This window comes from Populus alba, chromosome 16 (assembly GCF_005239225.2).
Source record: "Populus alba chromosome 16, ASM523922v2, whole genome shotgun sequence".
Classification (NCBI taxonomy): Eukaryota; Viridiplantae; Streptophyta; class Magnoliopsida; order Malpighiales; family Salicaceae; genus Populus; species Populus alba.
In genome coordinates, this window is record NC_133299.1 from 6586068 (window position 1) to 6729922 (window position 143855).

The 143855-nt window shown below is 32.4% G+C and overlaps 13 protein-coding genes across 18 annotated transcripts; 7 read left to right on the forward strand and 6 right to left on the reverse strand.

Annotated features, from left to right (window-relative positions):
* The first annotated feature begins 6768 nt into the window (after positions 1 to 6768).
* On the forward strand, positions 6769 to 9688 carry LOC118051148 (aluminum-activated malate transporter 8-like). Its single transcript, XM_035061714.2, has 5 exons — positions 6769 to 7204; positions 7339 to 7479; positions 8757 to 9026; positions 9148 to 9272; positions 9405 to 9688. Exons 1-5 carry the CDS (start codon positions 6916 to 6918, stop codon positions 9549 to 9551), a joined length of 972 nt encoding a protein of 323 aa, XP_034917605.1. The 5' UTR covers positions 6769 to 6915; the 3' UTR covers positions 9552 to 9688.
* A 2103-nt stretch (positions 9689 to 11791) lies between these two features.
* Positions 11792 to 18427, reverse strand: LOC118050733 (digalactosyldiacylglycerol synthase 1, chloroplastic). Of its 2 annotated transcripts, none has more exons than XM_073405273.1 (7): positions 17698 to 18427; positions 16675 to 16707; positions 15646 to 15733; positions 13855 to 14261; positions 13499 to 13765; positions 12991 to 13340; positions 11792 to 12638 (listed from the first exon to the last, which is right to left on the reverse strand). In XM_073405273.1, the coding sequence occupies exons 1-7, from the start codon at positions 18325 to 18327 to the stop codon at positions 12107 to 12109; spliced, it is 2307 nt and encodes a 768-aa protein (XP_073261374.1). In that variant the 5' UTR covers positions 18328 to 18427; the 3' UTR covers positions 11792 to 12106. The 2 variants fall into 2 exon arrangements, with proteins under 2 accessions (XP_073261374.1, XP_034917072.1); XM_035061181.2 differs by having other exon boundaries at positions 13855 to 14336.
* Positions 18428 to 28376: 9949 nt separating this feature from the next.
* On the reverse strand, positions 28377 to 31190 carry LOC118050725 (uncharacterized). The gene is made up of 9 exons (XM_035061168.2): positions 31034 to 31190; positions 30829 to 30948; positions 30659 to 30726; positions 29951 to 30059; positions 29793 to 29861; positions 29587 to 29644; positions 28917 to 29152; positions 28753 to 28804; positions 28377 to 28648 (listed from the first exon to the last, which is right to left on the reverse strand). Exons 1-9 carry the CDS (start codon positions 31034 to 31036, stop codon positions 28581 to 28583), a joined length of 783 nt encoding a protein of 260 aa, XP_034917059.1. The 5' UTR covers positions 31037 to 31190; the 3' UTR covers positions 28377 to 28580.
* Positions 31191 to 38039: 6849 nt separating this feature from the next.
* Positions 38040 to 42169, forward strand: LOC118050715 (receptor-like kinase TMK3). Of its 3 annotated transcripts, none has more exons than XM_035061147.2 (3): positions 38040 to 38180; positions 38432 to 40899; positions 41353 to 42169. In XM_035061147.2, exons 2-3 carry the CDS (start codon positions 38550 to 38552, stop codon positions 41859 to 41861), a joined length of 2859 nt encoding a protein of 952 aa, XP_034917038.1. In that variant the 5' UTR covers positions 38040 to 38180; positions 38432 to 38549; the 3' UTR covers positions 41862 to 42169. The 3 variants fall into 3 exon arrangements, with proteins under 3 accessions (XP_034917038.1, XP_034917046.1, XP_073261242.1); XM_035061155.2 differs by having other exon boundaries at positions 38065 to 38180; positions 38353 to 40899; XM_073405141.1 differs by lacking the exon at positions 38040 to 38180 and having other exon boundaries at positions 38201 to 40899.
* An 8028-nt stretch (positions 42170 to 50197) lies between these two features.
* Positions 50198 to 53315, reverse strand: LOC118050706 (mediator of RNA polymerase II transcription subunit 27). The gene is made up of 7 exons (XM_035061135.2): positions 52784 to 53315; positions 52431 to 52596; positions 51828 to 52293; positions 50994 to 51053; positions 50848 to 50916; positions 50695 to 50738; positions 50198 to 50613 (listed from the first exon to the last, which is right to left on the reverse strand). Exons 1-7 carry the CDS (start codon positions 53097 to 53099, stop codon positions 50430 to 50432), a joined length of 1305 nt encoding a protein of 434 aa, XP_034917026.1. The 5' UTR covers positions 53100 to 53315; the 3' UTR covers positions 50198 to 50429.
* A 1192-nt stretch (positions 53316 to 54507) lies between these two features.
* Positions 54508 to 57178, forward strand: LOC118051135 (protein CHROMOSOME TRANSMISSION FIDELITY 7; the record flags this gene model as incomplete). Its single annotated transcript, XM_035061691.2, has 6 exons — positions 54508 to 54806; positions 55121 to 55394; positions 55490 to 55585; positions 55740 to 55808; positions 56148 to 56497; positions 56863 to 57178. Coding segments are annotated over 6 exons (1230 nt in total), but the record flags the coding sequence as incomplete, so codon positions are not given.
* A 145-nt stretch (positions 57179 to 57323) lies between these two features.
* LOC118050690 (nudix hydrolase 27, chloroplastic) lies at positions 57324 to 59620 on the reverse strand. Of its 2 annotated transcripts, XM_035061116.2 has the most exons (6): positions 59307 to 59614; positions 59161 to 59211; positions 58627 to 58719; positions 58380 to 58474; positions 57722 to 57836; positions 57324 to 57644 (listed from the first exon to the last, which is right to left on the reverse strand). In XM_035061116.2, exons 1-6 carry the CDS (start codon positions 59544 to 59546, stop codon positions 57504 to 57506), a joined length of 735 nt encoding a protein of 244 aa, XP_034917007.1. In that variant the 5' UTR covers positions 59547 to 59614; the 3' UTR covers positions 57324 to 57503. The 2 variants fall into 2 exon arrangements, with proteins under 2 accessions (XP_034917007.1, XP_034917014.1); XM_035061123.2 differs by lacking the exon at positions 59161 to 59211 and having other exon boundaries at positions 59307 to 59620.
* A 3665-nt stretch (positions 59621 to 63285) lies between these two features.
* On the forward strand, positions 63286 to 68799 carry LOC118050683 (exocyst complex component EXO70A1). Of its 2 annotated transcripts, XM_073405244.1 has the most exons (12): positions 63286 to 63851; positions 63963 to 64058; positions 64162 to 64367; positions 64684 to 64935; positions 65536 to 65674; positions 65760 to 65972; positions 66671 to 66876; positions 67048 to 67245; positions 67333 to 67432; positions 68008 to 68258; positions 68389 to 68529; positions 68560 to 68799. In XM_073405244.1, the coding sequence occupies exons 1-11, from the start codon at positions 63693 to 63695 to the stop codon at positions 68504 to 68506; spliced, it is 1938 nt and encodes a 645-aa protein (XP_073261345.1). In that variant the 5' UTR covers positions 63286 to 63692; the 3' UTR covers positions 68507 to 68529; positions 68560 to 68799. The 2 variants fall into 2 exon arrangements, with proteins under 2 accessions (XP_073261345.1, XP_073261344.1); XM_073405243.1 differs by having other exon boundaries at positions 63287 to 63851; positions 68389 to 68799.
* A 2724-nt stretch (positions 68800 to 71523) lies between these two features.
* On the forward strand, positions 71524 to 72162 carry LOC118051124 (uncharacterized). Its single transcript, XM_035061680.1, has one exon. The coding sequence runs from the start codon at positions 71524 to 71526 to the stop codon at positions 72160 to 72162; it is 639 nt and encodes a 212-aa protein (XP_034917571.1).
* Positions 72163 to 83798: 11636 nt separating this feature from the next.
* On the forward strand, positions 83799 to 84797 carry LOC118050669 (NDR1/HIN1-like protein 1). The gene has a single exon (XM_035061088.2). It carries the CDS (start codon positions 84022 to 84024, stop codon positions 84649 to 84651), a length of 630 nt encoding a protein of 209 aa, XP_034916979.1. The 5' UTR covers positions 83799 to 84021; the 3' UTR covers positions 84652 to 84797.
* A 6875-nt stretch (positions 84798 to 91672) lies between these two features.
* Positions 91673 to 92700, forward strand: LOC118051082 (NDR1/HIN1-like protein 10). Its single transcript, XM_035061621.2, has one exon. The coding sequence runs from the start codon at positions 91814 to 91816 to the stop codon at positions 92474 to 92476; it is 663 nt and encodes a 220-aa protein (XP_034917512.1). The 5' UTR covers positions 91673 to 91813; the 3' UTR covers positions 92477 to 92700.
* A 6189-nt stretch (positions 92701 to 98889) lies between these two features.
* Positions 98890 to 99770, reverse strand: LOC118051000 (uncharacterized). Its single transcript, XM_035061502.2, has one exon. The coding sequence runs from the start codon at positions 99713 to 99715 to the stop codon at positions 99008 to 99010; it is 708 nt and encodes a 235-aa protein (XP_034917393.1). The 5' UTR covers positions 99716 to 99770; the 3' UTR covers positions 98890 to 99007.
* Positions 99771 to 134480: 34710 nt separating this feature from the next.
* On the reverse strand, positions 134481 to 138359 carry LOC118050992 (protein SMAX1-LIKE 3). The gene is made up of 3 exons (XM_035061491.2): positions 136759 to 138359; positions 135936 to 136170; positions 134481 to 135804 (listed from the first exon to the last, which is right to left on the reverse strand). The coding sequence occupies exons 1-3, from the start codon at positions 137946 to 137948 to the stop codon at positions 134647 to 134649; spliced, it is 2583 nt and encodes an 860-aa protein (XP_034917382.1). The 5' UTR covers positions 137949 to 138359; the 3' UTR covers positions 134481 to 134646.
* Between the last annotated feature and the right edge of the window lie 5496 nt (positions 138360 to 143855).

Sequence of the window (143855 nt, forward strand, 5' to 3'; positions counted from 1 at the left end):
CTAGCAATAAAAGGCACAGTTACCTGTAAAAGGAAAAATCACATAAACTGGTTGATTCAATTTGTTTCTTTCTCTTAGTATATAATTGATTTTTTTTTCCTTTCTTGGTTGCTTCAACAATCAATCAGTGAAGAAGAGGCATGGTAGAAGTTGTGGAGTAGTGGAAGAGGATGGTTGGGTTAACAATAGCGTTGGGTTTGTGACTTGTTGGTTTAGGGTTTGGGTGATTTGGTTTGGTTTTTTTTTTTTTTTTTTAAGGAGAATATTGAGGGTCATGTGGTTACTAGAAGGAGGTTAAAAATGGAAGGGGGCAGCGTCGGTTGGAATTGATTGGAGGAGGAGAGATTAACGCTTTATGACTTGGAGTGGTTGTCATGATTGAAAGGAGGGTGATGGTCATTGCATTGTACTGTTTGGAGCAGTTGTAACTTGTAAGTGTTGCAATGGTCATCGCTTGGTTAGAAGGGTTGATTTCGATCAAGAAGTGAGATAAAAAGGATTTTTATTTTTATTTTATTTTTTATAGAGGCTGGAGCTATCATGGCTGGTATAAGGATATTTAAAGGTTATTGGTTAAATGTGAGTTTGGTATAGGGATATGATGGAGCTACTCCTAATAGGTGCTACTTATGGTTGGGTTTGTATGGAGGAACTTTGGAAGGCTGTTGTGTATTCAATATTGGTGTTGTTGTCACAAGTTAAAACTATTAGAAAATAATAAAAAAAAAAAAAAAAGCATTAGTTTAATGTTTTTTTCAATTCATAAGCACTTTTTAAAAGTATATGAAAATTGAAGCAAAAACCATGTCAAATACTCTCTTAGTAAACAAGTAAAATAGCTTCATTACCAATATTGTAAAAATTAATATATGGATCAAAATCCATTTCTTGTAAGATATCTTATAGAACTTGTATCACTAGCTTAAGCATGGTCACATGTTATTTAAACATGAATCATACTCGATCAAATTAGAGTGTATCTGAATTATAGTGTTCAATCCTTTGAAGAGTATGAAAGAGTCTTTGACTTTCCTAATTCTTCAATGCAAAATTTCTTGAAAAAACTCTATGAAACAATTATACTTATATTTTATTGAAACATAATATTTTATTCCTCTGTCACTTAAAAAGGATCTACTTATATTCCACCATTATTTCTTTTATGCATATATACTAAATTATCAAGAAATTTTAATTTATGAAAAAAAATGTATTAATGAAATGTAACATTAATTTGTTTTATGTCCTTCACATATACACACACAAAAAGTTTATTTGTGAAATTTAAAATGAGTTTGCTACTAAGGAGCTCGTGTGCTTTTATATATATATATATATATATATATATGATAGTCAAGATTTTATTAAAAATTTTGTTAAAAAAAAAAATAGCCTAAGAAACAATAAAAAAAGGCAATAACATAAAAGAGAAAGGAAAGAAGATGTAGAAGCACGGTATCTACAACAAGAAGAAGAAAACAGGGACTTGATAATGGATAAAAACTAGAAAGTTAGCTTTTGTTATCCCTGAAAAAAATCCCATTAGAGCTGATCCCTAAATCCAAATCGGTGTAAGTTAAAGTTGTGCTATCAAGCTTCAACCATAAGGAGAACTTATGGAAGATCAAATAAAAACAACCTTGAAGATCTCAAGTAGCATCATTGAATATTACATCATTCTGATAAAGGCATAAACTCCACACAATACAAAAAAAAAAAAAAAAAGATGATATGAAAGATTCTAGAATTTTCCTTGTACTATAAAAGATTATTGGTAGCACATGTCATCAACATAATTTGGGAAACAACCACTAATACCCCACTAAGATAGAAATTACATCCATCACTTCAAAGGCAAAAATATATTGAATGAAGAGATGGCTTGAAGTTTCGAGACTTCTTTTACAAAACACACATCTAACTTGCTAGGGAAAGGAAATCATGCTAAAACAAGATATTGTAGGTGGAAACTTTATCTTGGACAAGCGGCCAAAGAAACAATTGAACATTTAGGGGGCGTCCTTTTTAACCATATTGAAGACCGAAAATGTTGAACACCACCATAAAGCAATTGATCCAAGAGATGGGAACTAGATTTTACTGTATAAAAACCATTTGTATTGAGAGTCCAGATCTTCCTGTTCAACCTAAAACAATACATGATATTTGTTTCCAATAAGGATAATATAAAAGATAGCTGATCAAGCTCATATTGACATCATAGAGTGATGTCATTGTAAATACCACATCTAATTACAGTTAATCTAGTTTCTCATATCAGTAACCACAAAAAATTGGGAAGAAGACAAAAGAAATAACTTGGGGAAGGCTATTTTAAAAGAATATCTCCAATCCAATTATCCAACAAAAGGATGTTAACCTGTCATTGCCCACAGGAAACTTATAGCTAGTGTTGTGTGAAAGCATGATGGTCACCTGTCTGAAGAGTGAACATAATTAATATCCCTCTAAATTTTAGAGAGATGTTGGCTGAAAGTTGAGATCCATTCTCAAAAGCTGGTTTGTACAAGTTAATAATAATATATTTCCATAGACCAGAGCCCGGAGAAGAAAGTCTCCATATCCATTTAAATAACAAGGCTATATTTTTTGACATAAGGGGGCCTATACCAAGACCTTTGATGGCGAAATAAAAAAGGAATGGGGATATAGGGTCCTCTTGACGAATACCCCGCTGAACTGAGAATTCCTTTGATGGAGAACTGTTAGTAAGAATTGAAAGTTTTGAAATAAACATTCATAAATCATATCTCTCCATTTCCTTCCAGACCCCATATAGCCCATGATCTCGTCCAGATAACCCCATGAGACTGTGTTGAACGCCTTATAGAAATCAACCTTGAAAATCAGACCTGTACCTCTCCGTCTCTTTGAATCACAAACCAATTCATTGGCAACAATGAATCCATCTACAATCTGCGGTCTGTTATGAAAGCGGATTGATTGATGCTAATGTCAATCTGGAAGAAAGAATTTTAGCAATGGTTTTAGCAGCTCAGCAAGCTGAACCAAGTTAAATCCACCTCAACTCATTTACGAAGTGAGTTATAAAAAAGACTTTCAACTCAACCACTTACAAAGTGAGTTATAAAAAAGACTTCAACTAGGTCATTAACCTTGAGGAATGAGTTTGATTCAATACTCGGCAACTCACGAGCAGTTCGGTTTATTACAACCGTACATCAAGATCTTGTTATAAAATATTGAACTCAAAGAAGAAAAGGAATAAAAGTAAGAGATAAAAAATTAATTTACAAAAACATTTATTCAAAGTCAAGGATAGGATTTAACTATCTGCATGAGATAATTATTATGTTAATGAAAGTTGAGAGGATCCAGCTGACAACAACAGTGAAGTCGAGAAGTGTGTGTGTGAGTCACACGCACCCTAGAGAATTCTTCCATCAAAGAGTCGTCTCCACAGTATTAAAGAACTCTAAAAGGCGTGGGGAAAGCACTGTAGCTTCCCCACGCCTTTTAATTAAACATAATATAATAATAATAATAATTATTATTATTATTATATATAATGATTATTATTATAATTATAATTATATTATTATGTTATAATATTTTTTTTTTCTTTTCTGTAGCATTTTTTTTTCCGTTTTTTTTTTCTTTTCTTTTTTCTGCTTTTTTTTTTTTTTTTGTAGCCTTTTTTTTTCCGTTTTTTTTTCTTTTGTTTTTTTTTTTCTGGAGCTTTTGTTTTTTCCCGCTTTTGTTTCTTCTTCATTTTTTTTACATATTTTTTTTTCTTTTTTTTTACCCAAACTTGACTTCTTTTTTTTTCTTTCTTTCTTTTAATTTTTTTAAAAAGTTATCTTTACTAATTTTTTTAAATACTAAGCTGGTTGAAAATTTAAATATGTAGTTTTTTTCTTTAAAACATTGTGGATTGCTATAATATTCTCATACATTGTTTTTTTTTTTCTTTTTATGATTTATTTATTCTTTTCTTTTTCAAAATGATCTTTGTAGATTTTATTTTTTTTATATTAAGTTGGTTGAGAATTTAGCTTTGTAGTTTTTTTTTTTAAAAAAATAAACAATATGGATTGCTACAATATTTCCCATGCATGGTTTTTGTTTTGCTGTAGTGTTTCCCCACATAATTTTTTTAAAAAATTATCTTTATCGAATTTATTTTTTCAATATTGAGTTGGCTAATAATATAGCTTTAGCTTGCTCCACATGTTTTTTCTTTCTTTTTTTTGTTTTTCTAAAATTGTCATTTTTTACATATTTTCTTTTTTTGTTGTTTTTTTTAGAATTATTTTTGTTGATTTTATTTTTTTTGCTATTGAGCTGGTTGAAATTTTCGTTTTTTTTTGTTTTTTTCTTTAAAACACTGTAGCTTTCCCCGCGTGTTTTTTTTCTCGCTTTTGTTTCTTTTTTTTTACAAGTTTTTTTTTTCATTTTTTTTACCCAAAATTGAATTTTTTTAAAAAATATAGTCTTTATCAGCTTTTTTTTATATTGAGCTAGTTGAAAACTTAGCTTTGTAGCTTTTTTAAAAAAAAAAAAAACACTATGGATTGCTACAGTGTTTCCCTTATATGGTTTTTGTTTGTCTGCAGTGTTTCCCTCACATGTTTTTTTTTAATTATTGTTGTCGAATTTATTTTTTTAATATTGAGTTGGTTGAGAATTTAGCTTTAGCTTTAGCTTGCTCCATGTTTTTTTTTTTTGTTTTTTTAAATTTTTCCCAAAATTGTCTTTCTTCTTTATATTTTTTTTCATAATTATTTTTGTTGATTTTATTTTTTACTATTGAGCTGATTGATAATTTAGTTTTTTTAATTTTTTTCTTTAAAACACTAGATTACTGCAGTGTTTCTCTACATAGTTTTTTATTAAATATTTTTTTTTTCAGAATTATCTTTGTAGATTTTTTTTTTATATTAAGCTGATTGAGAATTTAACTTTGTAGTTATTTAAAATACTGTAGATTACTACAGTGTTTTCCCACATAATTTTTTCCTTGCTACAGTGTTTCCCCATATGTTTTTTTTTTGTTGATGTTTTTTTTTTTTTCAAATATGCTTTTGTCAAATTTTTATTTTTTTCATACTGAACCGGCTAATAATTTAGCTTTTTTTCCTTAAAACATCGTTGATTGCTACAGTGTTTTCCCATATGCTTTTTTTTGTTATGTTTTTTTTTTAAATGGTCTTTGTCGCTTTTATTGTTTTTGATATTGAGCTGATTAAAAATTAAAAATGTAGATTTTATCATCAAAAACTTTAGATTGCTATAGTGTTTCATGGATGTTTTTTTTTATATTTGTCAAAATTATTTTTATTGATTTTTTTTTAATATTGAGCTGGTTGAGAATTATAGTTGTATATTTCCTCACAAAACACTATAGATTGCTACAGTGTTTTTATAAAAATGATTTTAATATTTAGCTGGTTGAAAATTTAGCTTTAACTTTCCTCACATGTTTTTTTTTATTATTATTTTTTTTTTTTTTGCTTTTTTTTCTTCCAAAATTGTCATCTTCTTTTTTTCATTTTTTTGTGTTTTTTTTATAATTTTTTTTATCGATTTTTTTTTTAATACTGAGCTGGTTGAGAATATAGTTTTGTAGTTTTTTTCCTTTAAAATATTGTGGATAGTAACATTTTTTTTATATGATTTTTTTCACAAATCCACAATAATGCACAAGCATGCCACAAGCCTGCGGCATCGCGCGGGCATGTCACGCCTTTTACTAATATATGTACTTATTAATATATTATATTATTATAATTATAAATATTATTATATTGTATTGTATTATATTATATTATATAACTATTTTTTTCCTTTTTTTTCCTTTTCAATTTTTGTTAATGAATTTTTTTTGTTTCATTTAGTTTGTTAATGTTATTTTTTTTATTTAGTTATCAGATTTTCATGATACGGATCTCAGGTTTGATGGGTTAGCCTGATTTGACAAATTTTTTTTCATTTAGTTTAGTTTGTTAAAGTTAATTTTCTTTCTATTTAATTATCAGACTTTCATACTTTCATGACACGTGTCCTGAGCTTGACGGGTTAACTTGGTTTGATGGGTTAACCCAGTTAATTCTGGGTAAACCCGTCATTTGTTTTTCTATTTAGTTATCAAACTTTCATGATGTGAATCCCAGGTTTTACGAGATAACCTGGTTTAAAGGGTTAACCCAATTAATTCATTTTTTTTTCTTTTTCTTCATTAGTTTTTTCCTTTCTATTGATTTTTTTTCTTTGTTTTTTTTAATCAATCTATTTAATTATTACACTTTATGACACGACCTTATATCTAGACTCACATCCAATATTCTTGGGTCTAGTGTTGCAGCCAGACTCACTTAAACTTGGGTCATGCAAGTTTATTTTTATTATAAATATTACTCTTAAGTCAGGCGTTGCAGCCAAACCCAAGTTTTTTGGGTATAATTTTGCAGAAAAACCCAAAATTTTTAAATTTTTATTTGTTTTAATATTTTTTATGCAAAAACAATGACCCGCGGCATCGCGCGGGTCAAGTGTCTAGTTTAATATAAAGGGTGTAATAAAAGAGATTGTGTTGAACAAGTGGAGCAACATGCAATGAACTGATCATGTATAGGACTAAAGTCATTGGTCTAGCTCCGAAAAACTGAAGCAGTCGCAATCCATAATCTCAAAAGAAAATTTTCCAACAGAGCCCACTAGCTACTTCTTGTTCTTATAAATGTAGGATGGCCGGCGAGGCATATGCTCTCCAAAAGCTGTTCTTTCTCAAGCAGTTCTCTCCAAAATAATTTAAGAAAAGAAAACCATTTCAAAAGGTTTTGTTTTAATCCTTGAGTTGAGCTCTCTTAGCTAGTTAATTATCACTCCTATCCTTAGTTCAGGTAAAGTCGCCACCGTCCACAATCTTTATCCATGGAGATTGATCAGCCAACAATTCAACAGAAAGCCGGGCATTTTACATGTGCATGGAGCTGTTTCAAGGCCTTGCCTGGTGAGGCCAAGGCCAAGGCTATAAAAGTTGCAAAAAGTTCAAAAAAACTTGGAGAAGATGACCCAAGAAGAGTCATTCACTCCCTAAAAGTGGGATTAGCTCTCACATTCGTGTCCTTCTTCTATTATTCGAGACCTCTCTATGATGGTTTTGGGCAGTCAGGGATGTGGGCTGTGTTAACTGTGGTTGTAATCTTTGAGTTTACAGTAGGTACGCGATTAGTTATACTTGAAGGAATTGGCTAGCTGTTTTCCTATTTAATTAACTTCAGTAAAATCTACATGTCAACCAGATTGAAATAGTGACGCAGTATTTGATAATGCATGTATTTGTTTGTTATGCAGGTGGAACTTTGAGCAAGGGTTTGTACAGAGGCTTGGCAACATTACTTGCCTGTGCTCTAGGGTTCGGAGCTTCGAACTTGGCCAGTCTATTTGGAAGGAAAGGACAGCCCATTGTCATTGGGATCCTTGTCTTCCTATTAGGTATGCTTGTATAGAACTTAAAGCAATATAATAGTGATTTGCTTATTGTTATTTTCAGAGATTTTAAATCCAACCCGGTATTCAAGGTTCAAATCATGAGTTTTATTTGGATTATTAGGTTTTAACTGAATTACTCGGGTTAATCTTAAAATTTTTTTATAAATCAACATGATATTGTTTTGATTAAAAAAATAGTTAACAAGTTATAATCGAGTTTTTTATCAAGTTTTGTCGGGTCAGTAGGTCAACTGGCCAGGTCACTCTAGTTTTTTATTTTCCTTATTTTTTTTTAACCTAACTTGATTCTATTCTTAGATAAGTTAGATCTCGGGTTGACCTGTTAGATCGAGATAAATTTTAAAACTATAATTATTTCTTACACTAGAAGTAATTTGAATCCATACATGAATCTAGGGTCAATAGAATATATAATAGAGTTTTAAAAACTCGATTAATGAAAAAATTGAAAAAAAAAATAACTAAATAAATTGAAAAAAAAAACTGAATAAACTAATTTGAAAATAAGAAAAACCATGTGGTCTGGTTTAGTTTTAATTTTAAAAAATTGAAATCAAATGAACCGGTTGAATCAAAATTTAATCACCTAAAAAAATTATAAATAAAAAATTTTCATCTGTACCTTGAATGGGACTGTTTTTTTCCTTCCTTGTTATCTTATAATCCATGAAGATGATGTAATGATAGGGATAATCTAAATAATCCTAATTATGCTTAAAATGCAGCTTAGAGCTAGATGAGGATGGATGGCTATTATTTGTTGACAGTTGGGACATATCAGAGTTATGGGTATCATTGCGTTCATGACTTTAGAGGACTTTTTTCTTGTGACTTTTTCAAAGAGAATTAGATTTGTTTGGGAATAGAATCTCAACTTTGCTTTCTTGTGTTGTATAAAAGAGGAATTGTATCCTTGTAGCAGGTGTTTGCAATTAGTGGGAGGAGATTCAACCAAATTATTCAAATAATTTTTTAACCCACACATATACATTCTAGTTTTTCAGTTGTTAAAGTAAAGAAAACCTACTCAGACAGAACCGGATCGAATTAAACTGAATTAAATCAATTTAATTTGAACTGATTTTTAATTTAATTTAAGTTAAATTTTTTTAAAAAAATTAAAATATCCAGTTTGATTAAAATTTTTAGACCGAATCAAATTGGGTTTTGAACACTCCTACTATAGGCTAACATATGCTAAAATGTTTATTGACACTCTTTATAGCATGATAACGCAAGTTTAAGTTGTGTTTATGCAGTGGCAGCGTCTACATTCACACGGTTCTTCCCACGAATCAAGGCAAGATATGACTATGGAGTCGTGATATTTATACTAACATTCAGTTTAGTATCTGTTTCGGGGTATCGAGTTGAAAAACTCTTAGTCCTGGCACATCAAAGGCTGTCAACAATACTCATAGGTGGAGCGATTTGCATGCTTTTATCGTTCATTTTTCCAGTTTGGGCCGGTGAGGATCTTCATAAGTTGGTCGCTTCCAATGTAGAAAAGCTTGCAAAATACCTAGAAGGTATTACCCAACTTATTAACTTTGTTATAGTTTCCATAAATAAATAAATAAAAACCTTTTTAGTTAGTTTTACCTGCATATTATTTAACATGAAGGGCAACTGAACAGTAGAGTATTACAGGTTTTGGAGGTGAATTTTTCCAGCCTTTAGAGGATGAAAGGAATGTTAAGGTCTCCAACGCTGATAAATCATTTCTTCGAAGATATAAAAATGTCCTAAACTCAAAATCCACTGAAGAATCCATGGTACAGACTCTTTCCACTTAAATTCCACTAACATGCATTTTTGTCTTAGCGTGAGTGCCACCATCTTTGATTCATTTTATCATCCATTGGCTATGCTAATAGATTTAGTGGATGATCTTACACTTAATGCAGGCAAATCTAGCAAGATGGGAACCTAGACATGGCCGTTTTGGTTTCCGGCATCCATGGAAACAATACCTGAAGATTGGATCCCTCTCACGTCGATGTGCTTACCAGATTGAAGCTCTTGATGCCTACAGGCTACATCGACTCTCATAACCAAGTAATATACATGCTAATGTTGCCCGCGTGTAGGAAATAGAAGTACAATTCTCACCTGAAACAATCCATACTTTCTGCCAATTCTTTTCGAAGCTTTTTCCTACCACACTTAGATGGAGCCAGTTTTGTAACTGGAAGAACAATTTTAAATTAGATATCAACATCTCATGATTCCATCACGCTAAGTCCACCAAATATACTTTCCTCTTTTCAATATTAATATTCCAATTGTATTAATAGCTGAATTTATGAGTATGCACACCATCCCAAGGGTTTTGATTAAATCACCCGACAAAGCTGCTTTCAAGACATTTTTTCTATCTGACAAATTGTTGATGTCAAAAGCTGAAACATATTCTGCTACTCTTTTCAGGCACCACTGAAATTCCGATGCAAAATCCAAGGACCGTGTACAAGGATGAGTATAGAATGCAGCATGGCGCTGGAATCATTGGCCTTAGCTATCAAAACAATGACTCTTCCGTCTTCAGCAAATGTCCATGTGGAGAACTCGAAAACTGCCATCAAGGATCTCAAAATTGCTATTAAAACTGTCTCATTGGACCACGATCAAGACCTTTTAGCAATTGTACCAGCTGCAACAGTTGCTACAATAATAATTGAGATTGTTAAATGCGTGGAGATTTTATCTGAATCAGTGCACGAGCTCTCTGATCTAGCACACTTCAAGAGTGTGGAACCGACGGTGTCCCTAGAGAAACCGCCGTTTCTTCACCGGGGAAGCATAAAACCTGTTTTAGAAGGTGATGCTGACCGTGTTATTATTGCAATAGACGTGAAGTCTGCGGATTCACCAGAAAGTGAGAATACTCAAGGTCCAATGCCTGGTCAGCGTCTGGAGGTGTAAATATTGCATCCAAATCCATCGATCCAGTCAAAACAAATTATCTCTTACATACCACCTCCTTTAAGTTTCGAAATAAATCATGAAAGAAGTCGACTACAAATTAATGGTTAAATAAATCATATGCTAATGCTGCCCATATACTATACAAAATCTCATGAATTATCCATCATTTTGATTGACAACTCTTATAGTTTTTGTTTTCTTAAATGTATGAGCTATGGTGTGTTTGAATGATAATGTCCTTGTGTTAAAATACTTAAGTACTCAATTCAACCAATTGAACAACTTTTTAATATAAAAAACTTATTTTTAAACTCAAATGAGAATTAAAATTAAATTTTTGATTTTTGATTTTTCAATTTAAAATTTTCAAATCTTAAAACATTCTAATTTGTTGATGATTCAGTTTCTAATTCGCCAGAATGAACTTACATCAACCTAACTAATACCAGCCAGAACTAATGAAAAGAAATTAAATCAAAACATCTCATAATTTATGTATTAAAATAAAATAAAAAAGAAAACAGTACTAGAAAATTGCTAAATACCAACTAAATATTTTATCGGTGTTTATACTTGACACCCATATGCATCGTAATTCACATCAATAAATGAAATTCACATCAATAAATGAAAAACATTGACGAGAGTTAACCCAAATCGCATATGCTAATCATATCAGGTCAAATAAAGCTTATCTAATCAAAAGATTCTTCATGAAATCACTTTGATTCATAAGATCCACTCGCTCCATGCATGAGGTTTTTCAGGGGAAAAAAACTATCTAGCAAAATTAGCTTTAGGCAGTTGACATGGTATGTTTGCGACTAGATTTGAGCCCACCAGTGTTGAAGATCCACTGCATTTGAAAACTAAGAATTTTGGATCTTTCTAGTTTTTTGAAACGAAAATCACCGATTGAAAGTTTAATTCGTGACTATGAAGGTAACTTCTGTTTTCTTTTTCAGCAAAAATATCCTGGCAAGTTCAATTAATCATTAGCTAACTCTCCCTTCAGCTTACAATGAATAAACTGAATTTTCATCAGCATATTTTCTCAACCATTCAACCCTTTTCAGAAAACAACATCATCAATGTCAGATCTCATGGAAAGTTTAAGATCGCCCTAGCCACCCATGACGCAACCTTACTTCTGAGATGAGCAATAAAAATCAACAAACCTCGCAACAGCTCAAAAGTTTCTGCCGCAACATTCAAACCAAACAAACAGTGCCCTAGATAATGGTTACAAAATAGTTTTGCTAGCTGATCTTTAAAAAAATATCCAATGGGAAAAGTAGCTCATTCCTATAATAGGGACATGAATTAAAAAGAGGATTATAAAAATAAGCAAAACCAAAAGAGAACGTTAGAAATCAAACAGCAGAATAGCCCACGAATTTACTTCCAACTTGAAGGAGATTTGTCATTGATACCTTCTTACAAAAAAGCGCAGTTTACTTGCAGTGTGAATTACACAATAGTTTTTAGCATCTACTTGTATCTATTGACAAGTAAAAACAAAATTTGGAGGTGGCTGTGGCTGTGGCTGTGGACTTATGCTTCGGATATAAATACATCAATAATGAAAGAAAAATTCCTTTCTACTAGCAAGTTTAACGGCTCCTACATACATTGTGTGATTATTATACAGGAGATTTGTGATACCAGCAGTATTATCTACTTACCATCCATAGATGGGATTCTCTACTTGCGGAGGCAAGAGATGGAGATCTTTACAGTGCTGCTTGTCATAGTCCCGTGTCCCAGGTATCGCTCCAGTACACAGCCTAAGAAACTCATTCCCCGTGAGGCAGTAGTGGGCATACGCCAACCCTCCATCAATCATCTCAGACAGATTAGGCATTGAAACTGCTTTTGTGATGCTCTTTCCATTAGTTTTGCTCAATTTTACATCTTTTTCAGAATCCAGGACTCTATCAAGCTCCGAATACTGCATAAATCTCTGGGTGGCAGCCTCCCATGAGAGGTTGTATCTTTGCTCGGGTGTAAGAGGCTGAGGTTCATTTGCTAATGCTTCCTTAACTCTTGCAACAAAGTCCTCAGATGTCTTGTAAGTCAGACAATTGGGAAATGACCTGAAGTACTCATTAGATGGGTGGTCGGCACATACGACAAATTTTCCCATTGCAAGTGCCTCAGCAGTGGCTGTGCAGAGCACATCACTGATACTGGGATTTATGAAAACTTTGTACCTTCAAACAGAGAAAGAAATGTTAAAAGGATTTATGAAAACTTAAGTCTCTTCAAGAAAAGAGGAATGTTCCACAAAAAACACAAATAGTTTAAGTAGGGACAAAGACATGCTTCATTCTCTGATGGAGTCATTACTGATCGCACAGCAGGAAAGTTTTCAGCAGGCTAGCTCAAAAAAGAAGCTCTACCTGATCATCACACAAGGTTTATTTTATTTTATTTTATTTGGCAGTTATATTTCTTGAGTTATTCATTTAAATTGAAGAGATCATCTAGATGCTCTCCTTTGTTCCAATTCACGGTTTGCATTATATGATAAAAAACAGAAGACAGCTTCTATCAAATCCTTACCCATGAAGAGAATCATCAGCATGGTCTCTTCCTTTAAGAAAGTTGAGATTCAAATCCAATCTTTTCGCTGTACTCTGAACTTCATTTGCATCCTCTCCATTTCCGAATACATCTAATTTGAAGCCATCCAGCTCATTCTTGTGTTTTGCCAGCAAATCTATCAACTCCTTGTATCCCTTGGCCCATACCATCTTGCCTAAGAAATATGCTCCTTTTGAGAAGGCTTGCTGCCCAAGTTCCCTTTCAGCTGCAACTTTTTCCCCAATTTTCAAAAATCTTGGATTCACACCATGAACATTGCAAATGACAGACTTCGGTAAATCCTGGGTGGCAGCAGAAAGGCGAAGAACCTGAAAAGGTGAACATGAAACAATTTAATCCAAGTAATAGGATAAACATTCCAAAAATCTGCTCATTGTATGGTTAACACTACAATAGCAACAAAAAAAATTGTGAAGCCACCTTCAATATCCAATGATCAGAAAATCCAAGAAATTAGTCAATTTACCTTATGGCAGTATGCTCGTGTGACCAAGTTGTTTATGTGTTTGACAAGGAAAGCTTGGAGAGCCCCGTTCTTCTCTCTCTTGATGTATTCTAGATAATTTGTGTGGACAACTCCAACAACATGATTGAACTTATCAGTCCAGCGCTTTCCATGGTGATACCAATTCAGGTGTTCTGGTTCTTCCAGGATGGCAATGTCAGCATCCCTTGATGGAACAAATTTGGAAGTATCCCCGGCAGGTATTATGCTTCTCCTTTCTTTTGAGAACTACAGAACAACGAGAACAAAAATGTCACTTGTTTTATACTTTGATACTATGAACAAGATGGTGCGTATTTTGATTATCAATCAGCTACCTTTCCTGGATAAAAGGAGATCTTAAAATCTGCTTTAAAGCCAACCCTTTCCTCAAGCCAGTTACGTATATAATTCTCCTGCTCTTCTGGTGAAGTAAAAGTGAGATTATTGGGATAAACTAGTTCTTGATCTGACTTACAAAGCCATGGAACCAGCAGAGTAACATTTTGCTTTTCAGACTTTGCTAAATATGCTGCTCGAAAAAGTGGATTAACAGCTGTTCCAGTCATCCATGGAAGGCTAGCAGTTGTGACAATGGCAACATGTCTCTTCCCGTCAGATGGGTGATGCTTTGATGAGTCAGTCCAAAAGCCTCCATCATAACAATGCCCTGTGCTTTGAAGAACACTCGCTATTCTTAAATCCAGTTCATCATTTGCATTCTCATCAAGGAGGGTCGATTGTCCTGAAGACAATGAGGGCAACAAAAATTGGTTCTTGCGTTTTCTGCACAAGCCCTCCACTATCTTGTCACAAACATCTGAATCACAATGAGAACACTACAAAACTCAAACTGTATACAGGTCAACTAATATACAATAAGCATGTTTTCTAGAAAGATGAAAGGTATCGGTATTAGGGGTGAGCAAAAAAACCAAAAAACTGATTAAACCGAGAAAATCAGAAAAAAAAAATAACCAAGAAAACCGAACCGTGAAAAAAAACCAATTATAATTTTTAAAAAAACGACCAGTTCAATTTGGTTTCGGTTTTATAAACCTGAAACCGAAAAAACCAAACCAAACCCAAACCGAAAAAAACCAAGCCAAACTGAAAAAAAACTGTGTCAAACCAGAAAAAACTGAACCAAACCTGAACCGGTTGGTTTGAACCGGTTTTTGTTCTAAAATAACCGAAACTGGTCGGTTTGAACCGGTTTCGGTTTGGTTTGGTTATTTTTTCTATAAAAACCGAACCGAACCAAAAATGATCACTCCTAATCAGTATCACATAAACAAATATTTGAAAGATATGATACTATATCAGTTTCCCAAAGGAAGAGAATATCAACAATTATAATAGTTGTTTTCAGCAGTCACCATTTACAAATGGATTTAGAAGCATTTTTTCTTCGAGAGATGCAAATGGATGATGTGATCTTCCATATCTGGTGCTCCCAGTAGTGAATACCAACATCATAGAGAAAATTATGAGAGAGGGCATGAGGCAGGGGTTCAATTTTCCCATAGTTGTGAAAACTCGAACATAAGTATGAATATCACAACCTGGCCTGGTGTATTTTTAAGAAAAACTTCAGAGGGAATACAATCCACCTCATATACTCCTCCCAGAAATTCTACCCTCCCACAAAAAGATAGACCCAGAACCTATTACTCCATTTTTTTTCTCGCAAGACAACATTCTTAACTTTTTTAAGCATTAAGAATTATAATTTAGCATCCACAATGCAATCGAATCAGTAACATTGGTATGAAAAATCTTAATCAAATGAGGATTAATTGATCTGATGACAATTATCCAATTAATAGCATCCTTTTGATTTCATTGCCATTAGAAAAATGGAACTGCTTCATAAATTTTCCACACATGAGAGCATGAACATAAGAGCATGAAATGAATTAAGGTCATTCCTACTACCAGAATATAAAGATCTCTTCAGGTACACAACAGATCGACATTCAAGAATAGTCCAGCTAATGAAGCAGTATTGGCAAAAATATTACATTCACAAGAGAGTAAGCATGCATGCAATAATGCCTTTGCACCCAGAGTGGAAGTTCAGACTAAAATAAAAAATAAATAAATAAATAAACCCTCAAGTTGCTTACCTTTTCTAACACCAAACTGATCCAAGAATGGCTCAGATTGCCTGACCAAATATGCCAAAAGCTCAGGTACATCCAGTGGTGGTACTTCCTGCATCAGGCATACACAAGCAAACATTTTCAAGAAAACATCTCAAAAGATAGTAATAATAACAGTAAGTAATTATATTTAATTTTTCCCGCATGAACATTCAGAGGCCAAACAGCTTGTGTACACTGTAAATAATGGAGTCTGCTTTGTATGATGGTTCAAGATTAGGGTGTTTCTTGACTTGAAAACATCTTATCAGTCCTAAGTTAAGAAGTAGCCAAGTTTAGCAAGGTTCTAGCTTTCCAAACAGGCTCAAAGTGGAGCCTGGGGAGTCTATGGTCTACGAAACAAAATGGATGAGCCTGATCAAGAGACTTAGTATGCTCTTACAATTTCAAATCAAGAGATCACCATGAGCAGCAATCCTTTGGTGCCTTTGTATCTATTTGCTTTTATTTATCAGAAAAGAGAAAAGGAAGACTAGGTGCAGTACCCTCCAGCTAATAGCACAGAAACTTCAAAATCATTTACTAAGGCAAGAGCATATCAACCTGCAATATTTTTTATATTTACAAATATTAAATGACAGATTAAACAAAACGAATTTCAAAAGGTGTAAGCATATTATAGATAATTTTCCACAAGAATGTCTTAGCTGCATAGATACTAAGTTCATTCCTCCTGGTTGGAGTGACATTAGAGCTACCACTAAAACTGTCTTTTACTCTGTTTATTTTCTTAAATGGATAATTTGATTTCAAGCTGTCCGAGTCATTTTACGATGGGTTTAAGTGGTCTCAGCATCCAGTGTCATCAATTGCTTCAAAGCCCAAGGACACAAACTTCAGGTAGGAAACTGATTTTAAGATGCAATTGGACTTGCCCGATTCATCACAACTTGAGCTTTAGTCTAATGAATGCAAAACTTGAACGTCACACTTTCTGGAAAACATGTCAGCAATTAGATTTAATGTGATAGACTATACAGGTAGGCATCTAACCTTTGACTCCTGAGGCTCCTTGCGGATTGCTTTCTGAAAAAACAGAGATGGATAGCTGGTTAAGAGAATGAATACAGCTTATGATCATCAAATGAATATCAAAGAAAGCAAATTAAGCAATGATGATTCCAAACCATGATATTGTACAGTAACTGCAAGATTTTACCAAGCTTAAGTATCAAACATCAAGCCAAGGAAGAATGTTTTGATGTTTATTTGCACTCAAATGTCAATCTAATTGCATTCAGTGGAAGGAATGTTTCCATGAGGATTAACACATTTCCTTGAGATTTGAAAGCAAGCCCTGCATCTATGTCACCCAGACCTTGACTACCTTATTCATGTCAGACATGTTTACATGAATTCCTCCTAACTGGGAACTGCACACTCCACACTATGAGAAAATCTCCTGAAGATGAACTCTTAACTTGACCAGGTACAACAAACTAGATAGCAGCACGCATGTTAGCATAGCATTTCATAGAACTGACAGCAGCACTGAACATGAACTTAAAAGTTTACATGATGAAATTATGATCCTATGGTTAATGGTTAACCTTCCTCATGAACAAAGATATTAAGAACGCAACATCATCAGGTCTTTTAACATTAATTAAAGATCAGTTATTCCAAGAAAGTTTCTGCGTTTACACAAGGCCTTTACAGCCCCCCTCGCCTGCTTCAAATGTTGTAGCAAAAATTTCTACTTGAGCTAATGTTTCATTAAAAGACCTTCAAATTTGTTGTTTAACCATAGAGTGATCAAAATAAACATCCAATAAACTTTTGAGTGGTATCATATATAGTCGTCTAGATTTATCGATCTAACAAAAACCAATAAAGGGACCAATAAAACCCTTCATCCAAAATAAAAACTCTATCAGACACCCCAAACTAAATCCCTAATTTCCAAAGTCTCATGAAAGTTTTAAAACTCAAAATTCCTGAATTTCTCATCCAAACAGTTGAATAAACCAAACCACAATTAAAAAAAAAAAATAGCAGTAATAACAGAAAACATACCAAGCTAGACTTCAGTTTCTCCACAAACTCACTATTCTTAAACCCGCCAAATATCTCACCAAACTCACTTTTCTTCTCCAATTCCCTAAACCTCCTTTTCAAAACACGTATTGGTTCCCATTCCCCGAATTGCCCTCCCCCTTCCTCCTTCCCCTCCCCCCAGAACTCCCTAAACCCCAATCTCCTCCTCCTGTCAAATCCCACAATCCCACCCCTATCCTCATCCTCCCCCTCCGCCACAATTACATTCTTTATCGCCGACAAATCAATCCCTAACTTCGCTGTAGGTCCCCACTTCTCTAAAACTTTCTTACTTATCTCAGGCGCGGAATAAACTCTCCGGATTTCGGAAATTTTTGGCTGCAACTTCTTCACAAAATCGATTTCTGTGGGCGAAGTAGAGGGTTTGAGCGGTGAAGGTACAGAGAAAGATGCAATTGAAGCTGAATTGAAGAAGTTTTCGATTTCGCGATCGAATGAGTTGGCTAAGTTCTTGAATGAGTTGGCTCGCGCTCTCATAAGTTGGAGATCCGCGTCAGCCGAGTCACGTACCTCTTTCCATCCTCGTGAGATTAAAGAGAGAGCCGTGTTGTTGCTATTGTTTCTTGTTGATGTTGAAGCTGCTTCCATTGTTCAGTTTGTACAATTAGGGTTTCCTAATTTCTTAAATTTTGGATTTTTTTTTTTTTTTTTTTTTTTTTTTTTTTTTTTTGCAGAGAGTTTTTCGTGGAAGGGAAACACTGAAGAGACGTAAATCTGAAAGAAACGAGGAAGAAGAGGGTTTCTTCCTGTTTTTTAAAGGTTCTCAACGGCTAAGAGTTCGGGATGTTTTTAATTTGGTAAGAATACATTTCAGTCTCACAATTAAAATATATTATTTCAATTGAACTCTTAAGGCTTGCTTGTTAGGAATTAATATTACAGGTTGTTTGGAACCAATTCTTTATTGTAATTGTTGAATTTAATTAATAAATAAGTTAAATTCATATATTTAGAAGAGATAAATTTATTTTATTTTATTTTATATTCTCATTACCTCATTTTATTTTTTTTAAAGGTCTTCCAAAAAAAAAGATATGTAGATAAATATTTTAGGAGAGTAAATTTTAACATTAAAATTTTTCTTTTAAGATTTGTAAATAAGAGTGATTAGTCTTTAATTTACTTTTGTATAATTTTTAAAGATTGAATTTCATTTGAAATTCGATTAATAACACTTAATATAGTTCTAATCTTTGATGTATTATTATTTTTCCCTAATGAAAAGGGTAAAAATTGTTCGATTTCGAAGACGGATACTCAAACGAAAACATTATACACATGGGATACTGATTTGTAATTGTTCTTTTTTATTTTCTACAAGGTTCTGGAAGTGAAACACGTGGTTGGACATGTAGGATCTTAGAGGGAGGGGAGATTTCGGCGGGTGATGACTGGGCTCGTCACATGGGATGGTGAGGTGGCAGGATGAGATTGGGCAGGGTAGATTCTTCCGCGAATTATCTGTTGCCTCAGACGAATATTCTGGCTTAAAGGATATGCTGCCAAGGAGTGTGCATGGGTGAGGGTGCATGGAAGGTTGATGGATTTCCACCGTTCAAATTAGCTTCATTACCATTATATAAAGTTTGCATTATGTACGGTTGCTTTAATAGTTAAACCTGAGTGGGAGCTCGACTCAAAACGTGTTTGGCAGTGTGATAGTGGTTGCTTTTTAAATAGTTTTTCGTGTCAAAATACATGTCAATGATATTTTTTTTATTTTTTTAAAATCATTTTTTATATCAGCACATCAAAATGATCCAAAAAGTACAAACCGTACTCAATTTTAGCAAAAAAATCAAAATCAAAATTTGATGAAACGCAGGTACAAACATAATGTCAAACGGTGTCTCAGTTCCATGCTGGGATTAAGGGGTATTTGAAATTTTTTAAAATATTTTTTATTTAAATATATATTAAAATAATATTATTTATTTTTGATATTAGTATGTATATAATATTAATTTGAAGTAAAAAAAAATTATTTACTTTTAAAAATACTTTTAAAATATAAAAATAAACAGAATTGTGAGCCAGCCAAATACATTTCCAAGGAGGTTTTTTTAGGGTTCCAATCACATCTTGAAAGGGTAGAGGCTACGATAAAGACAAATTTGAAGACTGGCGAGCCCTTAAGAAACAAGTTATTCAAGATGAAGACATGAGTGGCTTGCTATATCCCATTTGTGTTTGTGGGCTGAATTAAAACTTGATCCCATCATTCTTTTGTTCCTTCTGTTCTTCGCCGTCCATGTCAAGAATCAAGATCCGTGATGTCTGTTAGATCAACATCACTGCAGACATTTTGATTTTGTTCAAAGAGAGGTCACCTCCTAGCCGAGTAGCGATCGATCCAATGGAATTCTACCCAAAAAGTTTTGTTTATTGGCCCTTCATCCATCTACAGTTATTTCTCTATTGTTTTTAGTGCTGCTAGTACTAGTATTTTTTTTCTTAGCGATTTTAGAAATTAAGAGGAATGATGAGTTTGTATGAAAGAAAAGAAATCAATGAATTTTAAAGTTTAAATTATTAGATAATATTTTTAAAAATAATTTTATATTATTTTTTAACATGGTGTCTCGGGTAAAAAAAATTTAAATTTAAAACTTCACAAGCCTGCTATTATTTTAGTATTTAATTTTATTGATTTAATTAATTAGAATAAAAATAATAAGATTTAAATTTATAATTGTTTTATTATTAATATTTTAATATTATATTAAATAATGTATTTATTAGTCAAGCCAATCATGAATATTGTGTTAGGATATTTTGCAATCCTAAAGATCATGAAAATCATGTTAGGATATCCCACTAAAAATCATAAAGATAATGTTGAATTCAAACTCCATGAAATTGTTATATACATACTATGGAGTTTGAATTTCACGAGAATTATGGGATAAGTATGTATGTATCAATACAATATTGTTGAGTTTTACTCGAACTAACTCGTCCATTTCTTAGTTTTTACTTAGTATTAGAACTACACGATATACACAATGATAATCCATGTCCAATTTGTTTCCTTTAAATAATGTTTTTGCATTTAATTACTCCATCAAATATCACCTCTTTAGTTTTTTTTTATTATTATTAACATAAATGTCTTGGCCAGCTTACACGCACCTCGACCGATTCGATTGGTTTTTTAAAAATTCTAATCAATTAAATCAAATTTTTTTCATGATTCGATTTTTTTTATTTTTTTTCTGATTTTCTTAATTTAATTAGTTTTTTAATTTTTTTTACTTATCTATATTCTTACTTGGATCTCACTCACAGCACTCACTACTTCTTTAGCTTCTCAATCTACCACCTCATACCTTTCTTTTATCCTTTAACAAGAATCTTCTACCAATATGTTAGACATACATGCATCCACCTTCTAAGGACTATAAGTACTTGAATTATGTTTCTAAGCTCTATAAATTTTGATATGGCCTTCAACAAACACCATGTGCTTGTTTATACACTATTACAAGCTCTTCTACAACTTGAACGTTATTGGTTCAGATATTATTAAGTGTCATCGTTGGATTAATCCATGAACTTGGTAAGGGTTTTGCAGTGAAATATCTAGGCAGTCTCTTCTATTTCTTGAGTATTTAGGCTTCACACAATGTTCACGATCTTCCTCTCCATAAGAGAATGTATATTAGTGACCTCCTTCGTTGCACTTATGCACTCATTATTTATTAAATTGATTAATATTTATATATTTTAAAGAAATTGCAATATTTAATCTATCCTTATAAATTTAATTGCTTGCAATGTATAGGGTTATTGTTGAATCTGTTAGGATACTCCACGAAATCAAACACACATCAATTTATGTGGTTCAGCAACTTACCTACTCCACAGAGCTACTGGTTTGTATTAATCAAGCTTAGAAATAATACAAACAACAAAACAAGGAGGAGGAGAAAGTTCTTCTCTACTCAACTCAACTCTCACTAGCTCTCTCTCTGTGTTTCTCTTAATTTCGTGTCTCACATAGCTCTCATTAGCACCCTCTACTTATAGCTGATGTAGGAGACAATCCTCTCCACTTTAGTCAATTATAACAGCCACTTCTCCCACCATATTTAATGTTTTGGCAACCATTCTTGACCTTCACCATGCAGCCATATTTGACATGGCAGCCAACAGCCAGTTTGTGTTCATACATAACAATCTCCCACTTGGACATAAATGGTGTTATATCCATCTTTTAGTCTTGGAGGCCAACTGAAGCTTTACACAGCTTCAGTTTATCAAGAGTAACTCCTTTGGTTAACATGTCATCTGGATTCTTGCTTCCACAGACCTTTTCTAGCATTAGTTGCTCATCGTCAAGCAATTGTCGGATGAAGTGATATTTGATTTGAATATGCTTAGTCTTAGAGTGAAATGTTGGATTCTTGGCAAGGAAGATTGCACTCTAACTGTCGCTATACAGAGTACCCTTTTCATTCATCTTGCCTAATTCTTGTAAGAAACTCTGTAGCCATACTATCTCTTTTGCAGATTCTAAAACTACAACATATTCAGCTTTTGTTGTTGAAAGAGCGACGATCTTTTGCAAGGTAGAACTCCAGGAAACAGCAGTACCTCCTAAAGTATATACATATCATGTAGTGCTCTTTCTGCTATCAACATCTCCTGTTAAATCAGCGTTTACAAAACCTTCAAGTTTCAAACCACCAGCTGTGAAAGTAAGACAAGTCTCCGAGGAAACTTTTAAGTATCTCATGATCCATTTTACCGCCTCCCAATGCTGTTTTCTAGGATTGCTCATATATCGGCTTATAACTCCCATTGTATAGGCAATGTCTGATCTGGTACAAACCATAGAATACATCAAGGAGCCGATAGCTGAGGTGTATGGAATCTTATCCATGTATCCACATTCTAGCTCAGTTTTTGGTGACTGGTCTTTGCTGAGCTTGAAATGATTCCTCAGAGGTGTACTTACTGGTTTAGCATTATCCATACTAAACCTGCTGAGAACCTTCTTGACATACTATGTTTGTGAAAGCTTTGGTATGCCTTTGTCTTTATCTCTGATGATTCTCATGTCAAGTATTTGTTTAGCAGCTCCCAAATCCTTCATTTCAAACTGTTTTGACAACTGTTGTTTTAACTTGTCAATCTCTTCAATGTTGAATCCTACAATCAACATATCATCCACATATAATAGTAGAATGATGTAGGAGTTGTCAAAATGTTTGACATAGCAACAATGATCAGCCCAGCATCTTGTGTACCCCGAACTACACATGAAGTTGTCAAACTTCTTGTACCACTATCTTGGAGCTTGCTTCAAACCGTATAAGCTTTTCTTTAGCTTGCAGACTTTATTCTCCTTTCCTTGTATTGCAAACCCCTCTGGTTGTTGCATATAAATGTCTTCCTCTAAGTCACCATGAAGAAATGTTGTTTTTACATCTAATTGTTTAAGATGTAAATTTTTTGTAGCTACTATCCCCAGAACAACTCTGATTGTTGTGAGCTTCACAACTGGAGAAAATATCTTAGAGTAGTCAATCCCTTTCTTTTGTTGAAACCCTTTTACAACAAGTCTTGCCTTGAACCGTTTGCTTCCATCATACTCAGTCTTTACTCTGTAAACCCATTTATTTTGCAAGGCCTTCTTTCCTTCAGGTAGTGTGGTTAGCTCCCAAGTCTTATTCTTTAATAACAAATCCATCTCATCCTTCATGGCTAACTCCCACTTGCTTGAGTTTCCATCTTGTAAGGATTCTTCATAAGTTAGCGGTTCACCACCATCTGTCAGCAAAATATAATTCAATAGAAGTGTGAATCGTTGTGGGGGCTTTACAGTCCTTGAAGACCTGTGAACATAAACAGTTGGTTCACTTGGCTCCATATCTTATTATATAGTAGTGGGTACAAATGTGCTTGAGTCTTCTTGTAAAGACTTTTGATTATTGTTTTGCTTAGTAACATCGGGAAGCCCTTCTAATCTTATGAATTCAGATCTTTGTGGATTTGTATCTGAATCAGCCATATCTGTTTCTATACTTGATCTGTCTTTGTACAGAACTTTCTCATTAAAGATCACGTTCCTGCTTCTGATAATCTTTCTATTCTGATCATCCCATAATCGAAATCCAAATTCTTCATCTCCATAGCCAATGAAGAAACATTTCTTGGATTTGGCATCTAACTTGTTGCAAGCATCAGAATATATATGAATATAGGAAACACACCCAAAGACCTTTAGATGAGAGAGTTGTACCTCTTTTCCTCTTCATACTTCCTCGGGCAATCTGAATTCCATAAGAACTGATGGACCACGATTGATTAAGTAAACTACAATATGAACTACATCAGCCCAGAATGTTTGAGGTAACCTTGAATGCAACCTCATGCTTCTAGCTCGTTCATTAATGGTCATATTCATCCGTTCAGTAATGCCATTCTATTATGGTGTGCCTGGAACAATCTTTTCCATTCTGATACCATTAACAGCGCAATACTCTTGGAAACCTTCATCAATGTATTCTCCTCCATTATCAAATCTTAAGCATTTTAACTTTAGACCTGATTCAGTCTCAACCATAGCCTTCCATTTCTTGAATGTTTCAAACACATCAGATTTATTTTTCAGAAAGTAGATCCATACCTTCCTACTGAAATCATCAATGAAAGTCACATAATACTGAGAACCTCCAAGAGATGCTACTGAAGACGGTCCCCATAAATCTGTGTGTACCAGTTCTAGCTTTCTTGGCCGTAAGGTCCTGCCAACCTTTAAGAAACTGAGCTTCTTATGTTTTCCAAGAGCACAACTTTCACAAATGTCTAGATCGATATTTTTTAACTCTGGCAACCTTCCCTTTGACTGAAGTATCTTCATCCCCTTTTGACTCATATGGCCAAGTCTACAATGCCATAGCTGTGCTTGAATTTCTGCTTCAGTAGAGGTAATGATGTTTGCAAATCTTATAGTCATATACAAGGTGCCGGTTTTCTTTTCACGAGCTAAAACCATTGCTCCCTTTGATACTTTCCACATACCTCCAGCAAAAAGTATTGAATGACTACTATCATCAAGTTGTCCGACAGAGATCAACTTATTCTTTAATCCAGGAACATGCCTTACATTTTGCAAGTTCCATATAGATCCATTCATTGTCTTGATTTGCACATCTCATATACCCACAATATCTATTGGTTGTCCATCACCCAGATAGACTACACTGTGATCTCCAGCAACATAATTTTGCATCATTTCATGGTGTGGCGTATAGTGGAATGAAGCACCAGAATCAAGAATCCAATCATCAATTGGACTTTGTACAACAAGAATTAAAGTATCTTATACCTCATCTGTGGTAGCGTTTGTAGAGTCAGCTTCAGGTTTTTTCGGTTTTGTGCAATTCCTTATGAAATGACCAGGTTAGCCACAATTCCAACATTCAACCTGCTTTCTGGGTCCAAACTTGCTTTTACTTCTGTATCTTGATTTTGATCTGCCTCTCGATAAGCCTCTATCATGTCTCCTCCCTCGAGTGTTGATGTTGAGAGCTGAATCTGAACTTGAGTTTTCACCTGAGTCTTTCCTTCGCACTTCTTCAGCCAAAATCAAGTCTTGAATGTCATCATATTTTAGTTTGGATTTTCCAGCTGAATTGCTCACGGCTGTCCTCATACCTTCCCAACTGCTTGAAAGTGAAGCTAGCAAGATGAGTGCACGAATCTAATCATCAAACTCAATCTCAACAAATGACAATTGATTTGTGATGGTATTAAAGTTGTTGAGGTGTTGTGTAACAGAGGTGCCTTCAGTCATCTTCAAGTTGAACAACTTTTTCATCAGGTGCACTTTATTGACAAAGCTTCCATTAATCTTGCAGTGGATTTTTTTTTTGTAACATTGTGAGCAACTCTTCTTGATAAGAATAGCCGGATAATACTCAAAACTTGTTTATCAAGAAGTAGCCATTCTTCTTCTTGCATATTCTTTGGTTTGCTCTCCAATAAAGGAAAATGAAGTTTCTTCCCATGTAGATAATCTTCAATTTGCATTTTTCAATATCCAAAAGCTATCCCATCAAATTTTTTAATTCCAGCAGCCTTTATTTCATCTGTCATTTTTAATACTTCTCCGATTTGAATTTATCAAATCTGACCTTACGGATGTGTCCAGAACGGCCAACAATGTTGGAAACAACACTGAGATCACCCAAATCGGACTTCGGATGGCTCAGATTTTAGCAATCCAAGTTTTGGATCCATAAACAATGCAGATGAAGCCGCGTGTCAACCGAAATAAAGCCTGCATCGCACCGGATCAAAACTCAGTAATGATGACATGGCAAGATGACGTGTCAGTCACGTAAGCAAACCGAGACCCACCCTGATGACGTGGCACCAGTGCATGGATTTATTAATGATGTGGTATGTGTTGACATGACTTGCTGACTAGACGGATGACGCGGTTGTTGACTGTACAGACTTGTTGATGTTTTGCTGACTGGATGATGTCGTGGCGGGTCAACCCGGCCCGGTTGCAGGAAGTCGGGCGAAGAAGGAGCGTGGGTACGCGTGGGTGCGCATGGGCAATTCTAACGTCGGCATGTGTTGGCGTGTTCAGGCATGCAAGACGTCGATTCTTCGCCAGGTTTTCACCAATGGATTCGTCTGGTCTTCCTCTACACTATGGTATGTTTAAAAACACATTGTGAGAACTTTGATTTTTGAGTTTGGATCAAACACCCTCTTTTTCAAGAATAAGCTATGATATCAGTTGTTAGGATACTCCACAAAATCAAACACACATCAATTTACGTGGTTCGGCAACTTGCCTACTCCACAAAGCTACTGGTTTGTATTAATCAAGCTTATAAACAATACAAACGACAAAACAAGGAGGAGGAGAAAGTTCTTCTCTACTCAACTCAACTCTCACTAGCTCTCTCTCTGTGTTTCTCTTAATTTCGTGTCTCACACAGCTCTCATTAGCACCCTCTACTTATAGCTGATGTAGGAGACAATCCTCTCCACTTTAGTCAATTATAGCAGACACTCCTCCCACCATATTTAATGTTTCGGCAACCACTCTTGACCTTCACCAAGCAGTCATATTTGACATGGCAGCCAACAGCTAGTTTGTGTCCATACATAACAGAATCTTCTTTAAAGTCATATATTCTAATCCAAACTAAAGAAAACATTCTCAAACGAGATACTCAAACCTAATTTAATTTATTAGAAAATAACCATGAAGAAAAAATAATTTTTGCAAAATATAATAATTTTTTTTGTTTTCAATTTATTTTTAAATAGATCTTGTGTCGATTGAGTTTTTCAAAGGAAAATATTTTCGTTAATTTGTATAAAAATATATAATGCATCATAGTTATATACTCAAATGACACTGTGGTCCGTCGAGCAAAATATCTTTTTTTTTATTAATATAGATGTCTGGATCTGCTTGAGCGTATATTAATTAATTTCATAGACTCTAAAATTAATAATTATAAATTTTCAATAATCTTAAAATTTGTGAGACTCGGTGAATAAAATCAAATTTCTTTTTGAAAATGGATTTGTTGACGTAATGTATTCGAGAACAACAGTGAAGACTTCGCCATTTATTGCAAAAATGGGATTCTTGTTGTGGATCAAGGAACGATGGGACAGACCAAGCCGTCTCCGTCGAAGGTGGGGCTCTTGAAGTCATTGCGTCTTGTGACCACCAATATTTATGGGATGGCAGCTGCAGCAGCAGCCGTTGGGGTTTATTGTGCTAGCAGGAATGCTGCTGATATTGGCTCAAGGTGCCAGTAGAAGATTTCACAAGGAGGCTTGCAGGTTGCAACAGCCCTGCTCCAGGTGAATGAACCCCGAATTACAGCAACACCAATCCAGGCGACTCAATTGCTTGCCTCCCAGCAAGCGTTTAAATTTTATTTCTTGATCTGGTCACTAAATGGTTTTGGGCTAGGAATCCCTCTACATGATGTACACTTCATAATTGTCCATTTTTTCTATTTTATACTGATTTGGAAGCGTCTCTATAAGCATTTAAAATTTGTAACAAGCTAAGCTGGTGATGAACAAAAATATCGACACATCGATTAAAGGATGAGAAACCTTAAAATGAAGGGCAATGGATGTGATTTTCTATTGACCACAACCCAAGGGGTCAAGGGGAAGATTGCTTCCAACAGGACAGGTCCTAGATGCAGAAAACAATAGAAATTATACGCTCACTCGAAATTCTTTGTAGGTACGGGCTCCCTCTCAAACTGTCCGAGTGATGTGATAGCACTATAAAATGTTCATTGATGAGCAACGGGGGTTTAAACAGTTTGATAGATCTGTGGCCATGTTTTACGAGCCCTGCTTCTATATGTTTGTTTTAAAGGTTGAGTGTAGAATCCACTAAAAAAGCTATAAAAAACAAGAAAAAATAACTTTTGTAGTTAAGTTTTATGCATAATTGGATTATACTCAACCACAACCTCATCCACAAAAGCTAAAACAAACATACCAATTGCTTATCACTGCTCCCTTTCTGCAGAGTTGACTAATCTGTTTCACGTTCAAAAAACAATGGCCTTGCTTACTAGCAAACCCAACCAGAAAAGCAATCAAAAATATAATAAACCACCAAGAAAAAGGGTAATACCCGGTAATCTGATGCAAAATTGGAATACCACGGGGGGTATGAATTCCATGTTACAAAGAACGCTTAAATCAACACGAAAGGGCAAAATGGGGGATCAACTACACCAAATATGAAAGAATGCGTTTGGGTGTCAGGAAAACATAAGTTAGAAGTTTCCTTCAAAGACGGTTCTTTCTATTTTATTATTGATCTCCTAAACAAGTAGAACTGCATTTATACATCCGTCATTCTCCGGGTTATTTGTTACTTGAGCATATTTACCTGCATCAACCCCATAGAAAGCCAAATTAGCAAAGCAATTGAAAGATGCGATTATAGTTGAAACAATATCGGCAGTGAAACCAAGTTTAGCCAGCCAGACTTACCCCAAACAACTTTACCAGCTGGTGTGACAAGACCTAACTCACTGACATTCACCTGAAATTTGAAATGATGAGAAATAAGTGATCAGGCAACGCCAAACAAGATATATAAACAGGCTCACGGAGATAAATTGGTATTTGAGAGAGAGAGAGGGGGGGGTATTTACCTCAATGATAGTTCCCTTGGTAATCACACCAAGAGATGTGTACGTAGGACCATTAGGGTTTTTCTTTACTCCAATGATCTCAAGGTTGAAGGTGCACTTGAGCTCAGGGTGTGTCACATGAGCCTTAGTGAATCGCAACCCTGTGGGACGAATAAAACGCTCATACTTGGGAGGTTTTCTTGTAAAACCTGGTCCTACAAATGTGGCCTTAGTAACCATTCTCTTCCACTGCTTGGCTGCAAAAGAAAGCCAAAAACATTACGGTCATTTCTAGGTTAACATCTCTCGGATGTTTTAACATAATACAAAACCTCAAATGCACATGAAAATATTTATTTTTGTACATGCACAAAAACACAAGCCTCATGGATGGGTAAAAAAAGGATTACAATGTGGGGTACAAAGTAAGGATTTCTGTACTTGTTCTTTTTAATCTGTGAACTAATAGTTTATCACCCCAGTTTCCGAACTGACCACACCCTGAATTGTATGCTACCTTAATTCAGGTATCAAATTATTTTTATCAACAAGCCAACGGTGTTCAACCCACATTCCTAACTGACCATAACCTGAATTGAATGTGATCCAAATTCAGGAGTATATGCGATTTGTCTAATAAGAATTTAAGAGGTGCTTCATGAAGACGGAGAAAAATTGGCAAAGTGCTTACTCTTCCGTTTTCCAGATCTAATAACTTTAAACATCTCATCCTCTGCAACAGGCCTCACCTAAAGAAAGAAAAGGACTTCCAAGTGAGACACTAATAATCATTCAAAGTGTTGAGCAATCAGCATATTCAAGCAATAATTCATAATGGAGAATAAGTCAGAGAGGCACATGATGGAGATGCTAAGGAAAAATTGAACTCCATCTTACCTTAGGTAGAGGGACCTCCCATTTTCCAGCCTTCTCTTTCCTCTTTTGCTTTATACTGTTGCTAAGAATCTACATATAGCACCATGTCACATATTTTATTTCATAACATGTAAGAATAAGAGAGATGATTTATAGTCATATCAGCCAAAAAGCATTACCTTTGCTCGTGTAGTGTTTTCACGATCCAACAGATAGGCAGGAACAGCTCCATCGCGAACATCATCATCCACCTTGCGCCTAGATGTTGACTCCTCATGCATAGCCAATCTGTTGACATGATACAGAATTATCCACATGCATAACTGGCAATAACTGCTAGATTCATGAAGAGAATATGTAAAAGTAACTAGACAATGTTGACATCCCAATGCTGCATAACCACAAGCTAATATATGCAAAACCCAATTTTACAAGAAAATATAATTGTGAGGATGCATCTCTTTTGCATGTATTCCGACCAGAACTTACACAAATGTTTTAACAGCAAGAGAAAGGCAAACGAGAGAGAAGTACTCTGAAACGTAAAGCCAACAACTTTAAAACCGATTCCTAGCTTATAAATCAAATTCCCTAGCTAAAGCCAATAGATAACCACCGCATTTACTTCTCACCTTTGGCACCACCAAGTAATCATACACAGACATAATCTCTGTACATCCTAACCAGCTACGCAAAACTGCTAAACAACCATACGATGAGAAATGAAACACGACTTAAGACATTAAAATTGATGTCTCCAATTCGCGGTAAAAAATAAATTTCAATACTAAAGAAGAGCACATCATCACCAATAGAAATATACTAGTTTCGTATAATCAAAACTTAATTACCAACAACTTGATCAGTATGATTAAGAAAAGACTAACGTTTTCTTCATGAGAGCCTTCTCAGCATAATTTTTCTTGGCGATCATCTTTCCCTTAATACCCAAAGCCTGTTCCCATCCAACCACAAAAACAACAAAAACAGTCACATTAAAATTAAACATGAAACAGCAAATTCAAGAAAGAAAAAAGGTGTAAAAGACAAAGAGGACCTTCTGGGCTCTCTCAGAGTGTTTGTGGACTTCACGCGCCTCCTTCTTGCGCTTACGCTCGAAATGATCGAGGCGGTATCCATGCCTCTTCCTGTGCAGCTCTATGTAATCTCCTTGCGGCTACACAAATCAAATCAAGTCAAATCAAATCAAACTAAACTATTCTTGATCAGTCACAGAAGAGATGAGCTTATCAGAGGCAAACCATGGTGCCTTCACTTCGAGTTTACAAAGACTGTTTTTCCTTTTCCCCTTCTTTTTTTTTTTTTTGTGCGTGTGAGCGTGAGGAAGGAGGGGAGAGAAACCCTAATTTGGGGTTTTCAAAGTGTGGATCCGTGCAAGGTAGCTAGCTGACAATGTATTGGGTCGGTGCAATATTTGGGCTAAACCGAATGGAGTCTGGTTGGGTTGCGTTGGGCTTTTATATATAATGGTAGTTTTGGACTTAGTGGGTTACAAATTGGGTCAAAAAATATCGTTCCTACCAGGCCTTTTGAGGGTAGCATGCCTTCTCTTCTTTCTACCGGAGCTTTTTAGCAACCCAGGAATTTTTTGGACCTGGAAACATAATGTAAATTATATTTTTTTAAATTAAAAACATTATTATTAAAAATTATTTTTTTATATTTTTATATCTTTTTGATGTGTTGATATAAAAAATAATTTTTAAAAAATAAAAAAATATTATTTATTTCAATTATTATTAAAATTCTAAAGAATAATTTTATATTATCACTAATTATTATTTATTTCAATTAAATTTAAGTAAATTTATAGAAAATAAATAAATAAAATTAATAGAATAATTAATAAGAAATAGTGACAAAACGATGAAATGGATTACCATGTGGCATTAATTAGTTTACAAGTTTTGCCAAATTAATTAGAAAATAATATTTTTTTTATTAACATAAGTGTCTAGACCAGCTTACGGGTACCTCAATTATCCTCATAAATTCTAAAGTTAACAATCATGTAAATTTCCTGTGATCTAAGATTTGTAATACTCAAACTAGTAATTTTTTAAAAAAATAAATTTAAAATTTGATCAGTTGAGTTACAGTTCTTAAAATTAAAAATAATTTTATTTGTGTGGTGTAACAATACTAGCTAGGATTTGTGTCCATCCAAATCGTTATAATGATTGCATCATCAATGAATATGTTGATTTTAAACCTAATGATCAATTTGTTAGCTATGCCATGAATTTGATAAAATCATAATTAAATTATCATCAATTAATTCTACATGTATAAGATGTAGCAAATTGGAACCAAATTATAAATGAATGAAATCATAGAAAAGAGATTCAATATAAGCGACTTATATAACCAAACCAAGCTATCTGAACATATTTTTTATATGATATGTAAAACTCTTAAGATATAATAGGCATATCTTAATTAAATATGCCAACACTATATAGAAAGAAACTTTTTATCAACTCATATTAAATCTACAAAAAAAAACCAAATTTAAACCTTAAAGTACCCTAAAATTAACATGCGCAAAATTTTATTGAATTATGTAACCAAATCTATTACATGAACATAATTTTGATAAATTTTGTAATGAACTTATAATGGGCTAACATAATCATTTTAATTCAATGAATTTGACTTAATAAAAATTTTTTTAAAAAAAAATCAAATAATCCCTAAAAAAAATACTTTTAAAATTTAAATTCAAAGTGAAAAATAACTAATGTTACGAGAAAATGCAAGAAATCTAAATAAACTTAGAATTCAAATCAAATTAACTGAGATTTTGTTGAATAGAATGGTTTTAATAGTTGTTAGGACTTTTACATGTTTCATTCAAAATCCAGCTTTGTAATTAACGTGGAGTAAACTTGTCAACCAAGATCTTGGGTGACTAGATAAAAATTTGTAAAAACTCTTTTTTTACAATATATTTTTTTTCTATTTAAAAACTTTTTAAAAAATATTTTTCAAAATTCACTATATAAATTATCTCAAGTAGCTGCTAGAAATAATTGTCTTGGTGTCTTTCTCTCTTCCCACCATCTTCTCTCTCTTCCTATATTATTGGAGTCTTGGACTGAAATGAAGCAAAAAAGAAATATGAGGATTGAAGTATTAAAAATATTTAGAACGTTTAAAACATGGTTACAATGAGATTGTCGGTTCATCAAGAAACTAACTTGTAATTTTTGTTTAACTTTAATGGCTACGATCGAAGGAGCCTCATCGTTAGCTTCGAGAATGATATAAAGTCATTGCTTTGGGGTTGGATCCGAAGGCACTCAAGGCGGCGACGGCATAAAATTTATGGAATAAATCAAGATTACACATAATTTATGAACTTTGTAATTCTAGTCAAATTCTTTTAGTAGTTTTTGAATGTCTCTATTTGTTTATTATTTGTAAAAAAAAAAAAGATTATTTGCAAGCTTCTTTTTTTTTTCCTTTACAAACATCTTTAAAATTCACACCATCTTTTCCTTTTTATAAATTTACTTTCTAAAGTCTTTTAAAAGACTTTAAACAGTAAATATTATAAAAAAAAAACGTTCCTTAAGTAATATAGCAATGTTTAAATTATTTAAAATTATAGAGTATGCACTAGTTTTCCAAAGGAAAATGACATGGAAGTTAGAATATATATGTTATGTGGACAAATTAACCAAAATGTGAGCTAAGCGAATTAATCATAGCAACAACTTAATTAATGTTAATGCTATACGTGCAATGTATTATGGTTGAATAGATTGATTTCCATAGTTGTTGTAGGAATTTTGCATGTTTTCTGAAAAATAAAGAATTCAAATTAATTTATGGTATATAAGTATTATTAGAACATGGTAATATTTGTGAAAAAGGATATGATTTTGAGAAAAATATATTTCAAAGAAAAGGGATTTGTCCCATTAAGTGGATTAGTGGCAGGATTTTCACCGTCAAATTAACCAAAATGTGAGCTAAGTAAGTAAATTAATCATAGCGATAGCTTAATTAATGTTAATGTTGTAACCACTTAAATCTTTTTAAAATCTTTATGCTAATAGCATCTTTTTTCTTGATGAAGTAACCACTTAAACCACAAATTTCACTGAATTTTTTATTATTATTATTATTAACATGAGTATCTGGATTATTTTGCACGCACATCAACTAATCTCACGGGTCTTAAAATTAAAGACTATGTAAACTTCTAATGGTCATCATATTAGCAACCACGGGACTTGAACTTAAGACCACAGGAGGAGCAAATTTCCACCGAATCTATTTTGCTTTGACGAAATACGTCTAGATGGATTACATATCGAGATACAATGATAGTTTATACTCCATGCAATACTTTATGTCCATCTTGTTGACTAGTTAAAAAAATTATCATAAAGCAAAATCATATGAGTAGGTGTTGTGTATTGTGATTATATAAATATTATTGAATTACTATGAATTCTCATTGTTCCATATATTTGTTTAATCAAAATAAATTTATGAATGTAATTACTATTATTTAATATAAGTCATGGACCTATCTGTTTCTCAAATTTATAACTCCTTAACAAGCTTTCATGGTTATCAAAATAAACTTAGCCTATAATGTCATAATATCATACATCTTTAATATAAGATTGATGCTATCGTGAACATTGAATATTTGACCACGAAGTTTTCCATTAAAAAGGGGTGACTATTATCAAGTAAAACTAAATGACAATGAGGAAATGCACCTTTACTTGTTTAAAAAGATAAAAGATTTGTATAATATCCTAACAAGGAATAGAAATAAAAATATTTTATCTATGTATTATTCAAATTATCCATTTTGCCTCGGAATAAAGGCATTCTCCTTTTAGGTTTTGGAAAACCATTTTTTCTAAGTATAACAACTATATACTCTCAGGAAAGGGGTCACTTTTCTCAAGTATAAAGACATTCTCCTCTTATGCAGGCATTCTCCTTATATATAGAAGCTTAATTCCCCTTAAATACAAAGAGTCACCTTACCTATATATAAATGTATTTTAATTTTAATGTTAGAACTCACCTTGTTCAGGTATAAAGGTTCGTTTCTAGGTATAAAGAGTCACCTTGTTTGAGTATAAAGGGTTAACACTTTTAAGGTACTGGGGGCTACCTTGTCCAAGTATAATGGCCTACACAAACTAACCTTTATGACTTGAAAGCGTTTTTATATGATAAGGTCATTAAAAAAAAAACCCCAAGTATACGTACTGGGATTTCACTAGATACATTCACCATATCTTGTGGAGCCTTTGCTATATCTAAGAATGGGATGTTTGGGACTCCCACACTACCCAAGGTATAAGGTGTGCTAAACATATAAATTTTAAGTTTTAAGACATTGAGTTTTCGTTTTTATAGCTGCACCTGTTTTTCAAACTATTTCTTGCTTGAAAAAACATTAAGTTAATGCTTTTTAAGTGTTTTTTATGTCTTTGATGTTCTAATATCAATAAATAAATAAATAATGGGAAAATATTATTTTTATGCATATTTTTTTTATTGAAAAGCACTCTGCACTGCATTACTTAACATACACTGAATTTAATCCCATATCCAAACCTAAAAATGTTCAACCTAAAGATCCTCCACATGTTGGGATGTGATGTTGGACCCATATTTGGGTAACATAAATAGGGTGTTTGACCTTAAAAAAAAAAAAAAAAAAAAACTAACAGTAATAACTTATAGAAAAATATAAATTCATAAAAACTCATACTCGGAAAATGTTCATTACAAAAGGGTAAAACCACACAAGACTAAGGCTATAAAAAAATTTAAAGAAATGAAAGCATAAATAAGTTAGCCATTTTAAGAGATTTATATAATTAGGTTATCTTTCACAGTCTTCATTGTAGAGTCATTAGCCTTCAGCATCTCTATAACTATAACAAGCTCCTTCTCCTCTAATAATTGATCTCCTTGCACCTCCATACCAGACTCTATCTCTGCGTTTTTAGGGCTTTTTTTTTAATCTTTATTGGCTCTTTATCCATGTTTTTCCATTAAGTAATAACGACACCACATCTGAGGAAAATCACCCTTAAATCAAGCATAAAAACAAGGTGGAAGGCTTCAAAAAAGTTCAACACCCCACCCTTAGACATTTTATAAAAGTAAAGATTACTCATTACTATAACCTATTTATCTCTTATGACATCTTTTAAAGTGCAAGTTCAACATATTTAGAAACTATTTCGAGACATTCCCTATAACATGAAGATATAAGGATTTTGTTTGGGCCTTTTTAGTTTTACTCCAAGCCATTTTTATAGTCAACTCTAACTCCTCAATCCTTTTGTGGTATGCCCATAGTTCTTAGTTGGCATTATAGACTAATTTCTTGGCTATTTAAAGCTTTATAGCTAACATAATTTTTTTTTATAAAAGGATTTGGGGTTTTATCTAAATTATAAAGACTAATGAGCATGATTCTTCTTCTTTTTAGCCAATGATAACCTAGGAGGAGGCATAAATCCTAATGTATTCTCCTCTAATAGGGGTTTTCTCATTTGGTGTGCTAACACTACCCTCAAAGATGATTGTTGAGGGGATGGGGGGAGTCGTCAGACTTGAACTATTAGGAGGGGTGGTAGTTGCCAAAGATACTAGTAGTGGTGTTAGATCATATATTGCATCAGAGGAAACACCACACCCCGACTATTGAGGGGAAAGGGATAGAGATAGGGTCCCATCACTGGATATAGACACCCTTTTCTTCTTCTTGTACCTTATTGACATCTTAGTTATAGCTTCTCCAAAGTTCATTCATTCGATCACAATATGAAGGTTTTCGTTTTGTTCATCTTTTTATTCTCATAAATGTTGATGAAGTTTCCATTCTATGTATATAAAAGTGAGCCTTTAACAAACATTTATATACCATTTATAACCAAATAAATACAACATTTTGAATTGAAATTATATTTAAACAAAGAAATCTTTTGAAGTTTGGAACTAAATTGATTGCAATTTTTATTATAATATTGTTAGAAAAGTTAAAGTTTAAGTTTGAGTTATTCATTTATCTAGCTGGCCTTTAGTAATTCTAATCAATGTATCATTAATGATAGTTGAACAATAAAAGATTACGGTTATTCTTATTTTTTGTTTTTTGAGAAATGATTAAGCCATTGTCAAGTGATGAAAGTATTGTTGAAATTAGGTGATATTTACCAAATGCATAATTATTCTATTTATACGTGCATTTCTAAAAAAAATCTAGTCTTTTAATTGAAATTGTATTTAAATAAAAAAAAAAAGCTTAAATATACTATTATTTTTATTATAGGATTGTTAAAGATGTGAAAATTCAAGTTTGAGACGCTCATTTATTTTTCTAATTCTTCACTAATTTTAGAATGTGTTTGGGAGTGTAATAAATATTACTTTTCAAAGTATTTTGGCTTGAAAATGCATTAAAATAATATATATTTTTTATTTTTAAAATTTATTTTTAATATCAGCACATCAAAACAATTTTAAAAACACTAGAGAAAATTAAATTAAAAAAATTAAAATTTAATAAAAAAAAACTAATCATGCTATAACCTTGAACATTCTCAATGGTATAATTAAACTCCAATCATTAAAGATTACTTGAATGATTAAGGCATTGTCAAGTAATAAAATTTTTTTATTGAAATTTGGTGAATGCAGAACTTAGATGTTGTTTTTTTTTTTTTTTTTATCAACTTTGTGCATCATTTCATAAAACTTTTTACTCCTACCTAATATTTTTTTTTGGAACATATTAATCCTGCCTAGCTTGTGGTATTGAAAAAAAAATTTGTCCCTATATGATGCTATGATCATCCATTCTCCTATCATAATTATTGCTACAAGATTCCATATAATGCAGCCATTCTCTAGACCACTCAACTCAGCACTCACAGAATCCGCGTTATGATCACTATTAAATCACAGATTATAAAATAAAGTAATAATATTTTTTTGGTAATATTTAAAGTATCAATTATTTTTTAAAATATTTTTTTATATAAAAATATTTTTTTTATTTTAAAATTTATTTTTAAAATAGCACATTAAAATAAAAAAAATAAAAAAAACTTTAAAAATTTTCAAAAACATTTTCCTTAACTCAAAAACAGCCTCAATCTTCGTATCTCTACCATTTTAATTCAAGAAATTAATAATCTCCATCTTCATGTCACCATCCTTTTGCAAATAACTGTCCGTCCAAATACAAAATTGCCCTTCGTAGTTTTTAATTATTATGAGAAAAGAGGAGGGGCACGTTAGCAGAGAGAATTAGAGAAGCATGAACTCCAACAATGATACTTTTCCTGGAATAATGCTAGATAAATGAAATCACTCCATAGATTCTAAAACAAGGTACTCTTCTCTTTCTCGTTCTTTTTACTTGTGAAATTCAGTTTAAAATTCCCACATTTTTAATTGTGAAATTGCCCTTCTCTTCATTCTTCATAGATCCACCTTTACTGGTACTTTGTTGGCCTTGAAGTTTGATTTGTTTCTTTACCTTTCTTGGCATTTTTCCCTTCAGGTCCATTGTAGACTTCATGTCATGCAGTCCATTCCAAATACTGAAATTCTGTTTTTTGTCACTTTTTTTTTCATGCAAGATTTGATATGGGCTATTCAAGTGCCAGTCTTTGATACTGAAATGAAGCTTCTTCTGTATATCTTGCTGGTTGCAATGGTTATTTATGAATCAAAAGATGACAACTTGACAGATCTACCATGAGAAACCACCACATAAAGCTTGTTTTAGCACTCTGTTCTCTTGTTACAGTGGTTTTCAGTGTCACTGACTCCAATGACTTTGCCATTCTCAAAGCATTTAGAGAAGGGTTAGAGAACCCTGGACTTTTGGAGTGGCCTGCTGATGGTGACGACCCTTGTGGTCAATCTTGGAAACATGTTTTGTGTTCTGGTTCAAGGGTCACTCAAATTCAGGTTCAGAATATGAGCTTGAAAGGTACCTTGCCTCAAAACCTCAACAAGCTTACAAAACTCCAAAGGTTAGGCCTTCAAAGGAACCAATTTACCGGAGCTTTGCCATCCCTCGGTGGGTTATCGGAGCTACAGTATGTTTATTTGGATTTCAATCAGTTCGATTCGATTCCTTCTAATTGTTTTGATGGTTTGGTGAGCTTGCAATTCTTGGCATTGGATAGCAATAATTTCAATGCCAGTACAGGGTGGTCATTCCCTGAGGGTTTGCAAGATTCTGCACAATTGACCAATCTTTCTTGTATGTTTTGTAATTTGGCCGGTCCCTTGCCTGTTTTTCTAGGGAGCTTGCCATCTCTACAGAGCTTGAAACTTTCAGGCAATAATTTATCTGGTGAGATTCCTGTAAGCTTCAAAGGAGGCATGTCTTTACAGAATCTATGGTTAAATGATCAGAATGGAGGTGGGTTGAGTGGCACTATTGATGTGGTTACTACAATGGATTCGGTCAATGTTCTATGGCTTCATGGGAACCAGTTCACAGGTACAATTCCAGAGAGCATTGGTAATTTGACTGTTTTGCAGGATCTCAATCTTAATGGTAATCAACTTGTTGGATTCGTACCGGATAGCCTAGCAAAAATGCCATTGCAGCATTTAGATTTGAACAATAATCAGTTAATGGGTCCGATTCCAAAGTTTAAAGCAACTGAAGTGTCTTGTACTTCAAATGCATTTTGTCAATCCACTCCAGGTGTCCCTTGTGCACCAGAAGTTATGGCACTTCTAGAGTTTCTCGGTTCGCTGAATTACCCTTCAAGACTAGTTTCTTCATGGACCGGTAATAACCCATGTCTATGGCTGGGGTTGGCATGTGATCCCAATAGTAAGGTTAATTCCATTGTTCTGCCTAATCATAATCTTAGTGGTACCTTGAGTCCTTCAGTTGCAAAGCTAGATTCTCTTTTTCAAGTTAAACTCGCGAGTAACAATCTAGGCGGTCACATTCCAGATGACTGGACTAGCTTGACATCTTTGAAAACACTGGATCTTAGTGCCAACAACATTTCTCCTCCTTTACCAAAATTCAGTGGCACAGTGAATGTTGTCATTTCAGGCAATCCTTTATTTAATGGTGGTAGTCCGGCCAATCCAGTTCCCTCTCCCGGCAACAATCCATCATCCGGAAGTTCAGATTCTCCACCCAGCAACCCCTCATCACCAAACAAAGGCATAGGCTCTAGTCCCATGAATTCTTCAGTATCAACAAAACCCAAAATGTCTACTTTTGTTGCAATTATAGCCCTTGTTGCAAGTATTGCATTTATTGCTATTCTGGTCATTCCTCTATCCATCTATTGTTGCAAGAAGAGGAAAGATACCTTCCAGGCTCCAAGTTCCCTCGTCATTCATCCAAGAGATCCATCAGATTCAGACAACACAGTTAAGGTTGTGGTTTCCCATGACACCAATGGATGCGCTTCTACAATAACAGGGAATGGTTCTGCAAGCAGAAACAGTAGTGGCATTGGGGAGTCTCATGTCATTGAAGCAGGAAATCTGGTTATATCAGTTCAAGTTCTTCGAAATGTGACTAAGAATTTTGCCTCGGAGAATGAGCTTGGTCGAGGTGGTTTTGGGGTGGTTTATAAAGGAGAACTTGATGATGGAACAAAAATAGCTGTAAAAAGAATGGAGGCTGGCGTGATTAGCAGCAAAGGCTTGGATGAATTCCAGGCTGAGATTGCTGTTCTTTCAAAGGTACGACACCGGCATTTGGTATCACTTTTGGGTTACTCGATTGAAGGCTGTGAAAGAATCCTTGTTTATGAATACATGCCTCAAGGAGCTCTAAGCAGGCATCTTTTTCATTGGAAGAGCTTGAAGTTGGAGCCTCTTTCTTGGAAGCGGAGGCTGAATATTGCATTGGATGTTGCTAGAGGAATGGAGTATCTTCATAGCCTAGCTCACCAGAGCTTCATACACAGAGATCTTAAATCTTCAAACATCTTACTCGGAGATGATTTCAGAGCTAAAGTTTCAGATTTTGGATTGGTGAAACTTGCTCCTGATGGAGAGAAATCTGTAGTGACCAGGCTTGCTGGGACCTTTGGATACCTGGCACCTGAATATGCTGGTAAGCATTCTATTTTCTGTTATGGATTTAGTAAAAAGCATCTACTTTATGATACTTGAAGCGATGCGTTATTGATAGATAAGATTTTATTTTCTGAAATGATTATTGTCTTGACGACTTATAGCTAACTCCTTATTGCATTACAGGGTTCTGTTGAATGATGTATGTGGTATTTTGTTGAACCTGGAAATGCCTTTTTGATTCAAAGACATAAAATCTTGGTCCTTTTTTTTTCTTTGTTTTTTTTTAATAACATGTGAGACTTATGGCTGGCTGGAAATTTTTTGAAGAAAAAGAGAAGACACTGTAGGGTTAATTTTAATTGTGGGTGAGATTTCACATCCAAGCTGGGACATGCTACACTGCTTTACCTTGCATTTTTAATTTCTTGTACTCTCTGTGATATATGCAACGATACTAGTGACTCTGCCTTTCACATGCTGATTGTTTCAGTGACGGGGAAAATCACAACCAAGGCTGATGTCTTTAGTTTTGGGGTTGTGTTAATGGAGCTATTGACTGGGTTGATGGCGCTCGACGATGACAGGCCCGAGGAAAGCCAGTACCTGGCTGCATGGTTCTGGCAGATCAAATCAGAGAAGCAGAAACTCAGGGCTGCTATTGACCCTGCCCTTGATGTGAAGGATGAAAAGTTTGAGAGTATCTCCATCGTTGCTGAACTGGCTGGACATTGCACGGCAAGGGAGCCCAACCAAAGACCAGATATGGGACATGCTGTGAATGTACTGGTTCCACTTGTTGAGAAATGGAATCCTTTCAATGACGATACTGAAGAATATTGTGGCATTGATTACAGCCTCCCTCTTAACCAGATGGTGAAGGGCTGGCAGGAAGCAGAGGGAAAGGACTTGAGTTATGTGGACTTAAAAGATAGCAAGAGTAGTATCCCAGCAAGACCGGCTGGTTTTGCAGAATCTTTCACTTCTGCTGATGGGCGGTAACTGAGGTACTTCGTCTCACTTTAACAGGAGTTCTTTTGATAGGTGTAGATAGGTCGTCGTGATGTTTATTTCTAGTTTTCATTGTTGATATATTGCACTACCTGTGCTCTCATGGTGGATTAGACATGAGGTTCCAGATGCTCAAGGATCTCATGTAGACTTGGAAGTTTTAGTTGAGATATATGTGTGCGCTATTTGTGATGTAGATAAAGAATGATGATGCTGAGGACTTGTCTACAGACATGGAGTTGCCTGCAAATTAAGCTCTCATTCATAAAAAAAAGAAGCCTGCTTTGAGATTTGGACTTCACCTGGTTATTTTAATGCATTTTTAAATAAAAAATATTTTAAAAAGTAATCATAACAACTACAATTCCAAACACTAACAGATGAATACATGTTTTTGAGTTTCATTACATGCTAAAAATGTTGAGTTTACAAGAGATGGACCTTGAAAACTACTCCAGTAAGCAATTTTCGTGGCCAATGGATCCTGTATTGTTCTGATAGCAACCTGCGGCACCTAGTCTATGCGCTTGCCAGGTCCAAAAGGGTAACATGAAATTTGCCTATTGGATCATAAGGTTGTGCCTTTCGTGGTCATCCTTGTGGATCAATCTGCTCTAGGTCTTCAAGGAGGTTCTTCTCAGTTGAAGGAGTGTCTGTACATTGTTTGCCTTGTATCGCCATTATTGGCTGCACAAACATGTGTGGCACAAGTAAAGAGCACGTGTGATTATAGAACTGACGTGAATTCCTCCATTGCATGATTGTTAAGCCATGTGGGTAGCGAATAATGGCCAGCTTGGCAAGCTGGCTTTAATGTTTTATTCTGTCCAATCAAACACCACTACTTGCCAGTGACTGGATGTTACGCGATGACTGATGTGAACATTCAATTATCAGGTTAGCCTGAGGCACCATGCACAATTTTTTCCAAGTGCAAGTTTTCGGTCGTTGTTTTTGTTTTTTTAAAATTAATGATTATTGTGTGTGTGTGTTTTTTTTTTTAATGATTTTGATATTTTGATATTAAAATAATTATTTTTAATATTTTTAAATTAAAAAGCATTTTTAAAAGGCACAATGTATTACATTACTAAACATATACAATCATTGGGCTTTGCTACTTGTTGTCTTAATTTTTTTAACATAAGAAACAAAAATCAAGGAATTGTTTTGAGAATTTTTTAAAATCATGAGTTCAAAACCTAGCACATATTGAATTTTTTTAATATTAAGACAATGTTATATTAGATAATATTAAAAAAAAATGATAATATATTAGATTGACTTGGGTTAATCTAAGCTAACCAGCCAAACTCACGACTTGGTTCATGAGATTGTGATAATATTATATAAAAAAAAATTAAAATAAATTATGAAACTTAATTTTCAATCAACCAAATGGCAAATGATGAAATTGGTAAAAAAATATTTAATTAAAAAAATATACTTAAATGAACCTGGGTTAACTTTCCAAACCCACGACTAGATCATGCACTCGACTAAATTAAATATTTTTTTATTTCTAATATTTTTTTCAGTTAATTATATGACAATCAGGCATTTGAGACTCTTTTTGTATCAAATAACAATTTTTTTATTATTATTTTTAAAAAAGAACGAATAGGACAAGCTCATAAGACTAAAATAACAAAAGCAAGCCTTTTTTTTTTAAAGTTAAATAACAAAAAAGAGACTTAATTTTTTTTTTTACAAAAAAAAACCCTTTAAATAAGAAAGGTTGGAATGGTTTTCTTTAAGGGACTTAAAATACATTAAATAATAAATAAATAAAACAAATGGGTCAGGCTCATGGGCAAACACACTTGTCTGACCTCTAAAAGGCTCAGCCTGCATGTCCAACCTTGTTTATTTCTTCCAATAACAAAGAGTAAATAACACGTCATTCATCCTCTAATAGTTTTTTTTTTTTTTTTAATAAAGTTGCAAATAACTGCCGTCTATAGCCCCATAATCCAGTGACCTAAAGGCTGCCGATAAATCAAGCCAGGGGCATTTCACACTTAATAATCCATTTTCAATTTTTTTTCAAACTCAAAATACCTAAAAAACACCATCAAGACCTAAGTAAACCTTTTTACTCCTTTAAATAATCTAAAACCTGGTAAAAAAAAAATCAACCCCAAAACTTTCCGAGATCAAATCTACTTTTTCAAACAATTTGAAGGTAAAAGAATACTCAAATGAACTCTCCTCATTGAATGTTACGTATTAACACCAAGAATGACCATTTTGATTATCAGAATTGGTGTCAACTGAGATTCTCTCTTTACCATCAAAATCCAATGGCTTTTTCTCCTTTCTCAAACCAATAACTGGAAAAAAAAAAGTGTCAGAATAATATTGAAATGTGGAAAACTACAAGGAACAAAAATCTATCAATTAGAAAGCAAGTGGGCATAAGTTAATTTTCCATGCTAATTTGAAAAGGCCATTTAGTTTTTTCTCCTCTTTCACTTTAGTCAATTTACTTTTAATCTCACCTTTAAACAACAAATTGAAAGCAATTGGCAACAAATTAGGCCACACATGGATCAAATTGAAGAGAAAAAAAAGGTTGAACATAAAAAAACATACTACCTGAATCCATAATAATTTGTGAGAGGTATAGTACTCATGTTCACAATAAAACATCGCAATGACTTTATTCTTTGTTAATTTATACTATTAAGTAGGGAAAAGATTGATTGACAAAAATGGTCAATGGTCTCTTCACGCATTGGTAAAATTAATGTGCTTTACTAAAGTTAGAGAAAACTCAAAGTAGGGACAACTAGGGATGACAATTTAATCCAAGCCTTGTAGTTACCAACCTAGCCCGACTCAAATGAATGAGAATTTTTTAGATAGTTACTTTACCTAATAAGTAATAGGTAGGGTATGAGTATTGTTAAACCTGACCCGAAACCCATTTGAACTTAACTTGAAATATATATTTATATTATATAGATATATTTTTAGAATATTTAGCTTTTTTAATGCAATATCATATATACATATCTCAATATTGACATAAAAAAACACACGTATATGTATAATATTTATAATTTTATCATTATACGCACACACTTTGAATATATATATATATATATATATATATATATATAACTATTTTATATTTTTATTAAATAATAATTAATAATCAGATAATGCATACCTAAAACTCAATAGATAGTTTATGAATATCTTAATTTCTTACCCGATGAGTAATTGGTAGGGTATGAATATCAATAAATCCAACATGTAGGTACCCCTTGTCATCCATACATGTTTTTAGCTCGATGTTTCCTACAACAAAAGTCTCATCTCGGAATAAAAGATCATTTAATGATTAAGTTAGAAAAATATAAGAGGAATAAATAATATATAAAAATAGAAAATATAATAAAGTTATAAGGACTATGTATTTATGAATGTTCTGTGTTTCTATCTAAAACTTGTTAAATTGTTTGAATTTTGCTTCTAAAGTTTGGAATTGTTTATACATTTGATATTACCTATTCATGGCTTTTCTTAGTGTTTCGGTATAAGAGTACTTCTCATAATTTTTGTTAACATTTCTATAAGAGAGACGAGAGTTTAATTAGTTTGCTTGTTCCTCTTAAAGTATTGAACATTAATGTTTAGAGAGTGAAGAATGCTCTTTGATTATGAATAACAAAGTTACCTAATATTGTAATAATCATTGATCAGCAAGAAGAATATATGGCTTTTCAAGAATGTATCGCTTTAGAAATTACAGAATTTTGTTTAATTAATACAATCCATGACCCAAATCTTACAAATATTTCGATTCTAGTGAATGATGACACTATAACTTCAATATGATTAATTATTTACATATTAATATTTGTGATTTGTAAAGGCCATTCTCGCAATATACAAAATCCTTGATTAATAATAAGATAAATAAATTCTTTTTTGAATTTTCATAGATTGATAAAATCCGTTACTATTCTTAAATATCATAAAAGAGATACAAAAAAATAGGTATATCATATGATTAATTGATATCTAAAATATACAATTAAAGCTAGCAAGTAAGAAAAAAAAATGCCTGAATCAATATAATTTCTTATAAAGTCTCTTTTCTTTCATAAGACAAATATGAATGTTCTATCATATTTCATTAACACATTAAAAGGGTTATATAAAATATTCAGTATGGAAGTAGGCCAACATTTTTGTTAGAGAATAGGTGGTTTTCGAGTTCATGTCCAAGTACTTATTACTTGTTGGGCTGTAATTGTTATTTTATTAGGTTTAGCCATTGCATCAATTCAGAATCCATTAAAACACTTTTTTAAATTCAATTTTTTATTTTGAAAGATACAAAGATAAGCAAGCATGCATATCAATTGAAATTTTTTTTATTTATCAATCATTATCATTATAAATTATAGACACCACTAAAAAAAAACGATAAAAGTTGAAAAAAAAATCAACTCATAATTTAAAAATTTTACCTATCCTATCTTCGGATCAAAATATGTATTGGATAACTCTTAAGAAATAAAAGATCAAGCTAAATTGAAATATTAAAATAATAATATATTATAAGAACTATGTTATATAACTTCATTTAAAGAAACTTTCTTTGAATCAAATTACTATGAAAATCATTATGGAATAAAATTGAAAAATTAGTTTTATGTCGATCTCTTCTTTTAGTTTATTTATTATTTATTCTCTATAAATAAAAATGAATAAAGTTATGAATGACCTGAAATACCATATTTATGTATCATTGAAAAATACATTAATATATATGAAGAGGTAATACAAAAGTATGTAAACTCTAAAATCGAGTCAAAATGGATTGTCTATGCTAGCATTTCCACATAATAACTATACCAAAGAAGATCTTATTACCAAAATAACTTCTGACATGTGAGTTACATTTTTTTACCACCTAATAACCAATTTTGTACCACGATAAAGAATAAATAATAATGCCAAATGATGTAGTTAATACAACAAGAGGATGAATTAAAATATAGATGTTGCATCAAAATTAGGTTTAAAGAACCAACCAAAGTAAACTAGTGGATAAGTCAAGAATACAAAAACAAAAAACACAATTAGATTAGAGAATACAGTTGCATTATAAATTTGTAATTGCACAGATCATGCAAGTTCCAATTGACATAGAATAAAATCTACTAGTACAAAAGCTTGGTAGAAAGCAATAAAAGTCCACAAGCCACCTAATTAAAACCATAGAGTAAAATCTCCTTGTGATTCATGACCCTATAGTAATAACAAAGAATAGGCCAAAATATTAGTAGTAGTAGTAGAAACAACATTAGTTAAGATTGCCAATTTTGTATTGTAGAATGTGAAAAGAAAAATAGCTGCTCTGCAAGGACTTACTATATCGAGATTTTCATAAGAAACAATAACTAGCATGTATTAAAATAAGTATTCGATATCTTGAAGTTTAAATTTCATTTTATGTATAAATAATAAATCATGAATATTTTTATTTGATATCTATTATTCATGTAAAAATAATAAACTACTCTTGGTATATCTCACAATCCTTATGAAGTCGTGAAAACATCATAATTGAATTGGACCTTTCATGAGCTACATCTTGAACTAGAGTGTGTGGGCTTAAATGTAGGCTATGTCTAAACAACTATCCACTAGCCTTCATAATAGGTCCTACACATCAATACTTGAATTACCTGTTTGATTTAGCGATGACTCAACCTTTCATAAACTTATCCCATCAATCCCAATGTTAAAGTCCTGTTAAGAAAACTAAGGTTTTTTTTATTTGAATGCCTCACACTATTTTTTGATAAAATATAGATCTATTCATTAATTTTGATCTCAAAAGATAATTTAAAAACACAACACGTCATGAAAAAACATCATTTAGAAAAATAATAATAGAGAGACAAGAAATGGCCAAGAAAGCCTTTTTTTTTTTTGTTATCAAGAAATAGTTCATAATTTCAAATAAAAAAATTTAAGGTTTATATGTTAGATTCAATTTAACTCAAAGTACAAGATAATTTTAAATACTTTAGCTTATTATCATTCATAGAGTGAAGGTTTAACAAAATTGTTGATCCTTTTTTTTTGTATCCATTTTTAGCTTTTTGTTTATCATAAATGGATTGTTCAAATGAAATTATAACTAAAATTTTTAATTGTTTTGTCTAATGGAATTAAAATACAGGGTTAATTCTATTTACTTTGATTAAATTGGAGATCTATAAACTATACATGAAGCTGACATTTTCTAAATTCGTATGACTCAAAATCTTCCAAATGCAAAAAATTTTCAAATTAGCATAAATGAAAATGTGAAAAATTCCAAAGTATTGTAGAATCTAAATATTTTTTAAAAAGTCCAGACTTTTCACATTCCATTTTCATAATTTTTAGAGTTGATTTCTCAGAAGAAACAAATAGATTTAGATGTAATAATCTTTCTACGAGGTCTTGTTTTTTTCCAAATCTAGAATATGGGTTAGAATATGAAGAATTCTAAGCTTGGATAACTAGAATACCTATAAAATAAGACTATTTTATAGGTTTCGGGGTCATTCAATACTTAAATAGATAGTGATGATGAAGGAAAAAAATCTTGATTTTTCATTTCACTTTTCACGTAATTGTTAATAGCCACCTTTTTCTCATTCTTGGTCCCTGAAATTTTAATCTTTTATCATTTTGATCATTGAATCTTATTTATTTTCAATTACTTCTTTACAAGTTATGTTGCTATTGGTTGTTATCCGTTTCAATTTGCATGGTCTATGGTCTTGCATCGATTGATGTGTCATTAAATATTTCTAAATTGAATTAAAAACCAATTTACAAAAATGAATTGTAAGTTGCTCTTTAAATGGCACTTGAATGTTCAATTTGGTCCCTTTAGTTTCACATATTTATTTATTTGGTCCCTGTTCTTTAGGATTTTTATGGTTTGATCCTTATATTCTTTTTTCTTTTTGTTTTAAATCCTTGGATATCTAGAGAAAAGAGAAAAAGTTGTTGAAAAAAAAAAAGAGAGAAAAAGCTCTCAAATAACCAAATTTTAACTATCAATAATTACAATTGTGGTCCTTTTTTAATTTGTCTCTAAAAGGAGAACTCAGGAAAAGTGGTTTCTATCTTTAATGATATCTCAAAAGTAGATTAAAACTCGAATTTTTAAAATATTTGATTTTATTTTGAGTTTTTTTATCCAATTAAGATGTATTTTGTGAGTAGGATTTTAGAGGTCCATATTATAGTTTTTCCATGTTTTTGGGTAAAAAGAACATATTAAAATTTAAGTTTTTTAGGTAAAAAAACTTGAACCTTAATTTTTCAATTATAAAATCCACCTCTAGTCTTTGAAAAATATTGCAAGCAAATGGTGCATTTTCCATGTTATTTTAATAAATAATAAATAAAACAAATAACATGTAGTATTCTCTTTTAGAATAAAAAAAAAATCAAGCACACAAACATATACTTCAAAGTCCACATGTGCCTAAGCTTTATAAATTTAGATCAGTCGCGCGAGCAAATCTTTCTAATTTAGGTGTGGCTGATTTTTTTTAAGTAGTGTTAATTTTTTGAACATTTTATAATAGGGTTGCCTTTAAATAAATTTATTCAAATGATGTTTAAATAATTATTTGATTATATGATGATTTTTAAAAAATATTCTAACTTTTATGGTAACATCAACAAGTACTTTCTTAATGTTTATATAAGAGCCTAATATGCTTAAAAGAATTTTAAAAAACATTCCCTCATAAGTAGATAATTCAAATAATATATCTATTTTATTTATTTTTCTATTGTAAATATTTTATATCGTTTTTCTTAGATTTTATATATTTTTTTATATTTATGTAGAAATTTTTATTCATGATTTTTTTTATTTTTTATTGAAACTTGCTTTAAAGAACATGACAAGTTTTAATTTAAAAAACAATACTTATGATATATGTTAACATATATTTTCCAATTCATATGATGCTGAAATACATATGAGCACCACCGCAGCCTTTTTATCTTGCATTGGAAATTCTACCCATAGCGCAGTGCTGGAGCGTGGCTAGTTTTAAACTATACAAACTTACCTAAAACGAGCGAACCTTTACAATGTCTAAGAACCTTTTTTTTTTTTTTTTTTTTTCAAAAATCGTTTCGTTTCCATTGTCCATTGTAATACAAAATGAACTAAAATGAATATGGAATTCAATCATGCCAAATAGTTTCTAGGGCGTCGTGGATTCTACATGGATTAGCCACATCCCTCTCTAGTTTCAAAATACATGTTTCATGCGTTTCCCATCAACTATCAATGTAGTAAATATTAAAACTCCTGCAAAACTATAGCACTTGATAAAAAATAAAAAGAAGCTTGGGCACATAAACATGATACTAACATATTTCTTTTACCATTTGAGTGAAGAAAAATCTTACATGATCATTGACAAATAAAGATCCCACACCAAGTAGAAGAACTCTTTCTACCTCCTCGAATCAGCTACAGTATCTTTTGAGTACAAATGTCAGTGGCAGAAACTACAGCTCCTCTGTAAAGCAACCAATATGAAATGCCCCCAGGTTCTCCAAACCCTGGTCCTTGGCCGAGGAATTGGTCTGAGTTGATGCAATTTGCAAGGTAGAAAAGTGTAGATAAGGACGATAAACTGGGGGTAGGAGCAACATTGATTTTCGGTCCATTGCCAGTAGCTTTCCACACTTACTGCACCAATAACAACTTCCAAATTTATAAATTCACAATTTATGAACACAAGTCTATTCAGTTAAAAGAAGAGGATTTCACCTGCAAACTTTGGTAAATAGTGTCTGGTAGCAGCATATCCAGTGCTTCAAAAAGAAAAAGGAAAATAGGATACAAATGAGGATTGCCAGGTGCTTTTACTGATTTCATGAACAATTAAATTATACCAGGAAATCCACAAGTTAGGAACCATACCACGATAGAATATAAGGCTGTTCTAGAGCTGACCCCAAGAAAATGCTGCAAGGCCATAGCAGCATGCTCCTACAGAAGTACTGGAAATTTTAGTTTGTAATTGAAAAGGCTCCATCTAGCAAAGATATAGAAACAAGAGCGGTTACCGAGATCTTTCTGAATACATGATGAACTGAAAAACCTCTTGCATGTATATAGCTGCCTCCCTGTTGATGAATGAAGGGGAACAAATTGTCAACAAAATGCAGCTGTGCATCTTTCAGAATATATCAGTGGAAAGGAAAAGATAGGATCACAAAAGATACATATGTCATGAGCAACTCCCAACCATAGAACCTTCAGATTAGGAAAAAAAAAACACAAAGCATAAATTATTTGAAATGATATCGGTTTTTAATTTACAGAAAGCATTTTCCCTCTAGATATTATGACCATTTCAAATAGGAACTGACTTGCACAATGACACAAAAAATTTAACATGTTTTGGTTTCTTTCAAGTTCCCTGCGGTTAACAAGAAGATGTGTGATTTCACGATATCTAGGTCTGAACTTTTTATTTATAGAATATTAATCCAAATTCCTGATAGCTCATTCAGATTATTACTTGTCAAATATCAATAAACGCAATTGCAAAACACCTAGGTTTGAGTCCAATTCAGACTTGCAAAACTTGCTGGTCTTCCAAACCAAACACCCACTCCAACCTTTATCATCTCCAAGGCTAAGAATTAGAAAGAACTATAGACTCGTACGTTCAATTAATGATGATAATCCAAGACAAAGCTTGACTAGTTAACCTAGGATCACACATGAGCAGAACTCAAACATTGATCACCTTCAACAAAGTCAAGAATAGACTCTCAGTTCTGGTAATTTGCCATGGATACAGAACATAGTAGGGGACTAAAAGGAAGCAATAGAACTAACAAGTCTTTAAGAACAAGGACTCAGAAAGCCATGCATTCAATGAATTAGAATACCTCATCAGGTGAAAAGAAAGCTACTGCATCTGGGTCAATGGAACCAGCTGGATGCAATGATATTATAGCTCTGAACACAGAAGGAAAGAACAACTCGATAACAGCAATCTTATCAGTAGCTGCAGCACTCTGAGATACTGTTCTTAGTTTACTTAAACTATGAAAACCATGGTCTTTTGATGCGTCTAGAGGATTCTCACTTGCTGAAGCTGGTAAAGAGGAAGCTCTTTTAAACCAATCCAATCGTTCATAAGTGAGAACTTTCAAATTCAGCATTTCTTTCTCCAAGCATGTTAAAACATCCGAAAGTGTCTTGCAATCACTAAGCTCTTCTTGATAATTCAGCAGTAGATCTTTCGGAATACAATGCTTCTTTGATGCTGGTTCCATACTTTGAACATCTTGTCCTTCATCAAGGTGAGGAAAAAATCGCCTTTTCTGATCTGTAAATGCCTTAAGAGCTAACCTGCAGACATTTAGAACAGAAAAGTGATTGCATAATCAATATGATCATAGAAACAACTACATCTGCTAACATAGAAACAGCAAAAAATACTAGAACATCGAACAGCCTGTTCCAATAATCAAGATGTTAAAATCAACCTGGTTCTATCAACTGCAGATGCACCAGCCTGTCCAGCAAGCTGTCGTTTCCAAGCATAGGCAACAACAGCACCATCCGGACACACCACCGGCAAGTGCAAACCCCATGAATTACTACGTGACCTAAGAGTTTCATTCAAAACTCCAGATTCTTCTAGTTGCCTTCCTACCAAACATTAACAACATCCCAAAATTCATTTCAACCAACCAGTTTACAATAAACAAGCAAATTAAAACAAATTAAGCTTAGAAATCTATAACATTACTGTCTTAATAACTAACATTCAACAGCAAGAACCTGGAGAAAAAAAAAACAGAATTGAATATGAAAGATGGGGAGTAGAGACAAGTACCAACGGAGCGGAGGTCTTGGAGGTGTTGGCGCATGGAAGCATCTTCTTTAACAAACAATTGCAAAGGTTTATTGCTCTGGTGAGGAACTGCAGCAATGAATAGCGCTTCGAGGAGGCGATCAGCGCCTAATCTGACGTCAGCGATGAGTCGGGAGGCTTGACCTAGCCTTTCCATAGCCAGAGCCACCTGTTTCGGTGGTGCATCCGCAGAAGACTGTGGGTTAGGGTTTTGGCTCGCCGCAGCAGGAGGCTCTTGCAGCTGCATCGGCTGCTGCTGCTGCTGCTGTATCAATAGAGGATGTGGTTTCATGTCCATTTTTTTTTGTGTGGTTAATAGTAATTAATACATGTGTAGTAATGCGATGATTCGAGCTTAAGATTGAGGGAACGCAGTGATTTCTCGTTTTTGGTCGGAGGATTGAAAAGAGGGCCTAGCCTAGGTGTTAACTTATGAGTTATGACATATTTTGCAATAGTGCAACCTAAAGCCGGTGCCGCGAGCCACCGCTAAATTGTGAAAGAATTTCGGGTCGGGTCGGGTTCAAGTTTTAATAAAACTCTGCCCAACTTATTATTATTATTATTATTATTATCAGCAGCTAATTCATGTTTTCTCTTTCTTTTGACCAAAAGAAGACAATAAATGGATGTTTCATCTTTTTTTACATGGTTAAATACTTAAATGTTTAAGTGTACAGTAGCAATATTTCTTACCCAACTTTTCTTCACCTTGTTTGTTTCTCTCAAATAATCGCACATTTAATGTTTATATATTAGATATGATGTTTTTTATTTATTACCCGGCTTGTATACTATATTTGGAAAACAAAGGAACTATATAGAGTTTTTATAAAACATTTATTCAGATTCCGTTTAAGTTAAATGTCACTTTGACAACGACTCAAAACCTTCATTTAATAAAAAAAAACTTTAATAATAAGTAAAATATATTTATCAATTATACTTTATGATGTAAAATTTACTGAAATTTAATTTTTGAAGGTGAGATATGTAAATTGTTCTTTTTAAGATGAAGTTGAAAGAATGGTGAAGTTTAATGAAATTGTAGATAAACATGTACATGTTGAGAATATAACTGGGTTTCTTTGAATTGGAGCCACCATTTAACTTTGATGTCCCTCGAGGTATTAGAGTAGTTAATATTTCCATCTACATTATTCATTATAATAAAGTCCTAGTATAGAATCCAATGGACATCAAATGTTAACATGAAATGTAATGAGATAATTATCTAGTAGGTAGTATAATAATAAAAATTAAAAAAAATTGTTTTTTTTATAGTGTGTGTGTATATTCTAATCTCGTTGCAATTTTTTAAGGAATAATTTCATTCACATGATTAAAATATTACCACGAAATAATTTACCTATAGTCTAGTCAAAACAAGTTTTGTTTTTTTTAAGTAAATTATTTTAATTTATTTTTAAATACAAACTTGAGTCTTGAGTTTATTTATTTTTGTGTTTAAAAATATTTTTGAAAAAAATTAAAATATTTTTTTTATTTTAAATTAATATTTTTTTGGTATTTCAGATCATTTTTATATATTTATATCAAAAATAATTTTTTAAAAAATAAAAAAAATATTATTTTAATATATTTTCAAATAAAAATTATTTTAAAATATAACCAAAACCACTCATCTAAAATATATCCCTCTTATTTTATGTGTATACACACACCTGAGAAAACATGAGGGTTAAAATACGGAGGAGGGAAACTCACCACTCAAAATTGAAGAAACACTGCCTTTGCCGCCAAAAATAGCACCAAAAGAAAGAGAGAGATCTCAATTCAGAGAGACCAAAAGAGAAACAGAGAGACGAACCTATGCAATCCAAAATAAGCTCCTTCTTCAAGTCCCCTTCTTCTTCTTCCCGCCAAAATGCCTCCAAGAAGACCCACCTTCTTTTTCGGACGTTGACTTGGCTAAATGGCAGAATTCCCAGCACCAATTTGTCAATACTTACGCACGTCGAGCCGCCCCAAAATTAATTCTCGGGTATACAGTCTTCTTTAAAGATATTCCCTTTTCTTTTCAGATAATGGGTTTTTTCTTTTTATTTGGTTATTGTAATTTTTTTAATGTATAGCTTGATTTGAAACCCATTTTGTTTTATTGATTTGGAGAACTGGGTTCTTGGTTGACGAGAAAGCGAAGGGAAATAAAAGAAATTTCGGATGTTTTGTCTTAAATTCTTAAGTTTAACGAAAATAACTCAGTGTTTAATACTGCTTTTGCTAACATGGGTTATTTCTGAAGGGTTCTTTCTCTTGGTTGTATTAGTTATTTGTTGATTTTGGGATTTTGGTCAGGGACCAGAGTAGTGAAGGAAATAAAGGGCAACGGAGTGAGGTGTTGCCAAAACCAATATCAAAAGATCCGTGTTCGAAACCAGAAACAGAGGCGTGTGGGAAAGTGCTTAACAAGAAGAGAAGCTATGCACAGTTTCATCTAGACTTAGGTCAATCTGATTTCAATCTCCGTACATGTTCAACATGTGGGGTTAAATATGCACCGGGTGATGAAGGTGATGAGAAGGAACATAAAATCTTTCACAAGAATTACACTCATGGAATTCAATTCAAGGTTGCATTTTTAGACAGTAGGAATTTCTATATTTTTATCATTTTTTCCTTTTTATGTTTGTTTCGATTGAATTGAAAAGTTAATTTTATTTATAGGTTTTTCGGAGCGAAAGGGTTGTGCATATGCCTTGTAGTGAAGCGGGGCGTATTGTTTTGGTGTTGGATTCTGATCCTCCTGCACTGAGAAATAAGGTTTGGGTTCTTTTTCTCTCTCTTTTGGTTGCTGAATTCCATTACATGTGGAGCTGTAATGTAGCCAGGGAATTTTTGTAGTTTTTGATGCTTGAATTTGCACTTAAGAAAATTGAGTTAGGATCTTAATCTGGATGGTGAACTTATTTGGCAGCTACAGGAGGTTATAAAGATGATGGAGATTGAGCTTGGAGATGGATGGATTTTCCATAAGCTTTGTAAGGTAACAGACTTAAGAATTTGTGGATTATAATCAAGTTGTTTCCTCCAAATGTTCAGGCTTTTGAATTTTCAAATTACTGTACTTGAACCAATTATTTGATTCTGGTTTCTGATAGAATTGTTTATTTGCTTACCTATCCTGATGGTGTTTCTTGTTCATTGAATTTTCTTTCCACCTTACCTGCTTATAGTTTGATTAGTTTTGTATAAAAAATGGGATTCCTTACCCTTAATCCTGTATTTTGAAAGTAAAACACTTATTGAAGCCCAGCTTTGTCAGCAAGATTGGTTTGCATTAGACAACCATTTACTAAAATACTATGCACCTTTGTATTTGCAGGTGTATCTATTTGTTTCTTCTCAGAGAGTAGCTGGTTGTCTAGTTGCTGAACCAATAAAAGAAGCATTCAAAGTTCTCACATGTTCGGTGGATGAAAGACCTAAATGCGCTGCTAAAAAGAATTCAAGACCAAACTCCACAACTCTCCAATTTGGTGAAGTCATCTTACAAAGGGAAGCCATGAGAAAAGTTACTGCAGTTGATTCTCTTAACGTATTAAATGGGAACCACAATGGAGCTGTTGTTTGTGAAGAGGAAGCTGTACCTGCTCTCTGTGGCGTCAGAGCAATCTGGGTTACTCCCTCTAACAGAAGAAAACGCATTGCCAGCCAATTACTGGATGCTGCAAGGTAAATTTTATCCTTCCAGTTCTGTTAATTTCAATTGTAAATTTGTGATTTCCTCTATCATTCTTCTGCATGTTATCTCGGAATATGCTTAATTCTTTGTCTAGTTCAGTTATGGTAAACCTTCAGTTCAACTGTCGTCTTTTTCATTTTCTCATGGCAAACTGGTAATGCTTTGATTCCTCCTCTTTAATTGTTTACGAAATCTTTAAATAGGAGTGCCAAGTTTCTCAACAGACAGTGAATGTGTTTTGTCTTCCCATTCTAAGCATCCCTTCCGTTGGATATATAGACTAGTTCAGCTACTTCACTGTCACAGTTCAGTTTTTTACATTTCAGCAGCTAACCCATTTCTCTTCTAAACGCAGGAGAAGTTTTTGCATGGGTTTTGTTCTCAAACAATCTCAGTTGGCATTCTCTCCACCAACCTCAGCTGGGAAGGCATTGGCATCTAGTTATGCTGGCACTACATCATTCTTGGCGTACAAACCTAAAAACGCGGGCAGTTAAATGTTCCTCTTACATGGGGAGGATGAATTCTATTGATTTAGCTGTTTATTGTTCGTTGTACTTAGTTTCGTGAATTTTGATGTTTGTATTAATGATATTGCAGTGACTATGGCCTTAGTGAAGTTACAATGAACTGGAAAACTTACTTTGCATCGAGCATTTATCCAAATATAACGCCGCACTTGTGCTCTTCCTCTAGTGTAGGGGAAGTTCATCTAGAAACGCAAATGTTGGTTCTTAGAGAGACTGAATTGATCAATAAACTTTTCTAAAATATGCTGTAAATATAATCATCAAAATATTTTAGCAAACAAAGAAAGCAGTTGGAACGGGTTCAAACCTTAACCATTGAAAAATTAAAACCAACATCCCTACCATCCAATGAAATGGATAATAAATGATCTATTTGACGTGGCTTATATAGTGATAAAAATTAGCAAAGTGCCATAATTTGTTATATCATGAGATTTGCTAATGAAAATTTCAGCTACTTTACTCTTTACACAGGAGTTGACTTCACGTGCACCTTGGCCTTGGTTTCATTTTGTCCTGCACAATTACCTTCATCTGCATGTGCCTGAAGATATGAACCAAATACCTTCATAACTTGTTCATAGACTGGCTTCTTGGAACCAACAGCCTGCTCGATGAACAAAGAAGTATCAAACATCTAAACATGGATTTCCGGTTAAATGTTCCAAGTAATGTTTTACTCACAAGCTCCAATACTCGTTCCGGCAACAACCATGCCCAATCCTTAAATTCTGGAGTTTCACTTCCATCACCCAAAAGGTTGATCTCTTCCTCCTTCCCAGTAAACTTAAAAAGAAACCTGTTTTCAAAATTTCTATGAGCACTCAGCACTGAGCAAATAGCAAGACATGGAAAGAAAGAGCCCACTACCAGAAAAAGAAAAAAAACAAAGACAAATACTAGGTGAAACATCCAGCAGCTAGCCCCATACTTCTGCAATTATTTATCAGGAATTATAGATATATATTTAAAGCAACTAAGAAGAAAACAGTTGAGCTTTGATGATAAGTGATAGAAAGAAAAAGACTCACCTGAGAATTATACAAAGGCACAGAGGCATGCCCCCACTTTACCATCATTCATGTTACCCAACAAAAGATGCTCAAAGAAACCATTTTTTTATAAGAAAAACAGTACATGGAACAACTTGTATTTGTGAATGACAGAGCAAAAGGCAGTGGTCATAACAAAAGCAGAACTAAGAGCAACCAGAAATCATAATCAGGAACAATATACAATACTATTGTTGACACTCAAATTAGCTTAACAAACTTCCATTGCATGTCAATAGACAAAATTCTCTTTCATTATATGGTCTTTTTCTATGCGATTGTATCCTTACCACTTCTGTGCTTGACCTTTGTAATTGGTACCCCATCTACGATTAATTCTCTCTCTGGCTTGTGATGGAAAGTCATAAGTGAGCCAGTACGGTGCCTACACATCCAAAATCAAAACCCGTTCACTCAGACAAGTAGCAAAAAGCTTATCTTTCTGATTTCTTAGATGTTCAGGTCACACACAACCCTAAAGATTGTATGTTAGAGATTACACTGTTAACACTTAACAAGTGGGAATAAAAAACCCACCTCTGCAACAAATTCAGCTGAAGTAACTCCTGTTTCTTCCCTCAGTTCCCTCATTGCTGCATTCCTTAGGTCTTCACCCTCACCAGCACCACCCTGTGATACACAATCTCATCAGCCGCTATACGTTTTCATATCGTTTTTTATTTCCAACAAAAATCCCTCACAAAGCCCACATACTAAGCTTAACCATACATCGCAACAAGCAAAAAAAGCAGTTAAGACCTCCTACACCCATACCTCTGCTAGAAACCCACATATCTGACGCCTTAACCATACATCTACAGTTTTGTCTGCTCTAAATCATTTCATGAACAATTCACATGTAAAACTCAAAATCAAATGCTCTACTCCATCAATCCAACACCATTCAACAAGCAATTCCTTCAACAAGATAATTGAAATTCAACTCTTGCCATAAATTAGAATTCAAAATCGACATTGAGAAATATCTACTAAAACCAATCCTCATCAATTCCTGTCAAATCCCCCAAAATAGAATTGAATTCAAATTCCTGCATTGAAAATAACCACTACCTGAGGCATCTGCCACGTGTACGGAATGTTTATCCTGGAAGCAGTAAATATCTACAAGATTAACACCCAAAACCATAAACCCTAGTCACAAATTTAATTGAAAAGCAAAAATCAAAATTCAAATGAAACAGAGCGAAATTAATTACTTTTTTAGAGGGATTAACGAGACAAATCCCCACATTCCTTCTATACCCATCCGGTGGCGTCTCCATCGACGGCGGCAACTCTCTTCTCCTGCTTCTCCTTTTACTCCTTGTTAACGATACGGCGGCGCAAGAAGATCCGGACAGCGGCACACTTGCAAATTTGTTCAGATTTACACAGCAATTTAGGCTTACAAACCGATAAATATACGAATTTCTGACAATACTATCACTCAACTCCATAATTTGAGGTTTTATAAAATAAAATATCTTGGTCTCCAAGCATCTACTACCTATATAAGTGTGCTTTTAGCTTTGTGTAAGCATAAAAAAATATATTTTCAGTTGCACTTTAAAAAATATATTTTAAAAAATTATGTATTTGATTAAAATTATTATGAGATTAATTTTAATCTATAAAATAAATGACAAGTTTCTATGAATGAAAAAATAAATTATTTTAATTTTTATAGAATCAAAATTTTAAATGTAATTATATATGAAGCTCAATATAAAAAGAAGTTATTTGACTAACAAAATAATTTTTTTTTTTGTGATTAAGTAAAAAATAAAAATATCACAATACTAAACAATCTTTAAGACCTTTTATCCAAGATAATTTGTGCATCTCTATTATTTCTCTATTATGTAAATACCATTATCACCTTAATTTATGAAAAATTCAGGTTTAAATTAATTCACAAGTTGACAACAAATCTATACTCTTCAAAAATCCCAAATCTTGACCCCAGTTTTATTTGAAATCAAACAAATATGTTTAAATTATTTTCATTAAGTTCAAAAGCCTCCAAACTCATTCAAGCTTTAATCGTGCTAATATCATAATTATCAAACTCGGCTTGGGTGTTAACCCGGCCAAGGAGCCAGGTCCCGGGTTTCATGGGTCAATATAGGTCGACTTAAGTCAACCCGGAAAAATTTAAAAAAACATATTTAAATTTTTAATATTACATATAAAAAAAATTAAGAAAAAATTTATATGAATATAAGCTATGCATGTTGTAAATAAAATACTTTTCTAATATTTATATAATAAACTTTAAAAAATATAAAAAATATATCACATTAAAAAAAAAAAAGCCCTCGAAGCTACTCCCGCTTCACTAAAAAAACCATTATTTCACATCCCAACCTTAATCCCACCACCACCACTCTGCATCAGCAATTGGTCATCCTCATCTAAAGGCAGCCTCTCATCAGCAATTGGTCGTTCTCTTCCAAAGGTAGCTTGTTTTTTTGGATGCTTGCGCTACTGTCCTTCATGTTTATTTCTGATTCTATTATTCTTGATTTATTTTTCATCTTTATCCTCTATACTTCACTATTCGCAACCGCTGCTTCTTCATATCCCAAGCCTTTTGCTGCTGCTTCATCTATCAAGACTACTATTGTTGCTGTCTTTTGAAGTTAGATCTTAAATCGTCTGGCCTTGTCCCCCGGCAAGGAAGATTGTGAGGCTCGTAGCGCTTGGAGGGGCTGGAAGTGGCAAGAAAGATCCAGACAAAGATAAAATCTCAAATTTGTCATGGAGAGTCACCTAGGTCTCGCCCAGGTAATGGGTCAACCCGCTAGGTCGACCGGGTTTAGTCGGGTCGTTACATCAGCCGATCTTTTGACAAACTCGGACCAGTCCAGCCACTGAGTCCCGGGTCGACCCGTCGGGCCGGTCCGGATTTAATAACTATGGCTAATATGACTTATTAAAAAATTTTGTAGTTGTTTCACCCGAGTTCTTGTTATTGGACCATCTGAATACCCGTACACATTAGAATTAGTCCCTTTCATGTGAGGATCATGATACATACCATTACCCTCAAGTTGAAAATGATTTGTTCTCAAATCAGAATCGTCAACATCTTTCAAGTAAGTTGACAAGTCTTTACATTAAAAGTGATTGAAAACATTGTACTTACCATAATGGAAACCTAGGATAAATAAAAATAATAAATAAATAATGAAATCATTGTAATTATAGTTTAATGTTATTGAAAAAAATGATAAAAAGAATAAACTAGGAAAATAAGTTTTAAGTAGATGGAAGAATAAAAAAAATTTAGTTGAAAATATCAAATTTTGAGTCAGACCATTTTGAGAAATGGCAAAATTAATTTGCTTAATTTGTCAGACCATTTTGATTTTTATCTTTGTAAAATTGATGAGGTGTTGTTTTGGGAGAAGTGATCATTTTTTATTTTCTTTTATTCTTACACTTCTAAAGGCTAGATAGTGAAATTAGAAGTGAATAAAAAAGTGTTTTAAGAGATAAAAACACATCCATTTTTGGAATTAAGAAAAGATCAAAAAGAGAAAAGATTAAATTAGAGAGAGAAGTGAAGAAAAAACAAGAAAAAGGGAAAAACATGAAATATTTTGTCTTATTAGAGTTTGAAGACTCGATTATCATTTGGTAAAGAGTTTTAAACCTAACTTAGAAATTTCATATGAAATGTATAACAATTGGGTTCAAATCATGAAATTGATGCAACGGTTTAGAGTGAATTTTTTAGGGAAAATATAAATTGACTATGAATTGATCAATTATGTTAGATTAAGCTGTGTTGGATATTAATTTAGGTAGAAATTATAAAGAAAACCATGGGGTTCTTAAGGGCCTCATGGCCGGTCAATAAGGAGTTACATTGCATCAAGTAGAATTGTATGTAGTTAAGTGATATTGTAATATATATATATATATAAAGGAAATGGTTTTAAAAGAGTTTTGCTACGTTACATAGATTGACTTAAGTGTTTATGTTGTTGAAATTTAAGGAGAATTGTTGAACTTAAAGATGACTGTTATTGTGAATGTGTTTGACTTCTCATGCAAAGGAATGATGCATCAACAAATTGATGTAAATGTGATAATGTTTGTGTGATATAATATATTTATGACTATGATAATACAAATGCAACTATAGATGTTGATAATATTGTTATTGAGTTTTGTTAGAGCTTTTTATGTGTTTGGAAGAACGTGTTAAGAAATAAATGAATTCAGGATGCCTAATTGAAAAAACAATTATGTGTCTAGTAGCTTCTTTAATTGTAATTGTCCTTGATACGAGATTTAAATAAAAAATGGTTATAAAAATATAGTTATAAGAGTTTCTTTTGTTGAGATAACTAAGAAAATGGATTTAGGAAAAAATAAAATTTATTAAGAATTGAATGGGAAATAAAGGTTAAGAAGAAATAAATTGATTTAGAAAATTAATATAGGGAATGTACATGGAATGGAATGAAAAATAATATGATATATCTGTTATTAAAAAAGAAACCACAAGAGCTATGCAGCCACAAGGAGGTATCACTAGAGCTTCTACGATAGATAATTGTCGTACACCTTAATATTTTTTCTTTACTTAGTTTATTACAATAGTTTTAATGATGCAATGATATTCTGTTTTAGAATTGTAAATTTATTTAGTTTATTACAATAGTTTTGATGATGCAATGATATTCTGTGTTAGAATTACAAATTAAAATGAAAGGAATTAATTTTTGGTAATGAAACTAATACTTAGTAACTGGCAACAAAACTAGATTCCTATAAGTGAGAATAATCCCCGATAAGGGGTGAAAATAATAGTTTTCAATAATAGAATTATTAGCATGTTTGACATACTTTGATTTGATATCTTCTTCTTAATTTGAGATTAAAGGCTTTTCATGATTTTTGCCTTTCTAACTTTTTCTAAGGAAGTTCTCTCATTAATTGAAATAATAAGAACACAATAATTAAAAGCATTGTTTTTATATGGTGTTTGAAAGTGTGGTAGTAATTATTTTTAAAAATGTTTTTTTACTCGAAAATACATTAAAATAATATTTTTTTAATTTTTTAAAAATTATTTTTAATATTAGCACATCAATTAATTTGAATTAAAGAAAAAAAATTTTAATTTTTTTTAAAATATTTTTATAACATAAAAATAAACAAGGCAAATAGTGATAACAATTTTAATTAAAAATCTTCTTCAAAATGGCATCATGTTACCCTGCAAAATATAGCAAGTACCCTTCGGACAAAAATACCAACAGACATGGACAGAGACTATTTCACGGTAAGCTTACGCAAAAAAAAAAAAAAAAATCATTCAGGGAATAAATTTACAAGTGCATGAAAGGAACCAATCTTCATCGTGGTTTAAAAAAGAAGTTGCGGAAAGTGGTGCACAAAATGACAAAACAGAGGATGTTGTTAGGTCAAGGGTCCACAAAAACCTGGCCCACTCATTGACTGGAAAACAAAAAAAAAAAAAAAACCCAACAAATTCCCTTTTTCCCAAGAATCCTTCGTAACTACTTCATGTTTTGTCTCTTCTCTTCCCCTGAATCCTTCAACAGAAATACAAACCAACACGAACAATGGGGGTGCCTCAAACAATGGAGGCCCTAAGAGAACGAGCTGATTTCATTAAAGAATCGTTACAAAAAAGCCAAATCATTACTGATAACATGGCCGCCATTCTTGGCTCCTTCGACCACCGGCTCTCCGCCTTAGAAACTGCCATGCGTCCCACTCAGGTACGTTAAGAATCATCCCAACTTTTCATATTTCTGTTTTAACGGATCTGCATTGTTGTTTGTAAAGGAAATTTTCTTCTTCTTCTTCTTCTTCTTCTTCTTCTTTTGTAGATAAGGACGCATTCGATTAGAAGAGCACATGAAAATATTGATAAAACATTGAAGGCAGCAGATGTTATTTTATCTCAATTTGACCTCACGCGAAAGGTACTTTTTTTTTATTAAAAAAATAATAATTTCTAAATGATGTTTTTTTGTTGTAATATTATTAATTAATTAGTCTGGATATATATGTATTTGAATGTTGCAGGCAGAGGCTAAGATATTGAGAGGGCCACATGAAGATTTAGAGAGTTATTTAGAAGCGATTGATCAGCTAAGAAGCAATGTGAAATTTTTTAGCAGCAATAAGAGTTTTAAAAGCAGTGATGGTGTGCTTAATCATGCCAATCAATTACTTGCTAAAGCTATTTCTAAGCTTGAAGAGGAGTTTAGACAGCTTTTAACAAATTACAGGTTCGTCTTCTTGGCTTCTTGTTTTTGTAATGAAATCCTGTTGTGTTTTGTTCCAAGAAATGGAGAATGACATAGAAGTTATGCTAATTGTTTAGTGTTTTTGATCTGACTGTATGGTGCATTCGAAAAGTCTTGTTTTCTGGTGTTTTGAAACGAGTAATGAATCGAATAGTGGACATGGCGATGACTTCTGCCGCTGAAAAGTGACAATTAATTTTTGAAAGATTGATTGTTGTTGTGTGCCTGATGCAAGCTTTGATTTTTCATGATCCTCAACAATGTTTTGAAATAAGTTAAGAATTGTTTTTAATGACAGCAAGCCAGTGGAACCTGATCGACTCTTTGAATGTCTTCCCAATTCTCTACGTCCATCATCGTCTTCAGGATCGCCTAGGAAGCATGGTGATGATAACAGCAAGAGCCCCACTGAGCACCAAGGGAAGAGCTTAGAAAATGCTGTTTACACTCTTCCAACACTTATTCCGCCAAGGGTTATTCCATTGCTACATGATTTAGCTCAACAAATGGTTCAAGCTGGTCACCAACAACAGCTATTTAGAATCTACAGGTGATTTTTTTCCCTTTCTTATTGCTGCTGTTATCATTGCTCATGTTCTTCATTCTTAGACCTATCTTAACTAGGTTGTCTTCTGTCTTACAAGTTCTCAAGACAAATACATGTCAGAAGATTGACTTCTTCATATTCTGGTGTTTTTATCGTTTACCGCTAATAACAAGCTTGAAACTTGGAATATAAAAAGGAATCTACTTTGCTCTGCCATTGCTTGATCCATGATAAAAACATTGAAATTGGAAGAAAAATTTAGCTTGGTTATTTTTGGGTGATCTGATCTCTTGAAATTGCATATAAGTTTGGAGAATCTCTATGTGTCTTTGCTGGATTTAATAGGAAATGCAATTAATTTAATGGAAATCTAGCAATATAGTGGTCACGTTACTTTTCAAGACACAGAGTTATGAAAATTGTTGCTTAACAAAGAGACACTGGAGGAAGAGAACATCGGTTTTATTATTGAAATGATTATTCGCTAATAAATTACATGTAAGAACAAAAGTAAAATTTCATTTTGATTCTTATCATCATATGGTTCTTACTGTCATTGACTTTGGAATTTTGATGATGATATTTGCTGTTTATAAACTCCAGGGACACTCGTGCTTCAGTTTTGGAACAGAGCGTCAGGAAGTTAGGTGTTGAGAGACTAAGCAAGGATGATGTCCAGAAAATGCAGTGGGAGGTCTTGGAGGCTAAGATCGGGAACTGGATACATTATATGAGGATTGCTGTGAGGATTTATGTGTTCCATTGTTGGTATAAGGTTTCTTTTGTTGTTTGGTTTCTCAATTTTTTTTTTTCAATGCTTGGAACAGGTCAAACTGCTGTTTGCTGGGGAAAAGAAACTGTGTGATCAAATACTTGACGGGGTTGATTCTCTCAGGGATCAATGTTTTGCTGAAGTCACTGTAAACAGCGTGTCTGTGCTTCTTAGTTTTGGGGAGGCCATAGCTAAAAGCAAAAGATCACCTGAAAAACTATTTGTTCTATTAGATATGTATGAGATTATGCGGGAACTACACTCTGAGGTACGGAAGCTTTTACTAATTGCAGCGAAGTATTATGAATACTAAATAATCATGTGAATTCTAAACAGTTTTGGTGGATAGCCCTGTATGGGATTTGTCTCATTTATCAACAAGGTAATGAATCTATGATGATGGTAAAAAGGCATTTCAAGGCGAGTTTTTCTCAGACTTGAAACCATAAACCGTTACTCGCAGATGTGCATGAAATGAATTAGAAAATGAAATGTGAAGTAAATAAAGACCCTATATATGGGGAAATAGTCTTACAGTGGAGGAGATGAAAATGGGGGGAAATTGCGATGCGACTTTCAATGGAACATGGTATGCAAGGTCGCCATGGAGCTCACAATCCATGGGGATGAAAATCCATTTCAAGCAAACTGAAATGCATAAAAAGCCTGCGGCTGTAGCTTCAGGTATCGGTTCTTGGTTATTTATTAGAAAAGGCGACTAAAATGACATTTGCAATATAGAAAACCAACTGTTTTCTTTATGATGGAGCTAACAGCATTTCACTGTTATTTTTAATCACAAAGCATTAGAGAAACGATACTGTATGAACCCTATGGTGGAAAAATGTTTAGACAAGTATTTTTTCTCATTCTTCTCCTTTTTCTTCAATTCTTCTTGATGTTTATGATCTTCTTTTGTTTCTTTTTCTTTGTTTTTGGGCTTGATGTTGGGGGTTGCATCTGCAGATTGAATTACTCTTTGGAAGTAAAGCCTGCATCGAAATGCGGGACTCTGCATTGAGTTTAACAAAGCGACTAGCTCAAACTGCTCAAGAGACCTTTTGTGATTTTGAAGAAGCTGTAGAAAAAGATGCTACCAAAACTGCTGTTTTAGACGGAACTGTCCATCCTTTGACTAGCTATGTGATTAATTATGTGAAGTTCCTCTTTGAGTAAGTTATTATTGCTGCATTTTCTTGTTTCTTTTCTGTCAATTTTATCATGACATTTTTTAATATACTTTCTTCAAGTCTGCTACTTGTTCATGAGGTCAGAAGATCTAGAAACATTAGATTAATTTATAAATATCATGCATCTGACAGTTGCTCTTTCAATTTGCGCAGCTACCAGTCTACACTGAAACAGCTCTTTCAAGAGTTTGATGCAAGCGATCCGGATGCTCAGTTGACATCTGTGACTACAAGAATTATGCAGGCTCTTCAAAATAACCTCGACGGGAAATCAAAGCAGTATAAGGACCCTGCGTTGACTCAACTATTTCTCATGAACAACATTCACTATATAGTGAGATCTGTGAGGAGGTTTGTTTTATATTTTTTGTATTTTACATAAGAGGCGTTGATGATCTGTACATGCTCTGCCTGCCACCTTTTAACATCCAAGTACAGGTCAGAAGCGAAGGATTTACTGGGTGATGATTGGGTGCAAATACACAGAAGGATCGTGCAACAGCATGCTAATCAGTATAAGAGAGTTTCTTGGGCAAAGGTTTGTTTCTTTAACTAGACTTATTCTTTTCCTTGACAAGGATGCTGGGGATATCACTTGAACCCACTAATACCATCTTCTCAGGATTTTTTTTTATATATAAATATGGACCTATTTATTGAATCTTTATGTTGATTTGTATATATTTTATTACAATCACACGGTGGGGCTTTAGTTATCCAAGGTAATATTTACTCTTCCTTGAAGATGTCTTCATATCTGGTGAAGATTGTTATCTTTTGATGGGAAAAGTCTGGATACCTGACTTAGGATCAAGTGGCCTAGACTCCATCCTCTAATTTGCATGTCATACTAGACCTACTAGGGCACTTCTCCAGTTGCAATGCTATTTAGTGGTGACATCTTCGTGTAGACTGCTTAACCTTTTGTCATAAGAAATTGCAACATCTTGAATTGCTCCTCTTTTCATCTAATTTAGGGTTGGCAAATTGTGCGTATAACTGATAGGAACTAGTTCCCAGCAAATTGTATTCAGCTATTTGGTTTCTAGTGAGGTTTTTTCTTTTCTCATCAATAAGACGTCATGTTAAGCAGTTCGTGTCTTAGATGTGCAGATTCTGCAGTGTCTCTCTGTTCAGGGTGGTGGATCAGGCAGTGGTGGTGGAACCGGAGGTGATGGCAGTGCCAGTGGAATTTCAAGAGCAGCAGTGAAGGATAGATTCAAGACCTTCAATGTCCAATTTGAGGAGCTTCATCAGAGGCAATCTCAATGGACCGTTCCTGACAGCGAGTTGCGTGAGTCTTTGAGGCTGGCTGTTGCCGAAGTTCTCTTGCCCGCATACAGGTCTTTTCAAAAGCGTTTTGGGTACGGTTCTCGTCCTTGTGACCTGCTTTTACCTCTTCTTCTGGCTTCTAGTCATCATTTTTTATATGAAAAGAATTCATCCTTTCTTTCTTTCACTCATAGGAACAAACCCTGTTTTGCATTGTTACAGGCCTATGATCGAGAATGGAAAAAACCCTCAAAAGTACATTAGATACTCTCCTGAGGATCTTGACCACATGATGAATGAATTCTTTGAGGGCAAGACATGGAACGAGCAAAAACGGTAAACATTTGCTAGAACGAATCTAGGTACATGCCACCATTTATATACTTGTACAATTACAAGGTCAAATAATGGGAGCTCCAAAATCTATAAAACCCGTTGTTCGGTTCAAATAACAGAGGACCTTGCTGAGGGGAAAGGTAAAGCGGCAGGTCTTGGCGGTGCATCCTCTCCTGAGGCGTTCTTGAATCTGCTCAAAATCTTGATCCTCACATTTCTTTAGAAAGTGTTCAGGGGATTCTTATTGTTTCCATGTTATCCTTGGAATAAGAAATGACTTACTCTAATAACTTTGAACCAACGAGCCTCCATAATTCTTTAACCAGTTAGATTTTGACACCATGATTCCATAGTCCCTTGAAGAAATAATTCAAAACTTTCCAGCTTTTCTGAATTTAATTGGTACCCTAAAACACACAAGTTACATCTTCCAATTTTTTATGTACATTCAGTGCGAATGAGCAAGTTTTTATACTCAAGTGTTGCCCATCAGCCCCTGTCCTAAATTTCTTGGCTCCGCCGTGGTGGGAAGAAGCTAATTTGCTCCCCATCCCATGGCTCCTTGTGATTGACAGATGCCTTCTCTTCCTTTAGCGACAGCAACTTTCGGACGTCAAAAATTATCCTATAGCCAACTAGATCTTCTAGATAGGTTTATATCTGGGCATGTCATCGTGCCATGGCTACTGCTTGATGATGCCAAGCTAGCAAGCTTCTGTCCAGCCAAAAATGGTACCAGAGCTTATATCAATCCTCATCCTACAGCTAGCGACAAGCATTCTCATCTTAAAGCCTCAAACAATCTTTCCCGAAACACTTCGCTGTTATCCGACCATTTTGAAGACGCCTACATATAATGGCCAAAATGATAAACAAATTCCATGTTAAGTTGTAAATAATTCATGGCTTCTTCAGGTGATCTTCAAACCAAAAAAGTGAAAGCCTATGCTAATCATTCCCCATTAGTTCCTATCAGCGCCAAACATTCTCCATATCCTTCAAGGTCCCCATTAATCACTTTAAAAAATCCCCCAATCGATGAAATATGGCAAGAGATGCTCAAACAGATTATAAGTAATTAGGCAAGGGTTCAAAGAGTTCTATGCACTTAATTGATTAAGTGTTGGATTAAATTTGTTACAATTTGTTTGATTTTCCCTTTTCTTACTTGAGAAATTGATTGTTTTCTAGGAGAGGATTTCAAGCCTTTTCTTTTTTAATTAATATGAGTGTTTAGGTCAACTTACAAATATCTCGATTAATTTTATGAATTTTAAAATTAACGATCATGTAAACCTTAAATGACTCAAAGGAGACTTGAACTTATGATTATTAATGAGGATCAAATTTAAAAACTAACCAGTTAATCTATTTCTCAAGATTTTCAAGCCTTCTTAGTTGGAATGGTGAATATTGGGGTTTGAAAAAAAAATTTCCGAATCAGAAATAAAAAATATATTTATAATATTTCTTACAATCGATGCTAATTTGTCATCTACGATTCTTGAAACGGCAAACAAAAACACATGAAGAAGTTTTGGTCCAAAGAAGGAGCAACACAAGTTTATTTGAGAGGTACAAATGGTCCTCGTGTAGTTTGGATTTAGATTGAAGTTAAAAATTGAAGGTTAAAGAGGGAAAGTATAGAAGAATTATTTGTAATGGTGGAATTTATAGTTTTAAAACTCGGGTCAACTCGGAACTAAATTTAAAAAATAAAAGGAAAAGTTAAAACTCGGTGTAACCTAGTTGACGTAATAAAACCAAGTCAAAAACTCGATTATAACCCATTGATTTTTTACTTTTTATTTTTTTTATTAAAATGATATCATTTTAATTTTTAAAATAAATTAAAATTGACCCGGGTGACTCGGTAACTCGATCAAAACCTAATAGTCCGATTTTGATTAAAAAAAAAAAAAAAAAAAAAGCACAAACTTCAAAATCCCCACATCGCCTTCATTATTTTTTTTTTTGTTGTTGCTCTACACTGATGGATTAACATTTAACTCCCGAAAACAATCTGGGGTTAAATGTTAATTTCCTAAACTTTTCTTCAACAAAGTTAAAAGGTGGTTAAATACTTAGTAATTGTGTGTAGTGATGTTTAAATTGTGTTTGAAAAAATAAATTAAAATTAATTTTTTATATTTTAAGATTGTTTTGATGTGAATAATTTTTTTTAAAAAAATATTATTATAATATATTTAAATTTTTTTTTTTAAAAAAAAACTATTAATATATTCTCAAAAATCGTAATTAATCACAACTTTAAACTGAAAAACCATGAAGGAAAACAAATCACGAGAAGGGTAAAACAGTAATAAAAAAAAGGAAAAAAAAAGAAGCCTACTGAGAACCGTTCCCTCCAAAAGAACATTTGAGACAGTTACAAATCGTTGTGACCCATGCCGTCCAAAGTATATTTATAAACATTATTTTCTTCTCACAATTAGAAGTTGTTGGTTATAGTCTTTTAATCCGAAGCAACACAATCATCACTACTTTTGTACTATGAATTCATAAATCTTGAGAGAGAAAAAAAAACAAGTTTACAGAACTTATAAGGTACGTAATCCAACAATATCTTTACAAGGTTTTTTTTTTTTTTTTTTTTTCTTTAAAATCTTCACTGTATTTCCTACATTAGAATTATGTGTGTATATATGATCAATGAAAATGAAAGAAATTAAAATATGGGCATAGGATCTTAGTCATGTTAAAATTCTGAAAGAGGATGGGACGTGAATTAAATCCATTATTTCTATATATCATCGTCTTTTTTTCCATTTCCTTCTGTTTTCTGTTGATTTCTTAGTTTTTTTTTTTTTTATATATAAAAAAGAAAAGAACACAATGCTATCTATATATGTTATTGTATATGTGGAGTAGATAAAGATTTCTGTTTTAGCATCGTCTCTTAAAATCTTGATTCCTTTCTAGTATGGTTTTTCCTGGAAGGATAGAGATTATTTCAGGAACAGAAATAAATCAACGCTCATGGTTTACGCAGAAAGAACAATGGCATCGTTGAAGTCTCAAGACTGTGGAAGCATTTGCCAGCTTGCTCTTTTCTTGCTTGCCGTGGTGGCCGGAATATCAATCATCACCTTAGGACTTACGATGAATTCAAAGTACAGTCCCCGGACACAGAAACAGCCTCTAGTGATCAGACTCAATTCCTTCTCTGTCTCAGACCTCAACGTGTCGAATTCCATATCCGGGGCCAATTGGGATGCCATGTTGTTGTTCGGGAACCGACACAGTTATTTTGAGATTTCGGTCGAAGGTTTTGAAAGTTTTGTTTACTATTATCATCAAGACGCTCTGTCGTGTGCGTTAGTGGAGTCGATTCATTTAGGGCCCAAAAAGCAGAAATTGGTGCAGATCAAATTTAATGCCTCAGGGTGCGGAGGGGGCGAACAACCTTTTGTTGAGGAGAGGGTTCTGAAGGAGATGAAGAGAGATGGAGATAATGGAACTTTGCATTTGGGGCTCATGTTGAATTTTCAGGCTTCTTATAGGAAAGGGCCTTGGTCTTGGGTCTACTGGCTGAAGGCTAAATGCACTGACTTGGACGTGGTGTTTGAAACCGGTCCGGGCGCTGGCATGATGATCGGCGATGAGCCCAGAGCGTGCTCGGTTCCATTGCTCAAGTGATCATGATGTTTCTGTCACTTCCTTAATTCCTTGTTCTTATTTACTTGTTCTTTTCATTTCTTTTCCTCCGTATAGAGGTTCTGTCTGTTTTTAGGAATACTACTGCTGTAATCAATGCAATTTCTATAGCAGTTTTGGTGTTGCGTTGCTGCCACGAAAATTTCAGACAACCTACAGGGCTGGGCACACATCATGGAAATATGGAATCAAATGCACCTAGTCCTGTCTCCAAAACTAGCCGCGAAGAAATTTTGTAACCTGAAGGCCTGTTCTCGACAGATTCTGGAAGTGGAAATTAATCACACCTACTTATAATCCTCGTATAGTTTTTACGCAAAAAACTCTGGGGAATTTTTCCATCACTCGTGCAAGTTTTCTTGGCCATATCTAATATCACGCGTAAACTATGGCCGTATCTAACATAATGATTCAACTTTGTCACAGTAAAGCATAAAATTTGTTAACCAATACCCATTATTTACTATTTTCAATCTTAGCAAGTGATAAAAAAACAGGAGCAGCTTTTATTCAGCCATGCATTTGACTACACAATAAGCAATACAACATATCTGTTCTCATCGTAGAACCATATATGTAAACGTAAATGTCATGAGCTTTGCTGGAAACAGCCAAGATTGCGCATCTTCTTACATACTTCTTTTGGATTTGATTTTTGTTGCCATGCTCCTCTCAATTCCTTGGAAGCTTGAGAATTGTGTACTATTTGTATAACCTTATTGTATTCAAGTGCCAAAGAAAGAAAGGAAACCAAGCTCAATATGGCCAAATGCACCCGTATCATGTGACATGATAACCAATTCCATTTGAATATGTTAGCTTAATCGTAACATAAAACACACAATGTACGCGTTTATGCCACCCATGATTCTCTGTAATCTTTCTCGTTTTCTCCTTACTTCATCCGAAAAAAATTAAAATCTCCGCCCACTACCTCTCTTGGGTTCAAAGAGAGATGATCAATTAGACGTACTATGGCTTCGGAATCCCAACAACACAACAAGGGAGAAAGCCAACCATCTGAAAGCACCCTTTTTCCTTCAGGAAGACTTAAGTCTCCGGGGGCAGGGTATACTCCACCACTGAGTTATCCTCCGACATTGGGATATGCACCACCAGGACCATATCCAGCCTATCAACCGCCCGGTTGTTACCCTTATGCTCGAGCACCACCACCAGCATATTACATCAATGCTACAGTACATCAACAAGGATGTCAAAAGTCATCAAGTTTCTTACAAGGCATTCTGTCAACAATAATATTCTTGGTGATGTTTATATTTACACTCCAATTAATTATGCTGCTTGCATTGCGTCCTAACTTCCTGTTTTTCACGTTGAAGACTTTTCTGTGTTCAATTTTAATGCCACCATGCCTACTACCGTCACGGCTATTGGGGAAGCATACGTATCAGTTAAGAATCCAAATACCAGATTGAATATCCTTAACAACTAAAATCTTGCTGTGTAGAATTTTTGGTTTTTTTCTTTTGTTTTTCTAGATTTTATACATCTGTACGTGATTTATACGCTAGCAAGTGGAGTGTTTCAATCAGGCTACGAATTTTTCTGTAAAACTTTTGTTAATGTCAAGTGGTAAATAGAGTTTTTTAAAACATACATGCTAGTTTTCTGGTCAGAGAGTTTTTTGAGGTTTGGAGGAAATGCATGTTCTTATGTCAAGTGTAAATTAATGCTAGTTTTCTAGGTGTTTTTTTTTTTAAAGCGTTTTGAAAGGCATGCCTGCTCTCTTTAGTGTATCGGAATATGCTTGAGTTGAGATTTGAGGAAGTGCCTAATTTATTGCTTGGAACTCAATTATTTGAACATTCATGCATAATATACCAATCAAACAATCAGGGTGAAGTTAGCATATGGAACTACATCTTTCAAAATCATATATATTTCTTAGTTCTTAATTCGACTAGCATTTTTGTATCTCCTGTTTATTCTTATGTAGGTTTTTGAACTGTGTATAAGCTTTCTGAAATGATGTCTGTACAAGCTATACGATTGCTGTTTCATTGATATTTTAGATTTCTTCCATTTCAGCTTGTTTGATGTATGAAAGAACTGGTGCCCCGCTTTCTGAAATGAGTTCTCTGAATAAGTAGACTTTACACTTCATATTGCTAGTTCTTAATTATTGCTTGTGAAACCAAAACATGTCTGTATTATAGGTTTTTCACCACATTTTTCTTGCTGTTACTGATCCTGTTTTTGTTTTAATATTATAAATTTAGGTAGGCTATGATATGACGATACTGTGATGCAGTCAAAATGGATGTATTTGTGCCTCATGGTTGAATAATTTTAGATCAGTTTAAGATTCTACAAGGGTTTTGATGTTATGGAATTCAGTGTGTTGGCAAAATGCCAAATTCACCTTTGTTGTTTTATATTTTCTTACTAGAAGATGCATGTCAGGTTTCTTGATATGTCCTTATCAGAAGCTCACATCTGATGCGCATGCTAGTTTGTCCACATGAACAAGCTTCGGGCACAGTGCTGCATTGGAAAGTAGAAATGGCTTTAGCTTGCAAGATTCCATGTATTTTTTCAACTCTCGTTTTGGTATTTGTTCCAGCATTTCACTTTTCATTTTACCCATATTCAGATTAACTAAAATTGTAGTGAATGCATTTCATAAATCTTGATTGGTGTGCATATATGTGGGATTTCTGATTGCTGTATTTGAAGATCGCAGGGATCTGAAGCTTTGTCAACCCTTGCCTGCTGCTGTAGAAGATTCGCTTCTAATCTTGCGATTGCCTGGTGACTGTAATGCCAAGTTCTTTTTTTTTTATAGCCCTGATATGAAGTGGAATGTCTTTAAACATCCTTTCTACAGTAATTATTCCATCCCGGAATCAACCAGCCATCTGTAATATAAGAACTGAAAATTAATCTGTTGAGCACAACAGCCAGATGGCCTAGGACATTTTCTAGAGTGGAGATCTGAGATGAGCTACAAATATTAATATCAACGCGATTGCGCCATCTATTCAGGTGGTTGATGAGGCACCTTGAAATCTTGGTACATTGCTATTGTTTTAAGGATCACTTTATTTTTGTGATAAATATGTGCACAGGCAATTCATCTGCATATTCAATTGATACTACAGAACTTGAGGGACAAAGCTGTTGTATATGGATCATGTTGTTGTTTTTATGTCATATTATTATTTGGATCATAGTGGGAATTTCATCTAGTCTACGTGTTGGTTAGTGCTATGTATCTGGTCCATCGGTCTTGCTAGCTGATTGGGAGACCTCTTGCTCATTCTTACCTCAGCATTGCTGCACTTAATTATATCAGATTGTGTGCTGTTACAGGGAACTTTTGAGCTCCGTCCGAGGGCATGAGAGATAGAGAGGTCTTTGCATAGTTATGGAAGTGGAAGTTTGATTGCTAGTGGCACCCTAGCATAAGCAGATTCTTGAGAAAGGTTTTTCATTTTTCAGTTCTCATACAGGATGTAGGCGTTGCTCATAGCAGCTCACATGGATCGAAGAACTGTAAGCTTCATCAAAATTCAGTCTATATATGCTCTTCTAATTATTCCAGTGATCTTCTTTTGTTACCTGTTTTTTTTTCAATACCAGGTGAACCTCCTCCTTTCGCAACCTCCAAGGATGCCGCTGGGGTAGAACTTGAACATGCGCTGATTAAATTCACATCAGTAACATGGTAAACATTGTTCAAATCACTGTTTCCCTTGCCTTTATTGCTTCGAGTTCACGTTCTTTAATTGTTTTATATATTAATTATAATAAGACATTTACTCCACTATGGTCTATTCGACAAGTGGGGAGGAACCTTCTCTGTCATAGGTTTGCCTAACCTAAATGATCTGGCTTTTAACTTATTTTTTAAAGCTGTGGTTCCTAAGGAAATGGTCCTGAAGCGTCTTCTATGAACATGATAAGATACCCATCACAAGAACGGGGCCACATTATATTGCCCCAGTAAGGCATGATTAAGACCCTGGTGGCTGTATTTGTAGAGAGAGAGAGAGAGAGAGAGAGGATGGCGTTCTATCGATCTCATGTCTTGGAATATTGTTCGTGTCATGATGAATGTTTGGTAGGAAACTTCCAAATGGATTTGGATGCGAATTAGAGTCCGAATTAGCAGATTAGTTTCTATCTTCTGATGGCAAACTGAAACTCCCCTGTGATTCATACATCATATGGGAATTATTGGAGTCTTTGGACATGAAATAAGAGGTGAGAGAGGGGATTGAGGAGATCAAAATTATCCTTATCATCCAGTCCTCTCTACTTTCCATTTGTTTCTTACATGCAAAAAAACCATAATAGTGTCAATTGTTTGAATGTCGAGGCAAATGGTCGGTGGAGATTTCAATTATTGTTTCGTTAAATGTAGAGCGGAATCATTACAGAGCATTATAATGACCTCTTTTCAACTCCTCATATTCTGACGTTGCTTTGCAGTCATCTCCTCTGATGTGAAGTTCTATCTTTCCAACCTTTCGTTCTCTTGAATTTTATAATTATAGCGACGAAAAACATCCAAGTGGTTTTATAATATGTCTACTTTCTTGTAACGTGTTTTTTTTTTTATTTATTGTTAAAATCAAGATTATGCAGGGAAAAGACTATAAAATCAAACTGATCATTAAGAAGAAGAAAAAAGAACTGTCAAAAACAAGTCACGAAATTGATTGGCTCGGAAAGATAGAGATAATTTAGGATTCCAAGAAAACCTTCTTTTATATTCCATATATTTTTTTCCCATCCTTTTCAGTTTGGAGTTATCTGCCATGAGAATTCCCTACCAATCAAGTGTTCTCACCGATGCCCTTTATTCCTGATCAACCCTGACTTTTAGGTTTTGTCTCTTCCACGAGCCAGGTTGCCATGCTGACACTTTATTCTCGATCTAAACCTAGAAACGAAGTCAGAGCGTGCTCACCACGCACAAATCACATTGTGACGTCTGCCGTCGAAGAAAGAGTTCTGAAATTCAGGTTCGAAACATAAAAAGATGGGGATTTGAGAGGTTCGAAGCAGATCCGATGTAGGGACTTCGGAAGTACAACAACATGGGGATCGGAATCAGCCTAAATGTCAGAGCTGCAACATGGAAAAGTAGAAGACGAGAAGCCTCTCTCTTCCTTCCTTCCTTCCTCGGAGAGGATATTCTAATCAGCACTGGAATGAAGCTACCAAACGTACGTATATGGAGAGGGATATCCTTTGGCTTCTCTCTTCTCTTTATGTCTTTCTTTTTGTTCAGAATTAGTACACAGAATTCGGGCTATCCTCTTTGCAGCTCCCATGTACATGGTAGTACTCAAATGATGATTCTCTTATGATTCAAAATGTTAATGATTATTAAATTATCAGATTTGTATAAAAATAAAGAAAAAAAACTTATTAATTTCAAATCTAATAGTTCAAAATGAGGAATTGAAGTTTGTTGATGTTAGGCATTATAACTAAAAATTCGTTTAATATTGTGAGCGGTTGTTTTTCATAATGTAATTTTTATTTGAAAATATATTAAAATTTATTTTTATTTTTTAAAATATATTTTTAACATTAGCAAATCAAAAATAATTTGAAAACACAAAAAAAATATTTTGAAGTAAAGAAAAAATAATAAAAAAAATTATTTAAAAAAAACGTGTTTAATATGCAAAAATAAACTCTCTAATTCACAGTAATTTTGTGAAGTTAAAAAGTCCAGCTATAATTCTTACTTTCTGAAACTTTCTTCATTCAAGTCCCTTTTTTTTTACATCCCCGAGTCAGTTTCCATCATTTTTCTCTTTTGCTCCTGTTCCCCACTCACGTGACTTGTGGAGTCAATCATGGTGTACCACATGCCGTGTGCCTGTTTCTTTCTTTCTTTCTTAATGCAATTTTATGGCTACCTTGCTCTGGTTCGAGCCCGAGGTATTATAATTCAACCCTCTCCCAGCCGATACAATAATTATGATACGATTAGGAAATATGTTCAACGATTAATTATATTTTAACAGAATATATATATATATATATATATATATATATGAGAAATTCAGTAAGTGCTCGATCTAATGACTGCCAGAGTGAGTCTGATATGTGTTGGGTAGTCATAAATCTAATTAGTTGGTTAGTCAATTCGTTCAAAGGAAAAAATAAATATACATGTGTCATTGGATGCACCAACCATGTAATATTAAAAATGTAAAATATATCTGATCAACTTGATCTATGATGCTAGATAAATTAATGACTCGTTGAATTTTAGAATTTAATAGTTAGATTATATATATATATAGTAGGTGGTTTCATTATCATTTTTTTTATACTAATTATATTTTTTATTTATTTAATATGGGATATATGTCTAGTGATACTTCTCATTTACAATCCATTTTTTGAAGTTAGTCAGTGTGGCTTGGAATATTTCAAGATCTTTGATGAAAAGTTATGCCTCATTGAGGCTTTAATACCGTATAAATTTGGAGTTCTTTTCAAAAGACTTAAGTTTTATGACAGGTGGCTAATTATGGATTTCTTATATTAGTTTATATCTTTGTATATATACAATATAGAATATTGTTTGTGTTCTTTTTTTTTTTTTCCCTGTTAAATACAACCCAAAAAAAGTTTTTTTTTTTATTAATGTGGATGTCCAAGCTAATTTGAGGGTACCTCGATTAATCTCACAGGCCCTGAAGTTAACGACTATATAAGTCTTTAGTGATGCCGAAATTTAGAGGACTCAAACTAGTGACCTGTATAGAATAAATCTAGGATCTAACTAGTTGAATTATATCTCTTAACATTACTAAAAAAAAAAAAAAATTTAATAAGGAGAGAGATGATAATTAGTTTAACCAAAATGTCATAGCAAGGTGTTTTTTTTCCATGGCAACGTTTCACGTGGCATTTACTTGAGCTGTCCTTATCTTGTATTTCCTAATAGGCAGCCACACTAATTAAATTTTCTTTGATAGATTAGACTTGTTTAAATTAAAGAAATTGGTAAGTTTTTGAGTCAGTCAAGCCATGGTTATTTTAATTTTGTTTCCCAGACTGTAATGATTAGTCAATATATAATAATAATAATTTAGACCCTTGATTTAATAAAATCTGATGACCGGAGTAATTAATGTAGTAGAAGTTTCTGAGAACCTGTTCTCCAGTCGACGTTTGGCTCCTGCGAGCCGACAAGAAAATTGAAAAAATAACTAAATGAGTATAAATGAAGGCTTGGGTTCACATGGGTACTCTTTTAAATTTCCACGCAACGTTTCTTGGACTTTGAATACAAGTGTGAGTGCGCTGCCTAGCTATCCAGGCATCTGATTATTGAACGTTGAGTGAGATCTAGACAAACGTTTGCCGTTCTTTTTGAAAATAGTCAACTTGCAATCTAGGGTTTTGAAGATTGCTATTAAGGGCTTGTTCGGTAGTTCGATGAGTTTTAGTTGAAATTATATTTTGTTTTAGCCATGATTTTAAAATATTTGGTTATATATTCTATAGTTTTGTCTAAATTTTAAGAAGAAACTCTATTTTAAAATGTTAGTAATGAATAATCTATAGTTTATATCCTTTTTTTAAACCACAAAAATCATCACGCACCCTAAATATAAAGAAATTGAGAAAGGGATATATCTAGGTACGTGTTTTGGAATATAGTGTTAGGTGGGACGTCAACAAATCATACTTACATTAGGCATTGAGAAAGAAGTATATATAGTACGAGTTTTTCTCTCTTTCCATTATGATAGTCCCACTTTAAATCGTTGAGTTTATTGTTATTTAGGTGCTCCAACTTCACCAACCAGATCATTTTGCCTTGATTCCAAAATGTAATTTGTAATTAATAATGATAGCAATATGAAAATTGATACTGATAATTGGAACATAACAAAACAAATTAAAGAATTGCAATTAATGAACCACGAGGAGTAGTTCAATTGTTAGATTTTGGGTTTATTTCCCTATAATCATGAGTATCAATCATCTCAGAGCCATTGAAAGCTTATATGATCATTAATTTTAGAGTCCATAAAATTAATAAAAGTGCGCGCAAACTGACCCAGATAAAATTGCAATCACTGCCGATCAACAAGTTAATAATTTTACTTTTTAGCATGAATTAAATTCTTACATTTTGATATATATTACCGAACACAAGCTAAATTTTGTACCAAAAGAAGAAGAAGAAGAAGAAAAAAAAAAGACAGAAGGATATCGAGTTTGTTTCCACGGTTTAAAATTAATAGAATTTGTGCAAGCACATGGAAAGGCATCTTAATTCAAGCTTCTTTCGTTTTCCTTTACGTCTTTGGAAAAACTCACACCAATAACAAATGCACACTTGTAGACGTTATGACCGTTTTCTGAATTTTTTGTTTTTTTGATAATAACACATATCTTTTAATTTGAAGGCAGGTAATTACCCAAAATTTCTTAGGGAGCAGGAAACTGGATAGATATATGGTCAGATTTCAATTGTAAGTTAAAGTGCAGAAATTTTTTTAATTATGATTTGTTTTTTAATTTTTTAAATATACAATATCTCGAATCGACTTGTGAACCTCAAACAAGATCCCTACACTCTAAAAAAAAACTTGTAAAACATGACTTATACTTTGCAATTCGTGATCATCAGTATTAGTGGGTTGAGAGAATTGAATTAAAAACCATATAAAAAAACATATTCCTGGTCCACGTCCATTTTAATATCTTAGCCACCGCTTATTATTGGTCTTTGCTTCTAGCTATCCATAGATTATATACAGCCAACAACAAAACTATAAATTTATAATAATTCATAAAAAAGAGAGAGAGAGAGAGAGAGAGAGAGAGGGTAAAACTCAATGTGCCTTTTGCATGTATTGGTGGGAGGTGGGAGTACTTTTTCTCCAGCTTTAACCACCACTTTTAGACGTCTTGTATATCAGTAAACAATTCTAAAAGCCTTTTAAATTTCTAATTGCGGTGGCTAGCAGCACTCTCTTTAAAATGATAATTTCAAATAAAAGCCATTCTAGGGAAGGTTCCGACGACTTCTTCAGGGGAAAGGGGGCAAAATACTTCTATGCAAAAGAAACTGTTGAGAAAGGTTATGAACTTTTAATCTCATAAAAAAAGAAAAAAAAAAAAAAAAAGGGTTATGAGCTTTTAAGCCGTGAATAGAAGAAGAAAAAATAAAGGGTGAACTTTCAAGCACAATTTGGAGTCCAAATGCATTTATTTCCATAAAACCTTAATTTATTAATAATTAATCGATTCTTTTCCCTTGCAATCACGTTAGGCTTTGGCCGGTAGCCATAAAGTATATTCTAGAACCCAAAAAAAAAAAAGTCGGTAGGATGAGATGGGCAACTTCTTCGTTATTGGTAGCTGGGCCCTAAGTATATCCTTGATACGTGTCCATTTTGGGTCCCTCTGGGCACTGATCGGTGATGAAAAGGACGATCGATTGAACCATACACGAGCAATGGTAAGAGCAAATAGTAAATGGAGTCACCATCACGAAAGAATGGAAATCCAACGGTTGAGATTTCATTTGTGTATTGGGTATCTTTATCTCTCTTTTGTTGCCTTTTTGTCTTCCTAAGTTTGATTGACAAAAAGGCAACTTCCCTTTGTTGCAAAGGAATGCTGGCCAATAGCATGTTTATTTGTTCTTTTTTTTTTTAAATAATGTTATAGAAAAAAATGATTTTTTTAGCATTAAATTAACTTTTTGATGATTATAAATGGTTTTAATATGTTAATATAAAAAATAAATTTAAAAAAATAAAAAAAATATATTATATATTTTTAAATAAAACATATTTTAAAAAATAAAAACTACTATAATATTAAATTTCTTTGATGGTAATGGGATCTTTGCATCTTTTTGCATTATTGGCCTAACTTTTAGAAAATGCAGGCCATAAGATTAACACCAATTATTTATGTTATTACACTCAAACACAAATTGAACATGAGGCATATTAATTAATTAATCATTTGGGACACATTTATCCCGAAAATACATAGATGGATTTTCCTAAAAGATTAAAATCGGTAGCCAATAAATATAACTTGAAAAGGAGAGGATAATCAAGACAGCATAGTAATTATTTTGCTATAACTATTCTATTTTCTCCATCTACAAGACAGATTGATGTCGGAGTCTCATCGCACACAGTGACTAACTAGATGAAATAGATATTTAATCCAATTTTCAGTTCTAGTTGACTATACATCCATGGACGTGCTTGTCAAGTTTTTCAGGCAGCATAAATAATAGAAAACGTGAAATATTCTAACACAATGACTTGCACTCAAAAAATAAACACACACACAATCATTTTTATGTACATATCAATTTTATGAGCAAAATTTAAAGAATTTATACCACTCACCTTATTATTAATCCGTGTTAGAATTGAGATCAAGTCATTTTTTTATTAATATTATAAAAATATTTAAATATTGTTAATATTTTAATTTTTCCAAGTGAAAAAAAATAATTAAATCGTATAGGGACTAATTCGATGTGACTCGATTGATTTTTATAGGTTCAAAAGTAATACAGATAACCTATAAAAACATGGTTTTACTAAAAAAATTCAAGATGACATCTTGTTTTTTTAATATTGAAATAATAACATATTAGATTAACTTGGATTAACCCGAGTTGACATGTCAAGTTCGTGACCTGGGTTATGAAACTATAATAATCCTAAAAAATATCAAAATAAATTATGAAACTTAATTCTCAATTAATGAATAAAATTAAAACCAAAACTCAATTAAAAAAAAAAAAGGGCCTAACCCCGCAACCTATATCACAAGACATGGACAACCCAATAAAAAAACAAATTCAATGTTAAAAGACCCATAACTCGGATCATGAGACCGAGATGTTAAAGAACTCATAACTTAAATCATGAAACCAAGATAACCTTTTAAAAAACAATAATTTGATTTAACTATGGTTAAAATGCCAAAACCCACACCCATGATCACGAGATTAAGATATCACCATATAAAAAAAATCAAAACAGATTATAAAGATAAATTTCCAACTAATTATAAAATTATATAAAAAAATCAATTAAAAAAAACTCAAATTAACTTGTTAAGCACAATTTCTAGATCATGAAGCCGAAATAATCTTATAGAAAGTAAACAATATAAATCATGAAGCCTAATTTCCACTTAAATCAATATGAAAGGATGAAATTAAAAAAAACTCGAACCAATTGAGTTAACCCACCAAACCTGCGATCATTGTCATAAGAGTAAAATAACCCAATAAATAACAAATCTAATATTAAATAAAAAAAAAACATTGATTAAAAAATTAAAATAAAATAAAAATTACTTATACAAATAAGATCAAAATAAAGTTTTTCCAGTGAATTATTATAATGAAAAAAACCCACATATTTTAGTATATAGTATAATAATGATAATATAATAATTATATACCAAAAGTTCTCAAAAATATCTTGGGTTACAATGGTAATTACAAATACAAACCTTATACTAAGTTTTTTTTTTCCTACACTTCGAGTAAACAAATTAATCTCATTAATTACATCAAACACTAACCGAAGACCTCCCAAGTCCCACCACCACTACACAAACTCGAAAAAAATAAAAGCACTAACCACCACTTCTTGCAAGATCTTAATATAAACCCGAACACAACGCGTTTATTGCACGGCACCGTCAATGCACCCCCACACAAAGCAAAGAACCCAACCTCTCTACCTCTACCTCTCTTGTTATTAACTCCACACTTCCCTCAGAAACTCTACCTCACATAGCTCCTCTTTTCCTCTTCACTTCACCACCAACACCACCACCATGTCATCCAAAGACTGCGGCAGCCACGGCGACAGACGCCGAAAAATCTTCCGTCGAATCTTCGCCGGAATCCTAATCTTCCTCCTCATAGTCCTCATCATAATTCTCTTAGTTTGGGCCATCCTCCGTCCTTCAAAACCAAAATTCATCCTCCAAGATGCTACAGTTTACGCCTTCAACGTTTCATCTCCAAATCTTCTCACTTCCAATTTCCAAGTCACCTTATCCTCTCGCAACCCCAATGACAAAGTCGGGATCTACTATGATAAACTCGATGTTTATGCCACATACCGTAACCAACAAATAACTCTACGTACTGCCATACCTACTTCTTACCAAGGGCACAACGAAATTGATGTTTGGTCCCCTTTTGTCTACGGCAGCGCCGTGCCTGTATCTCCGTACAATTCAGTCGCATTAAGTCAAGACCAAGCTACAGGAACTGTGATGCTGATGATCAAGATTGATGGTCGTGTCCGATTCAAAGTTGGAACCTTTATTTCTGCGAAATATCATTTGAATGTTCAGTGTCCTGCTTATATTCAGTTTGGTAGCAGAACTAGTGGAATCATTGTCGGTGAGAACGCCATTAAGTATCAGCTGGTAACGAGATGCAGTGTGAGCCTTTGAAGGGATGATACAGCTTCAAGATGGTAAAACGCTATAACGCCGTTAAGTTACTATTTTCTTTTTTGGGCACTCTTTAATATTTTTAGTTTAATTTGATGTATTGTTATTTTATATGGAATTGATGATGGCGTTGTCTCTGTTTTATAGATTATATATACACACGAAGGGATCCATATGAAACACTTCGAAATTGGAAGTGTACATTTTGCTAAAGTGAATAAATTGAAGGAAAATCATGAAATATTGAAGCAAATAGCAAAGTTACGATTTCTAGTGTGCAAGTTGTGTGGTTTCAATTTTTATTTTTTCTTTCGTATAGTTAGCCATTAAATGCGAGATCAATAATTGTGTGTTGATATGAAGATAAACAATTGAGTGTCTAGTGGAGGTTGTCGAGTCATTGTCCATCGTTTTTTTTTTTTTTAAACGCAATTTTGCTTTTATTGGTGCTTGCTTGTTGTTCACTCTCTCTCTTCTTCTTCTTCTTCTTTTTTCAGTAGGATATTTAAAGTTATGAAAAGGGAATATTTCGTCAACCATAAGTGATTCTTCCATATACGTATCTTCTTTTTCTAATTCTTATGATTTGCTTTAGAGATACCTTTGATCTGGATTTTAAGATACAAACGATTCTTCTTCTGTTTCACGGCTGCGCGGAAGTTGCTATGTTAGCTGGGCTGTGTTGCGAAGGAACTGTTGCATTAATTTGGTAGAGCGAATGCACTTGTGACTATGAGTTTGCATGTTACTCTGATTTGTGTTTTTGAGCGACTTTAGACTATTATGTGAATTGTTTTACTTATGGTAAAATCTATCATGTGAGGAGATCATTTGCAAATGGAAAAATTCAATAAGGAGGAAAATTAAAAATAAATAAATAAATAAATGCCGTTTGATTATTAGAATAGTTATAAGCTAGCATTCATCTTGACCAACAACCAAATCGGTGGAGAAATAAAATACACCACACCACAATAGCTGATGAATGGGACGAAGTCGTGAAACGATTTTTCTATGGAGTGGCCTACCATGGACATGTGCATAAAGGGTCGTTGTGAATAGTTCAGGCCTTAATTTCAAGATGGAGAAATTTAGTCCCTACCTAATGCATGTTATTCTTGTTTATTTTTATGTTTTAAAAAAATTTAAAATTTAAAATTTTTTATTAATTTTAAATTAATATGTTTTTAATTTTTCAAATCATTTTAATATACTAATATTAAAAATAATTTTTTAAAAAAAAAAAAAGCATCATTAATATATATTTTAATATAAAAAATTATATAAAAAATTATTTAAAAAATAACTGGAATTATACTTCCAAAAAAACTAAAAAAAAATAAGAAGAAGTTCCGAACGGTAATACAAACCCAGTCGACAATAAGCGAGATTTTAAAGATATTAGAGCGTGGAGGAGGCGTTCCTGGGGGGTGGGTGGAAGTCTCCATGGCTTTAGTGGCGGTCCTTGTCATCCATCACCACCTCTTACGGTCTACTAATTAATAATGGCGTCATAGGAAGGGACTTTCTTATGCCAATTCTTAAAGTAATGGGCTCTTGTTTTCTGTTTTTTTTTAAATGAATCACAACTTATAGAGTCCACCCAGAACATTCTTAAGGCTAGGGATATGATGGTATGTTATGAAGTGATGATCTTCTCTGTAGCTTTCATGTGCCATAAAATCTTGTGTTTATCAGTATTCTGGCAGCCTGATAACCCTAATCAGTTCTTATGTATTGGGTGGAAAAAACTAAAAAGAAAAAAGAAAAGGAGAGGGAAAAATGAGAGGAGAAAAGAAAATTCATAAAAAGAGAAATAAAAAAACATAAAAAGGAGAGTAAAGAGAGAAAGAGAGAGAGAGAGAGGACGCAGCTACCCCTCGCTCTCATTTTCTTTTTATTATTATCTCCAGCAACGATAGATCCCAGCACAATTGACAACTCACTCATCCTCCACAACCACCACGTTGCGGCCCCCTCCCATATTTCTCAACCAAAATCATCCCCTTCATCGATGGTCTAGCAATACACCATAACCACCACCAACGCTGGCAGCAGCTCCAGCAAAAACCACCACCCAAAACCACCACCAACCACCAAATCAATAAGGAGAGAGAAAGAGAGAAACAAAACCAAAAAAAGTAAATCCAAATCCAGAAAGTTTATTTTGATTTTGATTTTTTAAATTAATTAAAATGTGTTTTGGGGTTAGAAATTGATATATGGATGATGTAGAAAAAAATAAAAATAAAAACAAGTCGAAATTTAAAAGGTCAAAAAACTTTGATTCTAATTTTTTTTATCACTGGAAATGGCTGGAAAAAATTTCAAGCAAACGACATATCATTCATTGTGTTTTTCTTAAAGCGAGGCATACTTTTTTTTTTTTTTTTTTAAAGAACCAAGTGTGCAGGCATGGCTTTGCAAGCCTAGTCATGCCTTCGTGGTTCTTTGAAGCCCAAGCGCAGCTAGGCTTCACTATTTTGGCTCTTTATCAATTTTATTCTTTTATTTATTTTGTAATATTCTAAAATATAATTATTTTCAAATAAAATAATTAAAATTATATTTTAAAATCATAGGATATACCATTCTTTTCAAATGAGATTAGAGGCTTTTTTATAGTGATGTTATTAATTGCTTTAAGAATAATTATATAAGAACTTGGCATGCATAATTACTTTTAAGAAATTTCGTATAATAATAAAATTCTTAGCTTTTTAGTCTTTAATTATTATTTTTTTATACACTTATCTCATTTTAATTATCCCTTTATTTTTTTTCATAAAATTGCATAAAAAATATCAAGATATATTTCTTTTTTATTTTTTTATTAAAACTTGTTTTTCATGATAAGTTTTTGTTCAAAAACACATGCTATGAAAAAAAAATGTTATGTTTTTATATATAAAAAAATATATACATAAAGGACAGAGAATTTTAATTAAAGAAAAACTTGGCAAAAATTCATAAGAAACAAAATTTACCCGACACAATGTTGTTTAGACAATTTCTTAAAGAAGAAAAAAAATTCATGTCCAAGGTGTTAGGTTTGTTGCCAATAATGTGAATGCATCAACTCATATGTGCAACAACCAATAATGGACGACACCGTCCATTGATAAAGAAAATAAAAAAAACAATATGAGCAGAAATTGAGAGAAGGATATGAGGAGAGAGATAGAGATAGAGAGAGAGAGAGAGAGAGAGAGAGATTGCTAATGGTAGCGGCCCTGATACCTTATGCATTAGTGTGAGTGAGTGATAAATATGACTTGAGTGGTGTTGTTACCCATTTTTAGATCCCCATACAAAAAAAGAAAAAATACATAAAAAAAAGTAAAGAGTAAAAAAAAAAAACACAATAACACGATGTTGTTTTAAACAGTACTGTGCTTCTTCTTCTTTCCTTTAACATGCAGCAGGGGAAGAAGAGTTTTTTATTTTGATTCCCCTCTAGTTTTCTCCATCTCTTTTCCCTACCACTTTCACAAACCTTGACAAAACTCATACCCACATGCCCATGCCACCATGATGAAGAAAACCAAGGGAACCATATGCTGCTAGTAGCTCCCCATTACGTACCTACCTTACCCTGCACTGTGGCAGGGGTAAGGTGCCTCTCTCCTCTTGCACTTATAAATACCAGGGGAGGCAACGATGAAATGGGGGGTTGATTTGGGATGAGGGAGATTGTTTTTAAAATAAAATACGAGGAGATTTTAAAGATAAAAAAACAGGAGGGATGAGTGAGGAAAAATGTTTGGAGAGGGGATGAACGAATTGAGGATTTAGGGGGGTTTGAGGGCAAGAGAACAAAAAATACAAAGGATAAAGAAGAGAGAAACAAAAAAAAAAAAAAAAAAAAGGAAAGGGAAAGAGGTAGGGGAGATTTTAGGAGAAGATATATAGAGATGAATAGAACGAGGAAAAAAAAAGACTAAAAAGGGAACATGTTGAGAGGACCACAAAGAGAGAACTAGGGAGAAGAGAAAGATAGTTGAAGAAAAAAAAAAAGAAACAAAATAGAATAGAGAGAAACAAACAGAGGACAATGAAAAGAGAGAAAACCAAAAGGCATAAACGAGAGAGAGAAAGGAGAAAGAGAAGATAGAGGGACAAAGGGGACAAAATAAAGACAGAGACAAAAGGAAGAGCAATAAAAAATAGAAAAAAAAAAAGACTTGTGTCTATGTACAGAGAAGAATAAGAACCGCAACAGAACCACCGTCACTCTGCTTCATCAACGACAACACCGCCACTGTGAGTCACCAGCACCGCTAATGCCGTCAGCAGGTCAGCTCTCCCTCTTATCCTTTTTATTCTTCTTCATTTCACCCTGGAGAGCTGCTCCACTGTTTACCGTTTGGCCCAGTATATATATAATTTTTTTTCCAAAAATCCTTTCAAAATTTGTGATTTTCTCGGGTATTTTTCTATCAACTTTGCTTAATACTAGTTTATATTTTTATAAAATACGAATCTGGTACTAAAATATCTAGTTTTCTCCAAAACATTGTGAAAAAAGAAAAAAAATATTTTATTTTCATGTATATGACCAAGTCTCTTAAAGATTAAAAAACAATCATATCATATTTTCATACAACAAAAATTCAAAAATATATTTTAGCATGTATTTTGGACTTTAATAACCAATTTATTAAAGCCATGAGAACTAGACCAATATTTCAAAAATAACAAAAAAAAATATTTTATTTTCTTTTAATATCTTGGATTAAGAACTTACACATAAGACGTGTTCTTGATTTTAAAAAGATAGTTCTTTTATGTATAAGCTTTAGAATAGTTAGATTTTACTTGATAAGATAAGAATCTCTTTAATAGGGAGAATTTCTCTTAAACCTTAAACAGGCTAACAATTAGAAAACACGACAATATCTTAGCTTATATCAGACAATTAAATAACACAGCTTACCTTAGGTAAGACGTGTTTTGGATGCCAATACCTTCCTTTTACGCAACCAGTCCCCGTGTCCAATCTCTTAGATCAGTTAGGGTTTCTAGTGACCATCAGACTAGGTGACGACTCTTATTCCCTCATTCCACTAATAAAAAACAAGAATTCATTGTCTCTCCATTTTCTCGATTACATAGATAAACACCAATACATAACAAAGGTAGAAGATTCATCGCAACGCCACACACGTGCGACAAGTGGGTTGATAATCCTCCACCTCCATGAATATATAAATATGTACCCCTTTTCTTTCTCTAATAATATAGAGAGCTCCATGAATGTAGGTATTTGCTGAACCATGTTAAATATTGTGTTTGCGTGCTCAGTCTTCAACAGGCAATAATCATGAAGACAACTAGTCGCTCAACAAATGACACGTTGTTCCATACTTTATTATGAAATAATTTCAAGTATTATGAAAAACTTTTATACATTAAAAAGTATTTTGATTTAAAAAATATCATTTTTTTCATCTATTTGCAAACTAAAATAAAAGACCGTAGCATAGTGCGAACAATGAAAATAAGTAAAACTCAAGAGTAACTATCTAGTAAGTGGCTTAGTGATAAGAGCTTGGGACCAAGGGGTTTAATCCCCCTGTGGTCTCAAGTTCGAGCCATAAGGTTGCTAATATTGATGGCCACTAGAGGATTACATGATCATTAATTTCAGAGCTTATGGGGATTAGTTGAAATATGCGCAAATTAGCCCAAACACTCCACGTGAATAAAAAATAATAATACTCAAGAGCGATGTTGAAAAAACCATGGGTGTGCTAAATAATTTGAATAGTAAAATACAAGATTGCATGGTTATTCATCATCTTAGCTTGTGACGATACCCCAAATCCAAATCATCGATTGCATAATCTGAATTGGCCATAATATTAAGCAACCAATGACTGCATCTCAGAGTAAACTTCAGTGTTAAAATTACACATCTTTGACACGTTTTTTAATTTGTAAAAAGTGCAGTTCAAATTGTATTTGAATTGTAATTAGAGTGTAGACATTTTGTTTGATTTTGATGTGAGAAACTATTCGATGAATCTAGTTTATGATCACTTAAGATTATGATCTAAGTTAATAAAATTCTTACACCTTGCTAAATTTGTCTGCGTCATTTTTATGATTGATCATTTGTTGGTAATTATTTTATTTTAAGTATAATTCATGATCTTAGATGACGAAATAGATTTATTTGACAATTTCTCTTATGAATCATAATTCAGAAAATATAGCTCTTACCACAACAAGAAGTTCCAAGTGCTTCGATCTCATTTGTCAGAAAGCTCTTCTCAGGGTTCTTGTCCGCTTGCCTAACTAACCCCACCTATCTTTGACCAGGAGATGATCTCAATTCAGTTCAATATTCCCACTATAATTCATATGGCATTATTTAAACTCTTTAAATGTCGGCTATCAATTATCAAAGTGTGCTCTCACATGTAAACGGTATGTTATGCTTTGTTCAAAACTACAGGCTAAGCAATCTGATATATAATATTGGATAGATGTTCTACACACAAGTTAGAAGCATGCTAGATATTTTTGTGCTTTGTCAGCTTAAACATCCTTGTCCGAGTTTGAAAGTGGAACCATGTACACGTATTAAAAAAATTTCATGTTAAAATATATATTAATGATATTTTTTTATTTTTTTAAAAATTATTTTTAATATTAATATATTAAAACAATCCCAAAAAAATAAATTATTTGAAATTTTTATAAAAAAAAAAAATTAAAATACAATCTACACCGCGTTTCCGAATGCTATTAAGTCAATAAAAGCAGAAGTTTCCAAGCTCAATCTGTCAAAGTCAATCCCTTACGTAAATTACCGGGTACTATCTGAAAAGTCTCCACCCACATAAAATGTACCTGGCTTAGAAATAGCCGGAAATAATATTTTAAAAAAAAAAAAAAAAAAAAAGGCCAGTCCCTCCAAGTAACCGCGTTGATTGACGCGGGGAAAGTCTCTCAGTTTCCGTGTCCCTCTTGGTACTAAAATAGATCCACGCGTAACCAACCATTAATCATCTTACTGCGGTTCTCCTCCTATATATTTATATACAAGCAGACCAACTCGTATTTCAACAATATCGATCATAGAACTTGTTTTTATCTTTTGAAGCATATTTGTCTACTCTCTTTTCGCCTTCTAATCAAGCCCAACAACTCCGTCATGGCAGATAAACAAGGCCTGAATGGCGCCTATTATGGTCCAAAAATCCCACCTACACAACAGTACCACCGCCATGGCCGTGGTTCCGGCTGTGGCTGCTGCTGTCTCGTGACCCTCCTCCTCAAACTGATCATCACCGTGCTCACGCTTATTGGCCTCTTCATTCTTATTGTCTGGCTCATATTCCGTCCCATTAACAAGGTCAAGTTTCATGTCACGGACGTTGCTTTAACCGAGTTCAACTACACCAACAACAACATGCTCAGCTACAACCTTACTTTTAACGTCAACATCCGCAACCCCAACAAGAAGATTGGGATTTACTATAACAGGGTAGAGGCCAAAGCCTTTTATGAGGGCCAGAGGTTTGGTTATCTTTCCTTGACTCCGTTCTATCAAGGACACAAGAACACCACTGTCTTGAATGTAGTTTTTACTGGTACACAACCTGTTACCCTTCAAGGTGAAGATTTGACGCGATTTAACAGCGAAAAAACAAGTGGGATTTATAGTATTGCCTTGGAGTTGTCTTTGAGGGTTAAGTTCAAGCTTGGTAAGGTCAAGACTGCAGTATTCAAGCCCAAGGTTGAGTGTGATGACTTGAAGATTCCTTTGAACGGGCCTTATGTTGCTGGGAGTAGCAAGTGCAAGATCAAGTTCTGATGATGATCATGGTTCCGGGACTTCATGTTCATGTTTTATTGAGTCTTCGATTCGTTTTGTTTGGGAGTACTATTTTTTTTACCCTTACTATATGCTCTTATGCTCATACTCATAGGCAGAGACTATATTGGATTACTTTTTTCATTGAATTACGTATCTTATGTTGATGTATATATATATATATATGATAAATAATGAATATAGTATCTCTCTGTTTTCTTTTTTCTCGTTGTGTTCTTGATTAGAAATTGATGTCTTGGTGGACTATTGTGTTGGAACAGGATTGGATTGGGGATTAGCTACACTAACTTTCCACTTGCTAAAATAAAAATCCGAATACTCCGAAGTCATTGTTTTATGTGTTTAACCATCACATTCGGATTGGAAATAATTATGATAATTAAACACCCCATTACCTTGAACAATTCAGCTAATCGGCCCTTGTTTTCTTTTTTCTTTTTTTAAATGTAAACCTTGATTGATAGGGTTTCAATAAAAAATAGCAAATCAGTGCTGGCAATGGGGCATGGAATGAGCATGCGTGACATTTTAACAATTGGCTAAAGGAAAAACCCGCATCTCATAGAGATTCAACCAAGAGGTGCCAGAAACTAAGTAATTAGTGATGATTTCTTCTTCAAGCTTTATAATTTGAAACGATCTTCATGGATGCTTTAAATCTTAATTGCTCACTGAAAAGAATGTTCTGCGATGGAGGCATTCATGCAGCTGTAATGCTAAAAGAAAGAAAGATAGATTGACTTTGAAAAAAACAGCTCGATTTCATGTTTCAACTAATTTTTTTTTTAATCATGAGTGTCAAATTAGTTTATGTATATCTTAATTAATCCCTTGAAATTTAAAGGTTAATGATTATATAAGCTTTTAATAGCGCTAAAATTTATAACATCCGAACTGATACTTTTAAAAAATAAATTTATGACTTGATTAATTAAATTATATCTTTTAATATTATATCTAATCAACTACTTGAAGAGGCTATTGATGTTTAATTGTGATTTAATAATAAAGACAAGATATATTCATGTGAAATTGGAGTCATAAAATAAAATGAATGTGCTTGAAATTCTTTTTATTTTTTATTTTATATTTAATTTTGAAGTCAAATCAATTGCGTTGCTAAGTTTTTTGTGCCAAAGTAAATATATAACAAACCAGATAAATTAGGATTCCCCATCTTGCTATTTTTTATTATGGACAGCAAATTAAACATGAGATATATTGGACAACCTAAGCCGCATGCTACTGTTTATATATTTAAAGCCACCTTTCAAATCGAACGTGAGAGCGCTCAAATAATAGTAGTCTTGTCTCCTTTTTAATTAATGTGTTTGGTGCATCTTAGTTTTAAAAGAAAATATCAAATAATATTTTAAAAAATATATATTTATATTACAACATTTAAATTATAAAAAAATTAATTTTAAAAATTTTAATTTAATATTTTTAAAAATAAAAAATAAACTGTCATAAATTAAGGACTGAGAGAGGAGGTCATGGACTAAATGACGGTTTGGCAATGTTATTGAACCTATTTTTTTATTAATTTTTTTTAAAAAATAAATTTTTAAAAAAATAAAAAACATTTTAAAATATAATTTCTACTGCTCCACTACCAAACGCCTCTTTGACTGATTATCACCGGCTCGGAACCGTAGCAATGGAGCTGGGCCATGTGACTATTTAATACAGTCCATGTCCAAGCTGTTTTAGGCCCACATGCACTCAAATAAAAAGAGGGCTACCATCTGGGCTAAGAAATTCTTCATTTATGATAACGGCCTGGAATATGGAAGACCTTGGAAGGCCCCAAATTTATTGTTCTCCTGAGCTAAGACACCAATTTGTACTTGTACTGTATCAGATGTACTTTGCTGTTGTTTTACGTTATTATTCAATTTTTAAATGAAATAATATAGGGACTAAAACAATTTTACACATTATATTATATTATTCTAAACATGAAGGTTTTTTTCATAACAACATTATAATTGAAGGTACTTGAATTAGTCATAGATGTTTTTCTTATTAAAGAACCATCTCAATCTAATAGCTTAAATTAGTTATGTTCTAGAATATGATGTATATTATTTTTTAACACACCTCTTTCAAGTGAAAGTTTTTGAGTTTGGAAACTTGCACAACCCATATTATCTTATACTTGATTTTTTTATATATCAAATAAATAAAAATTCAAATCCGTGATTATTTAGTCATCAAAGCTCTGATACTATATCAAAAAATTATCTCAACCCGATAACTTAAACTAAATGAAGATTTCAGGATATGATTTATATTATTTTTAAACATCTTTTACATTCCAATGCACATGAATTGTTAGGAATGAAAATGAAGTAATATCTATTATAGATAGGAAAAACTTTATGGTAATTAATTTGTAATTATTCAAAAACTATAAGTTACATTTGGTTCCTTTAAAACAAGTACTGCGATATTAAATAATTTAAAATAATTCATGTAATTCAAAAAAATACATGCAAGTTGAAAAGATTTTTTCTTTCCAAATCTTTTTAAAAAGAGAAAAAAAGATTAAAAGAAATAAAATAAAAACTACTCAAACGTTTTTCTTATGTTCATTAGACTTTGAATCTCACTAATGCATATTAAAAAAAAAATTAATTGTGCTTAGTTAAAAGATTCAAAAATCTTAAAAAATAATCAAAGTAGATGAAAAGTTTTAATTGTGACCCTACCTCTAACTTTGCAGATTTAACTCCTAATTCAACGAGAAAACCTATAAATGTTTTTTTTGTTGTTTTAAGAAGAGGTTGAGAGAAACAAATTCTCTTGAAATAGAAAGAGAAAAAAAGTTGAGTCAGAGTGCATTTTTTTTTTAAAATGATGTAGCATTGTTTTTAATTATTTAACCTAACTATAATTTATAGAATTTGATTAATTATAGAATTTGAGTATCATAAAATTTCGCAGGATTTCTTTTAAGCTACTAAATATAATGTTAAAAAAGGAAAAAGTTAATAAGTGTCCTTGTAACATCGGTTAGGCATTATTTAAATACATTTATTTATTAGACTTGAATTGTGTTGCAAAAAGAAATGAAAATAAAATATTCAAATAAAAGATACTAAGTAAATACATTAAATGATTGCTATTTTATATGATAATGTATTAAAATTTTTCCAATAAATTATAAACAAACAAATACATTAATGATTTAAGAACATTAATAGGTATTTTAAGGGTAACACCGTTAGCCAAATCCAATATATATATATATATATATATATATATAGATCATTTAGGAGTTTTGTGATTAGTGTTTGAAGTTAATTAAAAAAGATTTAGGAGCAGTGTTAGTCTATAATTTAGAAACTAGTTAATGGTTGCCATAATTTTTATTTTTACTCTGATAATATTTAGTATTGTAGTAGTAATTATTTTTTAAAATATTTTTTATTAAAAATTATTTTTTTATTTTTTAAAAATTTAAGTTTTATATTAACCCATAAAGAATTAAAAAATTAATTTATTTAAAATATTCATTATAGAAGTACGGACTAGTCACATAGCCAAACGAACTACATGTAGATTAGGAAAGACAAAAGGAGCTAGTAGGGGTAGGTGCTGTTTTTAATGGGCCATCACAAAGGCCCACGGAAATCTTAATGACTCTCCAGGCTTTAATAAATGAACGATGCAGCGAATAACAAAGACCCACTTTAATTGAATTATGCCTGTTTTTTAAAGAAAATTTTAAAAAACTTTTATTTATTTTAAATTAATATTTTTTTAATATTTTTAAATTATTTTAATATTATGATATCAAAAAATAACTTTTAAAAAATTAAAAATATATTATTTTTTATAAATTTTTAAATAAAAAATACTTTAAAAAACAACCTTTTATTCATTTTTTAAAATATCAGACCACTTCCAGAGGCACCACGTGACAATTAATTGCACTCTCCCCTTTTTCTTTTCGTATACGCCAACGGCCCTGAAAATTTACTCACAATCTTTTGCTTTACACACACCGCCTAGCACGACCAAAATTAAATCACATTACAATTACATTTTTAAATAAATAAATAAAGAGTGTGGCATTTTTACTATTCACCAGGAGAGAGAAAATGGGGAATTGTAATAGTATTTCATATTATTTTCTTTTTTTTATTGTTCAACTTTTTTATTTTAATCCCTCAACTTTTATTTTTTTATTTGTTCCGTTGATGCTGTATTTATTTAGGATTAGGTTTAATAGTTTATTTTGATTACTTATGCTAAGGGATCTTGTGGTGTTGAAAAAAAAAACTTGTTGCTTGGTTTGATGAAATTAAATAAAATTATATTGATTTAAAATAATTAAAGCTATGAGAATCGAATTTAAACAATTGACAAATATTCAACCTATTTTTCTTGCTAGAATTAAGAATTGAAATGCCAAGACATAGGAAAGTTCAACTTTTTTTTTAATCTATAAATTTTTTTTCAATTCAATCCTTCCATATTGAGTTTCATTTGGGATTGGAGTTAAGAATTTTTTTAATTGTCTAGTTTTGAAGATCTTGCAATATCAAGAAAAATATTTTGGGTGTTGTTGATGTTTAGTCACAAAATAAAATTTAATTTTACTAATTTAAGACAATTAAGTCTTGAGAAATCAAATTAGAAACTAAAACAAGAATAGTTATGAAATTGAATAAGCTATTGTGGAATGCCTGGTGCTTGTGTTACACATGCTAGTGAGTAAGGTGTGTTGCCGCTATATAAAGGTGCATGTGGCCTCTTCGATCTTCAAAAGAGTTATTTTTTCATGTGTCTTAAATCATCTTGGTGAGGGTTACACGATGAAGTGGTGCATGGTGGAGGATAAGCGATGGTGTGTTGTTGGCGTCCCACACTCTTCTTTTTTTTTTTCTTCTCTCTCTTAGCCTTGTATTTCATTTCTTCCTTGGTTAATTTCTCTCTTATATCAATTTTAATCTTTATTTTTTTTTTATTATTTGCAATTTTTTTTGTTTTTTCCATCAATTTTATCCTTTAACATTGAGTTAATTAGGGATTGACCTTTTAAAAAAATTTCAATTTACTTTTTATGGGGTAATCTCAATTTCATGATTGAGGTTGCAGGTTTTAAGGGTTATTTAGGTTAACTCGGACTTTTTTTTGTCATTTTCTTTTCTTTTCTTTTAAATTTTAGCTTTCAATATTTAATTGGTTGGGAATTGAGATTTGTGATTTTTTTTTTCTATTAAGTTATCCCAATTTCATAATCTATGATGTGGGTTTGCATGTTTTTTTTTTAATTGTTTCTTTTTCAATTTCTTCTTTTAATAATATGAGTTGGTAGAGAGTTGAACTTTATATATATAAAAAAAATTCAATTGACATTCTATAAGGTGATTTTATTCTTTATGACATGAGTTATAAGTTTAATTGATTAGGAATTGACTTTTATCATAGTCTTGTGGTGGTCATAATTTTATCGAGTTAACTTGTGTTGACTCATGATTTTTTTTCTTTTTCAAATTGTTTATTTTTCAATTTTATTAATGGGTTTGTTAAGAGTTGGATTTCGTAATTGTTTTCAAATTACTTTCTAAGGGGTAATCTTATTCTTATGACTTGTGTTGCAGATTTAGTTGATTGAGAATTGAGTCTCATGGTTTTTTTCTATATTTTCTTTCTGTTAAATTATTTTGGTCTTATGACTTAAATCGCGAGCATACCAGATAAACCCAAGTTAACTAGTATTGTTTTTTTTATATTTCTTTTTTCGTTTTTATCATTTGATGTGGGTTGGTTGAGAGGTAAATTTAATAAAAACAAATTTAATTTTTTTTTACAAGGCATCTAATTCTCATGACTACTGTGATTTTTTATTTTATTTTTATCATTCTATATTTTAGCTTATTAAAAATTGAGTTTTTTTTATAGGGTTTTCATAATCTTATGATTCAAGTTGTAGATTATACAAGTTATTATACAAGTTGTTGATCCGAATCAATCCAATATATTATTTTTTTTAATATTTTTTTTGAAAAATTATTGTTTAATATATCATTATTCTAGTATTTAAAAAGAATTTTATCTAACATATATTAGATTTTAAATTTGTGGTTGATTTTTTTTTATGATAAAAAACATTTCATGAATTTTTAATGTGTTCTAAAAATATTTTAAGTTTTTCAAAAAAATATTTGACCAAAGCGCCAAGCATCTAGGGGGCACCAATTCACTAACTATCGTCTCTGCTTGCCCTCGCTGCCTCGTCCTCCAATGGAAGAAAGTGCAGTAACATCCAAGTTATGTCCAGCCTCCTCCGTGATCTTGTCACGTCATATCGTTTTGCTTCTTTAGTAGGTTGATGCTAACGTGGCAAGATCAGAAGCGTTTGTTGAGTCAAAATAAAATACATAAATAAAAGAGGGCTACTATTCTTCTAAAACAAAGTACATATATATATACCATTTTATAATAATTACTCCGGCCACCCGCTAACCAGCCGGTCACATTTTCACCGCTTCCTTACTACTTACTATGAACTTCTATGCTAACAAACGACATCGTCGTATTCTCACCAGAATCACCTAAGACGACGACACTGACTTCATTTTCAGTCCCTGAATTCTTGCGAGATAGATTTCCATCACGAGGAGGAGAAGGTGAAGGAGTATAATAATACTGAGGAGATGCACACGGTGTCCAAAACGGCGTCGTTACATCATCAACCTCAACCTCAACAACCACATCATTAGCAACTGCTCCTTCAAAACAAAAATCACTACTCTTTTTCCTCTTCTTGCTTTTAACAAGCTCGTTCTCTATCGACGAATCGTCGTTCTCAGTTACCTCCATCTCCTCTTCCTTGATAGTAAACAAAACTCTCGATGGTCCGTACATCCCTTGCAACTTCAACATCTCCTCCACCAACGCATCTGCATCATCTGCTGGAACTGGCGGAGCCACCGCGGAGGCTGCCTGTGGTGTTGTAGAGTCAGGTTCGATGCGAGGCGTTTGGTTTTTCCAGCAGAAGAAGTAGAGAAGCTCTTTAGACGGCTCCGTGTAGAGTGAATCGCTATTACTTCTGAATTCCCCGTCAGAACCAGAACTTGTGACACTCCGTCGGAGGAATCTTCTTCGGCGCCAGAGAACGTAAAGGATCTCGACGACCAGAGCGGCAAGACAGGCCGAGAAGACAACTGTGAGCACTGTTCCTAGATTGTTTAGAGCTTTCATAGCTAACAGCGAAGACCGGAATAAACAGCAACAATAATAGCACTACATACGATAATAAATTTATTTTCTTTAATGGCTAAGTTTCAACGGTTATAGCCGGTGAGTATTAGGGGATAAAGATAGAGACCTGGCTGTTTAGGATTGCGTTTGAAAAGTGTTTTTTATAAAATTTGAATTTTTTTTTTTTTTAGCTTGGAAGTAATATATTTTTGATGTTTTTAAATCATTTTGATATGCTGATCTCAAAAATAATTTTTAAAAAATAAAAAAAAAATATTATTGGCATGTTTTTCTAAGTAAAAAACACTTTGAAAAGCAACAACAACCACACTCTCAAACATCTTCGGATGAGAAGGAGTTGTTATTACAAGTTGCCGGTGTTAGGAAAGGAGTTTTGGTGGTTGTTGTGTTTAATTTCTTGGAAACATAAGTGAGAGGGAATAAATTTTAAAAAATAAATAATTTTAATTTTGGATTAGACAGATGACGAAGCCCAGAGAAAAAGTAAACTGTCTTAGTCATTTTAGGTCAAACGTCCATCTAAACTCGTTTTGTCTCTCGTGATTGCCACTTTAAAACAGCAGTCTCTCTGTCATTTTTCTTCAGGGATATCGGTGAGCGCTCACGTGTGAGTATTGGCGTCATTGCGTATTGAATTTGGATGCCAATGGATTGGACCGGTTCCCAGTTTTTTCATTTTATTTATATAATATACTTAATATTTTTTTTAGAATAGTAAAAGTAACATCATCCTGTCCCAATTTATTTGTTCATCATTACATTTTTAATTATTTATAAAGACATCATCAACAAAGACCTAAAGTTAGAAGGAAAATTACTGTTCAACAAGATAATATATAATACTATTACTGTTCAACAAGATACAAAATACTATTTATTATAATAATATAAATGATAAAATTGAGTAATAAAACATTTTGTATTAAACATTACGGATAAGGTGATACAATTGTATTGATGAATTATGCAGATTAGTCATTTCATTTTTGGTAAAAATTTATTAATTTAACCTTAAAAAAAAAAAAATACTATCTTCAATCCAGGGCGTTTTGTTCTTGTAAAGTTTTTCAAAATAGTAAAAGTCTTTAATTACCCTTGAAGGAAAAATAAACTAAACTCTCTTATAATGACTTTTTGGTCCTCTTAAAATAATTTTTTTTTTATATAATCAGGTTGTTCAGGAGCATTATTTAATTTTATCATATTAAATATTATTTTAAAAAAATTTATTGATGCTTGCATAATACACGCTAGTGAGTGGGACGCCCTGCATCATTTAAGTGAAGTGTATGGGTTTGTTTGATCATCAAATACAACCTTTCATGATAGTGTTTGGATCGTTTTGGCATCCTCTATATGATGAGATGACTTGTATTCCAAACAATCCTTTGATTTGGTGTTCACAACCTTTTTTTTTTTTTTTTCGGGTCTCAATTTTTGCGCTACCCCTTAAAAATTTCAAAGAAACCCCTTAATTTGTTTTCTCTTCATATTTAGTACATGTTTTTTTTTATTATTATTTGTTTTATTTTGAATAATTTATAAAAAATATAATTATTTTTCAATTTCATCCCCTTTAATTTTTTTTTATCCTTTCAAATTTGGTCCATATTCACTTGATTGTTGTTTATTTTTATTTAGGTTAATTTTGCTAAATTGATTTTTTTACAATTTCATTTTCTTTAGATTTTTCTTTCTATCAAATTTGATCTTTATTATTATGATTGATATTTTTTTAATTTTAGAAAAAATTTTAAATTGATATATATTTTTTAATTTTATCATTAAATATTAAATTAGTTGGGAACTAGGCTTCTTTGTTTAGTAGGAGTTTAGGATTTTACTGGCTCCGAGTTTTTGAGATTAGCTTATATTTAGGAGGTTTGCTTAGTTGCCCCCCATTGTTTAAGCTTTTTTTTTTTCCCATTTTATTTTCAATTTCATCATTTAATATTTATTCAATTTGAGATAGGACTCCATTATTTTTATTTGTTTGTTTTTTATAGGATTTTATATTACTTTTTAAAATGAGCTAGGTTATCCCAAGTCTTTTTATTTGTTGTTATTTGTTGAATTGTTTTTTGCTAATTTTTTTTTAAATTAATGTTTTCTTTTCGATTCTATTATTCAATATTTGAAATATCTTTTTTAATTATTTATAAAATTATAATTATTTTTCAATCTAATCCCTCTTGAATTTCTTAATCTTTTAAATTTGATGCTCATTTTTTTTATTGTTATTTGTTTTATTTAAGATATATTTTTTAATTGATTTGTTTTACGATTTCAGTCTCTTTTAGGTTTTCTTTCCTATTAAATTTGATCACCACTCTTTTTATTGCTATTTTTATTTATTTTGATAATTTTTTTAAATTGATATTTTGTTTTAATTTCATCTTTCAACATTAAATTAGTTAAGAATTGAGTTTTTTTTATTTAGTTAGGGTCTAACATTTCACGGATTGCGAGTTTTAGAGATTAGTTGAGTTTAAGAAGTTTTTCTAGGTTTGTTTTGTTTATTTTTGCTTTCTTTAAGCTTATATTTGTTTTAGTTTCATCCTTCTAGATTTTTTCAATTTGAGACTAGGCACTATTATTTTTATTTATTTTCTATCTATAGAATTTCTTGTTAATTTTAAAAAATTATCCGGGTTATCTCGGGTTTTTTATTTTTCTTGTTCTTTATTGAGTTTTCTTTTGTTAATTTTTAAAATTTATTTTTTTTTATGCCATCATTCTATATTAAATTGGTTGAAAATTGAATTTCTTGAGTACGGGTCTAGGATTTCATTAGTAACAAGTTTGAAATATTAGCTCGGATCTATAAAGTTCATCGAAGTTTACTTATTTTTTTTTGTCCTTTCTTTAAGCTTATGTTTTTTTTTTTTAAATTTTATCATTCACTATTTTTATTATTAGTGATTAGGCTTTGTTCTTTTCTTTATCTGCTTTCTATAGAATATTTTATGAAATGTCAAACTGACTTAAGTTATACTAAGTCTTTTTATTTGTTGGATTTACTAAGACAATTTTTTTTTTAAATTGAAATATTTTTTTCTTATTCCATCCTTCAACATTATATTGTTTGGGACTTAATTTTGTTTTTTTATTCCATCATTCAAGGTCGAGATTTTTTGATATAAAACTTTGTAATTTTCTTTAATTTTCTTTCTAATCATCCATCTTGATCTCATAACTTAGAAAGCGGGCACTATGGTTTGGCATTGATTGACTTAGTTTTTTTTTTTTAGGGTTGCCCTTTTTAAATTTAGTATTGTTTGTGTTTTGTCCTTCTAACATTAGGTTGTTTTAGAATTAAGCTTTGTAATATTTCATAGTTTGGTTTACATTAGATTATCTCATTTGCATGATTCGGGTCATAAAGTTTGGTTTGCTCGGTATTTTTTTGGTTTTTTTTATATTGACATTAATTTAGATTTTATCATTCTATGTTGGACTTTTTTGGGAATTGGACTACAATTGTTTTTCTATTAACTTATCCTGGTCGCATGACATGGCTTGCTTATTTGATATGCTCACTCAAGTTAGCTTAGGTCAGTTTTGTTTCCAGGTTATCGCGATTCTTTTGTTTTTTAAGTTGGTATAATTTAAAAATGCTTGCATAACCTTTGGGTTTTTTTTTTACCAATAAAAAAAGGTTCATGTATGTGACATTACGTGAGCCCACAAATCTTGTTTAATACTATGTTTGATGTACACATTCTTGAAATTATTACAATTATTTGAAAAAATAGTTGTTATTCATTAAATAATAGATGATAAAATAAAAAAAAAACCTTTTCAAACGCTTCATTTTGAAATGAAGAATCATTTTTCATTCATCTCTAAAATGAACGAACTTTGATAACCAATACGAGAGGGGAGGCTGTCATGTAACTAGTGCGGTAGAGAGGCATGACAGGTACGAGCCGGTTACGGGCCATTCTCATCAGGTCATGTAGAAGATGGGTATCCACTACGTCCAGCACAATTGCATCCCTAAGTAGAATGAGTTCTGCTATGGATTGGGCTTATAATGATAACTTTATCAATTGTAAGGTCACTATTTCAATATCAAGATCTGATGGCCCCAATCCACGAAGTCCAAGGATAACTGGGCCTTTAGAAAAATATTATTGTGTTTCGAAAGAATTGAATTGGATCGAATAGAAGTGTGATTATAGTTTTTATTTAAAATATTTTTTTATTAAGAAATGTATTAAAATAAGATATATATTTTTTATTTTTAAAAATTATTTTTTACACCAACATATCAAAATAATTAAAAAATATAAAAAAATATTAATTTAAAATAAAAAAAAAAATTTAAATTTTTTTAAAAATACTTTTAAAATACCATACCAAACACACCGGAATTGTTAGTGAGATTCAAACTTTTGTACACAATCCTCTAGCGTATCAGGGCAGCGATGCTTAATCCTTGAAACAAATTGAAAGTGTCCAACCATGCAAGGGTCGCCCTGGGGCTCCATGCTGCTCCCCGACACTGGGCAAGTATTTCCAAAATGAGTGGCCTCGGGAACTTGAATGATACTTGTGCTTTGTTCTTGATCAACACCCATGAAACCCTAGAAGGATTGCCGCATGCATCGAAGCTCTAACTCTCCGTTTCTATAAAAAAGAAAGCTCCAGGGAAAACGACCCATCAATAATCAAAAGCATCTCTCACGTTTCTGGTTAATTTATTCCCTGTGCGCTTCTCTCTTTTTGACCAAGTCTTACTACAAAGAGAGACCACCGCACCCATAACGTAACAATTAACACACACATACAGATTAACTAGGTGCATGGTGGTACCCTCCCGGCGCTTTCTCTTTATCTTTCCCACGGCTGAAAACAGCAGCTCATGAACTCCTCGGATCCCTCACTCATCACTTTCAAATGATAAATCCATAAAAGCAAACACACCCCAAAAAAAAAAAAGAAGAAAAGAGAGGAAGGAAGCTATGATGATTCAATATTGAATAACTGGAATATCTATCTATCTATCTATAGCATTTTCAGATCCCAAACTTCCCTTACTTTCATGCAAAAAGAAGATCACTCATAGAATAAGGTTAACGAAAGAAGAGAAAGAGACGGAGAGAGAAGGCCAAAGACAATGACCTTGTAGAAAAGAATAATTTGTTAGCAGCCCATTTCTTAAAGTCTGCAAAAGGGCTCGAGGTGTGTGGAAACTTTGTCTCCATGCCTATGTTGTCTTTTGTAGATGCCAAACATTAAACCCTTCACTTTTGGTGGGTCTTTAGAGGGGAGAGAGGTTCTCTTAGCTTGTCTTGCATGTTCAAAACACCACTTGGTATTCAGTGCAAGGGAAGGGGTGCCACCCCATAATTAATGTATATATATAATTTTCTCAGCTGAAGAATCACTTTAATTAAAAGGTCTACAATGTACATTGATTAGAACTGGAAAGAATTTCACGATGTTCTTTCTCTTGCGCTTTGTTTAGCTGTCGATGTGATGAATGAAGATTCGATGTTTGATTTCTTTTCCTGTAACTCGATCCTCTTCACCATCAAATCAAGGAATTTTGGGGCAGTCTATATGGTCATGAAATTGAGTTTTTTTTTTTTTTTTTAATATAATAATGGCTGGGCTAAAATATACTCTTCTTTACTGTTAAAACATCATGCACTAAAAAGTCTCCATTATAATGTGCAGCATTTGATGAATTATCCATGAAAAAAAAAGGTAGTGTTAGAATTTAAGTTTGAGCAGAAAAACAAAGGGGGATGTGAAGTTCAAGTAATTAATATATAGTGCAGAAATCTTAGAAATACACCCTTCTATAGAGAAACAAAAATCCAACCATTTCATACACTTTCTCAATAATTCAGGCTAATAATGCCCCAAAGGTGAGTTTGGAAACATTACAACGCAACTAGGTAAGTTTAATATATAAAGTTTGTTTTTTTTGTAAAATTCTAATCTTTTTTTTTTTTTTTTTGTTATAGTTGTTTTAGTTTAATGAACTTTTAAACTTGGTTGTGCGATTTCTTGTATGATGCGAACACCTATGCTAAGAGAAGAGTCAAGTCAGATGGCTTTGAGGTTTAAAAGAATTTTAGATCCTCACATCATTGAGAGTAATTAGGAGAGATATCTAGAGTTCTTGATGCCGAAGGATTTTAGAAGGTGGTCATACAGTGAGTTCTCGAACAAAAAAAAAAAAAAGACTCACAATTCCATTAGCAAGTATACTTATGAGTCACTTTCTTTTATTAACCATGCAAAGCTCCTGGTTAGAGATTATTTTATTTTTAAGTATTTTTTTTATTAAAATGTTAATGATTATTTATGATAATGTTTATTTATTATTTAAGTATTTTTAAATTATTTTTGGAGGCTACATAACTTGGGCTTGAGACAACTTCTATGAAGTTATATTTAGAAACACATATATAGAGAAAAGATGGACAATAAGGGGTGTAGTAGTTTGTGGACAACCGATCTGAGGCTTTTGTTATAAGTAAACTTTATAACTTTTTGTATATTTCTTGAACTAATTTTTTTTATTGATAAATTTGACTTTTTTTTTATATAGGAATAATATAACACCGATATGCATGCCAAACATGAAAAGGATCCTTTAACCCAACAAAAATACAATCCAGAGTTATGGTTGAAGGCTTGAACAATCGGTGGACTCAATAAGAATCAAGTTTATGTTATCTTTATAACTATGACTTGAAATATGAGGTTGAGTTATTGTGTCTTGACTGCAGGCACTCCATAATCCAGCCTGAGTGAGCCATAACTAGTCATTAAAAAGTTGTTTCAATAAAAATTGATACTACAATGCTCAATTCGAAGGCCAATCTAGAGGCACGGTATGGAGAAAAATGTAGAAAGAAATGGGCGGGGATAATGTTATACTTGTCCACTCATTACCCTCCCTTTTATAGACATTCATAAGATTTTCCTCCACCTCTATCCACAACTTCTTTTTAAAGTATATAAATATTTGTAATTGATTTTTATATTTAAATTAATAATATAAAATGTGATCTTCAATTTAATTTTGTTGTTTAATATCAAATTATTTGATCTAGATAAACATGTATTAAAAAAGAAAAACAAATTATTGACATATCGACAAAATCATCGATGGGCATAAGAACTCTTTTGGTAAATCTGTTGGTAATATAGTTCTATTTTCCATAGAGAATTACAGAGAGTGGTGAAATATTTTGATAAAAATAAAAAAAATCTCCAATAAAAGTTGTTATATCAATGATTTTGTTGGGGGGATTCGTCGATTCTACATCATCTATTTTCGATGGTTGTTATGATAAAAAATGGTCAATAACTTTTTTTTTGGCTTAAATATTCCATCAACATTTCTGTTAGGGTTTTCTTCAGTATAAAATCACTAATTAAATTCTTGATGGAATTAAATCCCTAATAAGACACTCACTGATGATATGTTTCCATGAATAAATCCATCAGTGATTTTTATATAGATAGAATTACAATTTATATACTAATGGAATACTCCATCAAAATAAATCAATTTTCTAGTTGTGATTGAACTTAACAATTGTCCTATATCTTTAATCATGCATTAACTTTTCTTGGGATAAACTCAATTCCCACTGAACTATACTTGGTTGATTACATCCAAAACTGGTTCTCTTATAAATCACCTTTTTATATTTCAATTGTACCTTAATCATGTTCTAAAATAGTTTTTCATGTGATTTTGATGGAAATTATCTATTAAAATTCTAAGGCATCGATTTAGGGCTTTTAAAATGAGGTGGGTTTTTTCATTGCTCTGATTCTAGGCTATGATGATTGGGCTTGAATATGGGTTTTTATCTTTAAGTTTGATGTTTCCTATAACACAAGTCCCTTGTTGTGATAAGAAACCCTCTAATGCTTAAGTTAGTATATGTAGGAGGAGAAAATAATATATAGAATGAGAAATAATATGAGGTGTAAGAGAAAAATGTGTAAAAAGAGGAGTGATATGTGTTATGAATGGTTTTTACTTTCCTAGCTTGACTTGAATGTTTTACTTGGTGACTAGAGATATTTATAGACCTTCGTGCTAGCTTACCTTATGTAGCATGGAAAATGCTGTTGCAAATACCTTACAGTGCATGGAGTTACATGTTCTTCGTGTTGAGTGAAGTTGAATGACCTTATGGTAAATGAATAAAAAAATACCATTGATGGTGGGATTTATTGCTCGTTATTGGTTTGTGTGCTCACTATGCCATTGATGCAGAAGTTAATGCTTCTACTTTACATAGAGAATTTGTGTACATGAGGTTTGTCGTGCTTGCACAAAGAATTTATACGTGTGTGCCTATAAAAATTTATATTCACAAGGTATGCATGCACTGGTGGGTGGTGTGTGCTTGAAAAAATTTGCTTTGAGGTGTGTGTTTATAGTAGTATTGGATAATCCAAGGTAAGTTAAGAGTGAGTGAGGGAGAGGTTGTTCGAGCTGGGCTTGAATGACTAAATTTGAGCTGGTTAGGGCAAGCATAAATGACTAGATTTTTTTTAAAAGTTTTGGGTACTATCAATTACCCTTAAGTCTTTTAAATAGTTGTGTTTAGAATATCTAACCAATAGAGGTAGAGGAAATAAAATATTTACTATTTTATACAGGTGATGTTACCTTTTATAACCACAAGAGAGATGCGTGTTTCCCTATAAGAGAGACTAGTGTTTGATTAGTTTATTTGTTCTTTTTAAAGTAGAGAACATTATTATTTAGAAAGTAAAAAATGTTTTGTGTGAAAGTAATGTTAAAATATTGCGTAAGAATATGTTGCATGGATGAAGATTTTTCTTAATAGAGACAAGAAAATTTTAATGGAGACATGAAGATCTTACTGTGAAGATTTTATTGGAAACATGGAGATATATTTGGAGACATGAAGAATTCATTTGAAAATGAGGAGATTCTAGTGAAGACATGAAGATCTTATCATGAAGATTCCAATGGAGACATGAATACTTATTTGGATATATAAAGAATTCATTTAGTAATGTGGATATTTCAATAGAGAATCACTATTGCTTCATTAAAAATTTTAAAACATTTTCTTAACTAGAGATATAATTTCAGGAAATTATTTGATCTCGAGTAATTCTTGTTGGGGATCTTTCTCTATTTATTTGAAGAGTTGTGTTTCCTTATAAATTATTAAAGGTGATATGTGATGATCATTTTTTTCTATCTTATTTTTTAGGAGATGACATTCCTTAATATCATGACCATGTTTGTGGTGAGAGAAATAAAATTTATCGTGGTTTCTTGTGTTTGCGCCACTCTTCATAGGAGGTGAATATTGTAAAAAGTATTTTTTAAATAGCAACATATATCTCAACATGCATGGTGGTTAAAAGTGTGGTAAGAGCTTATAAAAAGTCAGTTATAGACCCTACTAATCAGGGTTTTTATAGCAATAGGTTCAAGTATATTCTCCACGTTGAGCATTTCCTCATTAAACATTTGGAGCTATGCTCTAGATATTTGATCTTCTTTTTATGTGATGATGAAGAGCTTCATGATGATTATTTTAGCTAATATGCTTGTATTTAAATGGGAGATAAGTAGAGAAACAATCTTCAAGGAGATAAATATGTAACACTTGATGAAAAAGTGGAGAATCTCTCCCTTGACAAAGGTGATGTTCATTCTACTGATCTTGTCTAGTTACTAATCTCATCTCATATCTAGGTCTTTTTCTATGGGTAACATTCAAGTGAGATCAAAAGATGATTGGTGGAGATAACCATTTATATGTATAAGACTTGTTAAAGAGTTCTCTTTATTGTCGCACGTGTGCGGCGTCGCGGCGAAAATAAGTATATGTCCCACTTTAAAATCTAAAATGTAATATTCTATATCTATTTGTCATTTATTGATGGAATGGGAGTCGCCACCTAGTATTTTGGTCACTAGGAACCCTAACTGGTCTCAGAGATCGGGTACGGGGACTGGTTACGTAAAGGGAAGGTATTAGCACTCTAAATACGCCTTACCTAAGGTAAGCTGCATTGTTTGATTGTCTGATAAAAGCTAAGGTGTTATTGTATTTCTAATTGTTGGTCTATTTATGGTTCAAGAAAAGTCCTCCTTAATAAGGAGGTCCTTATCTTATCGGGTAAAATCGTAACCGTTCTAACGTCTATATAAAAACTATATTTTTAATATCAGGAAATACGTTTTACATATAAATTCGTAATCCCAAATACTAAAAAAAATCTAAAAGAGTTTTTAGAATTTTTGAAATATTGGCCTAGTTCTCGTGGTTCTAACAAACTTGTTGTTAAAGCCAAAATGCATGCTAATACATATATTTTTTTGAAATTTCTTTTGTTGTATGAAAATATGATGCAATGATTTTTCTTTATTTTGGAGAGACTAGGCTGTATGCATTAAAAACAAAAACATTTTTTTTTTGATGTCTTTGGCGAAAACCGGGTATTTTAATACTGGATTTGTGTCTTTACGATATAAAAATACAAGCCAGTATTAAGCAAAAAATATGCAGGAAAATCAACAATATTTTTCAAGGATTTTTCAGAATATTTGAAAGCGGAACATTTTTTATTTTAAATTTTTTTTTGATGTTTTGACGAAAACCGGGTATTTTAATACTGGATTTGTATCTTTACGGTATAAAGATACAAACCAATATTAAGCCATTTTGATAAAAATATACAGGAAAATCAATAATATTTTTCAAGGATTTTTCAGAATATTTTTTTATTTTTTTTTGATATATATCCACACACACACACATATATATAAATAATATAAAACAATATAATAAATAATATAATATATTATGTGGGCTAGGCCGGCCCAAATAAATGGGTTAGACTCAGCCCCAAAAAAAAGGGTTGGGCCGATCTCGGCCCAAAAGGAGATTAGGCCGATCTAGGCCCAAGAAAATTTCTCTTTAGTCTAGGCCAGACCCGACCCAGACATGCAAGGCTGGGCCAGAATCGATCTGGCCCAGAAATACATCAAAGCTGGGCCAGAAGCAGCCTGGCCCAGCGGAAGACCCAGGGGGGGAATTATTTTTCCCCCTCCCCTCCTCCTACATGCAGAACGATTTTGCATGCAGGAGGAAAACACATGCAGTAAAAAAATGCAGGGGAGAAGAAGACTGTACCTGGCGCAGAGGAGGCGGTCGCTGGTGGTGCTGCGGTGGAGGCCGGTGGCGGTGTCGTGGCTCACGGACGGTGGCTCCAAGCGGCGGTGCTGCTGTTCAAACGGCGAAGAGAGAGAGAGATTTCTTCCTCTTCCCTTCTCCTCTGTTTTTTTCGTTTTCAGTGGTTCTCTCTTGTTTGGTTGTTTCTCTCTGTTTTCGGTTTACCCCTTTCTTCGTTTTCAGTTTGTTCCTTCTCTTCCCTCTCTCTCGTTTGTTCTCTCTCTTCCTCCTCTCTCTTCGGGTCCTCTCTCTTTCCCCCCTCTCTCTTCGGGCCTCTCTTTTCGTTTCCCCTTTTTTTTTCCTCTTCCTGCGTGCTGGCGTCCAGTCTTCATTTATAGGGGGCAAATGGAGCGGGGCCTCATTATGGCTGCATAGGGAGCAGGGCAGCGCCGGTCAGTTGGCCAGTGGGTGTGACTGGCAAGGCGCGGCTCCCCTGGTTTCTCATCATCAAAGGGCGTGGGGCTTCGGGTCGTGACAGAAGCGTGCGGAGGAGAGAGGCAGCATAATTTAAAGAAGAAAAAATAAAAATCTTTCTCTCTTCCCCTATTGCACGTCCAGGGGAAGAAGAAAGAGGAATAGTGTCTCAAAACGACACCGTTCCGAGCTTTTCCTTTTTTTTTTATTTTTTTATTTTTAATGTATGAAACGACGTCGTTTTGGAGAAAATGCGCTGTTTCATTTAAAAGTGGCGCCAGAACATTGTTTTCAAATCAGTCTTTAATTTATCCTTTGTTCTATTAAGTCCTCAAATCTAATCTCGATTTTAAGAATAAAATCAATTGCGTCCCTGCCAATTTCGGTCCTCGTCCCTATAGTTGGCTGCATTTTTCACTTCGGTCCTTGGCATCTGATTTATGCAATTGAGCCCTCAATTGATCAATAAACTTCCAATTTCTTCAATTAGGCCCCTGAATCAATCTATTACAGCCCCTTTATTTACGCGCCTCTTCCAATTTGGTCCTTGGTTTCGGATTTTCTTAATGAAGTCCCTAATTGGCCATTAAACTTCAATATCTATGCAATTAAGCCCCTGATTTGACCAAATCAACTTTTAAAAATTATATTTTGACCCCAGAACTTTAATTTCTTCCAATTAAAGCCCAAATTGACTTAAAAATCCATTTTTCTTGCAATCAAACCCTCTATAAATTCAATTAAACCTTCAATAAAATCCAATTAAGTCCATAAACATGTAATTTTGGAATTTTCTCCTCAAAATTCAAATCTTCTTTTCCAACATGGCTCTCATCATTCATTCGAGAATATTCTGTCAAAATTTCTATCTTTGTATTTTTAACCTCCTTAACTAATTTTTTTCTGACCATTTTCTGAGCGCTCCCGCCTTCTATTATTTTTTCTAATTTCTTCCGGCTATATATTTATTTATTTATTTATTATTATTATTTTTGTTATTATTACATTTTTTTTATTTTTATTTTTTATTTTTGTGTGGGGACCCAAAAATGGATTACAACATTTATAATGAGAGTAGATCTTTTAGAGAGTTGAAGTACGAGTGTCCTCATGCTTATTGGCTTGCATGTCGTTCTACCCAGTTCCTTCAAGGAATTAAAGTTGTCTTTTTGCATTCAATGGTGCATGTAATGAAGCTTGCTATTATGTTTTTCATTGAGGGATGAAAAAATGTGAAGCCATTCTTTTATAGCAAAAACAACATTATTGAGCATTTGAATTTAATAAGAGATTTGATGGATATCTGAAGAAGTTGGAGTATCTATAGTGAGGAGGTCTGTTAATCTCCCATGTACTGAAAGTTCCATGTTGTCGGCTATGAAAAGTATTTTTAAGTGTTAGGTGTGAAAAAGAATGAACTAGCTTTTATTTAGGTATCTATAGATGACACCACTAATAAAGATATGAAAAATTTAGAAAAGAATGGGCTTTCCATGATTGACATTATATGCCATGGTGATTGGGCCTGAATGTAGACTTTTCTGTCTAAGCTTGGGGTTTCTAGCAACACAAGTACCCTGTTGAAATAAGGGACCATCCAATGCTTAAGTTACTAAACATGGAGGGAAAAAACAATATGCATAAAGAGAAATATTATAAGAAGTAGGAGAAAACCATGTAAAGAGAAGAGGAATGGTGTGTGTTGTGAATGGTTTTTACTTGCCTGGCTTGACCTAAATGTTTTACTTGGTGACTAGAGGTATTTATAGACTTTGTTATATCAGCTTATCTTGTGAAGATTGGAGAGTAGTGTTGTAAATACCTCATGATTCATATAGTTATAGGTGCCTCGTGGTGAGTGAAGCATATCGATGTCATAGTGAGTGAAGCAAAATGAATAACATTGACAAAAAGGTTAATGCTTATCTTTGGTTTGTGGTGCTCACTATGCTATTGATACAGAAGTTGATGTTCATATTATAAACAAATAATTTATATATGTGAGGTGTGAGTACACTAGCGAGTGGTGCACAACTTCTTATAATTTAAAATAAATAAATTGAGGTGTTGTCCATGGAAATATTGGACAACTCAAGATAAGTCGAGAGTGAGTGCGAGAGAGACTGTTTAGGTTGAGCCTGAACACCAAGATTATAGCTGTTTAGGCCTAGCTTGAACAACTAGGATTCTAAACCAAACCACTAGAATTTTTGTTTATTGTTTTTATGCATTATCACCTTAAAAATACGTGATTAGCCATTTTAAAAATAAATTAAACTTGAAACATAGGGGGCTAAACCCAACATACTTTGGTTCGACCACGTGTTGAGCCAAATAAGCGTGTGTCTGGCAAGCTACTAGGCCTAACATATTTGTGTTTGACCACGTGCCGAGCCCAAGTAAATGTGGGTTTGACAAACTGCCAGACCCAATATATTTGGGTTTGGCCATGTGTTGAGTTGAAATAAGCATGGGTCAAGCGAGCTACTAGATTCAACATACTTGGGTTTGACCACGTGCTAAGCCTAAATAAGCATGGGTCTTGTGAGTTGCCAAACCCAACATTCTTGAGTTTGGCCATATGCTGAGCCTAAGTAAAGTGGGTTTGATGAGCTATTATACCCAACATACTTGGGTTTGGCTATATACTAAGCTTAAGCGAACATGGGTTTAGCATCATACTTGGGATTAACCACGTGCTGAGCTTAAGTGTGCATAGGCCTATTGAGCTATTATACCCATATACTTGGGTTCAGTTATGTGCTGAGCCCAAATAAATATAAGTATGAGTTTGATGAGCTGCCATACCCAAATAAGTGTGAGTTTGATGAGCTGCCATACCCAACATACTTAAGTTCAGCCACGTCTGGAGATCAAGTGAACATAGGTCTAACATTAATGCCATTAGGTTCAGCCATGTGTTGAGTCCTAACGAACATGGGTGCGGTGAATTGTCATGTTCACCTCCCCTAGGCTTGGCTACACGCATAGCCTAATTGGTCTGGAGATCGTTATAGACCCATTAGGGTCACAAGGCTTCATTTATTTATTCTGAAGACTTTTAACATAAACTATTAGTGTCAAGAATATTCATCTCCCTACATCTATCGATGTATAAAAGGTCTTCTAATGACCTACCACATTTTCATCTCATTAATGGTGTATAAGAGATATTTGTCCCTCATTAATACCATTATTAAAAAATAACTCTCCAGCTCCTTTACTTTATCAAAACAACAAGGTTTAATGATTACTAATACCCTTTGAACCATTTAGGTAAATGGTTCATAATTTCTATTCTCCAAGAATTCGTGCATCAATTCATAGAGTATTTATCATATTAAAACAAGAACAAACATGCATGTTCTTAGAATTTAAAGCTCATTTTAGCATATATTATAATCCTTTATTAAAAGTCACTAACTTTATCATTGGAGAGTCTCCATACCTTACTAAAATGGATTATTTTGTAGGAGTCAGACCTTTTACAATCAACCATTTATTTCGTGAGCTATGAAGAAAAGAATATTGACTAAAACGTATAATTCACTATTATCCAAATACCAGATCTCATTTTTGAACACATCGGATTTTGGATCTGAAAAGGTTTCCGAAGTAAAAGAAACAATGGCTGTTAAAGATGCGGAAAAGTAAAGAAAGCAAGGATAATTCCACTGGTTCAAGGAAAGCATGAAGGTGGTTACCTTAATGAGCATGCCTCTTATCCCGTGAGGCTGAAGACTCAAGTTCCGGCAACTTTTAGAGCCTCCAGTGACGTCTTCCCTTTATTATCCCCGGTATTGAGACAATGCTCGGGGACCTTGAGACTTCTCGCGACAAGGCTCCACTAAATAACCGAGGGAATTTCATGAGTTTCAACTCAGGCATGAACAATCATCCTCGTCCAAAAGGTTTCTTAGCTGTTGCGATTATATTGGATAAGGATTCTTTGTTCCTTTCCATTAAAATCTTTATGAACAAATTCATTCAGCTTAGTTCTCATGTTGAAGTGCTGCAATACGTATCCTGGTGAAAAGGTACATAAACCTTTTTTTTTTTTTTAATTAAAAAAAAATCATCGCATCCGTTTATACTTTGACTACGTACCCTATACAGTTTGTTATTCAATTTATATTAATTTTCTTACCATTCAACCCAAGAAAGTGTTTAATAGCGACACTGAAGTTTTATAAAGAACCAACTTCAAATTACAGGGTGCAAATTCTTGAAATAAGATAACCCAAATGATTATATATGTAATTATTAAAAAGAAAGGATAGGCTAACAACTTAAAGTTTCTTAGGTTTTTGATTTTCAATATTTGATCACGAGGGAGATAGGATAGGATTTATTTGAGAAATCGAGGCTACAAAATGAAAAAAAAAAAAAAAACATAAAGAAGAGAATGGTGAGAAGAAGAGAGGAAAGACGCACTTGATCCCTATGCCCACAGGTAGAAAGATGGTAGAGAAGAGTAGCTGATTAGGGGAGGAAGGACATGCTCAACATTGAATCATTACAGTTATTTTTTTAGTTGTAAATATGACAGTACAATGTAACCGAATCGAAAAGGTGTCTCTTTCTCGCATTCGATATGTTAGTTGTAATTCAGTTTCAAAGTGATAAATTTTTTTTACAAATTATATTTTACTTTTTTATTGCAATTTTCTTTTTTGTAAATTTGCAATCAGAAAATCTCAACTGCATATTTCTTTGCAAATCAGTAATAAGTATTTCAAATTTATTTTTTTTCATCCTTTAATATTAAATTTACTCGATAATGAAATTCATAATTTATTTCAATTTGTTTCCTAGCAAGTTATCTTAATTTCATAACCTGAATCACAAGTTTTGCGGATTAGCTGTATTGACTTGAATTATTATTATTTATTTGTTCAATTAATTTTATTATCAACTTCATCATTTAATATTGATAATTATTTTTTAATTCTCTTTCTAAGGAGTTATCATGGTCTCATGGTAGAGTTTTGTGGGTTTTAATTTAATATTTTTTTTTCATTTTAATCCTTCAACATTGGATTGATTGAGAATTAGATTTTATTATTATTATTATTATTATTATTTTCTATAGAGCTATCTCAATCTCATGACCGAGGTTTGATAAGTTAATTTAGATTGACTAAAGTCATTTTGTTTGTCCTCTTTCTTATTTGATTTTTTTTTCGATTTAATTCTTCAACATTGAGTTGATTGAGAATTGGACTTCATAAGTTTTTTTTTTTTTTCTTTATAAGGAGTTGTCACGATCTTATGACTTGGATCTTGAGTTAGACCGGTTAACTTGAGTTTTTTGCCCCCTTTTTGGTTGATTTTGTTTTTCAATTTTATTCTTCAACATTAAGTTGATTGAGAATTAGGCTTATAATTTATTTCAGTTTGTATTCTATGAGATTATCTTGATCTCATAACTCGAATCACAAGTTTGGTTGGTTGATTTGAGTGGTTTTTTTTTTTTTTTTTTTTTTATCTTTTTTTAATCGAATTTCATCATTCGACATTAGGTTGACTGAAAATTGAGCTTCATAATTTATTTCAATTTACTTTCTATGGGTTTATACTAGTCTTATGATCTAAGTATGCAGGCTAATATGAGTTGACTTGACTTATTTTTTTAGTTGAGTTTTGTTTTCAATTTCATCATTCAACATTAGGTTGATTGAGAATCAAATTTATTAATTTTGTTTCATTTGTTTTCTATAGAGTTATCAATGTCTCATGATTTGAGTAACAGATTTGATAGATTAATTCGAGTTTTGATATAATATGCTGTCATTTTAATGATTAAAAAAATATGTTGTCTTGATTTTTTTAGTAAAAACTATATTTTTATTGATAATTTAGGCTGTCTTTGTACTTTCCAAGTCGTTCAAGTTAAATCAGATTAGTACCTATATAATTTAATTTTTGTCTGCTAAATAATACATCAACGAAATCTAGATATTTTTTACGTTAAAAAAGTTTAATCTGACCTGTAGCACAACACATAAAATGACCTAGTAAGTGACTATTTACCACGACAACATTTTTTTATTTATTTTTTGATTGTTAAAGAGTTGATATGAAACAAAGAAGGGGAGAATTCATACAACTTTCATATCCAATTTTTTTTAAAAAAACCTAAATAAGTGTAATATAAAATTATTTCAAAAAACATAATCTAATAGTTTAAATTTCAAGTAAAAAAAAATATTTTGATAATGATCAACAATTTAAATACATATATATGTTACCTAATACGTATATATGAGAAAGTTAGGGACATAAATTTGTAAGACAAACTAGATCATTGTTGAAAAAAACAAAAATGAGTGAAGGAATTTTGAGAAAATTTAATTTTGTTTATTTTTTTGAAAATTAGTGATACAATTTCTTATGGAGTATTCCTTCACAAGTGTATTCACTAATTGGACCATAAGAGGATTTCATTTCCTTTTTTATTTTTTCGGTTTTTGTTTTTTATTATTAAGAAATGGACTAGAGAATAACCATTAGTTGTACATCATAAATATATCAGTAATTACATCTTAAAATTGATTTAATAATTGATTTAATATTTTTTTTGTTTTTTTGGGGGGTGTATTAAGCCAAAATGTTTTCTAAGAAAAATGATATGAGTTTTTGTTATTTTTAGAATGAATTGTCTTGAAAATTCTCATTGAATGGTTGAAAAATAAATGGATTAGGTGGGGTTAGAGATTTAAAAAGGAGAAATATTTTCTTTGTAGCTAAAACTTTCATTTTATAGAAAAAAATGAATTGACTTTAAATGTATTAATTGAGAAGTCAAAAAGGTGTATTTACCCTCTTGATGTGTTTTGGGCTAAGTATGATTGAAATGAATTTCAAATGATATAGAGGGACTGCTATGTTTTAATTTCTAATCTAGGGTTGAAATGTTAGATTTAATATGTTTAGGTAAGTTTGGAGGGATCCAAAAATGCATATAAATGTAAGAAATAATTAAAAAAAGATAGTTATAAAGGGATTGATTGTGGTTTGATGTGTGTAGATGGACACAATACACTATAATTTTAGTGTAGCCTATCTTGGAAGGGATGAATGAATGATAGTACATGGTTTCTAGACATGAATATGTTTTATGCATGATAAACTAATGCAATGCCATGTTTAAGGGGGATTATGGAGAATGGGTTGAATATGGAACTAGGATTAGTGAATAGATATTAGTGATGAATTTGTAATCCTATTATTGTTATTGGAGAGACTTCTAGAGCAATAACTCTGACATGAGAAGCAAGTCCTTCATGAAACGAGTTGTTAGGTTTATATACGCTTACTTTTGTATTGAAATGTTATTGTTGGAAATTATGACTTTTGAGTTTAAAGCCGGGCATGATGTAAATGAACCTTTAAAATATATTTGTGGATGAATTTTGTTATAATATTTGGATTATAATTCTTGATAGAAGGGCCTGACAACTTAATTGTGATAATTGATATTAAATGAATTTGAATTTGGTTGAGTTAATATATGCATTTATTTTAAGGTGAAAAGAATAAGTGTATAGGAAATAAGATAGAAGAGAAGAATTATAAAGAGACTTAGATATAGGAAACTATACCGAAATTTCCAGTAAAAATTCAAAGATATATAAATCATAACTATATGATTTACATAATGCAATTAACTTTACACACACACAAGAAATTACCTTGATTTTTATTGGAGTGTAAGGCTCAAAAGTTTATAAAAATCTAGATTATTACAAAATTGGTGAGAATTTATTTTCTTTGTAACTAGTGTTGATACGTCTTAGGTGATGCATTGTTGATTGGTGTGGGTGGGTGTATTTATGTGTGATTCATTGATCTATGTGTGGACATGATTATGAATTGTTCATTGATCTCATGAGTAAGGCATTTACATGTGGATATGATTTTTGTTTTTAAATGAAAATTTACCATATTCTTTTAATGAGTTTTTTGAAAAAAAAATATATATGGTAAGAGCACTTCCATAAAAAAAGGAAAATTCAATTTTTGGATTTGTTTTTTTTTTTATTATAAAAAATTGATCCATTGACAACATGATCTCTAAAATGGTTTTGTTAATTGGATGTTGAAACCCTTTTATTTTAAAAAATAATATAAAAACATTTTTGATTTGTTTTTGTGTGATAATACAAAATAATCATTTTTGACATCATGTTCTCTAAAATGGTTTTGTGCTCAAATTCCAAATCACCATCCTAGGATTAATATTGGTGCAGGTAAAATTTTTAGACAAAAACAATACATATTCTCTATTATATAATCAACTAATTAGCTAGAATCTCTAAAAATCTATTAGAGTTTCTTGTTATAAAAAAAGTTAGGAGAATGTTTCTATTTTTTTTATTTTTATGAGATGTCACTTGAGACAAATATGTATAATTAAAAACTTCTAAAAACCTTTGAGTGAAAATAAAAACTGATAAATAAATAAATATTGGACAATAATATATATTTTTTAATATTAAAAATGTAATGTGTTCTCTTATTATAATTACTATTAGTATTATAATATTTATAAATGTTTTTATTCAAAGAATTTCTCTTTCATTAAAATCATTTGATATCTTATAAATATATGAGGTATATAATATGGATGAAAACTTTCTCATGACGCTACAACATTTAGTATTACAATATTAGCATGGACATAATATTATCCTTGGATCCTTTTATTTTTAAATATTTTATTTAAATTATATGGTACTAGAATACAAATTAATTCACTTACACGGATAAATATTTTACGAATTGTTTTTTTTTTAATAGTAATATAGTTTGTCAACATGAATAATAAAGATTTTGTGAATCCCTTGATTCCTCGGTGTCAAAAGTTATTTAAACAATAATCAAGGATCTCATAATAACAAATACACCCAAGACTTTGATTTAATAATTAATTAAATTTTAGTATAATTCTATTGTTTTTGGATTGCAATATTTTTTAATTTTTTATTTGCTTGTGCTAAAACTGTTTTTGAGTTTTGATAATCAAACTTTTTTTTTGTACGATTTTATATAGTATTTAAATAAGCATATAACTAAAGAACAGGATTAACTTGTTTTTTTAGTAATTATTATTGCGATATATTATAAAAAATTTACTATGTTGGTATCATTTTATTTAGAGGATGGGATAAGATTATATATTTGTATTAGGATAAATAAATAATATCAGTATCGTGTGAAGAATATAATATAATATAATAGGATATCAAAAGTTTAATGGAGAGAATAATTTTATCTATAATAATTATGGATATATATTTTTTGTTACTGAAGATAGTGCTTTTGCCTTTCTCGTCGAGACCGAAAGGATGAACTGAATGCGGTACGAATATGTTTCATGGTGACATGACACAATCAAATGGGTCTATTTCTCAATTATATGTTACCTTTTCAAGCACTTTATATTGTCCATTGAGCTACGAATTAGGGCACCCACCTTTTGCATTCATGCTAAAATAAAGTATCTCAGGTGAAAAAGGTGAATGCTCAAAAAGTTGAATGGAGAAAAGTTAGCTTCTAGCCACAAGGATTGAGAAAAGAGAAGAGCCTTGCTTTAAAAGGGACACCCACTTTCTGCAATTTATAATCTTTTTTCCTGAATCACGAACACATACTATATCTTCATGCTTTTGAGGGAGAATTAGATTCCACTTACTCGCATATATTCGATTACATAACCCAGTGATTATATACATGACGCTTTTAAAAGGTTTTAATAAAATAGCATTAGAGGAAAAATATTTTGAAAAATAGCATAAGTACAGAAGCTTATTGGACAATAATAGCGGTTTATTAAAAATCCACACTTCTCAACAACAATTTTATTTTTGTTTGGGTCCATAATTTTTATTTGAATCTTATTCTTTAATATTAGAATGTCTGATAGCGCTAGACTAATAATTTCACAATAAATTTCAATTTGATTATTGAATCAAGTTTTAAAATTTTCAAATGATTCTACAAGCCTAGTTTAGTATGAAACCTAGCTCATTGTAACCACCCGAGCGTGAAATACCCTTAAAATAGGTCTTGTTTTGCTGTTTGAACTAATTTTGTTATTTTTCTTATTTTTATGGATTTTCTATTACTTTTAGATTTTATTTTTATTTTAGGATTGAGACTAATATAATCTGATCAGAATTTTTTTTGTTATCTAAAAATAACTTAATATCAAAATTAATAAAAAATCCAAAAAAATTAAGGAAAAACAACAAAATATGCTCCAACAACTTGAGGATCTTTTGGAGCTTGACTATTTATAGCAAGCTAAACCTCATATAGAATTGTGCTTTTAGAATCACTAGAAAAAGTTATAGTCCAATCTAATGGTCGAATTATAATTTATTGCCCTTTATTGCCAAGTTATTAGTCTAGCATGACTAAGAATCTTAATATTGAAGGATGAGATTGAAAAACAATAAAGAAAATTATGCCTTTGCAACAAGCTGCACTTCTTATCTATGTTATTTTTCAAAATTGTTTTTCACTCGTGTGAGTTTTTCATTTTTTTCTTAAAAAAAAGTGTTCTAATTCTAAAATAAAATAAAATTCATGATTACCAATGATGACATCAACAAAATAATTAAGTAGTGTCATAATTTAAATAGCATAATTGATGATGAAGTTGTTGAAAAACACCACACATAAATTGGGCTTTTAATAGGTTGCAATTTGAGTTGATGGAGTGATGAGTTTGAATGTAGACCTTGTCTCAGCCTAGGTTGTTCTTCAAAAAATAGTCCCCTATTAAAATAAAAGACCATCCGATACTTAAGTTAATAAATGTAGGAGGATAGACTAATGTATATGAGGAGAAAAATAAAATAAAGTTGTAGGGAGTGCATATCTGTGTGTAGTTTGTGTATGAGGTTTAGGACTTAGGACCTAGAACCCATGACCTTGCATGTCCAAGGATATACTTAGAATTTCAATTGCATAATGCTTGATTAATTGATGTTTTTATATACTCAGTCCTTGAACATATTTCATGAAAAAGAAAAATATTTTAATGGAAAATTGGGTCTCTGAGTGTTGTGCCATGCTTGCTATTAGTAAAGATGTTAGTGAAAGCAATTATTAAAAAAAGGTTGTCATTCCATGTACATCATTGATAAAGATGTTTGAATAACCATTGGACTAGAAAAGTTGTGCATGCATTACTTAGAAAAAGTACTACATGCATAGAAAATATTGTGAGCGCATAAGAAGTTTGTATGTTTGACTCATAAGAACCCAAGAAAATGCATAAAGGTAGATGCTATGACATAATTAGAAAAAATGAGGTAAGTCACGATAAAAGTAAGGCTCAAAATGCCAAGTTTCTAATTGTTCAGGGCCAAAACTTTCAAGCTTTTTGGTAAGTTCAAACAACTAGAATGCTAGCACATGCAATTCACAAGCCAACTTTATTTTTAATCATCAATTGCGAACAAATCTTGGACTCAGATCATTAAAAAAAAAAAATAGCTATATGAAGGAAGGAGCTATTTGAATTGATTTGAACTGCTTGAAGCCAATAAAAGTACTACATGATACTCTAGATACTTGTTTAACCAATACTTTTTAATAAATAACCTAAGTTCCTTGGTGATTCCTAAGTAATTAAGAGTGGAATTTGACAAGTTTGTCGCACGTCCCCCGCGCGGGGTCCGATGGCGATCTTTCATTTGTTTGTTGTTTTGTTTGATTTGGTTCTTTGAAGTCGCCACCTAGTATTTTGGTCACTAGGAACCCTAACTGGTTTTTCAGAGATTCTAAGGCAAGTGACTGGTTGCGTAAAGGGAAGGTATTAGCACCCCTTATACACCCTACCTAAGGTAAGCTGCATGGTGTTTGGTTTATCTTATAATTGCTATGGTGTTGGTGTTTTCTAATCCCATCAGTTTTTCTATGATAGGTTTGCTATGATGAATAAACTTGGACTTAAAGTCTAAAAAAAAAAAAGAACCCTTGGTCAATATGGATCACACCCTTAGATATGTCTACAAAGTACCAAGGAGAACCAATGCAGATCTCTTGAAATCTGTGTTTGATTTAAACTAAATTTATTAAGATAGAAATCCAAGGAGATTCCATGTGCTGTAAAAGCTCATCTTTCTCTTAGTATTTCAAGAGTTTGCGAATTGTAAATCGTAAGAAGGAAGGACAAAGATTTAGAAATCTAAGGAAATTCAGAGCGCTTTAAAAGCCTCCTTTTGCCTTCGTATTTCATACTTTCATGACTCGTAAACCGTGGAGTCAAAATTTAAAATTTTGAAATGTCCTCGATTATAATCAAGGCTTCTTTTAAGGATGTGTGATGATTTATTATTCTTAGAAAATTATTTTGAATATTTACCACTTATGGTTTTTTTATCCAAATATTAACAGTGAATAATAATAGGTTATTCCCAATAATATTTTGGATATTTATTCCTTTGGAATTTCTTTATCCAAACATTAATGGTGAATAATTAGATGATTTCTCCCCAAAATAAAATTTTTATATTTTTTGTAATCTTGGCCAACACCCTTTGGAGTTTTACAAACATGTTGTAAAATCCAGAAATGCAAGAAAATAATTTTTTTGTGTTTAAGAAATCTATGCGAAAACACATTTTCAAAACTTCCAATATTTTTTTTTTTATATATAAAAAATAAACATTTAAAACATGTTAGGGTATTGGCCGTGTGCAACACACAAGAAAATATTTTTTCAAAAAAAAAACATATATATATATATATATATTTGCAATATTTTTGTGGAAAAATCAGGTATTTTAATACCCAAATTTGTATTTCCACAATAAAAAAAATACAAACCGTAAAATAAATACATGAGAAAACCAACGATATTAATCGTTTTTTTTTTTGGCTGGATCCAGCTCGGCCCATGTGGCTGGACTGAACCCAGCCGGTTTAGCTGGGTCACTAGTTCAAACTAGTGACCCGGTTGGGCACTGCAGTGCATGCGTGAATTACTCACGCATGCACTGCACAGTGTGAAGGTAATTAATTTACCTTTGCATAATGCCAACCCTTTTTAATGCAAATGGAAGTGAGAAAGGAGAGAAACGACTTACCTGGTTAGGCAGTGGCTGGAGGCGAAGCGGAGGGAGACGACTGGTTACTGCTCGCGAAAGACATCCCTGCTCGCTGTTCACGGTGGAGCCAAGTTTGCTGCAGTGTTGGACGTGTTGCAGACACGGCACTGAGAAGGATAAACTTCTGTTTTCTTGCTCTCTTTTTCTGTTTTCTTGTGAGCTGCTGCTTTGGCTATTGCATATGAAAGAAAACGTTGCACCGCTGAAAGAGAAGAAAAATGGAGATGGAAACGAAGGGACGAAGGCGATGGTGAGGGCGTGCTGGTTGGTCCCTCTGTATTTTTTGTTCATCCTTCCTCTCACTCGCGTCCGTCTTTTCTCTACTAAGAAGAGATGGTTACTGCTGCTATGGCTGGCAGGCTCACGGTAAGAAAAGGGGAGTGAGGGCTGGTGCTTACGGGGGAGATGGTGGTTATGGTTTGGGGAAGATGGTGTGAGTGTACATGGGCTGCTGGTTTGAGTAACAAACGGGGCTGCTGAGGGAGAAGGGAAGCTTGTATGCAGAGGAAAAGTTTTGGTTGAGAAAAGGGAAAGGGGCAATGACGACTGTGAGAGGGAGAGTGCTGGGTCTCAAGGTTTGCTAGGGAAGGCAACAGCAAAGGACGAAAGATAGGAGGCTGTGTAACAGAGGGGGGGGGGAATGGGAAAAATAGTGGACGCCTGTCAAGGTATACTGGTTTTGGCGAGAGAGAATGAAGAGACAGCGAGGTGGTCTTTGGGTGAGAGATGATTCTCTCGTTTCTTAGCAAAGGCAGGGGGGGTTCTTGGTCCTGCAGGGAAGATGGAGATGGGAGTGGTGGCTTGGTTTCGGCAGGGAGAAAAAAAAATTAGATTTAGGGTTTTTTTTTATGGTTGCTCTCAATTTCTCTCTTTAAAAAACTTGTTTTTTTTTTTTTATAAATTTTCCTCCCCTCTAATATATAGCTGGATGTTCACTTATATAGAAAATCTCTATGCGTGCTATTTAAGGAAATATTGCAATAATTATTGTAGAGATTGTCTTCTATAACTAGCACCAACAAATCCTATATATATGATATTTTATATTGCAGAGATTGTATTCCATAACCAGCATGAATCAAATCATATATTTAATGATATGTTATATTGCAGTAATTATATATGATTCAGTCATTATCTCCTTGACGTATTGTCTTCTTAATATTAGCCCTGGTGCTCTATGTTATCGCCACATGTAAACCCTTATTTTTTATTTTTTTTTATTTTTGAAAATTTATCAAAACATAGGTTAAAAATTAGGTAGCAACAAAGTTGATATTGCAAATAAACTAGCTTTAATAACCATCATCACGGGCTTAACTAATGTTTTTTTGCACAAGAAATAATGTTCAGGTGTCACAAGCTTGTTTTTTTTTTTTTTTTTAAAATAAAATAAAAAAAGTGTGACTCAGGTCATAAGATTCGACTAAGTTGAATAAGATGAGTTTATTTAAATTAGACCAAAAAAGAAGAAAAGAAAAAACAAACGAGAGTAGATGGATCAAATTTACACAGAAAAGTGTTTAGGAAAACCTGAGGAATTGTTTTTTTTTTAAAGGGGACAAATGATGTATCTCATTTCATAACCCATTAAAAAACAAAATGGGATAGAAAAAGGACATAACAAAATATAGTGATGATCAATCCAAGTTAGCATGATAAAAATGTAACTCCGGTAATTAGAGTCGAGCCAACTCAAGATATCCGATCAAACTCGCGGTCTAGATCATGAACTTAGAATGAACTGATAAAAAAATAAAGAGAATTATAAACCTCTTTTTTTTAGATAAATAAAAAATTATGTTAACTTTAAAAACATGTGACCTAAGTCATTAGACACGAAGCATCCTATCAAAAACAACTATGAAAATATCAAATATTGAAGGATTTAATTGAAAACAAAAATTTCAATTATACAAAAGGATTACAAAAAAAATAGCAATTAAAAGAATGAAGATCAAAATAAGTTTATAATTGAATGAAGGGTGAAATTGAAAAGAAAAATCAATTTAGTGAAAAGGGCCTAAAAAGATCAAAACATATTTTTGATTGAAGGGCAAAATTGAAAAGAATAATAACTTTTAGAAAAGAGCCAAGAAAAAATATTATAGATCAAAACAATAAGGACCAAATTGAAAAATATAATACCATCAATTTGCATTAAAGGATTAAATTAGAAACCCATAAAGCTTAAAAAAAAAAGGCCAAGAAAGATAATTAAAGATAAAAAAGGACTAAAATTAAAATACTAACAACCAAAAAAACCGGGCTCTAATTTTTAGGGGAGTTTATAGAAAAGAAGGAAAAAAAGGCCCACCAAAGCTAACAAGTGCCATTTCACATGCAAAAGGATAAGACGGCGCTTTCAATGCGATGATGAAAGGGTATTTTTGGACTACATGAGGTGCCATTTGTGTCACTCAAAGGTCGTGAGTGCCTCCACACGCCGGTGCATGTGTTGAATGCGCATGTCCTTTTTCTTTAGATAGCCATATAAAAAGTTGCCCTTGAGTTAACTTAATAATTACACGAAAACTATTATCAAAATACCAAAAAGCCTTTTGACTCTTTTGTTTGATGTTTTGCTTTTAAATTTATTTTTGTAGTTTCATTGTGCATTTTAGTTGTTTATTATTTTTTATATTTGGTCAAATACTAAATTTCCTCTCAGCTAAAATTATAATAATAAAGAAACCATTATGAAAAATGTAAAAATGCCCCTTGATATCTTCCAATGATATATTGGTTATTTCACTATGTAATCAATAACAAAAAATACTTATTTATCTCTGGTCAATTTGATAATAACAAAGGGGTCATGTGAAAAAAAATTAATACTATTGATAAGTAGTGTTAAGTATTTTTGGTGAATGGGAAAAAACACCATTAAACTATTCCAATGAATAATGTAAATGATTGTGGAGGTAGAATGTTTTCCCAATAAATTTTAGCATTTTTTAATTTGATTAAATCTGTTGCATTGATATTGTAGAGATTAACCACATTATGAGTTTTTATTTCATTAGGATCACCTTTAGTGAATGGATGATTCATTCTACTCAAGATAAAAAATAAATTTATAAAAATAAAAGTATCATCACAAATTAAAAGAAGTATAATTGAGATAAAAACATAAAAAGCTTCTATATATACTTAATCGAGAAATTATTAATAGATCTAGTTAAGATTGATACCAAACTATTTCTATCATATGATTCTCCTACAATAACATATTTTTATTAAGTATTTAAGATACATTAATGAAGTTGTTTCAACGTTGTTGCTGGCTTTTTTAAATAGGCTTGATGTAAATGTTTTGTTAGGAAGTCTGTTTCTTTTTCTTTTATAAATGAACTTGCTGGTTCTTCAATCTTGTATATTTTTTATTTTTTTATATACTTATATTTCGATTACCAAAAAAAAAAAAAGTGTTCCAACGTGAATCAAGCCATAATGATATTCTAAAACTTTCTAAGCTTGACATGAGCAATAAAATGTTGCTACCACATTAAGAAAACGAACAAAGAAAAAAAATAATATTTGTCAGGAAAGTAGGGTGAAAGAAAGAAATGGAATGGAAAGAAGCTAAAAAAGCAGTCTAAGATGGTGGCTTCTTCCTTTAATAAAATAGAAAAAAAGCTCTTGAAGAGATAAGGAAATGAAAAGTAGAAGAAAATATTAATATAAATTAGTAGGATTTAGGTTCAAAATAAGAGATGAGAGTTTGCATCTCATCAGAACCCACTTTGGTCCGCCAGGAAAATACATAAGTTCCCAAAACCCCTAATCTTTTGTAAAGCTAGCAAGAAGCGACAAATTCCCTTCTTCTGCTTAGTGCTTTTCACTTTAAAATTCTCAAGATAATGACCTTTTTGTGATTCCAAAGTAGCATTATCTTTAAGGTTTAAAGAAAGATGCTTATCTATGTGTTTTTTTTTTTTTTTTTTTTTAATTTTATTTTTAATCCTTTATTTTTCTACTTTCACTTTAATTCATTTATTTTGAACTGTTATACCGTAACTTTCCACTGATTTCCAAGGAAGATAATGTATGTTTACGAAAATAAAAGAAAGTAAAGTTATTCATTGCAAAACACATCACAAAGCATGAAAAGTAGTGCTCTTTTGATATTTCTTAGGGAAGACTTTGCTTTTTCCTTCCAAAGTAGAAAAGTCGCTTCTCCTTTGCACAACACTTACGTTATGGATCATACTCTCAATCTTACTTTATGCATTCCAAACACACACGCACATAAAGAGTTATTAAGCTCAAGATATCAATAAAAGTTTTATTCATATCAACATTGCTAATTTATAATAGAATCACATACATACAAAAATGAATCTTAAAATTAAAAAAATAAAATTCTAATTCAACTATTTATTATCCTAGAGTTATTATACCTTAAAAAAAGTTTCAGTTCACATAATTAATTAACTCTATTTACTTATGTAATATAAATATATATTTCAAATAAAGCACCTTTTTATATAAAATAATTAAAAAATAGTAGGGTTACTGATTTAGTGTGGGTTTGTTTTTGCTTGGTCTAATAGTAGGGTTATAGATTTTCTTGTATTTATTTATTGTAATTAAGCTGATGCCTAGGCTACAATCTATGTAGCTAAAGCTAAAGCTTTGCTCACACTGTTTATACTTTCTCTTTTTATTATATATCTATTCTTGATTTCATCAAAAACAATATTAAAGAACTATAATATAACAGAAATATTAGTGTCTAACATCTAATGATTACCGAGTTTTATTTTCTCTTAAACTTTTTAATAGAGTTTTTTTTAACTATAACTGAATTGTTTGTAGTCAAAATCAAACTTTTTTAAAAATAGATTATATGTTATATTTTTATTATTATAGTTATTTTAATTATATTCTCAAAATAACTTTATTTCAATTTTAGTTATTACAACATTAAAAAGGTGTATTTATACGAATATATATGCACAATAGTGTGCTTATAACATTTAAAAGAGCAATAGCAAACATGACAAAGTAATTTCCAATACATCATATTTATATATATTTTTTATTTATCACATAGTAACACTACTATTTTAAAATGAAAGTGTTAAAATATTATTTTTTATTTTTATTTTACTTTAAACAACTACTTATACACTTTATAATAACAATAGCACTGAATTTTCTTATAAATGTTATTATTTTTTAATTGTTAAAAATTCTAAACTTTGGAATTGCATACACACACACACCAATATTTTGTGGTGGCTGCGGCTTCGCTCACGTGACTTTCTTGCACTTATGATAATTAGTTACATCCATTTCCGACCCGAATGAATTCAGTATTTATGAAGAGGTGAACCAATCAATCGATTTAGGTTCTCGGTCAGTTTTCTTTCACCAATCTCCTTCACAATCCATTAATGGATACGCACGGTGCTCAACTTTTATGGCGCTCGCCTCCTTTTCAGTTGTGCCATAAATAATCTAATTATAACAATTACATAGTCATGTATATAGAAATAGGGATGATTATTTTTGGTTTGATTTGGTTTTTATTAAAAAAAATTAACTAAACTAATTTTTTTTTTTAAACTGAAACTGGTTCCGGTTCGGGTTTCTAGGACAAACTGATTTGGCTTGATTTTCTCGGTTTGACTCAGTTTTGGCTCGGTTTTTTCAGTTTGGCTTGGTTGTTTTTGTTTGGCTTGGGTTTTTTTTTTGGGTTCGGTTCGGTTTGATTTTTTTAGTTTCGAGCTTATAAAACCGAAACTGAACTGAACCGATTTGTTTTTTGTTTTTTAATTTTATTCGGTTTAATCGGTTTTTTTTTCACTGTTCGATTTTTTCTGTTAATTTTTTTTGATATTCTTAGTTTAATCAATTTTTTTGCTCACTGCTGTATAAAAACACTTAAGAATCTGTAATTGTTAGATCAAGGTATGTTGTAAGGAGCAGCATTAGGAGGATTATCAAGGAACACTCATTGTAATAAAAATAAAAGAATCCCTTAACCACATCAATGTCAACTACCAAGATTTTATTAAAATTAACTCTAAGCCTAGAGATTAGCTTAAAACATAAAAGAATATTGCTGATATTTTGATAAGAAAAGGCATTAATAGGGAAAAGAATTAAAGTGTCAATTTTGAATTGAATCAAAAGCTTTATAAAAGTCAATTTTGAATGATAGTTCCTTAATTTTTTCGGCCTTTAAAAAACATATTGCTTCATTTGCTATTAATACACTAGCCAAAATCAACTTTTATTTGATAAAAGCTTTTTTTTGGAAGGAATAATATCTTCCTTTGTTTTCGCATATCATCTTTGATCATTTGGTCTTGGAAAATCAAGGCCTTCAAAACTAGGTTTGTAATTGAGAGATGAAAGAATCTAAGTATTACCATATCTAATTTACACCACTAGAAACTAGACACGAGATTTTAGGCCATTAAATTATCTTGATTCTTTTGCAAGATCAAGACTATCAATTTTATCTTCTAGATCTTTCACACTAACAATATTTTCAAAGCACCAACCACTCTATCAAACACATCCACATTCTGAATAACATGCTCTTCAAATTCAAAAATAGCCATGAGAAAGCTTTGTTTATACCATAAACATTAAAAAAGTCTAAAAGATTTACCAATTTTGATTATTTGGATTTAGTAGAAAAAAAAGAATGATTAGAGAGACCTTTTGGCAGCCAATTAAGACTAGAATTCAAAAATCTTAGATGCCAATAAGTAGAAACAAACATTTTATCAAAACGACTCATATATCTTGAGTTCATATATTTTTCCTTCATTTGTAATAAAGGTATTCCTTAATAAAAAAACCCAATCTATAAATTCATAGACACCTCAAGCCCAAATAGATTGACCTTTCCTCTCATCAAGGTTTAAAATTTCATCAAGATTACCAATAATGCATAAAAAATTTAAAATAGAATTTATAAAATTTGAAAGATGCTTCCATAGTTCTCCTTCAACCTAATGATTACACAAGAGGAATATAAAATGCTTCCATGGTTTATAATATGAATTTAAACTAAACTAGGTGGAAAAGAAAGAGATTATTCCAAATGTAGATGTCATTACCAAAACGATCATCAATTATGGAATGGTTTCTGGATGAAGGATGTAAGGAAAACTAGCATGTTCATATTTTATGTAAAAAAATAAGGCATTCATGCTATCAAATAGCGATAAATATTTTTTTTTTATTGTCACCAGTGGCTCTTACCAACAGATCACAAGTTCAGAAAGAATATACACGACTTCTTGTTAGTAGAGTTGAAAGGGATGTTGCACCACTGCTTTTTTTTTAAGTGAAGAGTTGTATGACATGGTGTCAAAGTACGGTGACATTGTGTTTAGTTTTCAATCCGGGAAGCAAAAGTTTCCTGGTTTTGGTTTGCCTCATAATTGGGTAAAGTGAAGTATTTTCTATGAGCTTCCTCATTGAAAGATTAATTTTCTCTGTCATAACCTTAATGTCATGCACATTGAAAAAAACGTGTTTGATAATGTTTTCAACACGATTATAAACGTGAAGAAGAATACAAATGATAATATTAAGGGTAGAATGAATATAACTTTGTTTTATCACTATAAAAATATATAGTTGGTTTATGTGGGGTCATGAGTTACAAAGCACAAAGCCAGTTTAACCTTAGACAGTAATGCATAGCTACTTATCTACCAATGGCTTAAAAGTCTGCTTCTCCTAATGGACATGTCTCAAACATATCAATATTGGTGAATTTGAAGGATTTCAGATTATTTGAAATAAAGAGCCATAAATGCTACATGTTTATACAAACACATATTGCATTAGCTTATCAGGATTTATTGTTAAAAGGAATATGAGATGTACTTGCGGAGATTAGTCACTTCTTTAGAAATATATGCTCCAACAAGTCACAGACACAACCCATAGAGAGATTTGAAACGAATATTGTCCAGATATGCAAACTTGAGATGATATTCCCTTCATTGTTTTTCGACTCAATGGAGCATCTACCTATACATTTACTATTTGAGGCAAAAGTTGGAGGCCAGTTGAATATAGATGGATGTATCAATTTGAGAGGTTAAGGATTACTTATGCATCATAATTAAAATTTTATTGTCTTTGTTTGCACATTTCAAAATATTCATTTAATTACATGCAGGTACTTATTCAACCTTAAGAGAAAAGTAAAAATTAAGGTGCATGTTGAGGTTTCGATATATGAGGCATATATTGTTGAAAAGATTTCAATATTTATCTCGTATTATTTTGAGCTTTAATTGAGAATAATAATCAACCGTGTTTCAAGGAATGACGATGATAGATAAGTTTTTCATGTGGAAACTTGTCAATATGATCTCATTTTGGATGACCCGTGCCAAAAAACTATTGGAATGGAAGATATTTGTCAGAAATAGAATTCAGACAAGCACCTAATCATGTGCTATTTAACTGTGATGAACATGAACCTTTTATTTAGTAAGTATACTACTTAAGATGTCGTTCTTTTCCAATAATGTATCTCTTATAATATCGTAAATTGATATATTGTAGACAAAATCGTCAGTATTTATTATCCTAAAACTTACAACTGACTGAATTCCAAATCTTTCGATTACAAGATGAATAATTTTTCACATGCTTCAGAACACATGTACGTATTGTTCAATTAGTCTTATCTTTCAAGATACTTAATTTCATTACACATTTCTTGTCAATAGTTCATGGTTGTAATTCATGTACCAAGTTTATCAATTAGAGGGAATATTAATATTACTTTGTCTTTACTAAGTCCAAGTCCTAAAAGAAAGGTGAAGTGTTATAATAGGTATTTCATCAATAGACATGTATTTCATATTAAAAAATATGGGCATGATAGAAAGACATATAATAATGAGGTTTATGTTATGGGATCGACTTTTAATGAGTTTGAAGTTGATTACTATGAGAAGTTAGAAAGGGTCATTGAATTGCAATATCATAGCGAGTAGAATAAAGTATTTCTATTCAAATGCTATTGGTATGACACCACTAATAGAGGAATTATAGTAGATCTCCATCATGATTTGGCCAAAATTAATTCAAAGGCTAGACTTCGCAACGTCAATGATTTTTTTATTTTTGCCAAACAATGCCAGCAAGTTTATTACACACACACTCCTTCTTTTAGAAAGGATCGTTCAAAAGTTGATTGGTTGTCAAGGTTGTTCAGGAAGGTAAGGTAACGATAAATTACCTTTTCTTTTTATTTACCCTCTAACTTTTTTTTTTCTTTTCAATTTTATTTAACAAATTAATAACTTTGTAATCATTTAACTAGGTTGATTAGATATGCTTGAGTTGGTTGTTACAATATAAAATAAATTGGAGATAACAAGAAAATACCTTCAATTGTGGATAAATAGCAGACAAATTTTTAATTGGATTTTATAAAAGCTAAAATTTTGAGTTGAGTACTTTTCATGGAAATATGTAATCTAATACTAGTTATTTCTGTTTAGAAATAATAGAAACAATAAAAATAAAAATAATTAGCATAATATATTAGCATAGTATATGAATGAGATTACTGGGGCATACTATTAGTTTCATACCAATACTATGTGATCGGAACGTTTCGCTATCTCAATGGGTGTTTTCAATGTACAAGACCATCTTTTCATTCCTAGTCTTCAAAATTCCCAGAACTTTTGAAAGGTTCAAGTTGTCGTCAAAAACCATCCTAATTGAAAGCTTACAATATTCTTTTGTAATTTTTAGATTAAGTTTAGTTTGATTAATTCAAAGAAACAACAAAGACATAGGGCCCAGTGCTCCTCCCACAAAAGCCTTAGAAGATTTACTAGGAAAGGTATTATTAATTGTTTGATTCTCTATGATTTGCAGATTAATTAGATTAATCATGATGGGATGATTTAGCACTGTGCTGTCTCATGCGAGAAGCCACTTTCATTGTCCCATAGGAATAATCTATGTTTAGTTTATGAAGTAAAAAAATATATATAGATATAAAAAAGTATTACAGAAGCATAATGGATGATAATGTATTTAGTGGTTACATAATCTCCCTAGGGATTCTACGAGAAGCTAAACATTTATCAAATAGCAATCAAATAAGAACAAAGCCACCTGATATATATGACACGATTTATTTTGATTTTTCTATCCATCAAAAGTCTTGAATTTTGAAGATAATCCGTCTATCAACGGATTCAAGAAGGCCAATGTCATCGATTGACTGATCTTCCACGCTATCATCGTCAATGGAAATATTCAAATCCAGAGAAACACAAGGGCTTGTGCCCTCCATTAATGCAGCACCAGCGCTGTTCTCTTCTTCATGTGATGACCCATCTGTTCTCTGCTTGATTTGAGGAGAGCAGGCTCTGGATCTTGAGCTAAAGCTTTCACAGCTCAAAATTATGATAGCATCACTAAGGCCAACTTCTTGACCATTGTAATTGGTTATTCTTCCTTTTTCAATAGCCCTTTTGAAACCAATTTGAGAGAAAAAATCTGCTTGCTCAACATCTTCCACTAAGAAAACTCTATGTGGATTGCTTGATACCGCGTCAGAAAATCTCTCGATGTAGCTGCAACTTTGTTCATCCCTTGTTCTTTTGTTTCTACAATCTTCGGTTGAGTCTGCTCTTGTAGAGGAAAAACTGCTTAAAGAAACCGAAATGAAGCTTTCATGGGAGCCAAAAACTAGCATAGCCAATTCTTTAGCTATCTTCTCTTTATCTTCCATATCTACTCCTTGAAAGAACAACCAAGTTTCTTCCTTGGCCTCACTGTTTTTTACCTTCCCCTTTCTTCTTGTCATGCCAGACCGGCATTGCAAGATAGTGCTTGCTATTTCAGGGATTATATCTTTCTGCCGCGGCACTCTTTTCTCCAATGCATTGCATAGGGTTTTCAAGTTCTCAGCATTCAGCTCCTTGAACTTGTGGAGATACTCCATTTCCATGACATCACTCGAGGAGGCTGAGTTCGGAGTAGAATTAGTATTTGATGAAAATGGTAGTTGTTTGGTATGATCTTTATGCTCTGGAATGTACTTCCTCAAACTTGGTTCAATGCTGCGCTTGTTGATAGTCTCTGCACCGATCCAGAAATGGTTGTCCCTAGATGACTGCTGGGGTTCAACAATGGGCCATTCATTTTGGTTTCGGTACAAATTAGGGTATTGATGGTCATATGAAGTGGAAGAAGAAGGTGATACAGAAGAAAACGTGAGGGTTTCCTCAGAAGAGTAGTTTAGTTGGTGGATTGAACCGCAAAATGAGTTCCATTTTGTGCAAAGATCTTTGATTGGCATAGAATCCTGGAAGAGAGAATCGAGAGGAAAAAAAACAGTCAGTGCTCAACATTGTGTGTACTCGCACGATATTTAGACTGTATACGTACAATCTCGAATTATAGAAGGTCCAAATGTGATTAACTACTTATAATTACCTGATTATCACTATTTTGTACTTTTTTCTCATTTTTGTATTTTTGAAGCCATGCAGGAAGTGTAGAAGTGGAGTCACTATTACAGGTACTATTTGGTGAGCTTCGAGCTTCAGTCTCAAACTTTGCTGAATAATTAGAACAGCAAGTGAGTCGTTTGTCCTCCCCACCTTCAAGTATAATCCAGCCTCTACACCCATTTTCAGCTTTGTTGCTTGTCGACTGACGTAGTAGATCACTGAAGAAAAAGGTGAACGAAGATGTTATTAGATTTTGTTGATCATGTAAAAGAGGTAAATGATGCAGTTGATAATAATAACATGGAGCTAGCTACAGCTTGTTGGTTATTGATATTTTTCACTTAAAACTGTTTGAATTTTTAGGAGAGCAACTTGTATAATAACATGTTGCACATTTATAAAGGGCAAAAGGCAAAAAAGTGGCTATATAGCTGGGGAGGTACACCTCTCCTTCCCTTCCTCATTACCATATAAAAAGTGATGAGTTTACAGCATTTTAGCATTTAAATTACAATATTAAAGTAATGTCTATATACATAGCTTTTATTTCCCCTAGCAAACTTGAATTTTGAGTTCCCAAAAAAGAAGGAAAATGGAGTAGATCTCTTTATCTGAACTACTTCTTTCGACTATTACCAAAAAAATAATCCGAACTACTTTTCATTGATCGACTTCTATTTCTTTTTTCTTTTCTAAAAAGTAATTTGAGAAAGAAAATTCATATGCATAGTTCAGAAGAAATTGAAAGCAAAAATACACACTCAAATAATGCTATACAATTAAATGCAACTTCACTAACTGTTCACCTGTCACTGATGAGACTCAGGCGTAAGCTGCCGGCTGGAATTGTAAGTGGATGGAGACCCAAAACAGTATCTCCCGGTGGATGGTCTGATTTATACTTCATGTAAGTTTGGAAAGTGGCAATCCCCATAAGCCAAAATCTTCCGTTGTTATCTCCAATTGCACAAGCAAATTTGCCAAGTTCTACCATCAGGTATTCCAATGGACAGAAATAGCAGCTCCCTTGTTCATGACTTGATGAACGGCTATCCCTATTCTCAATAGCCCATTTTAGATCTCCCAAATTCAAAACAACTCCTTTGCCCATGTAACTTCTCACATGGCCTTTAAGCTCCTCAAGTTTATGTTCTACCTCTCCCCTAGAGAAACTGCCAAAAGAGGAAACTGGAATTGTTAAGAACTTCACTTCCCTCAAGCCCTCAGGAACATCTCCCTTTTGAACTTTGTCCTTCACTCCTTTAACTACAACTTCAATACTTGCCAGAGATTCCCCTACAATAACAAAACTTCTTCTTTTATTCAGTAAATTATCTATAACACACATCACATCTTCATTTTTAATTGGATCTAAAACTGCTGCTTTTGCTCCAACTTGACTCGAAGGTGGAGACTCTGGAAGGACTAAACCATTGCTTTCCTTGGACTTGATACTCACAGAAGGAGCACTTTGTGAACATATTTCCAAGGAAACAGCTTGCTCAACATTGCTTTTCACTTGAGTACTGGAGAAACCAGCTTCTCTCATGACTCTACTAACACTAGGATCATCTAAAATGGATATCATCAGCTGCTCTAACTCTATCTTCACTGCAAGGAGAGGTTGCTGCTGGTTCTCAATAGAGCCACGCCGCTGGTGAGCCTGAGCTCGCTTAAAGGCTGCGACCAAGGCATTAGAGATTGAAGGGAACTGTTGAGAGGGAGTACCTATCATAGGGCTTGAAGTTGATGTTGGGAGGCGATTAAGCGCGACATTGAAGCAAAGCTCTAGGGCTTTGCACTGAAGAGGGTGAGAGTGTGACTGAAGGCAAGCTGTTCTCAGTAGGCCAGTGGAGGCAGAAAGCATGGTATTAGCAACATGGAGAGGAGTGACTTGGGCATGGCCTCTCCTTCTAGCAAGAATCACTGCTTGTTTAATAACACTTGCTGCCTCTGCTGTTAGAGCTTGTTGCACTGTGCAACCTCCTGCTCTCATTTTCTGTCTCAGGGTCTTAGCTTGTTACTCGACAATAAGTTGAGAAGTCAAAGGAATTTTAAGAATAGAGTGAGATCAAGAAAGGCTCCTAGTTTCATCTGCTCTTTATGAACTGAGCTAGCTATGGAGGAAGAACTCGTCAATTAAGAAGGAAAGATATATATATTTGGATGGTTTGTGCTGGTTTAGGATTTTCTTTTTATATCTAATTAGAGTGAGGGAGGATCGGTAGGCAGTGATCTTCGTATCTATTTCTAGTATGCAAGCGTAATTCCTATGGAGAGGTGGTTCTTCGTCTACCTAGGATTATGTTACTTTTTGGTCGTGGAGAGATACAAGGAGAGGGGGGCGAGAGAAGCGTGTGAAATAAATGGGAATTTAGGTATGCTTTTCTTGTGGGTGAGGTAAAAATTGGGGTCCAAAGTCGATTTTGTAGTGGAAAGTGGAATGCATGTGCTGACAAGCAGGACGAATGCACCAAAGGCAACTCAGCTTTTGCCCTATATACATCTCTAAAATTTTCATAGAGATATGGTTTCGCTTGGTAGTCTATTTTACGCAACCATTAACAGCATTAATTAAGCTATTTAACCTAAAAATCAACATACATATACCACCAGTAGCCAAGTCCAAATCTCAACACAATAAAGCAACAAATTAGTATATTAAAGTATACATTATATTTATCACTTGGTGCCCTCGCTGCCAATTAATATTGGAAAGTAAGCCAATTGGAAGACGATCCCAAGTCCCACCCTTCTGCTATCATTTCATTTGTTGTTTACTTTTTTTTTTTTTCTTTTTTTCTATATGGCAACAACAATCAATAGACATTTTCACGAATGTCACTCAGAAATATCGGAGTAGGGCTTGTTAGGAGATTAGGGTTTTGAAGCTGAACAAATTAAACCTAGTTGCTATACTCTTGCTAGATTTTATCTTCTATTTTTTAATTTATATTGCTTTCAATCTGCAATACTTGATGAACCAAACATATTTCTGAAGTTGTAGTACATATTTCAAATCGTGTAGCTTAAGATTTAAAAAGACTGTAGGGCTCGATAAAAAGAAGGGGGTCATTCTGGAATTTCAACTCAATTTCAATTGAGATTTTGGCATAAGAAATGGGTGGCTAAAGAGAGGATGTGGTATCTTTTTCACCATCCTCCAAAGAAGAGAACCTGAAAAGAGAATGGGGACTATGTGTCTGAAGGAATCGGGAACTGTGTACGATTTTCTTCCGGAATCAAAGACAAGAAATAAAGTGTCTCCATTAGTTGTATATATTTATTGCACATTACATTAATATTCACAAAGCTAGAAGCTTTTGATGCACACATATATTGCTTGGGGATTGTAACAAGTCATACAAACATTCTCTCTTTTCTCTCTCCCCATTATTTCACAAAGTTGCAGCTTTTTAGACCCTCCCTTTGATTAAAAAAAAAATGAACAAATTAATCAAGTGAAAAACATATGATAACGAACATAAATATGAACATGTGTAATGTTTCTTTCATTTCGTCTTAACTATGAACATGTGTCTCATGTCATCCCAGGGGCAGTCACCTATGAAGCACAAACATAAATATGAAATACAAATACAATATGACAGGATGACATGGTAATTTTTAAAAAAGAAGAAGATATGATCCGTAAACTATACCTTAATTTTTAAAATTATTTTATATATTATAAAAAATTATTTTGAAACTAAATAAAAATCAAATTTAAAAACAATATGATGAATTGTATAAAAACAATATATGAAAGTATAAATGAAAAAAAGGAAAATCATGTTATTTATATTTTCTTAACAATTATAAATAAATTTGAATGTCTGAAAATTAAATCATCTTAAAAAAGATTATACTAAATGTGAAAAGATCAATTATAATTTATTTTTTCTCTTTTATAGTTAGTTAGCACTCCACTGTAAGAAAATTGATAAATAGAAATGAAAATTATAATAAAAACATTTTGTTGGTAAATTGTAATAAACTTTACTAACAACATAGTTTCTTGCTATGTTCTTCGGTAAACACCAACAAAATATTTTTATCGGTGTATACTAAGGGAAGTACATGAGAAAAAAGAAAGAATTAAAAAAAAAGAAACAAAAAGTCACAATGATGTGTCATTTTTCACAGACAAAATTATTGACCACATAAAACCATTGATAAAATTCATTTGTAATTTTTAAGTTATGACCTGACAAGCGACCCCCCCACTTACTCTTCTCCCGCTATAAGCTCTCTAAAAAAACAACGGAAACCCCCCTCATTTTATTACAAATCAACCTCTTACCTTAAATGTGACCACCCTAACACTTAGTTTGTCTGCATTTTTATTCTGATTCAATTTTTTTTAGGATTCTTGACATCAAGTGAGCAAACTATCCAATTTTTATTTACATACGAAACCATATGTTCTGTACGAAATCATAGAAAAAAGGATGGTTAGGTTAACTTTCATTTTTAGCAATGTGCATTGAGTTATAGATGATCAAAATAGTAATTCTTATTGAAATATGGTTATGGATGCAATGAGAATAAATTAGGGTTATGTAGGTGAATGTTCAATCATAGATGAAAAAATCAAATATAGACGCGATCAGATTTTTTGATCTTTTAAAATATTACAATGAACTGTTATGGGACGGGGGCACAAATCACAGTAAATTATCGGCAGTTGCATAAATGTTCACCATTAAGTTAGATCATAGGTTGAGTGAAGCTGGTTATGATAGAATTGTCGAATAGGCCAAAAACATTTTTTACTAGAAGAGATTAGGCTAAAAGAGAACTTTTATACTTCTAAATCCATGAAGAAATCTCTCGGCTTAGGATACCATAAAATTGACATATGTTCAAACTTCTGCATGTTATACTTTCTTGAAAATAAAAAGTTGGTCGAGTGTAAAACACGTAGGCATGCTCAATATAAATCCAAAACTGGTAAGGGAAGGATAATTTTTGCATATAAAAAACTTAGATACTTCTTATTTACTCATAAACTGTAAAACTTATTAATATCTCCAAAGATTATTGAACATATAGCATGACATCATTCAGTTGATGCAGTGGATAGAGTTATGGTGCAGCCACCAATAATGAAGCTTGAAAATATTTTAAAATGGTGCATCCTCTATTTTTAATAGAATCAAGGAACATATATCTTGGATTATGTACAAACAAATTCAATCCATTCGGGTTATTTGTTTATCCTTCTTCTTATTGGTCATTGATACTCACGGTTTACAACTTGTATTTATTTAATCCATGGAAATACTTGTGCAACCTTAAGAGAAAAGTAAAATCAAAACGCATGTTGAGGCTTTGATATTTGTTGAAGAGATCTAACATTTATCTTATACTATTTCAAGCCTTACTAGAGAAGAAAAATAAATCATATTCCAAAAAATGACAATGGTGGGGAAATGCCTTCTAGTGGGTACTTATCAATATTTTCTCATCCTAGATGACTTGTACCAAAAAATATTGTGAGGGGAAGATACTTGATAAAATTTCAATTCAGACATGCGTATAATTATGTGTTATTTAATTACGATAAACTAAGACCTTTTATTCAGTAAGTATAATAATTAACATGTCATTAGTTTTGAAAATTTATGTCTTATACTATCATAAACTGATAAATTGAATAATTCTTATAGGCGACATTGTCAATTTTTACTATCCTAAAATTCACAACTAACTGAATCTCAAATCTATTGATTACAAGATGAAAATGTTTCCATGTAAGGACTGCTTAATTATTCTAATCTCTTGGAATACTTAACTTTATTACATATTTCTCATTAACTGTTACTTGTTGTAATTCATGTCCATGTTTATTAATTGGGACAAAATGCTAGTTTTACTTTGAATTTATTATGCATGACTCTTGAAAGAAAGATGAAGTGTTATAACATGCATTTCATCAATGGACATGTTTTTATATTGAAGAGTATGGTTATGATAGAAAGATATATAATAGTGGAGTTTATGTTAAGGATCACTTCTAATGAGTTCAAAGTTGACTATTATAGAAAATTAGAATAGGTCATCGAATTGCAATATCATAGAGAGAAGAATGAAGTCTTGTTATTCAAATGTTATTGGTATGATACCACTAATAGAGCAATCAGAGTAGATCCCATCATGGTTTGGTCAAAATTAATATAGGCTAGACTTCGTAACATCGACGATATCTTTGTTTTCCCCAAGAAAAGCTAACAAGTTTATTACACCTGCACTCATTCCTTTAAAAATGATCATTCATGAGCTGATTGGTTATCCATAGTTTAAGCTAAACTTAGGGGTCATGTTCAGGTTGTTCAAGATGGTAACAATGAAGTAACAACAAGAGATGATGTCTTTCAACTTAATAAGTTAGTTGATTCATATCAAGTTGCTCTATCTACCAACTTACAATATATATTCAAACTTTCACGATGCTCGGAATAATTTTATTGATGTTGATGTTAAGGAGTTAAATGATGTTTTGAGAACCAACGAACAAATAAAAGTCAATGAAGATGATGATAGCAATGAAAATAATATAAAAGGTTATAAAGAAGATGACGGTGATGAAATTGAAGAAGAAGAAAATTCTAATTAATTTGTACAACATGAATGTGTAATGAAATTAACTATAATGTAATATTTATGGACAAAATTAACTTTAATGTAATGATAATGACGTGAATTTATTATTACATGACAAAGAAACATTTTTTTTTTTTTTGTGATTTTATTATTATACACATAATTGGTGTAATTGTGCTATGCTTTTAATGTATTTCTAGGATGGATGGATAAAGAATACAAATACAATTTGAACAAAAAAAATATTGTATACTAATGTAAAATACCAACAGATACACCGATGATATAAATTCATTGGAAAGTTTCAGAGAGTTAGGAAAACATTACATCCATTTCCATTGAGACTTATAGATAGAATATCTAATGGATAAAACACATATAGATGGAATCACCGACAGATTAAGTCCATCGATATATTTTAAAGAGTTGGAAAAAAATTACACTTTGATGCCACTAAAACATTCAAATGGAATCACCATTAGATTAAATCTGTCGATATATTCTTGAGAGGTTGGGAACTGTTCATTACAGATGCCACTGAAATATACAAGGGTGTAACACAAAGATTTCCTAAGTTTTCAAAGGATAATAAGTTTATAAGAGGCAAAACTTTCCAAAGGAAAGCAATAAAAAGAAAAAAAAAAAAAAAGAGTAATTGTTCTAGATATATTTTATGATCCAAATGTAAACCTTTGTAGCCTGTTTGTGATGTTATATATATATGTTTACAAACATAGAAAATAGGTTAATAATGCTAACCAGGTGATATTGCATTCAACTTTTTGTTATTGTGTTTTTTTACTGAAGTTCTTTTGATGCAATAAAGTTAATGTCTAAGTTGTTGTTTTTTATATATATAATGTTGTTTTAATTTTTATTGAACTTAATCAATGCATATTGAAGTAAGGATGTTCATCCTAGGTTTGTTAGATCTATTCATAACCAAAATGAGTTTATAAAACCAATTTTTAATTCATATTACATAAACATGTGGTCTATTTTAAGTTGATGAATTTGTTACCTCATGCATGATTTTGATTTTTTAATGTTATTATTTAATTTTTTTATTCAAATATGTTTGTACATAGTAGTGTGACTTATTGGCATAAACAAATGATGTTTTAGAGGTAAACAAATATGTCAATTCCTAGGCTTGGCAATGCTAGGTAATAGCTGGGTTTCTATTGTGTTTTTTGGCATGTTCTTTGTGTTATTGGAAAGAACATTGCCTTAACCTTGTGATTCAGATAAGTTTTGATCCATTTCTTTGCATTAAACCCTTCAGGCAACTTGATTA

What these genes read in the sequence shown, in the direction of transcription:
- LOC118051148 (XM_035061714.2), top strand. Translation starts at nt 6,916, where the DNA reads ATGGAGATTGATCAGCCAACAATTCAACAGAAAGCCGGGCATTTTACA. An exon ending in GATCCTTGTCTTCCTATTAG is followed by an intron (nt 7,480 to 8,756) that starts GTATGCTTGTAT and finishes GTGTTTATGCAG; the next exon opens with TGGCAGCGTCTACATTCACA. An exon ending in AATCCACTGAAGAATCCATG is followed by an intron (nt 9,273 to 9,404) that starts GTACAGACTCTT and finishes CACTTAATGCAG; the next exon opens with GCAAATCTAGCAAGATGGGA.
- LOC118050733 (XM_035061181.2), bottom strand. Translation starts at nt 18,327, where the DNA reads ATGGAAGCAGCTTCAACATCAACAAGAAACAATAGCAACAACACGGCT. An exon ending in TCAGTTTGGTGTTAGAAAAG is followed by an intron (nt 14,337 to 15,645) that starts GTAAGCAACTTG and finishes ATTGTGATTCAG; the next exon opens with ATGTTTGTGACAAGATAGTG. An exon ending in GCTGATGATTCTCTTCATGG is followed by an intron (nt 12,639 to 12,990) that starts GTAAGGATTTGA and finishes CTCTGTTTGAAG; the next exon opens with GTACAAAGTTTTCATAAATC.
- LOC118050725 (XM_035061168.2), bottom strand. An exon ending in ACTCTGAGAGAGCCCAGAAG is followed by an intron (nt 30,727 to 30,828) that starts GTCCTCTTTGTC and finishes GGATGGGAACAG; the next exon opens with GCTTTGGGTATTAAGGGAAA. An exon ending in AGCTGGTAAAGTTGTTTGGG is followed by an intron (nt 28,649 to 28,752) that starts GTAAGTCTGGCT and finishes GGGTTGATGCAG; the next exon opens with GTAAATATGCTCAAGTAACA.
- LOC118050715 (XM_035061147.2), top strand. Translation starts at nt 38,550, where the DNA reads ATGAGAAACCACCACATAAAGCTTGTTTTAGCACTCTGTTCTCTTGTT. An exon ending in CCTGGCACCTGAATATGCTG is followed by an intron (nt 40,900 to 41,352) that starts GTAAGCATTCTA and finishes TGATTGTTTCAG; the next exon opens with TGACGGGGAAAATCACAACC.
- LOC118050706 (XM_035061135.2), bottom strand. Translation starts at nt 53,099, where the DNA reads ATGGACATGAAACCACATCCTCTATTGATACAGCAGCAGCAGCAGCAG. An exon ending in CCAAGACCTCCGCTCCGTTG is followed by an intron (nt 52,597 to 52,783) that starts GTACTTGTCTCT and finishes AATGTTTGGTAG; the next exon opens with GAAGGCAACTAGAAGAATCT. An exon ending in CTATTTACCAAAGTTTGCAG is followed by an intron (nt 50,614 to 50,694) that starts GTGAAATCCTCT and finishes TTATTGGTGCAG; the next exon opens with TAAGTGTGGAAAGCTACTGG.
- LOC118050690 (XM_035061116.2), bottom strand. Translation starts at nt 59,546, where the DNA reads ATGGAGTTGAGTGATAGTATTGTCAGAAATTCGTATATTTATCGGTTT. An exon ending in AAAGGTCAAGCACAGAAGTG is followed by an intron (nt 57,837 to 58,379) that starts GTAAGGATACAA and finishes TTTTGAAAACAG; the next exon opens with GTTTCTTTTTAAGTTTACTG. An exon ending in CGGAACGAGTATTGGAGCTT is followed by an intron (nt 57,645 to 57,721) that starts GTGAGTAAAACA and finishes TTCATCGAGCAG; the next exon opens with GCTGTTGGTTCCAAGAAGCC.
- LOC118050683 (XM_073405244.1), top strand. Translation starts at nt 63,693, where the DNA reads ATGGGGGTGCCTCAAACAATGGAGGCCCTAAGAGAACGAGCTGATTTC. An exon ending in CTGCCATGCGTCCCACTCAG is followed by an intron (nt 63,852 to 63,962) that starts GTACGTTAAGAA and finishes CTTCTTTTGTAG; the next exon opens with ATAAGGACGCATTCGATTAG. An exon ending in CAGCTATTTAGAATCTACAG is followed by an intron (nt 64,936 to 65,535) that starts GTGATTTTTTTC and finishes TATAAACTCCAG; the next exon opens with GGACACTCGTGCTTCAGTTT.
- LOC118051124 (XM_035061680.1), top strand. Translation starts at nt 71,524, where the DNA reads ATGGCATCGTTGAAGTCTCAAGACTGTGGAAGCATTTGCCAGCTTGCT.
- LOC118050669 (XM_035061088.2), top strand. Translation starts at nt 84,022, where the DNA reads ATGTCATCCAAAGACTGCGGCAGCCACGGCGACAGACGCCGAAAAATC.
- LOC118051082 (XM_035061621.2), top strand. Translation starts at nt 91,814, where the DNA reads ATGGCAGATAAACAAGGCCTGAATGGCGCCTATTATGGTCCAAAAATC.
- LOC118051000 (XM_035061502.2), bottom strand. Translation starts at nt 99,715, where the DNA reads ATGAAAGCTCTAAACAATCTAGGAACAGTGCTCACAGTTGTCTTCTCG.
- LOC118050992 (XM_035061491.2), bottom strand. Translation starts at nt 137,948, where the DNA reads ATGAGAGCAGGAGGTTGCACAGTGCAACAAGCTCTAACAGCAGAGGCA. An exon ending in CTGAGTCTCATCAGTGACAG is followed by an intron (nt 136,171 to 136,758) that starts GTGAACAGTTAG and finishes CTTTTTCTTCAG; the next exon opens with TGATCTACTACGTCAGTCGA. An exon ending in TACAAAATAGTGATAATCAG is followed by an intron (nt 135,805 to 135,935) that starts GTAATTATAAGT and finishes TCTCTCTTCCAG; the next exon opens with GATTCTATGCCAATCAAAGA.